The sequence below is a fragment of the Balaenoptera acutorostrata genome, chromosome 4 (assembly GCF_949987535.1).
Source record: "Balaenoptera acutorostrata chromosome 4, mBalAcu1.1, whole genome shotgun sequence".
NCBI lineage: Eukaryota > Metazoa > Chordata > Mammalia > Artiodactyla > Balaenopteridae > Balaenoptera > Balaenoptera acutorostrata.
In genome coordinates, this window is record NC_080067.1 from 74065073 (window position 1) to 74209251 (window position 144179).

The 144179-nt window shown below is 37.3% G+C and overlaps 1 protein-coding gene across 4 annotated transcripts; it reads left to right on the forward strand.

Moving 5' to 3' along the window:
• Window positions 1-28993: 28993 nt before the first annotated feature.
• CCDC50 (coiled-coil domain containing 50) lies at window positions 28994-96191 on the forward strand. 4 transcript variants are annotated; one of them, XM_057545234.1, is made up of 12 exons: window positions 28994-29732; window positions 55057-55119; window positions 55968-56094; window positions 59123-59213; window positions 67340-67457; window positions 71889-72416; window positions 79031-79146; window positions 79917-79961; window positions 80087-80191; window positions 82377-82456; window positions 86798-86904; window positions 89851-96191. In XM_057545234.1, the coding sequence occupies exons 1-12, from the start codon at window positions 29030-29032 to the stop codon at window positions 89868-89870; spliced, it is 2103 nt and encodes a 700-aa protein (XP_057401217.1). In that variant the 5' UTR covers window positions 28994-29029; the 3' UTR covers window positions 89871-96191. The 4 variants fall into 4 exon arrangements, with proteins under 4 accessions (XP_057401217.1, XP_057401218.1, XP_057401219.1 ...); XM_057545235.1 differs by having other exon boundaries at window positions 28996-29732; window positions 71889-72335; XM_007195197.2 differs by lacking the exon at window positions 28994-29732 and adding an exon at window positions 52437-52486.
• Window positions 96192-144179: the final 47988 nt, after the last annotated feature.

Below are 144179 nucleotides of genomic sequence, written 5' to 3' on the forward strand. Positions count from 1 at the left end.
ATTCTCCAGGATAGATCACATCTTGTGTCACAAATCAAGCCTTGGTCAATTTAAGAAAATTGAAATTGTATCAAGCATATTTTCCAACTACAATGCTATGAGATTAGAAATCAATTACAGGAAAAAAGCTGTAAAACATACAAACACAGGGCGGCTAAACAATATGCTACCAAATAACCAATAGATCACTGAAGAAATCAAAGAGGAAATCAAAAAATACCTAGAAACAAATGACAAAGAAAACACAACAACCCAAAACCTAAGGGATGCAGCAAAAACAGTTCTAAGAGGAAAGTTTGTAGCAATACAATCCCACCTGAAGAAACAAACAAAAAACTACAAATAAAAAACCTAACCTTACCTTACACCTAAAACATGTAGAGAAAGAAGAGCAAACAAAACCCAACATTAGCAGAAGGAAAGAAATCACAAAGATCAGAGCAGAAATGAATGAAATATAATTGAAGAAAACAATAGCAAAGATCAATGAAACTACAAGCTGGTTCTTTGAGAAGATAAACAAAATTGATAAACTTTTAGCCAGACTCATCAAGAAAAAAAGGGAGAGATCTCAAATCAATAAAATTAGAAATGAAAAAGGAGAAGTTACAACTGACACCACAGAAATACAAGGCATCATAAGAGATTACTACAAGCAACTCTATGCTAATAAAATGGACAACCTGGAAGAAATAGACAAATTCTTAGAAAGGTACAATCTTCCAAGACTGAACCAGGAAGAAATAGAAAATATGAACAAACCAATAACAAGTAATGAAATTGAACCCGTGATTAAAAATCTTCCAGCAAACAAAGTCCAGGACCAGAGGGCTTCACAGGGGAATTCTGTCAAAAATTTAGAGAAGAGCTAACACCTATCCTTCTCAAACTCTCCCAAAAAATTGCAGAGGGAGGAACACTCCCAAGCTCATTCTACAAGGCCACCATCACCCTGATACCAAAACCAGACAAAGGTATCACACAAAAAAATGAAAATTACAGGCCGATATCACTGGTGAACATAGATGCAAAAATCCTCAACAAAATACTAGCAAACAGAATCCAACAACACATTAAAAGTATCATACACTATGATCAAGTGGGATTTATCCCAGGGATGCAAGGATTCCTCAATGTATGCAAATCAATCAATGTGATACACCATATTAACAAACTGAAGAATAAAAACCATATGATCATCTCAATAGATGCAGAAAAAGCTTTCAACAAAATTCAACACCCATTTATGATAAAAACTCTCCAGAAAGTGGGCATAGAGTCAACCTACCTCAACATAATAAAGGCCATATATGACAAACCCATAGCAAACATTATTCTCAATGGTGAAAACCTGAAACAGTTTCCTCTAAGATCAGGAACAAGACAAGGATGTCCACTCTCACCACTTTTATTCAACATAATTTTGGAAGTCCTAGCCATGGCAATCAGAGAAGAAAAAGAAATAAAAGGGATCCAAATTGGAAAAGAAGAAGTAAAACTGTCACCATTTGCAGATGACATGATACTATACATAGAAAATCCTAAAGATGCCACCAGAAAACTACTAGAGCTAATTGAATTTGGTAAAGTTGCAGGATACAAAATTAATATGCAGAAATTGCTTGTATTCTTATACACTAACAATGAAAGATCAAAAAGAGAAATTAAGGAAATAATCCCATTTGCCATTGCAACAAATAGAATAAATTACCTAGGGATAAACCTACCTAAGGAGGCAAAAGACCTGTACTCAGAAATCTATAAGACACTGATGAAGGAAATCAACGATGACACAAACAGATGGAGAGATCTACCATGTTCTTGGATGGGAAGAATCAGCACTGTGAAAATGACTATACAACCCAAAGCAGTCTACAGAATCAATGCAATCCCTATCAAATTACCAATGGCATTCTTCATAGAACTAGAACAAAAACTTTCACAATTTGTATGGAAACACAAGAGACCCCAAATAGCCAAAGCAAGAGAGGCCGAGATAGTGAGAGGCCCGCGCACCGCGATGAAGAGTGGCCCCCATTTGCCACAACTAGAGAAAGCCCTCGCACAGAAACGAAGACCCAACACAGCCATAAATAAAAATAAATAAATAAATAAAATTTAAGAAAAACGGAGATGGAGGATTCAGGCTCCCTGACTTCAGATTATACTATAAAGCTACAGTAATCAAGACACTATGGCACTGACACAAAAACAGAAATATAGATCAATGGAACAGGTTAGAAAGCCCAGAGATAAACACATGCACCTATGGTCACCTAATCTATGACAAATGAGGAAAGAATATAAAATGGAGAAAAGACAGTCTCTTTAATAAGTGATGCTGGGAAAACTGGACAGCAGCATGTAAAAGAATGAAATTAGAACATTCCCTAACGCCATATACAAAAATAAGCTCAAAATGGATTAAAGACCTAAATGTAAGGCCAGATACTATAAAACTCTTAGAGGAAAACATAGGCAGAACACTCTTTGACATAAATTGCAGCGAAATCTTTTTTGACCCACCTCCTAGAGTAATGAAAATAAAAACAAAAATAAACAAATGGGACCTAATGAAACTTAAAAGCTATTGCACAGCAAAGGAAACTATAAACAAGACAAAAAGACAGCCCTCAGAATTAGAGAAAATATTTGCAAAGCAACTGAGAAAGGATTAATCTCCAAAATACACAAACAATGCATGCAGTTCAATATCAAAAAAATCAACAACCTAATCAAAAAATGACAGAAGACCTAAATAGACATTTCTCCAAAGAAGACATACAGATGGCCAACAAACACATGAAAAGATGCTCAACATCACTAATCATTAGAGAATTGCAAATCAAAACTACAATGAGGTATCACCTCACACCAGTCAGAATGGCCATCATCAAAAGATCTACAAACAGTAAATGCTGGAGAGGGTGTGGAGAAAAGGGAACCCTCTTACACAGTTGGTGGGAATATAAATTGATACAGCCACTATGGAGAACAGTATGGAGGGTCCTTAAAAAACTAAAAATAGAACTGCCATATGACCCAGCCATCCCACTCCTGGGCATATACCCAGAGAAAACCATAATTCAAAAATATACATGCACCCCAATGTTCATAGCAGCACTATTTACAATAGCCAGGACATGGAAGCAATCTAAATGTCCATCAACAGAGGAATGGATAAAGAAGATGTGGTACATATATACAATGGAATATTACTCGGCTATAAAAAGGAATGAAATTGTGCAATTTGCAGAAGCGTGAATGGACCTAGAGACTGTCATACAGAGTGAAGTAAGTCAGAAAGAGAAAAACAAATATCATATAATATTGCGTATATGTGAACCCTAGAAAAATGATACAGATGAACTTATTTGCAAAGCAGAAATAGAGACACAGATGTAGAGAATGGACTATGGATACCAGTGGGGGAAGGGGGTGGAATGAATTAGGAGATTGGGATTAAGATATCTACACTACTATATATAAAATAGATAACTAATGAGAACCTACTATACAGCACAGGGAACTCTATTCAATGCTCTGTGGTGACCTAAATGGGAAGGAAATCCAAAATAGAGGGGTTATATGTATACGTATAGCTGATTCACTTTGCTGTACAGCAGAATCTAACACAACATTGTAAAGCAACTATACTCCAATAAAAATTAATTTAAAAAAATAGTTTCTGAAGGATTGGTGTTTATTCTTCCTTAAATATTTGGTAGAATTTGACAGTGAAGTCATCTGGTCCTAGACTTTTTTTGTGGGGATTTTTTCTGAAATACTACTTCCATCTTCTTATTTCTTACAGGTCTATTCTGCTTCTTGATTTGGTTTTGGCAGTCTGTGTTTTTCAAGGAATTTGCCCGTTTCATCTAAGTTATCTAAATGTTGGCATAAAAGTCTTCATAGTATTCCTTTATATGCCTTTTTTATTTCTGTAAGATTATCAGTAGTTTGGAATTTGACTATATAAGTTTTAAATCTAGAAACAAAACACTGAGATATTTGTCACTTATTTATCAAGAAGAGTCATGAGATACAAAGACCTCTCTGGCAGAATCCAGGGGAGAGTAATAGTAATAATAACATATACAACTAATACTGAACACCAACAAGAATTGACATCCAGAAGAGACTTTACTCCAGTGGATGAGCATGGCAGCAGGAATTTCTAGGCACCAACACAATATAATGTGGGAGTTTAGTCTGTTTTCAAGTAGCATTTTTGATAATGATTGAGAGCATGGTAAGTGTCTGAGTAGAAGTTAAGTAGGGGCTTAGATTCTGGTCCAGACTGGGAACTTAGAATATATACTTCTTCACTTGTAGCACTTAATGCAAGACAGAACAGCATTCAGAACTGCAACTGAGGTGAAATCACTGAGCAAGAAACCATATGAAATATAGCCTATGGGAACAGAAAGAGATGAGAAACTGGGTTCAAAATCCAGGCTCTACTAGAGGATGCAAAATTAAATTAGCAGTGTCTCTGTAACAAAAAGGATTCTCTAAGCTTAAAGATGTTATAAGCAGCAGGAAGCCAGACTCTTAGAATTGAGATCAGAGGAAGAAACTGTTAAAAAAAAAAAAAAAAGAGGTTTGGGCCTCATTTTAAAGAGTAGACTCCTTGGCCAACAGGGGCCCTTGGTTATAACAAATGTCTCTAAACTCACCTTCTTTTTTCAGTTACCATGGAGATGGTAGTTGTAAAGACAGTCTATCCTTCTATCATGGATCAGGACCTCCATGTGCCACTAACATTTAATCAAACCTTTTTTCTCTCCCATCTTAAAACAAACAGCAAATAAACTTTATTAGACTACTCACATAATCTTCCACCTACAGTTCCTAGCTTCTCCACCCCACCATGGCCAAACTTCCTGAAGTAATTTCCTGCCTCCAGTTCTTTCTCATATATTTACTTTAGCCTATTTCAATCTTGCTTTCACTTCCCTCTTCCCAACTCCACTGAAATAGTCCTTCCCAATAATCTTATTGCTGCTAAATGCAGTGAACACTTTAGGTTTTCCTTTTCCTGGGTATCTTTTCAGAATCTCCTTGGTTACCACAGCCTTCTTATTGAAGAATTCCCTTGTGTTCTCCTACTTTTCTTGTCATTCTTCTTCAGTTTCTTTTACCATTTCCTCCTCTTCTGACCTTTAAAGATGAACTTGCTGAGGGTTTGATTCTAGAATCTCTTTTCTCATCATGCTTCAATCTCTTCTAGGAAATGTGTGACTTTAATTATTATCTACATACCAGTGACTCAAAAATGTATACCTCTCACCTCACCTTGCTTTTGACTACCATACCTGGACTTCTTACAATTTTCTCAACCACATCTAGAAGTGAATCATTCATTTTTCACTCTAATGTTTCACTTCTCTTCCAATGTTTACTACCTGAGTAAGTAGCAGGGCCATTTACCAAGTTATTCATTCAAGAAACCACTTCCTTTCTCTTCCTTTCCATCTTTACCAACCAACTGCAAAGTTCTGTCTAAACATCACAGGTATTTTTTCAAATCTTTCCATTTCTATCTTTCATACCACCTCCCTAGACTAAGAAGCTATTATCTCACACCTACGTTACTGAAGTACCCGTATTACCAAGTCTCCTCACATCCACTTTTGTCCCCTTCAATCCATTTTCCAGAAAGCTTTTAGAGTAATCTTTTGGAATTGCAAATACCCGTCTGTAATACTCCTACTTAAAACCCTTCAGTCTTTTTCATTACAGTTAGGACAAAGATCAAAAGTCATAATACAGTCTATGAGGTCCTGCACTATCTGCCTCTACCTACATCTTCCATCTTGTCCAGACCCATCTTTCTCTTAGCACAGTTCAGTCACAATGACCTTCTTTCAGTTCTTCAAAAATGTCACTACTTTCTGCCACGAGGACTTTGGACCTGCAGGGAGGCATACTCTCCTCTCTCCACTTACACACACACACACACACATTCCCTTTTAAGCCTCAGTTAAAATTGTCACTTCCTCAGCAAAATCTCCGATATTCCAGACTAGGTGTGTCCTCCCATCACAGCCTCTCAGTGTGCCGTACTTTTCGGAATAGTGCCTATCTTAACTCTAAATCGATAACTCAAGTATGTTTTTGTGCATTGTCTGTCTCCATTGCACTATAAGATTCAATATGCTTGTAAGATTTATGTTTGCCTTGTTCATAACTATATCCCCAGCAACCAGAAGAAATCCTGGCCTACAGTTGTCTCCCCCAAAATATCTAATGATTAAACAAATGAATAGATAAGAAGAATGAGTCCATTTGTAGTCCTATTTGTGCTTGGGTGCTTTCCATTAGTTTGACTAGTTCAAACTCCACCTGCTAGAGGCAAGAAGACTCCTTACTATTCTAGACATAGAATAGGGCTATCTCAAGAAAGGTGGAAGGATGAGTATCTCTAAAACTAGGCAGGGCTGAGATTTCCAAATTGAGAATCTCCATGCCCAGAGGAAAAGAGGACAAGAGAAGACAAAGGCTGGCATATAGTATTCTTTGTTTTTCTCCTAAATGAGGAAATAGCTGGCACTGAGCACGTGAGGTGAAGGGAAACCGAACATGACTTTGAATTAATAGGCAAACTAACTAATAATATATGAACACTTTAATGTGTATATAGACCAGGCAATAAACTATAATGGTGTTTGCTATGCTTGAGAAAGAATGTCATTATCGGTGAGGAAGAACAGTGTTGGAAACCAAGTGATGTTAGAAAAGGAAACTGGCAGGCATGCTGCAGTTCACTTAGAATCTGAATCAAGGATTCATCCAGCGGAGCTCAGGAACAAAAAGCATTTTTCTATGAGAATCTCTTCAAATGAAGAGCTTCCCTATAAATTCTTTGCCTTTTCTCCTTCCGTGTGACTTTGGGATTTGGACTGCAGATTAACCTAAAGGTTTTGTCTGTTATAAATGTCTGACTCATAGAGTAATTCATCTATGTTTGGCCATTTTCCTGACTTTACTCTTATTAGGAACTAATCTCAGGAGTCCTATTTGCTCTTCTCTGAACCTGATTTCAGCTTTTTCCTTTCTCTTACTCTGAGAGTTGGTTTAGAACTTGCCTCACTATGCCATGGAGATAGGAGAATACTTTTAAGAGATCATTCTTTTGTTCACGCAGTTCCCATTGTCTAGCAGATCCTTATCCTTCATTTAACCTACCTGGGAAACTTACTTTAAAAAAATCAGAAGTCCAAGATCGTATTTTCCAATTAAGAATTCCAAGAACTCCTTAAGGCAGAATAAATTGCTTCTTCTTCCATATACTTATAGTATAATATAATTCTATGTGTTACTGTACTTGTGGCATCATACTGGTTACTCCTTAAGTCAGTGTCTGCATTGCCCTCTAAATCTGATTTGCTTGAGGACAAGGATAGTAATTCCTTATTTTTCATTGTAATATATATCTTCCAGCCTGTGGTAAGAATTGAGACAAAATATGAGATATAAAAAATTTAGCATGATACATTCCACATATTTTCTCTGGGGAGGGAGAATTTAAGACAAGAATTTGGACAGAATTATCTAGGAACATATTCTCTTTTTAAAAAAATCTCACAGTTAATTCACAAGTACCTATTTATCCCCAACCAGGTAACCATCAGTGAGCCAAGAGATATGGGGGATAAAATCATTAAGAAGCTGTGTTCCATAATGGTTATAAATGCTGGTTAAAATGAATAATTATACCACCATTCATTATCTTTATTTAAACCATCTCTATTTACTAAGAAATTAATTTTAAGAAAACATTATTCATCATAAAATGTATTTAAAGAAATATTTGCAGTGTTATCCAACCAGGTTAAATGTGCTTTGGTCACCTACTTTAGAAAAAAAAAAAAAATAATACATTTTGCTCCACCATATAATATTGGGACTTCCAAGCTCTGGGCTCCAGTCTCCCCCATGTAAGATGCTGAGATTAGTTATGTCTGAGATCCTTTCCTCTTAAACATTCTGTTGCAATATTCTGCTGAACACTTTCTTTTTTTTTTTTTTAACATCTTTATTGGAGTATAATTGCTTTACAATGGTGTGTTAGTTTCTGCTTTATAACAAATTGAATCAGCTATACATATACATATATCCCCATATCTCCTCCCTCTTGTGTCTCCCTCCCACCCTCACTATCCCACCCCTCTCAGTGGTCACAAAGCACTGAGCTGATCTCCCTGTGCTATGCGGCTGCTTCCCACTAGCTATCTATTTTACATTTGGTAGTATATATATGTCCATGCCACTCTCTCACTTTGTCCCAGCTTACTCTTCCCCCTCCCCGTGTCCTCAAGTCCATTCTCAACGTCTGCATCTTTATTCCTGTCCTGCCCCTAGGTTCTTCAGAACCTTTTTTTTTTTTTTTAGATTCCATATATGTGTTAGCATACGGTATTTGTTTTTCTCTTTCTGACTTACTTCACTCTGCATTACAGACTCTAGGTCCATCCAACTCACTACGAATAACTCAATTTCATTTCTTATTATGGCTGAGTAATATTCCATTATATATGTGTACACCTTCTTTATCCATTCATCTGTTGATGGACACTTAAGTTGCTTCCATGTCCTCGCTATTGTAAATAGAGCTACAATGAACATTGTGGTACATGACTCTTTTTGAATTATGGTTTTCTCAGGGTATATGCCCAGTAGTGGGATTGCTGGGCCATATGGTAGTTCTATTTTTAGTTCTTTAAGGAACCTCCATACTGTTCTCCATAGTGGCTGTATCAATTTACATTCCCACCAACAGTGCAAGAGGGTTCCCTTTTCTCCACACCCTCTCCAGCATTTATTGTTTGTAGATTTTTTGATGATGGCCATTCTGACTGGTGTGAGGTGATTCCTCATTGTAGTTTTGATTTGCATTTCTCTAATGATTAGTGATGCTGAGCATCCATTCATGTGCTTGTTGGCCATCTGTATATCTTCTTTGGGGAAATGTCTATTTAGGTCTTCTGCCCATTTTTGGATTGGGTTATTTGTGTTTTAGATATTGAGCTGCATGTGCTGCTTGTAAATTTTGGAGATTAATCCTTTGTCAGTTGCTTCATTTGCAAATATTTCTCCCATTCTGAGGGTTGTCTTTTCATCTTGTTTATGGTTTCCTTTTCTGCGCAAAAGCTTTTAAGTTTCATTAGGTCCTATTTGTTTATTTTTGTTTTTATTTTCATTTCTCTAGGAGCTGGGTCAAAAAGGATCTTGCTGTGATCTATGTCATAGAGGGTTCTGCCTATGTTTTCCTCTAAGAATTTTATGGTGTCTGGCCTTACATTTAGGTCTTTAATATATTTTGAGTTTATTTTTGTGTATGGTGTTAGGCAGTGTTCTAATTTCATTCTTTTACATGTAGCTGTCCAGTTTTCCCAGCACCACTTATTGAAGAGGCTGTCTTTTCTCCATTGCATAGTCTTGCCTTCTTTATCAAAGATGAGGTGACCATATGTGCGTGGGTTTATCTCTGGGCTTTCTATCCTGTTCCATTGATCTATACTTCTGTTTTTGTGCCAGTACCATACTGTCTTGATTACTGTAGCTTTGTAGTATAGTCTGAAGTCCAGGACCCTGATTCCTCCATCTCCGTTTTTCTTTCTCAAGATTGCTTTGGCTATTCGGGGTCTTTTGTGATTCCATACAAATAATGAATTTTTTTGTTCTAGTTCTGTGAAAAATGCCATTGGTAGTTTAATAAGGATTACATTGAATCTGTAGATTGCTTTGGGTAGTATAGTCATTTTCACAATGTTGATTCTTCCAATCCAAGAACATGGTATATCTCTCCATCTGTTTGTATCATCTTTAATTTCTTTCATCAGTGTCTTATAGTTTTCTGCATACAGGTCTTTTGTCTCCTTAGGTAGGTTTATTCCTAAGTATTTTATTCTTTTTGTTGCAGTGGTAAATGGGAGTGTTTCCTTAATTTCTCTTTCAGATTTTTCATTATTAGTGTATAGGAATGCAAGTAATTTCTGTGCATTAATTTTGTATCCTGCTACTTTACCAAAATCATTGATTAGCTCTAGTATTTTTCTGGTAGCATCTTTAGGATTCTCTAGGTATAGTATCACGTCATCTGCAAACAGTGACAACTTTACTTCTTCTTTTCCAATTTGGATTCCTTTTATTTCTTTTTCTTCTCTGATTGCTGTGGCTACAACTTCCAAAACTATGTTGAATAACAGTGGTGGGAGTGGACAACCTTGTCTTGTTCCTGATCTTAGTGGAAATGGTTTCAGTTTTTCACCATTGAGAATGATGTTGACTGTGGGTTTGTCATATATGGCCTTTATTATGTTGAGGTAAGTTCCCTCTATGCCTACTTTCTGGAGGGTTTGTAACATAAATGGGTGTTGAATTTTGTTGCAAGCTTTTTCTGCATCTCTTGAGATGATCATATTGTTTTTAGTCTTCAATTTGTTAATACGGTGTCTCACATTGATTGATTTGTGTATATTGAAGAATGCTTGCATTCCTGGGATAAATCCCACTTGATCATGGTGTATGATCCTTTTAATGTGCTGTTGGATTCTGTTTGCTAGTATTTTGTTGAGGATTTTTGCATCTATGTTCATCAGTGATATTGGCCTGTTGTTTTCTTTCTTTGTGACATCTTTGTCTGGTTTTGGTATCAGGGTGATGGTGGCCTCGTAGAATGAGTTTGGGAGTGTTCCTCCCTCTGCTATATTTTGGAAGAATCTGAGAAGAAAAGGTATTAGCTCTTCTCTAAATGTTTGATAGAATTCGCCTGTGAAGCCATCTGGTCCTGGGCTTTTGTTTGTTGGACATTTTTAAATCATAGTCTCAATTTCAGTGCTTGTGATTGGTCTGTTTATATTTTCTATTTCTTCCTGGTTCAGTCTTGGAAGGTTGTGCTTTTCTAGAATTTGTCCATTTCTTCCAGGCTGTCCATTTTATTGACATATAGCTGCTTGTAGTAATCTCTCATGATCCTTTGTATTTCTGCAGTGTCAGTTGCTACTTCTACTTTTTCATTTCTAACATTATTGATTTGAGTCTTCCCCCTTCTTTTCTTGATGAGTCTGGCTAATGGTTTATCAATTTTGTTTATTCTCTCAAAGAACCAGCTTTTAGTTTGATTGATCTTTGCTATTGTTTCCTTCGTTTCTTTTTCATTTATTTCTGATCTGATCTTTATGATTTCTTTCCTTCTGCTAACTTTGGGGGGGTTTTTTTGTTCTTCTTTCTCTAATGAACACTTTCTTATAAGCTATTTGTAGCATGCAAAAATCATCATAAAGAAAAGATAATTCAAGGGTCTTGTCATACATTTTCAGACCCAATGTAATACTGAACACAATAATGGATCCACAGTAGCCTCACAAAAAAAATCATTGATTTAAATTTTGAAATCATCACTGCTTTGTTTAACTTAGAATGGTTACTCTTTTTTCTCAGTAAATCTATTTTGTGTGTGTGTGTCCTAGTTTATTATTCCTTTTCTTCCTTTTTTTTTTTTTTTTTTTTTTTTTTTTTTTTTTTGTGTTTTCATTTTAAACCATTTTCATTTGAAGTGATAAACATGATAGCAGGTTAATATGGTGCAAACAGCATCAGAAGTCAGAAGTCAGACCTGCCAATCTCAGCGGCCAATACACCACACTCCAAACAAAACCATCCCCCTGGGCACCATTCACTGAGTTGTTGAAGCACAGCTGCCCACACTCAACTGTGTGACCTTGGGCAAGTCACTTAACCTCACTGACTCGTAGTTCTTCTGCTGCAATATGAGAATAACAATGTATAAGAAAAAAAAAAAGAATGTTTACCTTATCACATAAGGTTGTTGTGGAGGTCAAATGGCATAATATGTGTGAAAACGCTTTGAAAACTTTAAAGTCACTTGTTCGCTTCCTGGAATATTCCTTTCCTCTCTTCCTTAACAAATCCTGCTCATCCTTCAGAGGCTTCTCTTGACCCTCTTCTGATCTCCTCCCTCTTTCGAACCCCTAGAGCCCTTCATGGAGAGAACTAACCAGTGTACCATCATGTACCTCCTCCCCCTCCCGCCGATTTGACCCTGACGCTTCCACACCTCCATGCTCCACTCATTCCATTCCCGGGCTCCACTAAATACTTTCTCTACTACTTTTTATCGTTCTCTTCATCCTCCAAAGCTGCTTTAAACATTACCAGCCTTTGAAGGCTTCCCTAATATTCTTCCTCCGTAGAGTCAGGAGCGTCTTCATTCATGGTTCCCAGAGTATAAACTTCTGATGGAGTTCTTATCTTCTTTTTTTTTTTTTTTTTTTTTTTTTTCCACACACACACACTGTATTTTATTTTTACAAGAGATAGATAGACTGACACCAAGCATTGTACATGGATGACCACAACAAAAGCAACAATGATTGCAATTACCAAACATGAAACACACTTATACTATGTCATAAAATTGACATTCAGTCCAGTAATCCTCCACTGTAACAGCTCCTTTACTTTGCAGTGAAAATTGATTTGTATATTCTTTTCCTCTGAGTCCTTGTGGGATTTTTTTTTTTTAATTCAGACAGAAAGTCACAAAAATTATACTCATCCTCATCAGTTCACTCAGTCCCATGTAATTAATTTCTTTTTTTTCATCTTGATCTTTTGTTAGCACTTTTATGAGTTCATCAGTTTTTCATTAGAGTTCTGAAAATGCTTATTCATTCAGTTCAGCAGTACAGTCAGTTACCAGAAACCTGTACTTGTCAGAGTCTTTTCCATGAATTTCTTGAAGATGAAACTCTTTTATAGGAACATATTTGCAAAATCATCAGAGTACACCCAGAACTGTCTGTAAATGACAAAAGACTTAAAAATGACCATGGTTAAAGATTTGATGAAAGTTCATAATAATGCAGTTGACAAGAAAATTAGTTATTTCTGAGATATACATTTTAAAGTAATAACTAGGATTATTACTTATAACATTATACCAGAACATATAAGATTTTTAGACGTTTCCTGTAATGTCTGAAACATTTATATTAACATGTTTCCATACATATTTCCATACAAATACAAATATAAGATTTTTAGAAATTTCATGTAATGTCTGAAACATTTATATTAACATATTTCCATACATATTTCCATACAAATACAAATATAAGATTTTTAGAAATTTCATGTAATGTCTGAAACATTTATATTAACATATTTCCATACATATTTCCATACAAATACAAATATAAGATTTTTAGAAATTTCATATAATGTCTGAAACATTTATATTAACATATTTCCATACATATTTCCATACAAATACAAATATAAGATTTTTAGAAATTTCATGTAATGTCTGAAACATTTATATTAACATATTTCCATACAAATAACCCAATGAAAGTTTAGTATTAGTTGTTTTGTTTGTTTTTGTTTTGTTCCTTTTCTTCCATTTATATAGTAGTGACTTTCTGCTTACCCACAATATGTCACTTTCCTCTCCTTGACTGAGCAATCTCCTCTCCTTTTGGTGGATTCCAGGAAGTCTTTTTGGGTGGCTAAACAAATTTAAGAATTTATATAAGCCTTCATCAAACCAGCAAAAGAATTTGTTTCATTCTAACTGGTGACCTGAAGAGTTGAATGGAAAACAGTCATTTAAATATGCTTGCTTGGACAACCCATTTTGCCCAGTCTTGGTTGTTTCACAATGCTACCTTGCCAACAATAAATTTCCTTTCATTTTGCACCACGATATTTTTCAAGATTTCACTGTGAGAAATCTTCTATGTTGTCAATACAGTAAGTAATGGATGAAGTTAGATATTGAACAATTCAGTTTTATTAACTAAATTCTTGATGAACTTAATACACCTAGAGAACCTCAGTGAAAAGAGCAGTGATTTAGGGAGAAAATGCCATTATCATAATGAGATTTCTTCCTTTGACACAAACAATTAGGTGGAATCAATATTTATGAAGCTTTTATCCTGACTTGTATAATTTGTAACTCCTGCCTGGGTATGACTTTTTAGCTCAGCTGTTCTTAAGTCCACTAAGTACTATAACAGGATGAACTCAGAATTATTGCCGCTCCTGGAAGCTTTGCTAGGAAATGTGAGTCGAGAGGAAAAGAGTCCCTGGAAATTGGGGGATGGAGAAACAATCAATTTTGTTGACTGCTGAGATTCAACTTCATACTTAGCTTTGTTATGAGACATCTTCATCAAGCACCCCTTACATCCCATGAACAGATTAATGTCTCTGGGGAGAGAAAATTTAAGACAAGAACTGGGACAGTAGTATCTAGGAACATATTCTCTTTTTTTAAAAAATCTCACAGTTTTTTCACAAGTACCTATTTATCCCCAACCATGTAACCATCAGTGAGCCAAGAGACATGAGGGATAAAATCATTCAAGAAGCTGTGTTCCATAATGGTAAGAACCTATTACTAAGATTCAGAATGCCTAAGTTCAATCTGTGATGCACCACTTGTAAATGTCATGATAATTGGTGAGTCCTGATTTCTTTATCTTCTTCCTCATCCGCTGTTCTTCCCAGTATTTCAAGCTGATGGTACAATCAACAACTGTTCATTGTCTGTGGAGTATTATATACATGTGATTGACCCACACCCAAGCCCTTTGGAGTTGTAGTTTTCTGTGTAGCCAGACATAGAATAGTATGGGACATACTCATTTAGGTCCAACTTGGTGAAGGATATATTTCAGAAGAGAGACTTAGCTGATGACTTTAAAATGAAATCTAGTAGAGCTCCTGAAACAGCCTTCATCCAGTGAAAGAGATTTGAAAAATAATTATGTTGGCTTTCTTGACCTTGATTGGGAAAACTCTGAAGCATGTTCTTCGCCATCATCCCAAATTCCCTAGTAGATTATAGTCCAGTTGTCCACAATGGTATCTTACTTGATAACATACTCTATCGGCTTTCTTCCCTTCCTAGGCTCACTTCTTGTCTCCCCATCTGTCTCTTCTGGCATTTCCTCTCCAATAAACTACCTGTACTTGAATCCTTGTCTCAACGTATGCTTCTGCAGAAAGCAAATTAAGACACCTCTAATAAAATATAATATTCACATATTGTTTTTAACCTCAAAACTCCATTGTACAGAAACTCAACAAACACAAGATATGTGTATGTTGCTTACCTTTTCCCTCACTTACCATATAAGACAAAGAAAAAACTACATTGCTGTAAAAACATAAAGAGCACAAATTAACTTCAGAGACATATTCAACCTGCTCACTGATTTCATCATCTATAGATTAGGTAAAATGATGATTTAACTCTAGCACATTTACAATTTGCAAATAATCTATTTGGGCTAGTAGACATTTGGTGCTATCTAATATATCCATCAGCATATTTGGTCCATGCCAAATGGCTTTGGACAGGATCAAATAGTTCTGCAAATATAAGGACATTTTGGCATAGACCAAATATCTAATGGATCAAATGTCTTATGGACATTTTGGACAGGACCAAATGTCCTGCAAGGATCTACTTGTCACGTATTTTGTTAGTTTATATCTATTCTTGTTTTATCTTGTATGCAATTCAGAAACATACAATAGCCACTAGACTCCATTGCAGTTTCAGAAATTGCCTAAAGCACCATGGAGATATTGATCATAGTTCAAAAGACCTGCTTTGGGGTTCTTTAGCTGCTTGAGCACCAAATAGTCCCCTCCAGTAAACATGGGGAAATTTCATGCTTGTAGTTGCTGCAGATTTCTCATTAACTAATTCCCTAAAGAAGCTTTGCTTCACCTCTGGCAGACCTTTCCTCTCCAGCACATGAGAGATGGGCTACTGACAGGAACGAGAGTGCAACCCATGAAATCAAATGAATGAGAGACTCATAGGAATTACGTGAAGAGAAAGAATCAGCAATCTTCACTTCCCAGTTTAATTAGCTAATGAATGCCTGGACAGGCACTGCGTCATTTATTGAGGCAGAATTCTGTTCCGACCACTCTGTGTGAATACAGAATCATAGATTCTTGGAACCTGAGTTTGCTTTGAATGCTAAGCTTGACATTGAAGGCTGTCCATATCTAGCCTCAACATATCCCTATAGTCTAGCCTCAACCTATCCCTATAGTCGCCTTGCTGACTACATTTCCTCCATATTCTAGTATACTGTGTTTTAGCCTGAGTACTTTAGAAAAGAAAACCTGAGGCAAAATTACATGCAGATGTTTTATTGGAGGGTACTGAAGGGTGACAGAATATGCCACCTTAAAATATACCATTTTGACATAAGGATTATTTTGAGCTAAAGACACATGGAAAAAATCAGGTGAAAGGGCACTGTGACCTCTTCTTTTTCTTCCTGAAGGCAGGAGATAAACCCACTTATGGAACATGCCCTCCTAATACCGAGGGGAAAGTAGCATTCTCAGCACTTAGAGAAATCTATAGAAATAAACCTTGTTAAACTACACTTATCTTTCTGGTCACTTTTCTACCCAATGAACTATCCTAGTTCTAGCCCCACTACCTTGACACATTTTCACAATTTACTACTCTTTGCCCAATTCAGTATATATATGCGTTCAAATCTAGCTGCTTCATTGGGTCTTCAGTTACTTATGAGGGTTCTCTGTCATGTAAAACTCATATTAAATTCACTTTTACGCTTTTCTCCTGTTAATCTGTTTATGTCCATTTAATTCTGAGTCCCAGCTGAAAACCCTAAGAGGTTTAGAGGTACCATTTGCCTCCTGAATGGTACAAAGGAGCACGAGATGAAAAGGGAAAGTAAGGCATGGAAAGAGGGAAACCAAATACAGAGTAATGTGTTGCTGTGCTGGCCACAGTCTCCGATTACTCACCTGAGTCCTGCAGAATATATCTGGACTCTCTTCAAGGGATCACTGCACCTCAAAGGAGTCCTTGGTGGATTGGTAGGGCAAGGGATTCTCTGTTACCTCCATCTCATCTCTTGTATCTTATTGGTCTACTCCATGGAGCGCTCCTTCTCCTGAACATTCAGGCTGTGTTATTCCCCGAGGTTTCCAGTAGGGAAGCTAGAGCCTCCTCAGCTTCATTTCACCAGTAAGCCATGGCAGTTGTTTCTCCCTGTTAATCAGTATGAAACCGAGCGGGGCCTTGTGAGGCTCCTGGGCACAGAGGCCCTTTTGTTCCCCATTTCTTGTAGGCAAGACTTCAGCCTCCATGACCTTCCCTGAGTTCCAAAGGGCAGATTCGAACAGTTGCTTTCAAGGTAGGAACAGCCAAGAAACCACCTGAGGCAAGATTAAAAGGACCAGAGAAGCTCATCAAGATTAGGAGACTGCCCACCTAAGATGACATTTAGGGAGTACAGGCCCTGCTCACACCTTAATCTTGTCAGCAACCCCACCCTCAAACTATTGCTATAAAACCCTTCACCAAATCCACCCAGGTGAGGACATGTAGTTTTTGAGGGCAGGAACCCACTGTGTCCCCCTTTGCCTGGCAAAGAAATAAAGCTATTCCCTTCTGCTTCACCCAAACCTCTGTCTCCCAGATTAGATTCTGCAATGGTGTACAGAGGCTGAGATTTCGGCCTCAAGTACCTTATGCAGGGGGTCATTCATTTGTGTTTGCGGGAGAAGTAGAAATAGTTGGACCTTTATCATCCTGGGAATGGCAAGAGCTATTGCTAAAATCTCTGTGGATTGGAAGCAAGTGCTAGGGCCAGGGACAGAGGTAAAGAGGAGCCACATGAAGATGTTCCAGGGCTTCCCTGGTGGCGCAGTGGTTGAGAATCTGCCTGCCAATGCAGGGGACACGGGTTCGAGCCCTGGTCTGGGAAGATCCCACATGCCACGGAGCAACTGGGCCCATGAGCCACAACTACTGAGCCTGCGCGTCTGGAGCTTGTGCTCTGCAACAAGAGAGGACGCGATAGTGAGAGGCCCGCGCACCGCAATGAAGAGTGGCCCCCGCTTGCCACAACTAGAGAAAGCCCTCTCACAGAAACTAAGACCCAACACAGCCAAAAATAAAAATAAATAAATAAAAATTAAAAAAAAAAAAGATGTTCCAAGTGACAGGGCAGCTTGAATTGCAACATGGACCCACTACAGAACACTCTCTTGTACAGGGCCACATGCAAAACATGCAGCCTCTAAGTCACAGTTAAAGGTCACAGTAGTATTACCATTTGCTATAAATGTTACCCCCAAAATTTAAAGGGGCTCACACGTGCTATATCTCTTTTTGTCATGTAGGAGTTGCAAGAGGCAAAATCATATTTATTAATTTTATTTAAAGCAATCTCAATCTTGCCATTATTGAGAATTAGTGTTGAATACTTCTTTGTTGGAGGAGGCTTTCTTGTGCGTTTCAGCATGTTTAGTTGCTTCCATGGCTTCTACCCACTTTAGTTATTTCCCTGACTTCTACCCCTGATGCCCACTAGATGCTACCCACTCACCTTGATTTTTGAAAACCAAAAATGTCACCAGACATTGCCAAATGTCTCTCGGGGGCAAAAATTTTCCCCGGTTCATAACCATTGCTTTAGAGGGAAGGACTCAGTGTGCTCCAGATCACCAGACCCAAAACACATGACTCCTGAATCTTTGTAGTGTTTCTTTCCACTTTCTGGCATATATGTGTCTTACTAAAGTATTGAGAATACTTGTTCACTCTTGCTTACCAGGCCAATCAGAATGATTAGAATGATGTCATCTATAGAGTAGACCATTGGGATATTCTGTAGAATGTGAGAACGACCATTATGGTCAAGACAATTGAGGACTAGATTCCGAAAGAGTATTACAGTTAACATAACCATGGAAAGGCAAACTGTGCTTGATCTTCTATGCTAAATGGATCGTTAATTTGATAAGAGCACACCAAATGTCAGAGACTGGGTTAATAAAGATAATAATCAGCTATTGGGAGTCAATTCTCAATGGGTATCCCACATATCTGCGTAACTTGTAAGCAGAGACACTGACTTTTTTTTTTTTTAAATATCTTTATTGAGTAAAATTGCTTCATAATGGTGTGTTAGCTTCTGCCCCACAATAAAGTGAATCAGCCATACATATACATAGATCCCCATATCTCCTCCCTCCCGCATCCCCCTCCCACCGTCTCTATCCCATCCCTCCAGGTGGTCACAAAGCACGACTTTCTTTATTCTAAACTATCTTTCAAAGGATGATTGTATAGTAAACAGCCTTGGAAGATAGAGAAAGCATCCCCTTTCAGAGCCAATAGTAGGTGTATTTACAGTCCAGTATAAGAAAGACAGTATCTCCCATCAAGGCAAATGTCAACCAGGCTTACTTCCCATTATAAAAGATTCAGGATCCTTAAGCTTGAGGTTCCTTTCCTATAATACACCCCATTGAGTGTGAAGGAATCACCTGGTTGTCTTTGTATCATCCTGTGTGAACTGGGGTTTGGGGAACTGGTGTAAATATTGATACTCTGTCTACTGCTATTTCTGTAAGTAGTACACTAATTTTATTATTTCTGTTAGTAGTACTATTTCTGTAAGTAGTACACTAATTTTGTCTCTAACCCAGGAATCTCCTATTTTCTGCCAGTGTCCAAGAAACTGTGACAGGCTAACTTATTAGTTTGCAAGTGGAGTAAAATCTTACACTTCCCAGTTCTTGATGTCTCGTAGGATAGCAATAATTTAAGTTATAATCTGGTTAATGTTACAGCAGTCTCCCATCATCCACCATGACCCATGGTTTTTACAGAGGTCAGACAAATGAATGGATCAGAAAAATGCTGGTGGCTAATTTTGCTACATCTTTTAGATATTTGATGGTGGCTCAAATCTCTACAATTCTTTTGGAATGTGATACTGTTTCTTACTTATTGTTTTTGGGGTGATGCTATAGGAAACTGATTTAAAATTTTTTATTCTTTAATTGTTGCTAGTATATAAAAATACAATTGATTTTTGTATATTGACGTTGTACTCTATGCCTTTGTTAAATGTATTACTTCCAATAGTTGCTTTGCTTCCAAATAGTTTCTATGTAAATAATCATATCAAATATAAATAAAGTTGACTTTTTTTCCAATCTAAGTGAACTTTATTTTCTATCCTTCTTATTTCACTGTGAGTGTTGCACAGTAAAATGTTGAATAAAAATAGGGAGAATTGATATCCTTTCACTGTTCCCAACTTAGGAGGAAACAGTGCAATATTTCACCAAGCTCTTTATTTTTTTCTTCTTTATTTTTCATAGATACCTTTTACAACATTGAGGAAGCTTCCTTCTATTCCTGGTCTGGTAAGAGTTGATTTTCTTAAAATTATGAATTGCTGTTCCATTTTGTCAAAATTGTTTTTGATAATTTCTATTCAGATGATCAAGCTGTTGAATTACAGTGACTGCTTTTTAAATATAAAATTAATTTTACATTCCTGGGAGTAGCCTCAATTGGTGTTTATGTGTTATTCCTTTTGTATATTTATATTGATTTACTAATATTTTGTTGAGAAATTTTGCATCTAACTTCATCAGGGATATTGGTCTATATTGCTCTTTTCATATAATATCTCTATCAGGTTTTGTATTCAGTGCTATGCTAGACACATAAAGTAAATTAGGTCATGTTTTCTCCTCCTGGCTTATTCAAGTCTTTCCACACCTAAACCTCATAACACTTTAATTTCATTTTTGCATCCATTACTTTGTGCTTCTGTTGTCATGAATCTTACTTTTACACACTTTATAAACACTACCTTATAATGATTTTTCTTTTTTTTTCTTTTTTTTTTTTTGCTTTAAACAATAAATTGTCTTTTAGGGAAACAAAGAAAAAAAAGAAAAGAAGTTAGTCTTCAGAAAACCTATCCTCACATTTAGATCTTCTTTCTTTCCTTTAAATCTGAAATTCCATTTGTTATCCTTTCCTTCAGCCTCTTGAACTTCTTTTAGTATTTCTTGTAGTGTAGATATGGTGGTTACAAATTTTCTGAGCTTTCATTTTTCAGAAAATATCTTTATTTTATTTTTATTTTTGAAGGACAATTTTGTAAGGTACTGAATACTCATTTGACAGGTATTTGTTGTTGTTATCACTTTACAGTTGCAATTTTATTATTTTCTGGCCTGTATTGTCTCTGGTTAGAAGTCAGGAAACACTTATATAACTTTTCCCTTCTATAAAATATGCCATTTTTCTTTAGATGCTTTGAAGATTTTCTGTTCCTCTGTGGTTGTCGTTCATTTTGACTAAGTGCTTTTGTCTAAGTGCTTTTTCTTTGTATTTCTCCTTCTTGGGGTTTCCTGAGCTTCTTGGACCTGTAGACTGAGGTTTTGAAATAAAATCTGGGAAACTTTCAACCATTATTTTCTCAAGGGTTGTTTTTTTTTTCCTGCCTCATTATCTTCCTCTCCTCTCCTGGGTCCTCATGTACCTGTGTTATAAACAGTATGGTATTATTCCACTGGTACCTGAGGCTCTTTTTAAAAAAAATCTGCTTTCTGTTTTTTCATATGAAATAATTTCTATTCATCTGCTCTCAAGTTCACTGAGTCTGTATGTGCCATCTCCAAAATATTATTAAGTCCGTCAGTGATTTTTTTTCACTTCATATTGTACTTTTTGTTTCTAGGATTTCCATTTATGTTTTTGGTTTTTATCTGCTAAAATTCTATATCTGTACACTGTTTTTGGTGTAATTTCTATTCCGCTGAGAGTTTCTAGTCATTTATTCATTATGACCACATATCTTGCTTTAAGTCCCTAAAAATATTTCTAATAACAGCTAAAAATAGCCTCTTTATGTCCTTGCCTGCTAAATGTAACATCTGGGTCATCTTGGTGTTTGTCCCCTCTGATTACTTTTTTCTTGATTATTCATCACATTTTCCTACTTCTTTACATGTCTAGTAATTTTGGGGGGGAAAACTTTTTTTTTCCTGAATATTTTGAATGATACTTTGTAAGGAGTCTGGATTAAATTGCCTTTTTTTTTTTTTAATGATTGTTGAGTTTTGTCTCGGCAGGCAGTTATTTGCTAGAAGCTCTTCTTCTGTCAAAGCTTGGTTTTAGACTGTGTTAGGTTAGCTACAGAATACCCTTTGCAAGTAGGCTATCCACAAAACTTATGGCCTCTTTGGTAGTTTACCTGAATACCAGACATGTTAATGAGGTCTCTCCACTCTGAGTGGGTCTTTAACATTTCCCAGCATCTAGTGCCCTCTATAGAGTGGCCATTCCATCCTCTGTTCTGTGGAAACTGCTTTCTGTTAGGCCTCATAGGGTTTCAGCTGGCAGATATGCAGTGCAGGCTTTGACAAAGGACTTGGGAACTCCTGTGTGCAGCTCCTGCTTCTTCAGTCCCCTACCCCACAAGTTCTAATTGTATCAGCAGCCCTGTACTCTATTTTATGCCTCCCCAGAGAGACTCTGCTTGGACTCCACTCCCTTTATAAAAGTTGGAAAATTGTACCAAGCTACAAAGTTAATAAGAGCATGGGAGCTCACTTCATGTATTTCTCTTCTCTCAGGGATCATACTCCCTAATGCCCAGGACTTGTCAACATTGCCGCATACATTTTCTCCAGCTTTATACTTGTTTATGGATGGAGGACATGTTTGGAACTATTTACTCTATCCTAGCAAGAAGTGCAAGTATAAATATGCTTTTAAATTTCGAATTATGAAATATGTAATATTTTGTACGTAAAGAAAAAAATGGAAAATATCACCGCACACAGACCAAGGTCAACATTTTCCATATTTGTCTCAAATATGTGGCTTTTCAAAGAACTGAAACTTTACAGATATAATTGAAACATACTTTTTTGGTTATTTATTGCTATGTAATATACCACTCTATAGCTTCTTAGCTTTAAATAGTAACATTCATTTCTTTGTTCAATATTCAACAAATTGGCTCAGGTCAGTGAGGACAGCTTACCTCTGTCCCACCTGGCTTCATCTGGAATGTCTCAGCTGGGTTTTGAAGATCCATATCCAAAATGCTTGGCAATCCTCTTGGTGTTGGCTGTCAATTGGGAGCTCCACTAGGGGTTCAGGCTGGGGATCTTTATTCCCTTACAGATATCCTCTCCACATGGCTAGTTGAGCTTCTCACAGCAAGGAGATATTAGGATAGTCAGATTTCTTACAAGGCACCTTACTTCTTTCAGAGCATCAAAACAGAAATTGCCTAGTCTTCTTAATGCCAGAGCTTTCAAGTTTCAGAACATTACTTCTGCTGCGTTTTACTGGTCAATGTAGTAACAGATCCAGCACAGATTCAATGCGAGGAGAATTAGACTCTATGTTTTGATGGAGCTCTACAACATCATAGTGCAAGAGGGCATGTGTGATAGGAATCAATATTGTGGTCATTTTTGCAAATGTAATCTACTACTCACAGTTTCCTGCATCCCTTATTCTTTCCCCTTCTCCCACCACTCAGAGGTAGCCATTGTAATCAATGTGTAAACTTCTCATTCATATTTTTATATCTTTAATACAGCTCTCTCTAGAACTGAACAGCTTTCATACTTCAAGCATTCTCCACATAGAGCCAAGCAAAATATTGAAAAATCTCATAAATGTGTTATAGGACAGGAATTCCCTAGATGTGTTTACCCAAGAATCTACTAAGACCATTACACTGCTGACAGCTTGAGTTACACAGGTTCATCCTGTTTCCTTCTCTCAATTTGAATGTATAGTCCTGCCCTTTTAGTTATAGGGATCATGGGGAAAATAACATGTGGAAAGAAGATTCCTAAATTATGGGTCTCCTGGAGAAAAACTGACTGTGTGGTTCATCTTTAAGAGTGGATTCCAATCTTTTCCAGGTTGAAGATCTCCTTTTAATTAAGACCTTCCTCCATACATAGTTTTTTTTAGTCACCTTTGGTTGAAAAAAATACATACTCACAGAAAGTTATGCTGATCATAGTAACATGTGTAAATAAATTTTTGTATATGAATCACAAATGCACTTGAGTTCATTTAAAAAATAGAAATATGCTTTATGAGAGATTTATAATTTATGCAATTTGCAGATAATTCCTAATATATATATATATATATATATATATATATATATATATATATATATATAAATTAGTGGAACTTATGAAAGTAACTCCAGAATACAAGGTATTTGTCCTCCAGAGGTTAGAAACCTTTTACCATAGCTCACACTGCTGAATCTTGCTTTAGCTCTGTATTAGGTCATGATCCTTCTTGCACAAGTCAGAACCTATGCCAGTGTGCTTAATATCCCTGGATATGAAGCCTGTTGACATCCTACCTTAGTCCCTGCCAAGTCTCTTGGATGAGAATCCCTTGCTCTGGCTCCATAAAGACTCACTTTCTTCATTACTGTCTCTTGCCTGCACTCTCGTGGTAGTCATGAAAAAATCTCCCAAATGACAGTGGTATCCATACTTATTTTTTATTTTCCTTATTTTTTCACACTGGAAATGTATTTAAATGTAACAAATAAATGCCTTGTAAACAAAAGTTAGACTTCAGGACATGGTGGTATATTAGCTCATTTTTCCTCTTGGCAAAATGAGATTTCTGTCTTTTTAACCCAGTTGTTTCTCTAAATTTTTTTTAATGATGTCTACTATCTAGTAAGGTCTAGATTTTTTTCTTAAAACTCATTTTTGAAAAAAACATTAAAAAAATTTACTTTAAAAAATATTGTTTGATCAGCACGGTCATGATCTGTTTTAATACTTCTTTACCAAATGCTTTATTCAACAATGTATTCAATACATATTTGTGAACAGCTATTATGTGCCAACACTATTCTATGTACTTAGGATACAGTAAAAATTCACATAGGCAAAGTTCCAATCCTCTTACTAGACTGGACAGACATAATAAATAAACATATAAACAAATGATATCTGAGGGAATAACTGATTTGGAGAGAAAAAAAAGACAAGATATGGAATGACAGGGATTGGATTACTATTTTAGATAAGGTCAGGAAATGTCTCTCTGAGAAGGTGGCATTTGAATAGATACTTGAATGAAATTGGGGGAGCACATCATGAGGTTGTTTGGCAAGGGGTCGGGTGGGGTGAAGACTTTCCAGGAAGAGGGACCAGTTAAGTGAAAGGTCCTGTCGCAAGAATATGCACGGCCTAGGAGGAAAATCAAGGAGGAAGGGCAAGATGTCAAGGTGAGAGAAGGCCAGTGAGTTAGGGTACAAGAGGAAGGAAATGAAATCAGAGTGGTAGGGGTGATTCTAGTAGATTATGGTAAGCACTTTGGATTGTATTCTAAAGATGAGATGCCACTAGAGATTTAAGTGCAAAGGAGTGACATTCTCTGACACGTATTATAAAATGTAGGTGATTCTGCAGATATAGAGAACAATCTAGAGGTTACCAGTGGGGGGTGAGGGGCCACATAGGGGTGGGGAATTAAGAGCTACAAACTAGTAGGTATACAATAAGCTACAAGGATATATTGTACAACAGGGGGAATATAGCCAATATTTATAATAACTATAAACGGAGTATAACCTATAAGAATTGTGAATCACTACATTGTACACCTGTAACTTATATAACATTGTACATAAACTATAACTCAATAAAAAAATTAAAAATTGACTGATATTTCAATGGGAGTGTGGCTTTAGTGGGTTTTCAGGAGAGAATGAATTAGATACATATGTTCAATCCACCATCTTTACTGAAACACCCTCATTCATTTTTTAAACTTTGTAATCTGGTTACTGGCTCTCAACTCTACAATTGCTCTTTCCTTGTAAATAACCTAGATGTCAAATCAAAAGTCCTCTTTTCCAGTCCTTGTTGCCCTAATTTTTTCAACAGTATTTGACACCACAGCCAATTAAACCTTTGAATGAATATGAAACATAAGCAGTAGGATACATGAATATGGAACTCATGGGAGAGTTTGTGATGAAAATATAAATTTTGGAGTTGTTAGAATATTAGGCTGAACCATATTAATTGTCAGTCAAAATGGTTCCATATTTCATTTACCCAAGAGTTAATAATTAAAGCAACAAAGACTGAATGAATTACCCAAAGTAGTAAGAATAGTTAGGAAGGAATAGTTTGAGAACTGAAGTGCTGTCTGAAACACTCCAGCATTTAAAGGTCTAGGAAGGGACTTCCCTGGCGGTCCAGTGGTTAGGACACCGTGCTTCCATTGCAGGGGGCTCGGGTTTGATTTCTGGTCCAGGAACTAAGATCCTGCATGCCTTATGGCGTGGCCACCAAAAAAATAAATAAATAAAGTAAAGGTCTAGGAAATTGGGGGGAACCCCCAAAGAATGTGATATAGGAGTGTGTGTGTGTGTTTAGTTTTGGTGTACATTCTAGAGGTGGTCAGTTGCCTAACTAGGAACACAAACTGCAGGTGTTGTAACCTAGGATTTTACCAGAAGGCTACACTCTAAAGAAAATTATGAGAACTTAAGCTAGTTTTTAAAATCTTAGATTAATAACAGAACTTTTATAGCATAATTTAATGAATATTAGAAATGCATTTAAAATCGGAGGCATTTGAAATGTGTAGATATGTGGATTGACTGAAATATTTTAAAGAAATTCCCCACTCTTGTTTGAAGAGGGTATAAGAACCAAGAGAGCCTTTCAGCCGTTAATCTGTGCAATGATACCCAACGCAAGATTCCAAAATAATGTCTGTGTTTGCACAAATCTTTTATGGACTGTGTAGTTAGAGCCTATAAAAGGATAAGGAATTGGGACTGTATTAAGTTTTCAGAGCAGGTTTTATGACTTTGTACCTATTTGCTAATAAACTTGTATATATATGAATTTGGACATACTGTTTTTGTAACCTAGTAGAAACAATTTGGGTGGAGTTGCTAGCCTATAACTATGTCCAATAACTGGCAGGTACCACTATCCAGAAGAACCCTCAAAATAAGCTTTCATTGGCTTGGATCATTTTTGAACAAAGTGGCTAGTGGTGTAGAACTGTCTTGGGAGCTAAATGAGATAAGCAAAAATACAAAAACAAAAACAAAAAATGTTTCAAGAAGATGACTAGAATCATATCTATTACATGGTAATAGTTAGCCAATAAGAGGAGGGCTGAGAATTGGCCACTGGATTTGGCAATATGGAGGTCATCGTTAATTCTAATAAAAACAGCTGTTTTTGGAGTGGTGAGGCTAAAAAGTATGATTGGAATAGGTTCAAGAAATAATGAGAGACTAGGAAGTGGAGATCATATGAATAGATGAATATGGCTTATGATCTTATAAAGATCATAAGAAATGTAGATATTTTTAAGGAAAACAAAGCAATGACCCTTTGGCATATCTTAACCATATTAGTCAGAGTCTAGGCAAGAAACAGAAACCACACACAAAACGGTTTAACTGGAAAGAATAAAATGCAGGGACTACTTACAAAGGCGTGGGTATGGTTAGGGGAACAGTAGTGAAGCCATTACTATCCTAGGCCTGAAGGGGCACTGGAAAGAAATGGTATTATTAGAGACCCATGAGAGCTGGAACAATGGGAAGGAGGGCTCTAGACAGGCATTGTAGTCAGAGGGACACAGTATGACCAAAATTTTGGCCTAGCATAAAGGAAAGGAGTGTAATACACACCCTGATATTTCTCTCCTCCCTTTTTTGATCTTCTGCCAGAGCTGTGTGTTGGTCTAACTCAAAAGGAAGAAGCCACAGGGCAAGGAGGCCCTGGTGATATATTCATAAATGTCAGCCTCCAAGGGCAGAGCATGACAGAGCAGTGAAGACAGTGGGTTTTGGGGAGGGAAACAGACAATACTGCTATTACAAATATTCTCTATGACCACAGGAAGTTAAAAAAAAAAGTCACAGGAGGCAGGCAAGTTAAAAATCCTCACAAAACTACCTTTCTAATAGTACTTCCTTTCTATTTACACATTTAATTTACTGGGTGTTCTTTCTGCCTAGTAATAGGGTTGTCTAACCTTTTCTTAAAATGGTCCAAGAGTAAATATTTTATAATTTGAGTCCTAAGAGGCAAAATTGAAAATATTATGTTGTATTTCTATAACCACTTAAATGTAATCATTTAAACACATAAAAAGCAGTCTTTCAAATCCAGTGGGCTGGATTTGGCCTATGGGCCACGGTTTGCCACCCTCTGGCCTAGAAAATCTTTTTTAATTTTTCTCTGGCCTTAGGCAATGTCAAGTCCAAATAAAACCTCCTACATGTGGCCTCTCATACTGTGACTCTGAGCTGTGAGTGACAGAAAATCAACTTTTACTAGTTTAAGATAGTAAAATTACTAGCTTAAATTGAGAGGATGCTGGGGGTAAATCCCAGAATGCAGAGCAGCAGGAATCCCAGCTGCTCCAGGAACCAGCTGGTTTGCTATTGTGGTAAAATCAGAACACACCCCCTTCATCTCTATGTCTTCTTATCTTTGCTCGTGTCTTCAGTTTGGCTTCACTGTCTACTAGGAAGAGCAAACCCTCCCCACAAGAAATAGAACGCTTATCTGTCCTTCTTTATATAATAACCCCAGAGAAGTATTCTGCTTGACCTGTCTTGGTCACACACCCATCCTTAGATGAATGTATTGGATGAGGGAGGAAGCTTGCTGATGGTGGAGAGGTTCTTCGGTTGTACAGGCTTGTGAGAGGAGGGCCCTCCTGAGGAGGGCTTCCCATAGGGAGGGAGAATTCTGTTGCCAGGAGATGCAGACAGGAGATGCTGTCTATTTCGGGGAGATAAAAATGTCACAATTATAGACCAATGTGTGACATGCCAGAAGAGGGAGATGTCTGACACACGTTGTTACCACCCTCAGAACCTAAAATCACACTTGGTAGACATTCATGCATTTCTGATGAATGAATGACTCAGTTCCCCCGGCTGGTTGTGAGCACTCTCTTCTCCTAACTGGCCCAGATTTTGATCAGCTGCTCTTTAGTTCTGTACGTTGTAGTAGAGGTTTTTTAACGCCCATGTATTATCTTTCCTCTAATCCCAGGAGGCAAAGAGTGCCCGAGAGAGCCAGTCTCACAGCAAAGCATCCTGTGGAAACAGCTCACAGCATGGGGACTACACCGGCGACAGTAACGACTGTGTTCTGGGGGACCCGTGCGGCCTTTTTGAGGAAGCCTTCAGGACACAAAGCCCCCCACCGACAGACGCGACCCTCCGTCGGGAGGGAGGCAGGGCGCGGGGGCGGGGGCACCGCCGGGCCCCAGCCTCGGGCGCGCGTCACTCGGCACAAAGGAGACAGCAGGGAGGCGGCCGCGGGAGCCGATCTGCACTCGCCAGCCACTCGCAATTGCGGTTACAGACCTGCAGTTCCCCTCCCCCCTCCCCCTCCCCCTCCCCACCCGGGCCCGCCCGCCCGCCCGCCCGCCGGCCTTTCTGTCTCCTCTCTCCCTCCGTACTGGCCGGCCCGGGTCCATTTCCGGGCTCTGGGTATTTGGTATCGATCAGGGCCGGGGGCGCGGGAGCAGGTGGCTGCGGCGGGGCAGCTGGGCCGCCAGCCTGCTGCGCCGGGGCCCGTCTCCCGCCGCCTTTGTCGCCAGTCCTTGCCCGGCGGCCCGCTCTGTCCTCCGGGCCCGCGCGCGCTGCCGGCCGGACTTGGCGCCGGGTCGGGCGCTGCTGCTGCTCCTGCTGCGCGCCGGGCCGAGCTCGGTGCCGACGGCCGCCGCGAAGCGGGAGGCGAAGGGCCGTCCGGAGCCCGGGCCAACATGGCTGAAGTCAGCATCGACCAATCCAAGCTGCCGGGAGTCAAGGAAGGTAGGGGCCGGGCCGTGGAGCGCGCGCCGGGGCCCCTCCGGCTCCCAGCCCAGCGTCCCTCCCGGCGGGGGCGTCGTCTCGGCGGCCCCAGCGGCGCTCGCTCGGCGCTCAGCCGGTGCCGGCCCGCCCTGGCCGGGAGGGAATTGAATTCAGGCTCTGCTGTGGGACCTTGGGCAAGTCACTTTCGTTCTGAGCCTCAGTTTTCTCCTACGAAAGGAGACTGTGGGAGAGAGGTCAGCACCACCCTCATCAAAAGTGGTTGTGCAAAGGTTCTCGGGAAGAGAAATGCCCTTAGTGAATGCTCCAGAGCTGGGTACATCTGACTTATTTCTGTTCCTAAAAATTCAGGCCCAGCCTGGCTAACTTGAAGGCTAGGAAGTGGGGAGGGGTTGACGTTCAATTCCTTGTGGAGCCTTTGTTTTGAAACTTGACTCTTTCCCTCCTTCTGTCTACTTTTCCTAGCCCTGCGTCTGGCTGGCTGACTTTCCCACCTTCCTCCAGGTTTAAAAGTTTAGTCTGGGCACTGCCTAGCGCGAGCAGCGGATGGGAAGCTGCTATAAATAAGCATTTTCTCATAAAAAACACTAAGCGAGGGGGAGCAGGGGACTCACTGTGACCTTGATTTTTACTGGCTCCGTATACTGAGGTCCAGAAAAATCAAGATTGATTAGTATTGGTCTGGCTTGGCTTCTAGCAAGGATCCCACTGACTTCTTGTTCCTCGTCTTCATCCAGACCTAGTATTTTTTTTTTTTTTTTTTTTCAGCTGAGATCTTGGGTGCTGGATTGCCTTAATCTTTAGTGATCTTTGGCTGTTATTTTGACCCTGGGAAGCATGGAAGTCCCAGAGTGCTCTCCGGGCTTGCAGATATTGTCTTTGTAGTGGATGTTATTTGTTTCAGCTGACTCTTGTGGTCTTGGTTGTCTTGGGAATATGGAATTGAAAATAAGAATCTTTGCTTTCTTGGACCTGCGTGTTTCATTGCCAACCTGATTTGATTCAAAGGGGCTTGTGGGTGCTCAGGCTGACCCCAGAATTCGAAAAAGCTTGACTGCTTTATGTCCCAGAGTTCCAAACACTAGGAGACAGTGTTGCTGCTTTTATGTAGAATTTTTAATCGGGCTGGGCCTGTCCTGTTGTTCCTGAAGGATGTTAGAGCTTAGGCCTGAGATTTTTATCAAATAGTATTTTTCAACCTTTCAGTTCCTAACCTGGCTTTGGTGAAGATTCTGACCTTCATATGTAAATGAACTTTTCTTAACACTGTCAAGTCTGGAGCCTGAGTGATAGGAAAGGCAAATTTACACTTTGAAAGTCCAGGTCTTTGAGATTGTCCTTAACCTTTCTGGTAAGAGAGAGAGAGAGAGAGAGAGGGAGAGAGAGAGAGAGAGAGAGAGAGAGAGAGAGAGAGAGTGTGTGTGTGTGTGTGTGTGTGTGTGTGTGTGTTGGACATCTCTAGAGAAAAAGTGATCCTTGTGTAGTGTGTAGTGCTTCCTTGGGGGTGGGTGAGGAGTAGGATGAGAATTGGAGTTCAAACACAACCTTAATATGTAAAGTATTAGTCATGTAGTGCTAAGATTTTACCCAGCTCCCTGTATGCCAGTGACCTGAAACAAACTTGAAACTCACTTTCTGTGCATGCATTTATATTACTCTTAGGTCTTTAACCAAGACATGAATGGTTTATTCTAGTATATTCTTTCTTAAGGGTTTCAACAAACACTTTCCATCTGTAAATGCAAAATTTTTCCATTGCTAAACTCCGGAGTTTAACACATTTGGATTGCTTTTATTTTGCACAACATGGTGTTTGGCAGTCGGGTTTACATGATGTGGAAAAGTGGTAAGGAAATTTATGTGGCTGTTTCATTAAGTTAAAATTAAGTATTGATTTACTTTGAAGGTGGTCCGAAATTGTTGAGATTATTGTCTTTGTAAGCATCTGATTTTTCTAGTTCAAAGATCATCAAAGGAAGTGATACACTATACTAGGAATGTGCTAATGGTGGTGTGGTTTTTGATCTGGGAAGTATTCACATCGAATAAAGTGTATCTTTCCCTAATATAACTCTTAATTATGGCCAGTTGCTCCGTAATGATGTTTCTGGACCCTAATTAAAGAAAATAAAGTTGGTGTCCATGATTGGGTAAAACATACACAGACACTGAGACTTCTTAATACTGAAACTCCAACTCAGTTTGAAAAGAAAGTTTAGTAATAATTTGCTTAATATTCTGGCACAGATTTTTAAACTCCAGTTTTAAAAATCTGTCTCCTCTACTTCTCCTATCAATCTAAACCTTTATATACAATTACAATTTGGGATCATGGGGTAGATTCCAATAGAGATTGAGAAGAATAATGCCGTGGATGTCTGTCCCTTCCCACTGCCCTTTTCTTTAGGAGGGGATGGGGAGCCCCGGGACTTTTGTTGTGAACTTCTCAACAGAGGTCATGGGTAGCAGCTGACATCAGGGAAAGAGACTATTTGAAAACTTGTTTTTTCTAGGTTAAAATCGAATGCTTGCTTATTTAGTTTTAAGATGGCCAAAGATATTCATCATTTGGACAGACCTTTGAAAAAAATAACTACAGCAGTATTTTTACATTGGGAAGTCTCTCTTAAAATAGGAGACAAAGGGACATGTGTGAGTTCTTATGCAGTGAAAAGAATTAAGTCTAACTAAATGTCAACACACATTATTATTTCTGGTTTAAAAACATATTTGGAACATCTGAATACTTTTTGTAATGGAAATACTGTTACCATTGTTTAGTAGTAATGCTTTATTGCTTCTGAAACGTTTGAGGTTCTCTGCAACAAGATTTGAAAAAATTCTCAGCCACTTTTTTATCAGTAGATGTGTAACTCAAATGCATCATGCAATTTGTGAATGCTAGACAAAGGTATTCTCAAATAGACAAAGGTTCCAACAATATTCCGAAAGTTTTTTAGTTTAGATCAGAGCTTCCCCCCCGCCAAAAAAAGAGCACTTTTCATTAGTTAACAAGCTTAGAGTTTTGGTAAATTTTAGCTTCTACTCTGAATCTTCTTTCTGAAACCGCAATCCAGACTCCCCACTTTTTTTTGCTCTCTCCAGTCTGATTCCCATCTCTCTACTTAGTTTTAATTGCTCACCAATCACTAATCTTGCCCTTTCCCCCATCTAACAGAGGTTTCACATTATCTTCAAGTTTTGGTCTGAGTGCTGTAGCCTGTCCATCAAAGCCATTTCTAGACCCTTTAAAGTTTATTAACTCCTTTGCAGTTTTTTAGTCATTAGTGTTTTCCCACTTCTAGCCATTGAGCACTTGTGTATCAACCCTCCCATCTTCTACCAGGGCTAACCTTTTTTCTTTCCTTTCAGCAGTAAGAAATTTTATTATGTGTTATATATCCTTACTGTCCTTCAACTGGAAGTTTCCACCGTCTCCAAAGTTAGTTAACTCTGTGTGTGTGCAGGCACGTGTGCACCTGAGTGCAGTCATGATTAGCATCTGAAGTTGGTGTACTTGGTAGAGACATTTCTTGAAATAAAGGTAGCTAGCTATTCTGAGAGCAAATCCTTTTTCTTTAGTGAAAGACAAAAGTTAATACAGTTTCAGAAATATACCTAGAAAGCACTGATTCATTTTAGGTCCAGGACACCCCAGTGGCATAATGGGGTAAATTAAATTAATGGCATAAATCCAGAACTTTAAGGGGAAAGATAAAAAATTATGTCTGGTGCAGTAAGTTAACCAAGTAGTCCCAGAGATCTAAAGCATATCACACGCACACTAGGTATCTAATGTGATGTTGGTCTCTGAGAGGTGCATTATCTGGCTCCAGGGCAAACTCACTTTCGGTTTTCTTGAAAATTCCACAGCAGTTTTTTGTTGTTGTTGTTATTGTGTTTTAATGAGCCCACGGCTAGATCTTGAGTTAGGAGGTTTGTGTCTTCTTTTCTTTACCCTCATCTGGCTTCAGGTCTTTCACATAGCCAGCAAAGATTCAGCAAATATTTGAATGTGTGTATGAATGAATGAGTAAATCATGAATACTAGATGCTCCCTTTTAGTTTAGGAATCCTATCTCTGGCATAATTTCATATTCCTTCTCAGAGCATAAGCTCTTTTTTATGTATTTTATTTTATTTATTTATTTTATAAATTAATTTTTTAAAATTTATTTTTGGCCGTGTTGGGTCTTTGTTGCTGCGTGCAGGCTCTCTGTGGTTGCAGCGAGCGGGGGCTACTCTTTGTTGCTGTGCGCGGGCTTCTCATTGCAGCGGCTTCTCTTGTTGTGGAGCACGGGCTCTAGGCGCACGGGCTTCAGTAGTTGTGGCAGGCGGGCTCAGTAGTTGTGGTGCACGGGCTTAGTTGCTCCACGGCAAGTGGGACCTTCCCAGACTAGGACTCGACCCGTGTCCCCTGCATTAGCAGGCGGATTCTTAACCACTGTGCTACCAGGAAAGTCCTCAGAGCATAAGCTCTTAAAGGGCAGAGATAATGCCTTTTAACCATGGGCATCATGTATCTTAGTGCCACTATTAAATTTATAAAAATTTTTAATCTATTTTTCTAATTTTTTTTCTTCTCTGATCTTCGCTGTGGTGGAGAGGCAGTCCTGTAGAGTTCAACGAGTTGTTGTAAAGAACCCTTGAAATTCCATACGTGCACCCAGAATGCCTCTCACATAAGGGAAAAAAACATCTTTCAGTTTATTGCTATATGCAGGTATGCAGTACCTTCTTAAATGAATCAGTGATTTTTAAAAAATGAAATAGCTGTTAATTGTAAAATAAAGATCATCTTAATGATTTGAGAAATGCTTTTTTTATTTTTTTAAACTAACAAGTACATAAAGGACAACTTCTCCCTTGTGGGAAACTGTAAAGTTAATTGCTATTTTAAAAAAAGGATCTCAGAGTAGAAATTATTAAAAACCACTGATCTAGGCCAGCCAGATTAGAGCCAGGATGGGAAAGTGAGTTGTATCAAACCGCTGAGGCTAAGTATCTAAAAATTGTCACATGGGGCCTAGAATTAGAAAAGTTCAAAACCGAGTATTCACACAGCTCAGTCTTCCCTGCTCTCTCCTTTCCCACCTTCCCCTTCCTTTCCTGTCTCCTCCCTTCCTCTCTCTTCCTTTGTTCCCTCTCCCTCTTCTTCTCTTTCTTTTAAATTATTCTGTAGATGCCTAAGAATCATTCCTCATGTATTTCATTAATACTGTCATTTAAAACAGTGGAATAAAAATAATGAATGACAAAACAATTCCAGAGATTTTTCTCAACTTATTTTAGGGATAATGTTTGATATGAATGTTAATGAGTTAATATAGGTTTCATTTTATTTTTTAATTAAAAACTTTTTTTTTTTTAGGTTTTTATTTCGATTCAGCAAATGAATTACTGGGTGAACTACAGGAGGTCATACTCCTGCCTCAGTGTTTTCTTCTACCTAGAAAATGCATTTCTTCTCTGGTACACTCAGCTGAAGGGGCTAACGTTTAGAGGCTTGGACATTTTAAGAAGTTTAAACATATTAGGGAAATAAAGAAAGCCATAGGCTATTTTCTTTTCTCTAGTTCTTTTCAGGAACATAGGAGTTTTGATTGAGATAAATGAATTTTTGCCTCAGTAACAAAAAGCAGTGTGATACCACAAAACTTAAGTAAACTCTGCTTGAAATTCCAGTTCTCTAAGTACAGGAGTGTATTTTAAAGTTAACTACCCTGACCTATAAGGGGAAAAAATAAACCTTATCACAGCTACATTTGCAGTTTCAGATGTAGCCACTGGAAGGGCTGTTGGATTAGTGTTTTTAATTGATGACCTATTTAAAAGTGTCCTGTGCTTCAAACCTGTAAAATTAGGATACCCTAGATCCTAAATAAGATCTACAAAGGATCATTGGTCTTATATACCTTGGAGATTATTTAGACTATTTATTCCCAGATGTTTGAATTTAGAAACCAGTACAAAAGAGTTCCTAGATACTACTTTTAAAAGGACACGACAAACACGCATACTCAAAAGAACTATTTTTTTGGTCATTATTATCATTAAAACACATAAACACACACACATTAAGATATGTAGGTCTTCACATGATAGTTGGTAACCATACACTGACATAAAAGCATTGAAAACTTTCTGATAAACCAGAACCAATGTAAAACCAGTCTTGCTTGTTCTATATCAGTGTTTTTTTCTTTTTAGTCAAATTCATTGATGTATAATTCACGTACAGTAAAAACTCATCCTTCTTAGTATGTAGTTCTGAGTTTTGACAAATGTATAGTCTTGTACCCACCACAGCAATCAAGATACAGAACAGTTAACATAACCCCCAGACTGTTCCACCCTTTTCCCCACCTCCACCAACCGCTGATGTGTTTTCTGTCCCTATAGTTTGGCCTTTACAAAAATGTCATATACATGGGATCATCCAATAAGTTGCTTTTTGAGTTTGGCTTCTTTCGCTTAGCATAATACATCTGATATCATGTGTGTATCAGTAATTTTGTTCTTTTTTATTGCTGAGTTCCGGTGTATGGCTGTACCACCATTTGCTTATCCATTCACTGGTTGACGAACATTGGGGTGTTTTCACTTTTGGTGGTTATAAATAGTCTCTGTAAACATTTGTATACAGGTTTTTTTTGAGGTAAACATGTTTTCATTTCTCTTGGGTAAGCACCTAGGGTAGGATTACTGGGTCATATGGTGAATGTATGTTTAGCTTTATAAGAAACTGCCAAACTTTTTCAAAGTGGCCTGTACCATTTTGCATTCCCACAAGCAATGTATGTGAGCTCCAATTGCTCTGCATCCTTGTCTGCACTTTACATTGTCAAGATATATTTTTTTTAATTTTTAACTATTTTTTTAAGGCTTTAAATTCTGGTTTTGTTGTTTCGTAGCTGTGTGATCTGAATTTTAGCAGTGTAATATTATCTTATGTGGCTTTAATTTGCATTTCTCTAATGACTAATGATTGGAGCCTCTTTTCTTGTGCTTATTTCCTATTCTCATATCGTTTGTCGAAGGAGTGTGTGTTCTAAGCTTTGCCTTTAAAAAAAAAATCAGACTGTTTTCTTTTTATTGAGTTTTGAGGGTTCTTTACATATTCTGAATTCAAGTCTTTTATCAGATAAATATTTTGAAGATGTCGGTGGTCTTTAAACCTTGGTGCAACATTAGGATGATGTGGGGAGCTTTGCTATAAACATATTCCTGCCCTACTTGATATCAGCTGAATCTCTTGGAGATGGTCCCAGGAATCTGTAGTTTTTTATACCTAGATTATACTCTTGGACTTACAATGGACATTTGGAACATATGACTAAGAATCCTGTGGCCACCCTCATGCAGGAATTGATCCTACCCTACTCTGATTTTTTAAGCTTTTGCAATGGCAACTCTTTTCTTTATCAGGGTTAAAGAATGGGCAGCATTTTTTTTTTTTCCTTTTAGTAATTGAAATTAGTTCCTCTAAGATAGGGGTTTGCAAACTATGGCCTATGGGCCACCGCTTGTTTTTATACCAGTGAGCTAAAGATAGTCTTTACATTTTTTAATGATTAAAAAAAAAGAGGAAGAAGAATGTTTTGTGACAGGTAAAAATGGTATGAAATTCAGATTTCAATGCCTAAAGTTTTATTGGCACATAACTTTGCTCATTTGTTTACATATTGTCTGTGGCTGCATTCATGCTGTGAAGGCTGAGATGAGTGAGTCATTATAACAGAGACTATGATTAGCAAAGATTAAATTCTTTACTATCTGGTACTTTGTGGGAAAACAATAATTTCTTTGGGACCATTTCAGTGAAACCATTTAAAAAACTTCCCTATTTAATCTTTTTTGATATTTCAGTTATCAGTATGAACATTTATCAAAACTTTAATTATAGTGGTGAGCTGTTGGGGACTATTATTGGCTGAACTCGTGTAGCGTGTTTTATTTTTGTAGTGACTTTTAAAAATACAGGCTTACATCCTGATTTTTATTTTACTTTTTCTTAAGAAGAAAATGTGCTCTGCATATAAATTTCTAGGGACTTCACAATTGATTATCAAGGTAGAACTCTTATGTAAAGTAAGAATAATCCATATGCCAGTTCTGAGTAAGGATCTGTGGGGCTTTCATGAGTGAAGTGCATGAGTAAACAAGTTCAACTTCTAAAAAGTTTGCTTATGATTCTTAGCTCGTTACTTGTTACTGGCTCTCTTCAAAACATGTTACGAACATTTGCGTGAATGAAGTGTCACTTTGTCTTCTTGGAAACTTGTATCAGAAGTACCTAGGTTGATTTACCACTAAACTTTGAAGGCTTAGTGTGTGATGAGCATTTCTAGTCCTGATACAGCTTCTCAGTGACCAAACACCAGGGGAGTCCCCACTGGGCTTTTTTGGCTTTTATTTTTCTAATGAGTCATAAAGACTGAGTCACTTTCCATTAACATTACTCCAGGACTTTTAACTGCATATAGTAAAAGCACGAATGACTTACAAGGATATCTTTCCCTCTTCATTGCCTCCCCATCAACAAATTTTTTTGCCTGTTGACTATAGAGAGGAGTCCATGATTCACTTTAGGTATTATATTCACTAATTTTTGAGTAGCACTTCCCACCAAATACTTTAAAATATTAGCTTTGTCTTTCATTTTATGAAATTCGGCAAAATACAGAATGTTAGGGTTGGCAAATACTTTCAAAACGTTTTTATTGTCTAGATGGGAAACCAGAAGTAGAGGAAGAGAAACAAGAGACTTGATTAAGATTCATATCCTCTCATCTGCACGTTGAGTTTGGCCTGACATCTGCCAGCAGCTATTTTGGAAAGGACTGTGCACTCTCAGTGTCTGCATTTACAGATCACTTTCTGGCTTTGCTTACAAACGGTTCCTTATCCTGTCAGTGATTGCTGGATTCTAACTTGCCATGTCTGCTTCTGTTGTTTTCCCAGTTTTCCATGGTCAGACCTCATTATTTGAAATTGAGCTTTAGTGTACCCATGAAGCATTTCTTCTTTTCTTTTCCCCTTGTAGTTACCCCATTAAAACTCCACAGAGCTAATGTTTGAAAGATCATTTTGGCTATGTGTGTATATTGGAGGGGACAAGCTGGAGGTTTAGAAAATGGTTAGGGAGCTATTATTGATAGACTCCAGTTTACTGTGCTTTTAACATCCCCGAATTCGAGGAACTTGGTTGCAGTGGCGCTCAGGCTCCCCAAATTAGGATAATTACTGAGGCCTAAAGGCAGCGCTGCCAAATAATTTATAGGCCAAACTCAGACACTTTGTGAGTAAAAAGGGTGATTCTAATAATTTTACCAGAATAGGTGTATGCTGGTGACCACACAACTGCAAGAGACATTGCTGAAATACCACAGGCAGTTGGATATGTTGACTAAGCGAGCTCCTTGTTAAAAAACCCTTTCTAGATATGAAATGTAAAGTTTTTGTTGACACTTAAAACCTGAAGGGTACCTGTTTCCCGTAGACTGTCTTGAGGTTCTTAATGTGTTCTCTATTTCATAATTGATTACTAAGTGAAGTCTGCTCAATTGGAGGTAGTAGGAATAATTAAGATTTCATTTAGCTCTTCATATGCGGGTTTCCGAAAATTCTACTTTTAATTAGTTAGTTTTCTTTTTGTTTCCTGTTTATTGGTTCTCCCCATTTATTCCCCCTGAATGTGGAGAATGGGTGTTGAAAAGATTTGTGCAGTTGAAGGGAGGTAAGAAATGCACACATTTCTGATTCCTACTTACTTGTCAGTATGTAATATAACTATCATTTTCTTCATCTTAAATAGAGTAGGAGGCTACCATTTTACTCTGTACATTTCTGCTGTGTATCTTTTCAGTAATTGAGCTCCTCCTAGAATTATTTTGCAGTATTTGCTCTTGTTTACTGATACATTAAATAATTTGTCCAGATTGAAAGCAAGCTTGTATAAAATTTAGCTTAAGCAGACTGACTTCTTTGGAAAGGGGAAGTACTTTGAACCTGGACTTGTTAAGCCTTGGTTTCACATCTCATCTTTCCTACTCATTTGATGTAAGGACTCAGAGAAAACACTCAGTATCTCTAAGCTTCAGTTTCCTTATCTGTTTATTGGAGATAATATTTACTATGTCTAATATGTGGACTTTCCATGAGAGTTAATTGAAGAAATGGATATGAAAGTATTTTGAAAAATGCGGTGTTATACATTCAGCCTCAGTGATATTACTGTTCAAGTTACCCTATAATACTCCAACTTTTCCTTTTTCCAGACCATTGTTATTTGAGCCCTAATCCTCTCCATGGTATTTCCTTCTATACTATCCAAATATAGCGTATTTCTATCCTCTCATCCTCTCACCACCTCCCCAGGCCCAGCTCAAATGCTGATTCTCTGCTAAGTCTACCCTGTTTCTTTCCTGTGTATCTCTTTAACTTACTTCCTTAAGCAACATGTCTCATCCTCTGTATTGGTCTGCAAGCTCTCTATCAAGACAAGACTGGTAGCTGACTGATCTCAGTACTTCTTGGGGATCCTTACACATAGGAGATACTCCAGAAAAGTTGTCAGAGTATCTGACAGCTTATGTTCAGTGGGCAGACGGACCTGAGCTAACTGAACTAATGACACTAGAATAAGAGCTATGATGGTTTGCATGAATTCACTGGGATAGGAATAGAGGATTAGAAGCAATCACTTTTACTTTTTGTTGCATGAAATTTCCCCATCTATCAAATATCTGTAGGGGACTGATTGGTGTTAAGGTTAACTCAAGGCCAAAAGACATAGTAGGCTCCTTTGGAAGCAATGATCTTACCTGTTTATGGATTGATTTTAGTTAAGTAAGACCCTGTTCAAGTGTGTACATTTTCCAGGATTGTGATATGGTATCATTTTGTTGCTGTTACTAAAAGATCCAATTAGTTTCTTAGATGGTGTTGGATTCTATTCAGAATTTTTACATTTACTGTTTTCTCCTTTAGAGTTATTTTTAGGTAAAGGGGTCAAAGTTCTTATAAAGTTTTAACTAAACAGGTCACATGTAACATGTGTTTTTTAAGTTCTTGATTATAGAGTTCCTGATTGTGAAGAATCTGAATATTTTGAGTTGGAAACGAAAAACATGAATGTACAGATTATAAACCTGGTATGGTTTATGATCAAGAGAGGGTGGGAAAGCGTGAGCAAAAGAGCTCAAGAATTTTTGCTTTGGGGGTGGATATGTTTAATTCATACTTATTTAGGATGGTTTTCTAAATTAGGGCATACTGTTTAGTCTCTTTCAGCTTCATATGGTGTATCAGAAGTTAACACTGTTTTAAAAACATGCAGTGCTACAAAAACCAATTTATACTTCTAGGTAGATATAGCAGTTTTTTAAAATCATCAAAATGACTTTGAATTCTTAAAAAACAAGTGAGACAAGTGAATCAATCCTCTAAGCAGAAAGGTATTTGGACAGCTTGTCTTCCTGTTCACAGATGCAGGCTGCCCCTGATTTTCTTTCACTTCCTCTTCAGGGGAATTACATGATAACCAAATATACTATAGGATAACCAAATATACTATACTGAAGCCAGTTTCAGTAACAATACATGGAGAAATCCAAGGCAGTTAGACCACATTCTAGTTGAACTTAAATTTGGTGATCTTCAAGAAGACTTCTGAATATTGAGGGTGTTGGCTTTCCCAGGCTGTACTCTGTTCATCTGGCCCCAGGTTAACCTTTTAGTAAATAGTGCAGTCCACAGTTGCGTTCATCGGACAGTAAATGAATGATAACATGGTCTCATTTTACCATGATACTGAAGGCTCTGTGAGAACTGCTAGTTGAGACAGGATAAGTCTACCTTTTTATAAGTCACTAGATTGAACAAAAGGTTATTTTAAGATTTATTGGTGGTGAAGGCTACTATACATAAAATATGATGGATAAAAGCAGATGTTTGCCATTTTGTACGGTAGAAATAGTAAAACCAACAACAGCAGTGAAGAAAGCAATATTTGGTACAGGAGAAAGTTAGCATAACAGTCATCCTGTATGGATGGGCTTTTACATAGCTGTGGTTATGACGTTTTAGATGATGTGCTTGTATCCAAGAGACAAATATATATTACTTATACTGAATCAACTAAATTTCTTACTACCCTATATCTAAGTTGGAGGAGTTCTTAAAAATAATTTGGACTGTTTCCTTATAGGTCAAGACACTGAGGTTCTGATTTGGAAAGTGACTTGTCAAAGGTCACTTGGTGAGCTGCTGACAGAGCCAGAACTAAAATTCTGACCGATATCTGGAATGAAGAACTGGGCTCTTTGTACTTCAACCTGTTTGTTCCTTATATGCTACAATAAGGCCATTATATTTCTATAAATTGGGAAAGAGATATCTACATTTCTTATAGTAAGATACCAAAGTGCCATGTGGATTTGGCAGAAAGCTTTTACTAGCGTATTCAAGGAACAGAAATTAGGAAAATTCATCTGGTTTTAGGCATGCTGTATTTTAAATTAACATGTTAATATTTTGTTTAGGTTTTGATGGCTACACTTCTTCTCAACAGTCTACTCTCCTACCATTCTTGATGGTGATACTTTGATGATTCTTCTATTTTAGTAAACTATAATTACATGACTTTCACATAGAATTCTACTTTGCTTTCTAATCCTGGACGTTCAACTGAAAAAAGTTTGGAGTGGTGGAGCTTATTAAACATTCTAGACACATTGATTTCCTTTTAACTCAGGCCCACAATGCGTACGTATAGGAAACATGTTCTCCCTCATGAGAAAACATGAAGTTAGAAAGAGCTATTGAAATGTAGTCAACTGTTGATTATATTGTAATTCCTTGCCAGGAAACATTTCCATACATTCATAAGAGGAAGTAGTGATTGCTTATTCCATTATAGATTCTATACTACAGAAGTGATAGATCTGTGTTAATCAGGGACTTAGTGAGACCTGACTAAAAGAAGTACTTAATAGAAAATAATTAATTATAATAATTCATTAACTCTGATGATGCCAGTAGTAATTGGAAGTTCCGTTTATTGAACTTCCTTTTACTGAGTGACAGATGTTTTCTTTGGCCCTTCACTTACCTAATTTAGTCCTCACAACATTTATCCTCATTTTGCAGATGAGGAACCTGAGGCTCAAAGAGATCAAATAACTTGCCTAAGATCTTTTAGCCAATAAGAAAGCAATATTTGAATCCTGATCTGTATAGCTCCAAAGTTGTTTTTTCTTCTCTGAAATACTCTTTAAACATTAGGCAAAATCCAAATCAGAACCATGATGCCATTTTATGTACTCTGTTCACTTTTGTATTGTTGAAGAACTCTCAGCTTCTTTCTTATTGGAGTTTATTACTAAACTTCAGTTTTTGCTTCTCTCTTCCCATAGCACTAACTGAGTGTCCAGCCTTCTTTGGTAATAGAGAACCATCAAAAGTTCACATCTAACTTAAATACCACTAAGGTGAATACAGGTTTCCTTCTCAAAAAGAAAAGAAATAAAGTAAAGTTCATCCTCTCTGATGAACTACATGGAGAACCAAAGTGGTTGACAGAATCCCTTCTTAAAATCGATGCACAACTCCCTGTTATCTGCTTAGGAAGTTTCTGGGTGTTCTTTGGAACACAGGCTTGTTTTTTCCAGTTTTCTGTTGGGTCATTACCTTCTTCTGTATAGAGTATTTCTAGGAGACGAAATCTGCTTTTAATGTAAGCCTGCTTGTAAGAGAAATCTCCTGGTCTTCTGGGGAGGCATTCCCCTAGTAAGTGTAAAAACTGAGTTGATCCTAGGAATGTACCCATGATCTCAAGATACCTTTTAGAAAAACACAATCTAGTCAGTAAACGTGACCAATTATTGAGCATATGGCAGCATATCAGAGTAGAATTCCAGAAATCTCAAGACTTGTCCATTTATTTTATGTCCATACTTTCAGATTTACATTATCCAAGATTACTGGAAATGAGTGTAGAGTTCTGACAAATGGTTACCACAGTGGAACTGTGAGTGTTGCAATTTGCTTTATGGGAACAAAATTGTAAGACAATATTTTTCCCATGCCAACTTATCCCATGAGCAATTTTTTAAGTTTGTTTTTTTTTAAATTTTGAGTATTACTGTACTCTCAATCTTTTGAAATTGAAATGAGTTTACTAATCCTAATAAGAAAGAAAGTGCTAACTAAAGTGTCTACTTGCAGAAGAGAAGTTGAAAGTTCAAAGATAAATAGAACTTGCAGTAGCTAGTACTTAAGGAAACTTGTCATATGAAGCCAATAAACCAAAATGGTTTTTCTTCCCTTGGTGTAAACTTGTACTTAAGTTGGCTTGATGTGATCTTTTGGGTTTTAATGGGCATGACTGGGTTTATCCTACAGAGGTTTAAGGAGATGGGTGGCTTTTCTTTCTAGGCTAAGGCAAACAGAGAAACCAAACCATTTGAGGGCTGCCAAACCATTTGAGGGCTTAAGTGCCAGGAAAAGTGCCATTCAAACAGAGGAACAGAAGGTTGGAGTTCTTTAGGGTTACATGGGGTGAAAATAAAAGAAATAAATTTTTACTACCAGGATATTCATAGTGGAAAATTGCTTTGAAAAAATTGTCTGCTACTGCTTGTCTAAGGGTATTTACCCTTTTGAGGACTCCTGTGGTTATCAGTGGCCTCTTGTTTTCTACATAGAAGGTTTATCTCCATCAGAATAATTTGTGAGTACTTTTTTTAAAAAAGAATATTTCCTGCAGTGCTTAAGTACTTACAGTTGTTATTATTACTCTCATATTACAGGGGAGCAAATATAAGTGATATTAATTTGTTCAAGATTATTCATCTAGTGAGTGTTAGAGCCAGGATTAGAAGCTAGGTAAGCGTACTCTTGGTTATACCGTAGTGCCTCTGTATGCAGTAAGTATTCACTGAATATCTCATTACCAATGCTCTGTGCAGTGTACTACAGAATTCTAACACTGTTTAAGAGTTTCATTTTTTCCTAAGTAATTTTGATAGTCATCTTTCTATGTTTAATTATGAAATTTTATAAATCTACTTAGAAATCAACTGAATCATTTTAAAGCAGGAGTGCTTCCTTTTTAATCATGTTTATGATAGTAAGAGTAATTATGTATTTAGCTGCTGTGTAAATTCATATATTCCTGAGTTGTTCTGAAGTGGAGCACCCATGTAAAATGTAATTGTTCTTTAAGGAAGGCACCAAAGACAGTACATTTAGGAGAAGGCTCCTCTGATTATGATCAGTTTAATTTTACAAGCCAATTGAAATTCACAAATGCATAATTTGCTAATGAGAATCCACAGTTCTTTGGTAAATGATTTGTAAGGTATTAGAGATCTGGTAGGTTATTCAGTAGTAGTTGTATTTCACAGAATCGAATTCCCTTAACTATATTGAATTAACAGCTCACTTTCCTTTCCAAGAGGATATTTGTTCACTTTGTTTCTGTGACTGTATCTGCACAGTGGTTACTTGATAGATGTACAACAACTCTTATTCTTTTCAGCTGGCTGAGGTTAGCAAAACTACCACCACCTTAAGGCTGAGGAAAAAGAAGCATAGGAGAAATAATGCACTCTGAAGTTAAATCAGTAGCTACTACAAGACTAAAAATATATTCAGAACCCTTGGTTGTCCATACTGGCAAAGTGAGTTATATCTGTTGGTTAAAATATAAATATGCATTCTCTCTCTCTCTCTCTCTCTCTCTCTCTCACACACACACACACACACACACACACGATTAAAATGGTTTTAAATGCTGCTGAGTGGTCCGGTTGTCTAAATTGACACTGTCCTTTCTGTCATACTGTGATTATTGTTTAGGGCAGTGTGGTCCAACAGAACTTTTGTGAAGGTGGACATACTCTGTATCCCTCACTGTCCAAAATGGTAAGCACCAGCCCCATAAGGCTATTTAGCACTGAAAATGTTTTTAGTGAGACTGAGGAACTGAATTTTTATAATTTAATTTTGGTTAATTTAAAGAAATAGCTATGTGTGACTAGTGGCTACCATATATAGTGTGAAAAAAATTTTTGTGACCCTAGTGGATAGAATAATGATGGATGGATAGAACATACAGATTTGGTTCAGTTTAGGGCAGTCTTTTCTAATGCCTGTTCCATCCAACATTGGACCATGTGAATGCACCTCACTTGGGGTTTTGGAGAGTTGTAATTTTTCTTGGGTAACTTTTTTCTTCTGTTACTGCCAACACAAAAAGGTTTGGCTTCAAAGCACAAGTCCATAAAGTTTATGCCTGTAGCCCAGGAAGCTTGTGAGGTTGTTTGTGTTTGTGGGTATTTTTAATCATTTATGAAAACTTGAGTCAGATATTTCCTAATGGAAAGTCTTATCTCTATCCAGCAGTTCTACCAGGATGAGTAAAAACTGCTGTTGCCACCCTGCTACCTTCCTTCCCTTTTTCAGTATTCCTCTCACCCTCAGTCTTTTACCCTGTCAGATGGAAATTTCTGACCTAGCCATTTTCACTTTTCCAATAAGTTACCCAGTTACTCTGTGGTCTCTGATAATGATGCAGATGGTCTGTGATATTAAAGTAGTACTTCTGATTTGAGGACTTATCTCAGCGTTTTCAAAACCCACTTGCCTGCAATCTAGTGTGTCTGTGGTTAGCTATATCTCCTTGCCAAACAAGTGGTTTGGGTTACTGGGGCTTTCATTTAACTTTGAATTGAGGGGATTAGGGAAAAAAAAAAGCTCAGGAACCTATTTTGATAAATTTCATCAGAGTTAAATGTTGGGATTAAATCAGTTGTTTTGCTTTTTAAAATGTCTCCTTAGTGAGCTCAGTCTTGTTCTTTTGTTGAAGGTGTGTGCATATGTTTGTGTGTTTGTAGACACATGTTTAAAACTCATGCTTGAACTATTGAGGAGTACAGTATATAACTCAGTGTTTCCTACTTAAGTTCCAACATGGTGGCTGAGCTTGCTTTCATGTTTGGTACTAGTAAGACATTTCTCTCCAGTCAGGAACTGGTGTTATTTCTCCTTTACAATAATGAGAACTGAACAGCTTTTCATATTTCCCTGATTGCTTTGGTTCTCAGGAAGATCAGATGCAAATTTGGGGTCTTACGTAGACTTTGTTTTTGTTAGCATACATTTTTCCTTAAAAACAAACAAACAAACAAAAAAGCTTATTCTCTAACCTTAAGGAAACAGTATAATTAAATTGAATCCATAAACATTGCTACTGCAACTTATTTTTTCCTGTGGTAAATATTTGCTGCTTCACTGTTTAGATGCTTAAATTAGATTAAAAACATGTATTTTTTTTATTATAAAATGTTATACAAGGGATTATAAATAATAAGATTCCATTTCATGGTAGATAAATTGGAAAATATAGAAATGTTTTAGAAGGAAAATAAGCTACATTATAGTCCTACAGTACATGATCAATGTTAGGATTTTGATGTTTATCTTTTCTAGTATTTTCTAAATAAAATTTAACTTGAAAAATCAAGTATTTCAGCTATAGTCAGTGTACACTATAGAAAGGCTCAGAAATCAGCCCTGGGCTCTGCCCATATCATGGCGAGTACCTTCAGGACTTCACCTGTGCATAGCCCATATAATATGCCATGTGGATGGTCACCTATCGTGTGTATGAAACAACAGACCGAAGAGTGCCAGTGGTTTGTACAAAACACCCACATACACTGTAGGGAATGCGAGTGCACTCTGAGGCTGGAACTAGGACCAGGGATGATATCTATAGATTGGCAGGTTTCGTCGTTCCACAGACCATTTTATAGTTACCCGAAAGGGAACTGTGTTGAAAGGAAGTGGGCTTCCTGTGGTTAAATATTTATGAGGAGTCCAGATAATTATTTGGACAGGATAAAGCTGGACTCAACAACTACTCAGACCCTTTCTGATAATCAATTTCTATAATTTTAAGAAAGTGATGCATCAGCACCTTTTTATGAACAGTGACTGAAATTTAGAAATATTTGAGGAAACTTGGGAACCCAACCTGTCATCCAGGGCCTTTATTATTTTCAGAGGTATTTTGGATTAAAGCCTCTTGATGCTCTAAGACATTTTGGACTTATAACCAAGGTGGTGACTTTAGCAGATCAGATATTTGGTAGAACTTTGCAGAAAATCCTGGGTTATACTGTTCTGGTCTTTGTGGAGCTTTTTATGAAAAGGGTAGCTTTCTATCATTTTGTAATGTTGATGGAAGGATAATTAACCCTGAAAATGTCTTTCTGTTACTAGATTTCTCAGCACTTTTCTCTCCTCCCACTTTTTTTTTTTTTGGTTCTGTCATCCTTGACTTGTTTTTCATTCACCTTATACTTAATGTATTAACATTTTCTAATGTTCAGGACTATTTGGCAGCCTGCAACTATAGAGGACTTCTGAGACCATGAGACAGTTTTATCAAACAAATAGCTCAGGGGACTAGCTCCAGATTCTGAAAATTCATGCCAGCACCTTAGCACACAGTGCATTCTGCTTTAAAATGTCACATACATCCTATGTACCCTGTCAGGCTGTTTAGCTTAATAAGCATGTCCTCATGTATACAGACATTTTTCATAGCCCTGGGGTCTAAGCTTAGAAATGCCACATATTTAACTATGTGATCCTTGGCATGTTATTCTAACTTTCAGAGCCATTTTGAGTGATGTACTTAATTGTCATCTAAAGGAACCAAGAATTGACCACCTGCCTGAGTGTACAACTTTTCTAGGTGTTCTAGGAGTCTATCAGGTAATTATCCTTTCCATTATAATACATCTGAAATTTGGGGTGTTGGGAACAGAAACCCTTTACTGTCATTTAAGGCATTGTGGGTAGACGTGCAGCTTCTTAGCTTTGTTTAGGTAAGCTGGAGAATGTGGAAATGCAAGATTTCATGGTGCATCATTTATACTAGTCATCATTTTTCTCAGGAGCCCTCCTTTCCACAAGGATTTATTTGAAAGTCATCATCCCAGGTATTGAGATAAATATTGGAGAGAAAATAATTCATAAGATTTTTCCTACCTTTCAGGATCTTGAATGTATAATGGGGAAACAAATGAGTACATGTATTTATATGATTAGTTCTCCAGTGTTATATTTACTACATGTTACGAAATCACTGGGGGGAAAAAAAGCATAAGTAAATCTGCTGGGTGTGTGAGAGTATCAGTTGTGATGGTTTTGGTTCTGTGTCCTATAGGATTGGATTAATAGAGAAGTAACATTTGAATGAGGTTTCTGAAGGTTGATTATGAATTTTTTAGAGAGTACAGAGGAACCGCTGGCAGGTAGAAAAGGGTTCTTATGCCCATCATCTGTATAATGGTGACTAAACTTCCCTCAGACTTGCAAGACTCACCCATTCTCTGTGTTTCACGCCCACGCCAACCACCCAAGAAAAACGTAAACCAAAACCAATAACCATAAAAATCCCCAAACAATTGAAACAGTGGTTAATGATACTTGATGCCCCAATCATTTGTGCAATATGTGGAATGAAAGCCTTTGTCTTTCATAAAGGAATTGCAGAAATCTGTGTGTACTTTGTGGGTAGTTTAGTAAGGGGGGATAATTATACTAAGGATGATAAATACAGGAAGGTGGATCTGATTTAATTATTTTATAGATCTCTGCTCAGAAGGCTCTTCTATCTCCCAGACGGATGGAGTAACCATAGTATATTGGAAAGAACAGGGCATTTGGAGACTTGATCAGAAAAGTAGCCCTCCCATTGGCTACTTTAACTAGGAACAAAGAAAATGAGTATAGAACACCTGTGTTGTTTACCTCTTTAGCATCAGCCAAAATGAGGTGCCACTCTATTTCCTCTGTCATACTGTACTTCAGTTTTGTTCATTTCAACAAGATGGAAATTATAGACACTGAAAGTCAGAGAAGGATCAAAGGTTACCTTTCAGTTACCCTTTATCCCTAATAAATTAATTGCTCAAACATTACTTGGGTATTATTCTCATTGTTTTCAGCTTTCTGCCTGAAAGTGGGAAATTTCAGTTGTCAGAGGGACCAGGGGCTCCAAGCTGTGTTTGTTGTTTTGGGGCTCATAATTGGGGCAGGTGGTTAGGAGAGTGTCTCCATTCCATAGCTGAGCATCTCTAAGAAGCTCCCACTGATGGTGGTGGTGATGGGGTTGGAGACTGGTTTTGGTGTTGGTATTAGTGGTGGTGATGTTGATGTCATCTTAGTCCCTGTATATAAACTTTGCTGGGGCTGAGAATGTGGAAGATTTGGCATTAGGATGAGGTCTATTCACAGTTTACCTGTATCCCATTTCTCTTCTACTGATGCAGTTTTATTAAAGCTTTTAATAAAGGGAAGAGACTTCTTTAATCGATTAGAGAGACATTTCTCTTGTAGGGTGGCAGACAAAGGCTTAGGGGTTTTACCTATGTTATCATTTCTTAGTTAAAATTGTCTTTAACAACTCTGGGACACATTAGTCTGAATTCATTAATACTCTCTTACCAAAGGGAAGAAAAGCCATTGATTTTGGATGGAGATGGGGGAAAGTGGTTAGATCCCAAAGGGAGATTTTCCTTGGACTTTCCCACTGCAGTTACTACCTAGGGTTTTTCTTATAGGTCATCTATGAAATACTGTGCAAAATTTTTTTGTCCTTGCTTTTCAGAAGTGAACACAGGCCAACTGTGATAGCTAGAGACTTCTTCTTGGGAGATAGTGAGACAAAGTAAACTATGTCCATTTTTATTGCTCTGTTTTAGGACCTGGAACCCACCTTCTGAACACATGTACCACCCTTACCTAAATTTTATTTCATCCTCAATTTCAAAGAACCTAATGCATATTTGTCTTATTTTAATTAGTATTTAATAATATCACTCTATTCTGACATACTTAAACATAGACCCATTTCTTCTAGGAGTTCTTTGAGCAGAAATATTGGAGGCCAGAAGAGCTCAGGTTGGTTTGCAGTTCATATGCTCATTTGTTGGGTTATCTTGGTCAAGCCAGTTTATTTCTCTGAGCCTAGTTTCCTCATAAATAAAATGAGGATATTGATAAAACCTTCAGACCCTCAGACAGTTAGGAGGAGTAAGTGTGAAAGTGCATTGTAATCTACAAAGTATTATATCAATGTCAATTGCAGTTGCCTGTCCTTACCAAACTTTTCAAGACAAAATGTGTGTCTGGAACATCTTCCTCATTCATAGAGGGTGTTTCCATGTGTACAGAACAGAGGAAAGTAAGCATAAACCCAGCTCTTGAAGCAGGGAGTATGCATTCCATCTGCTACTAATAGCATTTACACTAAAACAGAATAATTCACAAAATTATACCAGAACATAAAAGGCAATACAGACACAGTTGAAAGAAATAGTTTCTAGTGAATGTATTAGTAATCCAGGCATTTTTATGTGGGAGGAAGCTTGCTAAGTTTTCATAGCAATTTATTTTCAGAAAGTTTGGGGATGTGGGTAAAAAAATGACAAAACAGGAATGACTTCTTCAATTATCTTCTAGTTTGTATAGAGTTAATTGGTCCCTCTGCTAAGAACGCTTACCACTTCTGCCCTAGGAGTTTTAACCTTTCTTTGAGGTTGGTTTTGTATGTTAACTACTTTAAGGTTTCCTGATATAGCTCTGCCAAGTCACCCCCGCTCCTTACACCTACCCCCAGTTCATAACAAGCACAACTGCTCCACTTTTATGCCTTCAAGGAATTTTCTATAGCTCTTTATAACCTTTATTAAATTTTATATTATGCTTATTTACCTTTCTGTCAACTCCACCTCCTTGATGGCTTGTAAATGACTTATTCCTCCTAATAATAGAATTCAGCAAATGTTTGTTGAATAACTGTTTTACTAGGTGCGCACTATGCCATTTGTTTATTTAGGGGGACCCACAGATGAATGAGAATCATCTTTCTCTTCAAAGAAAATAGGTGGGAGATATATAAATCCTACTTCCCATTCCTGAGACTTGCTTGCCTTAATATAAACTAATCCACTGTATATATGTACATATCTGGATTTTAAAAATCACTAAAGCTCCGTTCTTTTCATGGGAAAGGGAGAGGTTTCTAGTTTTTATTTGAACGTCTGAAAAATTTTACATGTCTCTGTGATGCTGTCATTAACGACAGAGCTTAATTCTATTCATAACATTGTTTTCCTCCTGTCTATGGAACTCTGTTCTTTGACTTTATTGACCAGTATTTCTTCATTTTTTTCTATTAATGAGCATCTCCTGAAGTCCTACTTTATGCTACATCCAGCGCTAACTGTGTGGAAGGTGTAGAGATTGCAGGGCTGGATGGGAATGGAGAATGATGGGGTTGGCTTAATGACAGGAAGATAACCTGAGATTAGGGTGAATGAAAGTGAACATAGGAGTGAAAAAGTTTGAGAAGTGGCAGGATAATAGCCCAGGGTCCAGTAGTTCATCTTAAATGTGCCTGCCTGGAAACATAGGGAGATGAGTTTATGCTGTTTATTCTCAGTACTGTTTATAGCCATTTGCTTCAAAGTAGAGTGGATTAGAGGAGGAGCAAAGCTCCTGGCTTTGAACTTGTCCTGGCTGAGAATTGTTTTCTGTAATTCCCAAACTGGTTACTGATTTGCAAGGTGGCTGGAGGTGTGATTTTCCCAGCTTGCATTAGATTAGCGTTGCAAAGAATACAGAGGCTGACTTTGAAAGCAACTAGAGTGGATGCATAGGAAATTATGGATTAAGTAAGTAATATCTCTGCATAAATGAGATGATACATTTGGAAGTTTTTAGTAAACTTTGAAGGGCTAAATCTGTGTATTGACAATACAACCCTGTGCATGTATGAGTGTGTGTACATCTTTGTAGTCATGGAAGATCTTCTAGGTTCTTTTCTAGCGCAGGCCTTACCCATATTTTGTGGGTACCAATTCAGCCTCTACTGTAATACGATTCAGGGTCAAATCACAATAATTAAATATACTTCAGCCTTGCTTTTTACATATTAAGAAATGATTAAGAAGAGTCATTATTAAGGTGATCATAAATTCATAAATTCCTTGGTGTATTATGATATGTCAAATGCGTCATCATGTTTATGGTTTATATGTGCTGCTGATGAAATAAAGATGTGAATTTTAAAAGTTTTTATATTTAGCTGTAGAATTTAAGTGCAGTATATGTAAAACATTACAAAAAGCACAGAAAATATAGAAACCCAGGAACCTATCACCTAAATTTAATAGATGTTAATATTTTGCCTCACTTCCTTCAGTCTTCTCTAGTTTGTAAAGCAGTGGAACAGCATATATATGGTAAAGGCACACCTGCCCCTTTGCTTGTGTCTCTAGGGGTCACTATGTCAGTGCCAGATATTAAAAACATATATTTTTACTACAGGTATATGTATCCATAAACATTATATTTTTAATGTCATGCTGACTGAAATAAAAAACATGAAATTATTGCAGTTATTCACATGGTTATCCACAGGGAAAACTGTAGTAATTTTATAATTTTTATTTTATTCAGCATAATATTAAAAGCATATAAAATATATTATTTGGCATACCTTTCTGCTCTAATAACATAAATTGAAGTGGCTTTTAAACTTTTTTAAATATTCATTCTGAATATTTGTTTTCTATGAACTAAATCCATACGTGTCTTAGACATTTAATTAATTAATGTTAATCAGCTAAATGTTTTAGAGAATGCATGTTGGTCAGTATAGAATATCTTCTTTCAGTCTGTTCCGACTGTGGTTTACCAGAGTCCAGGAGGGCTGGTTGTCAGGAGCAGAAACAGCTCTTGCTTGCTGAGAAACTGACTCCCAGCCCTGCCACCGGCAAACTATGTATATAGCCTTAATAAGCCCTTTCTTCCTTCTGGCCCTTATTTTCCTCACCTATTAAATAAGAGGTTTAACTAGCTCTTCTTGAAAGCACTTTCATTCTGTGAAATATTGGGGAACTTTGACCTGGGCCTCAAGTTGTTAGAATTTGCTGAGAATGTATTGGATGTAAAAGAACAGGACTTTCTATTGAAATTGCTGGTTTTGTAGTTGCATTTGAGCCAGGGCTAAGTAGGTCATATTCGGTTTAATATGATTTTGGGGCAGAAATGATTTTTCCATCTTAAAACCTTTTCAGAGTAATCTTGACGTCTCCAAGCTCTGCCTGCTTTTTAGTTGCATTATCTCTCAGCGAGGGACAGGGCTGTGTGAATGTGTTTGTGAACATACATAAGCGCTAAGAATGGCAAAGGAATGTTTTTTTCATTCTGTTTTAATTAAATGTCTTCACAGACAAAGTCAGAGCTGCAGAAAGAAATCTGTAAACTCTGGTAAGCCCTAGAGGACAGTTTCATGAGTCCTACACATTGCAATAGTCTGAGGCTTTGGGAACTTTCCTCTTTAATGTGAGGTACATGTTTGGAATAGAGTAAGGATATATCACCTAAACTGCACGTCCTTAAGACAAACAAAACAGCATTTTTCATGATAAGAGTCCTTCATATGTATGTTTGTTTTAAGAAGCAGAAGTTTAAATTACAGTTTGGGGTGGAATGGACCTTTAAGACTATCTCTTCTTATTTGTGTCTAAGAAAGTAGTCCAGGAAACGCTCTTGCCTGGCTCTCCAGACGGAGGCAAAGTTAGGGGCAGATGCCTGGTACCCTGCAAGGTTCCCACTGTCTTTTGGTTTGCAGGCTCTCTTTGGGCAGCTCTATATTTAGAGAGACCTAGAGAACCAGTTCTAACTCGTGTCTGAGGGTGTGGACCCATTGAAGAATGTGACTACACTTAAAGTAGAGCTCTGCTCCTGCCTAAGGGACTAATAAAGGTGTGTTTTTCCTTAAGAGTACCAGGATACACATAAGTCTCTGGGAAAGGATCCTCTGAATCCCAGATGGCTTAACTCCTCTGACCATGCAAAAACTCAGATTCTTCTCAGCTGCAATATGTGAAACATTCTTGTCTCTTATTATTACAGTAGTCCTTGCCCTCTCTTTATAGAAGTGGATTAGAATTTCTGGGCCTCTGGGTTCTGATTCTGTGATTAATTTCCTTAGGCCAGGGACCTAACCATTATTTTGTGACAGCTTGTTCTTGGCCCTGAGCAGGTACTATGTGGGTTTTTGTGAATGAAGACTTTATACTAACTAGTCACTGTTTTGTGCATTGCGAGTTATAAAGTTGATCATCCTAAAATATTAGGATGGAGTCTTTGAAGTCCTGAACAAGATCTTTTTCTTTTTATGTTAAAGTTCTACTAATGAGGCTTCCTGTCTGCCCTTCTCCCTCATCCTCTGCAGTGTGCCGAGATTTTGCTGTCCTGGAGGACCACACCCTGGCCCACAGCCTGCAGGAACAAGAGAGTGAGTAATAGCCCTCTGCGTGCTCCTTCAGTTTTCTTTTTTAGTGGTAGCTTGAGGCAGATTTCTCAGGGTGAGGCAGGGAGAAAAGAGAGTCATCGGGTTATATCACCCTTCCATCCTGAGGGATCTGTCTAGGCAAATGACACCTCAGTGAAGAATAAAATTCTGGGTGTTTTGAAGTCAGATAGCTGCTAGGGATGAGAAGACTGTTGGGTGTATCGGAGGAAAAGAGGGACTTGAACCATTTCCTTTGCCTTAGTGCTATAGGAGGGAGATAGTGGTTATACATGCATTGGGGGCGTGTAGAAGGCTGGCAGAGGGATGGGTTCCTTCCCCTAGGAGGCCTGAACATCTTTTCCCAGGTGAGGGCAGTGTCTAGATTGTAGATTTTTCTGAATTTTTATGTATGTACTCATGAAAAGTAAATCTAAGTTATACGTGTTATACAGAAGTACGTAAGTATGGCTTTGTAATTTGTGAATCATTAATTCGTGTGTCAATATAAAAATTCATTATTGAAATAGTATTTTATAAATAAGGTGGCAACTCGTGGAGCAGAAAGAACACTGGCCCTGGTTTTCGATTATTTGAGTAGAAGTCCTGACACTGCCACTATTTTATCTTGTGCCCAATACAAATTACTTAACCTTTCTGATTCTCTTTTTCTGCAATGAAAAGATGAAAATAATAACTCCTGTGCTGCATATTATGTAGTGTTATTTAGAGCATAAGATGAAATGACGGATGTGAAGCCCTTTTTAATGGAAAGGCTCTTCCTAAGTTTATTCTCAGGTTTATCATTAATAAGCCAAAGCATTATAATTCCTCTCTCCAATTTTACTATCCAGTTGAGCATCATTTGGCATCGAATGTTCAGCGGAACCGTTTGGTCCAGCATGATCTCCAGGTGGCTAAGCAGCTTCAAGAGGAAGATCTGAAAGCTCAGGCTCAGCTGCAGAAGCGCTACAAAGACCTGTGAGGACTTGGGGATTGGGAGGGCATCATGCCCGGACTGGTTTTCTCTGTGGTGTCAGCAGCCAGGGCAGGGAAGAGGACTCTCCCTCCATCTGTTCCTCTGATTCCTTTCACTATTAGATTACAAATCCTACAGTGACTATCCCATAGTTTCCTTTGAATTAAAAAAATTGTCTTTGTTGTTGGAATACTTTACCAGGTTTTGGGACATGTGGTTTCTGGTGTGGACTCAGCACTCTTCACTGATGACTTTGAGTCATTTGGTCCACCTCTCTGACTCAGTTTTCCTTACCTGTACAGGGGGGAGATGATCTCTGTCCCCTCTGCCTCCTGGGCTTTTGGGGGGAATCGAGCGAAATACTGGATGTCAAAGAACTTTATGAGGTCTGTTGGGTTCCTTTATTGTTTCCTAGCAGTGTTTGCTACTCCTATTTTCCTCGAACCCCTGGCTTTTCTTTTTTTGTGGCTGCGCCGCACAGCTTGCGGGGTCTTAGTTCCCCGACCAGGGATCAAACCTGTGCCCCAGCAGTAAAAGCACCACGTCCTAACCACTGGACCACAGGGAAGTCCCAAACCCCTTGCTTTTGTTTGTTTGTTTGTTTGTTTGTTTGTTTTTTAACCCCTTGCTTTTTAAGTAGAGGCAGAATCTTTTGGAAAGCTCTGAATCGTACCCGTAGTTCTCTTCATAACTTCAGTGTCTGACCAAAGTTATTTCTCTGTCTCCTCCTAAATGGAGAGATCATGTCTAAGGTCTCTTCCAGCAAAATGACTTTTTATTCTTTTTAATGTCTTAAAGGCTCACAGAGTACATTTCTTCTATGAGAGAGGCTCCTATACCTAAATCTCTAATGGTGGATTTAACCACAAAATTGTTTTGAGGAGGAAGGGGTAAAGGAGGAAGTGAAGGGACCCTTCTATTTACTTTAGTTGTCATGTTTAAATAAACAGGATAGCCTATTATTTTTGCTGCCTTTGAGGAAAGGTTTTTCTATTTTATTATTTTCAGAGAGGACTTCATTCATGATTTTATTCAGCTTCCTTATTTTGTACATAAACATTCTTACTGGCTCTTGCTAATAACTCTGCCACCATGAAAGGCACCAGAGAGCACAGATATGAATAAAACATAGCCATTGCCTTTAAGGGACTCAGGGAAAAAAAACTCTGAGCGTTTGCCAAAGCGACACACAAATTTGTGAAGCATTCCATATTTTTAAAACTAGATTAATAAACACTTTTTGGTAAGCTTAAAAAAAAAAGTAAGTGAACGAAAAGAAGGTATGGAAATAAAAAATGAGTAGATTTTTATTTTCAATTCTGTGGTTTGAATGGTTCAGAATCCTTGAATGTTAGACCTGTAATATGAAGTCATTAAGTCCAAAAACTTTTATAGCTCATAAGACGACATAAGAGGGCATGATTCACTGGTTAACAGTGGCAGGACTGGAAATCAGGTCTCCAGGCATCTTGTCCAGTGATTTTTCTACTGATTCTAAAAAAGCTTGCCATTTCTGCTTCTGGCCTGTGCTCTCTGTCTTGTATTCCCTTCCTCCCTTTCTGTCCTGTATGTGCGTTATACACATACATACATACCCCCGTGTGTGCACACATCTACTTTCATCTATACCTATTTCCAAACGTGTTGAAAGTGACCAGTTCTTTATACAATGAGAGTAGTCTTCATCCCCTCAGTTTTGTTAGAATAGAATGTATGGATTTCGATTCCTCCAGAGAAGTTAGGCTATTGCCCCCCACACCCAACACTTTTCAGTTACAAAAGACTGCCATTAAACATGGAATATACAACCAAGACTAGATTAACTGAGTATTTTAAGTTCAACTGGCAGGGGGAGAATAAGAGGAAATATTTGTGTAGCAAACGAACTGCATACATAAACCACAATTGTAATTTTGCTCCAGCATCTTTTTAGATAGTGAACTCTAAACATGCCTGTATCTCTCTCCTAGTTAGCAGTTAAAGGTTGTAAAGGCTGTGTAAAGGCTGGCTTCCCAGCACTATCACACTCTAGAGTTATAAGCTGCCCAGTGACTTTTCTTGAAATCTGCAGCCGGAAGACTTGTGTACCTGTAGCCATCTCTGAGAGATCCAAACCCCATTTTCTGTTGGAACCACTGTTTCATAGGTGCTGTTTTAAAGGATCTATTTCTCCCACCAAAATGATTTGTCTTGTTTCTCCCACCAAAACGTACTGTGGGCTTCCGAGTGCAGGATGGAGATTTATTTATTTTCGTATCCTCAGTGTTGAGCATGGTGCCTGGATGATAGCAGGTGTTGTTTGAATCTTTTTGAATGCACAAATGCCAAAACAAAACAAAACTGTGGTAGCAGCAGTATTACAACATTTGGGTTTTTTAGTGGCCAGAGTATTAAGAAAACTGGCATCAGCCACAGAGGTTTCTCCTGGGACCTAAAGCTAGGGAATATACATTGGGTTTTTTTCCCCCCTTTTTATTTATTTATTTTCCCCCCCTTTTTAAAAGTTTTATTGAACCTGAAAAAAAATGCCTCTAATTAAAAAATTTATAAAAATCATTTTAAAGTCATACCACCACCTTTAGGTGGCCACAGTATTATTGACATTTTAGTGAACTCACTCCCAATTTTTTTCTGCATACTCTGTACGTATTAGGTTATTTGTGGACCTTATTCTCATAGTATACATCTCCTTTGAGGGAACATGCCTGTCTCTGTAAAGTGACCCCAGTAGGGTGAGGTGATATGGTAGTATAGAAAAAGCCTGGAGCTTTCCATTGTAGTGTCTGGGTATTGCATTCTGATTCTACCACTTATTTTCTCTGCAATCTTAGGGAAATGATTCCACTACTCTGGGCCTCCAGTTTTTTCATCTGTAGGATATGACAATATCAACCTCTTTGCATCATTATTGTGAAGATTAAGTGAGATAAAAATATGCACTGGCTCATAGTGAGTATTCAGGAAATTGTGTTTAGGAAAAAATCATTCCTTATGTTCTTTATTCATGTTGTTTTCACCTTTGTGTTTTAGTGAACAACAAGACTGTGAAATTGCTCAGGAGATTCAGGAGAAGCTGGCTATTGAGGCCGAGAGACGACGCATTCAGGAGAAGAAGGATGAGGTACAACTTAGTGAATGCCCCTCCACCCCACAGAGGAGGACTGCTCAGCTCCAGAGCTGTGACTTTCTGTATTCACGGGCTCAGTGTAGGGTTGCTGGGTGGGCAACAGAACTCTCCCCTTTTGGGGTGCATAGTCCAAGGGTCGCCCTCCATGAACCACTGTTTATTGCCCTTTGACCAGTTGTTTAAGTGGTGCAATCTTAAAAGATGATAATGGATAATTTGACATAAATTGTGAATTCGTTTCCATAGGGCTGCTGTAACAAATTACCACAAACGTGGCTTAAGACAATAGAACTTTATTCTCTCACAGTTCTGAAGGCTGCAAATCGAAATTAAGATGTTCGCAGGGCCATGCAACCTATTAGGAAAGACCCTTCTTTGCCTCCTCCTAGCTTCTGGTGGCTCTTGGCTGTCTGGCATTCCTTGGCTTGTAGTTGCATCATGTCGGTCTCTACCTTTATTGTCACATGGCCTTCTTCCCTGTATCTTTTTGTCCTTTTGTTTTCTTATAAGGACACCAGTCATTGGATTGAGGACCCACCGTAATCCAGTATGATCTCCTCTTAATTATATCTGCAAAGATCCTATTTCCGAATAAGATCATGTTCTGAAGTTCTTGGTATAAATGAATTTTTAAGGGACGCTTCAGCTCAATACTGGGTGTCTGTCTGCGGGTTATTCCCACAACTTTAGGGAGAGCAGACCTTGAGTGTAGCCTGAACAGGAGTCAGGGACTGTTCATTGCTCTCATTCTTTTTTGTTAATGGTTTCACTCTCCTGTGATACGCTGCCTCAAAACAATGATCTGTTTGATTCTGTATATATTTTTAAACTGTGTTGTTTTTAAAGCTGAAAATGGCTAAAATTAGCAGTAGTATATGGTTTGTGAGAAGACTTGAATTTGCACTTAATGATCACTTGCTTTTGTGTTTATGTCTTCAGCATTTCAAACGGTTCCTTTTCAATTTGCATTGATTCTCTGTCTGCTTTTTTTACACCAATTGTGCTGTTCTTGGCCATTGTCTTCATTTATAATAAGGAAAAAATGATTTATTATTTTTAATAGTAGAACGACCATATGGTATTTTGCATACTCAGAAATACTTTTCAGGGTTAAAGGGGTTGCTATTAATAAGTACATAAACTGGGACTCTCCTGGGCAAACTGGCACATACGATCACCCTATTAAATAGATACAATCAGGGTTATCAGTGAACCAGCCTGCATCTCCTGTTCCTACACTGAGCCATCCTTGTTCCTCTGGAACTCCTTGTTCAATGCCAGGTGAGTGTGAGATGCCTGGTGTGAGTGTATTTAGCTATTTCTTTAAGAAACAAACCATGATTATGTGATGATCAGAGTTGTAAGTAGGAATTAAGGATTCCTTTTCATCCTTCCTGTTGGCAACACAGGAGCTCTTTCTTACTACAGGATGTGTTGCATCTCTATAGTCAAGACTGCCTTGGAGATGAAACTGGCAACTGAAAGAAGGGATTATGTTTTGTAGACAGGAAAGCTTCTATTTTAAAAATCACAGAGTAATGAAGTTGGCTTCTTATAAATGCTACTGGTGTCCTGTAATTCCCCCCCTCCCCCCACCCCATTTGGGGAAAAACAGTATTCGGGAAACCAAAATACTTTATTTTACACATGTGGAATCTAAATAGCAATCACAATAATCTCATTGTTATACTATATAAAGTGTGTAGTGTAGTGAATAACTGCATTTTTCAGATGAAGAAATTAAGTCTTGAAGAAGTAAATTACTGGTCCCAAGCTACAATAAGATGCCAGGGAAATGTCTGTACAGTTCAGTCTCCTGACTGACTGCCTCTGACCTGGATATACTGTGACACAATGTAGAACACAGAGACTTTGGAGTTAGACTATCCTGGGTTTGAATCTTACCCATTTAACTTTTAGCTGAGACTTTCAGCATCTCACTTAACCATGTAGAACCTCAGGTTCCAAATTGAAGAAGTCCATGATAACTCCATACTTACCCCAAAGGGCTGTTGTGAAGTTTAAATAAAATTATGTACATAAAGTCTCTGCCACATATTAAATTAATAGCTGCTCTTTCCTTTTTGCTTTCTTGCCAGGTGTTTTCCCCACCATTCCCCTTACAATAACTCTGATTTCTCTTATAGGGAGATAAGCATGAAATTAGAAAGGGGAAACAATACACAGGCTTAGGTGTGTTCTAGTATGGTCTGATCTGAGGGATCTTCAGGAGTTTATGCCTTTACTGCCCTCCTACTACATTGCCCTCCACTACTGTTTGACCTACTGAAATGTTCCCCCTTCCCCAGTGAGGTGGAATGAGAGATGAGAAATCCAGTTGTGGACGTTTAGTGAGACTAGCCTTTAAAAAACTGCTTTCAGACTTTTTTTGACTTTTCACTGATGCCTTAGATTAGATGGCTGTCCTGCCAAGATGTTCTTCTGTTGTAGAAAAATGTGACTTCCAGCTGACTAGTATGTTGTTATATTAAATAAACAAAATCTGCATTAGTAAAGTTTGATGTTGAAGGATGTATGATAATGCTTATTTATTTTAGTCCAGGGTGCCTAATAGGGGAGACTAAGACAACTGTGCTAATTTTTCTGGCCAACTTTGCATTGCCTGTTACTCATCAACTATCCGAATTCTCCCCCTCCTCACCCCGCCCCGTGCTCTTCTGCTTCCTTGTAGAGTCTGCTTAGCTAATGAGTTCTTACTGAATGGCAGGGCTGTGGAAAATTCCTCTCTGGATTTTCACCCAAATCTCTTTTAGAGATTTTTGAGGTCAACTCTCTTGGGTAGTTCATAGTCCCCCAAAACAACCAGATGTAGAATCCAAGGCCCCTTTCCTCTTGGGACAGATTTTTTTCTGAACAACATTGTTCATGAGTAGAGTTATACGACTTTGTGGGGGTGAATTAGCATGTCTGGCTTTGTTATGGTATAATTTTATTGTGTTTTTTAACAGAGCACAGATGTAAGGAAGGTAGCATTTCCATTGGGGAGACAGTTGTAGAAAAGTTTTAAAAAGTTCTTTTGTATTCTTACCAGCATTGTGGCCTCTCCCTCCTTCCTTTCCCTCCCTCTTTTCTCTCTTTCCCTCTTCCTTCCTTCCTTCCTCTCAGTGCCGTGTTGAATGGGCTTGTAGCCTTTGGTAATACTGGACTGTATGAGTTTGTGATTAATATGGGGGGTTAATTTTATTGAGATCTTTCTCTTTGGTCACAGCTTTAGCATTTGTCAGTGTTGTTTAATGAAGCCAAGAAATGTGTGTTTAGTTGATTTAACTCAGTTATTCTTAAATAAAACTCTTAACTAATTGTGTGTGAATGTATACATATGTGTGTCTTTGAACCTAGGTCCAAATATATGTGAATGTGAAACTATTTTAGTGAAAAACTTTTTTTTTTTTTTTTTTTTGCGTAAATAAACAGTAGCATGGCCAACCATGTTATGAAAAGTCTGTGGCACTAGTCCAACAATTTGGAGCCATTTATAATGTGAACTGTTCAGGGATAAACTTAGTAACCAATTTACATTAAAAATTAATCTAGTGTGAGCCATGGTACTTTTTCATAGCATTCTTAAGGTCATTAGAAATTTGTGTTCTAAAAAAATATTTATATAAGTTGGTAATATCTAGAGAATAGCTCAGATAGTAATAATTTTAGCAACTGAAATTTTTTCCTATGTTTTGGCACTTTAGAAATAGGTTTATACATATATAGCCAGACAGGGGGAGTGAGTGGGTGGCTTCTGGTTGAGAAAATTCTTCTCTCTTTTTATCCTAGTTATATTGATATTTTTATAGCAATGGAATTGGTGTTACTCTCTTTTTCTGGTCTTATAGAGGAACCCTTTTGGGTTTATTCCTGCTTTGAGTTCCCTACTGAGTTAGATGTTAATATATTAATATAATATATATAATATAATATATTAATATATTAATTGCTAGTTAATAAAAGAAATTTAGCAATCTAATGGGATGGCTTCCTTTTTTTTGTTCTTCTGACAGTCATTTGACAATCACATTTTCAGATCTCCTTTAGATTGTCTTTATACCCAAGATTTTCTAATTTTGAATCCCAGTACGATTGTATGGTAGAGGTGAAAACTTTAAGGGGAAAGTAACCCTGATATAAAATCATATAAACCATAAAAATACCGTAAGGGATCCAGCACCACAGTTCAGTAATTTGTCTTCTACTTGAGAAAGATGCGCGGGGTTCCTCTGGGTTCCATTGCACCTTGTTTGTATGAATGCTTCTCTTAGAGCACTCATCTTTGCGTGTCTTACATTAGGTTAATCATTTTTCTTCTAGCACTTAATAGATAAGAACATTAACGATATTGACCACGTATCTTGTTTCCCTATAGGAGGTCTCTAGCAGAATGTTTGACCCATTGAAGGGAATCAGTAAATCTATGTTTCTCTTAAAATAACTTTCCTCTAGCATTCCAGGGATCCTTACCTGTGCCCTTACTTATGCTCACAGCTTCCAGTTTTCCAGAGTTGAGTGTTATTTCAATAAATGTATTTACTAGAAAGTCTTCTATGCAACAGAGTTGTTTCCACATATTAACCCAAAGTAAGTCTACCTGATTAATTAAAAAATAATTGAGTGTGACTTCAAAAGGGCTTATGAGTTCTTTTAGATTTTTATCCCCCAAGTTATGTTTTATTGAACACTAGTTTCATAAGGTTTATATTTTTTTATGTAACAAAAAGGCATCCGTCACAAAATAAATTTGGAAATTCCTGGGTTACAGGAAGATAACAGGTTACTTTTCTTTTATCCAAGTGTCAAAATGAGCTAATGTGTTTAAAGAGTTAGATATAATACATGTTTTCTATTGAATGCTTTCTGGTTTTTTTGGAGAAACTTTTGATACCAGTGTTCTCAGAAACAGAGCTTGGGAAATGCTGTTCTAGACTAACCTTTAACAGGAAGGAAGCTGAAGACTAAGGAGGTTGTTTATGTCAGGGGTGACTAAGCTGCATCCAAGCATTGTGACTAATAATTGCCATCTTCAGCTTGTTTCAGGGGAATTTTTTTTATATTGAAATCACCTAACTAAACCCATTGTGCAGTAATGTTGGAAAGCAGGGAAGAAAACTGACTTGGGCTAAACCACGGTTTATAATACAGCAGCAATTTTCCTTTCCCTCCTTTATCCTTTCCCTCCTCAAGTCTAGCTAGCTGTTCTTGTTCTTCTCAGACAGAAGAAGCTTACTCAGAAAAGAGCTGAGAGGTTAGAAGAGCAAAAGGTTTGGGTGCTAAGGTGCATGACACATTATGGTTATTATTATTCTACTTGGTTAAGAGCCCTCCTTTTGACTAGCTAACGCATTGTACAAAAGGGGCATCACCTTTGTTTCTCTATGGTTCATCTTTGGCTCTTCACATTGAGAAGGCTTATTACTATGTATTCATTAGGACTAAATTCAATAGCAGCAAAGCAATTATAAAGTCCCTGGAGTACAGTTGAATAATTTCTACTGGCAGTTGGACCTGGTCATTTTCCTTTATATTTTTATTCAGTTATATCAAGGGAAACTTTGTTTTCAGTAAAACAAACCACTTAGGAAAATGAGTGTTGGGTGCTTAGTAAACATGACAACTCAGGGAAGTGTTTACATTTTCTTCCTACTTTTGCAGTAAAATAAATAGGGATTTGGGAAACTCTGTAACAGATATTACTTTGGGGAGAATAAATTATCTTGTCACGCCTCTCTCCTTTCCTAACTGACTGGTATATTGCTCTGCACGACATCAAATACAATGAACCTGGCACAGGGGATGGCATCTGGTAACACTCCCAGATTTATTAAAATGGTGCATTAGGGTGTCAGGACATTTGACTTTAAGGTTGAGTAGTTCAGACCTTTTACTTTACAGATAAAGAATTCAGGCCCAAAGAAATCCATTTTAGTAGTTAATGTTTCTCTCCCAGTGTCTCTAAAGCATCTCTGACTTGAACTGGAAGGGAAAAAGAAAATCATCATATTCTTTAGGTTTAGGGGATTTGTTTCCATCAAAGTATTAGAAATTCAGATTTCTTTGCATGAAAATTATACTTGTGTTCTAAGTGGGATTGTGTTCTTTACCTTTCATTCTGAGCTGCAGTATTTTGTGAGTGCTTTTACATGGATTACTTATCAAATATATATGTATATATTTTACAGACTTATGAGACGTTTCCAGCATAGAAATCAGTTAAAGGATATATGTTAATAGTATATTTATAAGTTTGAATTTAGGCATGTACTTAACATAAAGTCAGATTTGTAAGGCTATTTTGTGAACATTAAAAGTATATGGATTGGGGCTTCCCTGGTGGCGCAGTCGTTGAGAATCTGCCTGCTAATGCAGGGGACACGGGTTCGAGCCCTGGTCTGGGAAGATCCCACATGCCGTGGAGCGACTGGGCCCGTGGGCCGCAACTGCTGAGCCTGCGCGTCTGGAGCCTGTGCTCTGCAACAAGAGAGGCCACGATAGTGAGAGGCCCGCGCACCGCAATGAAGAGTGGCCCCCGCTTGCCACAACTAGCGGAAGCCCTCGCACAGAAACGAAGACCCAACACAGCCAAATAAATATATAAATAAATAAATAATAATTAAAGGTGCTAATAATTTAAAAAAAAAAGTATATGGATAACATATACTAATCCATACTAATATGGATAACATTTGCTAATTTACCTAGCCTCAGTATCCAACTTATTTCTACACTGATATAAGAGAAATTGAGTCATTCAGATGAATTTTATTTGCCTTGCAGTCTTAGTATATTCTTCACTTTGACTTATTCAGAAAATTGCAAAAAGAAGAATAGTGATTAATTCTTGCCTCAAAATTTGCACCATTTACATCTGAGCACATCTTATATTCCTCATTGTACATATAAGGAAGTTAGCCCCTCAAACTACCTATGGCTGTTATTACCATTTGCATCGGTGAGTATTGTTGCCGTATTTGTAAGATCTTTAAGAATCTGATGATAGCTAGGGACCTTCTTTCCAAAAAAGTGTACGTGAACAAAGTTTATGTGCTATTTTATTGGGCCTTTCGTAGAAATAATCTTCAAATTCAGAACATTGTTACTTTCTAGCTCAAAACCTTTAGGAACCCCTCATCCCTTACATTACAGACGCCAGACTTCTTAAGATTGTCTGTAAAGGGCGCCTTTGATCCAGGTGAGGTTTTTTAGCCTCACCTTTCTCTGTAACACCCCACATCCAGCGTTCTAATTGGACTATTGGTTGTTCCCTAGATTGACGCCCATTAAAATATTTATAACTTTGCTGATGTTGTTCTCTGTTCTTCCCTTGCCTGTTGGAATCCAGTTCTTTGTTCAAAACCTAACATTAATGCAAAGCCTTGAACTAATCCATTTGAGTAGAAATAATATTCCCTCTTCTGTGCTCCCATAGACATTTTACCCTCTTTTTTGAGGCATTTATAATTTAGTTGTATTGCAGTTATTTGTATATACCTTTGTTTTCATGGGGGGCGGTAATCGTTTAGGGGACGCAGTCAGAATGTTATTATTCATCACTTAGTAACTGCTAAAAACTTGCCTGGAGATAGAGCAGAGGGGAGACAGGAGGAAGACTGTTTTCTCTTTTTTATTGATAGTTAAGACAGTGGTCTTCTAATGCAAAGCTAAATCAGAATCAACTGAAAAATTCTTTTAAAAACGTTTTAAAATTACATTGTAAATACAGTTTATAAAAGTTTAGAGATTATGGTACTCTTCCTTATTCAGACTTAGTGAATCATCATCTTGGAAAAAGAGCCCGTAAATATGTATTTAAAAAATTCTGTTCTATAACCAGCTTTAGGAACATTACATTTGAATGTCTTCAAGTTGAGTTAGATTTAAACTCAATTAAAAAAACCTTTCCCTCTCTTCTGGATCTTGTGCCCTTCCTATTGAGCAGTCATCTGTGGCATTTGGACAGAATGAGCTTAACAGCGGAACGTCTAGAGAGCCTAGCTGGAGGCAGAGCCACAAAAGCCTGGCAGTGGAATGTCAGGCCATTGACCTGTAGGGTCACTGTATGGAGTTTGTTCATCCTCTGGTAATATTTATTTCCCTTCTCTTTGTATTTGCAGGACATAGCTCGACTCCTGCAAGAAAAAGAGTTACAGGAAGAGAAAAAGCGAAAAAAACACTTTCCAGAGTCCCCTGGAGCCAATGCTTATGGTGATAGTTACTATTATGAAGATGGAGGTAAGTTCTTGCATCATGACCTACTCTATCCTTAGACTCAGTTGCAAGACACCCCTTTAAATTTGTCTGTAAAGTGACCCTAGGGCCCCTTTAGATTTGTGGTGGAATTTTATCTTATCTAATAAATTCATCTGTTCTTTAGTTGGATGACCAGAGCCATTTTTATGGCTGTTAAAACTTGAATAGAGTTTAGCAAAATTTGGCATGCATTCTTTTGCACTATTGCTACTTGGAATGTTGTATTACATTCTAAGCACATAAACTGGGGTGTGGAAAAGTGGCATATGAGTCTCTGGGCTTGATCTTTCTCAAGGAAATCTGGGCAGTACTGTTTGAAGCAGCAAAGTGGCACAAATAATAAAGGAGGTACAGCATTTATCAGTTACTGGATACCAAAGCTTTTTTTCCATGCTTCTTATCTTTTAAACCTAGGCCAATGGGTTAGCCTGCTGATGACAAAATTGAATTTTAAGATTCTCTGTTCATGTTTTGCTCGTGATGCTCTCTTTGCTATTTGATTACCATATAGAAAAATTTCTGATATAGAGAGATCCCTTCTCTAGTGCTTGCTTTTGCAATGTGGTGGTGGTGGTGATGGTGTGGTGGTGGCACTTGTGGTGGTGGTGATTCTTTATCTTAAAAGTGTGTTGGGAAATGAGTATTGGCAAATATTGTTCAGTCCTTTTTAAAGATCTGTCAAAGGAAAGACATTTCCTATAGTTTTTAGTGTCAGTATTTATTGTAGTTCAGCTTGGAGACCATACTTAGGATACCAGCTAAATAAAATCTAAAAGCAGCTTCTAGAGAGTAAAGATTTTAAGGTCAGTAATCCCCAAGTTCCTTGAAAATTAATTGTCAATTGCTTTTCTATAATTTCATTATAAAAGGTAAGTAGGTATTTGTCTTTGATGAGTAGAATGAAAGATACATATATGTAGGTGATAGGATTATTATAGTTTGAGTCTTGCAGTCACTTGTTCTAAATCTATCCTAATCAGTAGAGCTCAGCTCTATAACACAATCAGTAAGCAGGTTGATTCTCTACTTATTGCTTGGTGTGTTGTTCTTCCATATGTAAAATGCTCAGCTCTTTTTTGATAGCCATTTTCCTTATGCTGGTTTTTCTAATCAAATGTGATACATCATTTAAAAAGAAAAATTATTGCCGTATTTTTCTGTACTAGAGGTCAGAAGGTAAAGAGTTACTCGTCAGCTTTAATTAAAATCTTAGAAATGTGGTCTGGCATAAAACATTAGGGTGGTAAGTAAATTAAGTACACTAAGGTACTAATTTTAGCATTCCTCTATTAAAACCTTATACTAACTTGAATTGGGACTCAAACCTGGTGGTTTTCACCAGAGTGCTGTCATACTGATTCATCTCTCTAGACTATGTTAAGAATTCAGTGGATTTTCAGGGACACCTAAAATTTTTACAAATCTCTATTTAACTGCTTTTGTAAAATTATGGAGAATGGCTTATATGCTACTTTTTTGGAGTTGGGGGGGATTGGTAAGAGAAAACAGTGACCTTCTGAGCATGTGCCTGTAAAGTACTGTTGGAATTTCTCTTCAGTTGTGTTGTTGTCGGGAGACGATATATCGCTGAACACGTGATCTTCATTTATATGCCTTTGAGTTAGACTAAGTTGAGTTCCACAGAAACCATATTGCAGTCCAGCTCATATTTACAAAGCAGCCTTATGTTCTTTGCGGTGGTCCTTTCCCAACACATAAGGGATATTCTTTAATTGTACTTCTTTGCGTGCAATATGATTTTTGTCTGTCTTATAATAATCACAGCAAATCATTACAGAAGTGGTCGTTTTAGCTTTCATTTTACTTAAACTTTAATAAATTAAGCTTTTAAGAATAATCATTTATAGATTTTCTACAAATCTTAAATTATCCAAAACATCTGTCAGATTTATATCGATTGAAATGGTATATCTTATTCATTTATGAATCCATGTTTTTTTTTCAAAGCCACTTAACCTGTATTGCAAGCATATTAGAGACTTTAAGTCATGGTCTTTGGAGTCATTAGACCTTGATTCACGTTTCATCCATTCCTTAGAAACGTTGTAATGTTAAGGAAGTTGTCTACTGTAATCACTCTAAGCCTTTTTCTCATCTCTAAAATGGAGATTCTAAAAATAAATCCTTTGCATGGATGTTGAGAAGATTAAACAATGTAATTTTTCTGAAGACTTATAAACTCTAAAGTACTATTATTTATACATATATTAATGTAATATGTGTACTACATAGTATTTTGTCTATTTAAACAAAAATCATTTTATTTTGAAAGACAAACATGGAAGCACACAAATCAAATGTTTGCATACACATATATGCAAACATATATATATGCATATATATATATATGCAAACATATGTGTGGGTGTATATATATGTATACGTATATACATATATATGCATGTATGTATTGGCTATAAGGAAGTTAATTATATTTGCCAAATAACTTGGTCTCAAGAAATGTAAAAGTCTCAATCCTTAACTGGACTGGGTTTTAAAGGATTCAGATTCCTCCACCCCTGCCAGGTTTAAAGATATCACAAGTGATCACAATAAATATTTTTTCCTGTCAACTCTGTGAAAACATAGTGACAGCTCTGTTCTAATTCTTGCAACACACTTCCCTAAAGTAAAACTACTAATATTTGTTAACTTTTTAGAAAGAAGTAAAAATAAAAAACAAAACAGTCATAACTTGACACATCCATGTTGAAAACAAAACCTTTCTTGTCTCTTTTTGGGCTTAAAGGCAGGCTTCACTCCTGCAGTTTTCTGTGGGAACATAGGTATTAACACTAAACCATTGTCTCCTAGTTGTGGTCACCATTTATGTAGCTGGTCAGTATTATGTTAATTCACGGCAGTAGTGAATTGATTCTTTCTCAGCTGTCAAGATACTCCTAAAATAACAGTTTGGTTAAAAGAGTAGATACTTTATTTTATTACAGAGAGTAATTGTTTTGTTTCACTTCTGCTTTTGTAAAAAATAAGTTTTACCATAAATTATGAAGATAAATACCTCTACAGACTTTTTAGAAGACAGATTTTAATTTAGATGTCATCTCTGAGGCAAATGTTCTTTTCTTCTGGAAAGCTCAAGAGGAAACAATTTGGAGTTTTCAGTGGAAGCTTATGGCATAAGAGATACATTTAACACTGTCTCCCCTACCTCTGTTCCTTCCTTAGATAACAATAACACACTTTAACCAAAACAAAAAACCCAAAACAAGCAAACAAAACCCCTAATAACTAAGGAAATTTATGGTCGTTTATTTTTTCTGCATCCCACCCAATTACGGTAGCTGTTTCAAAAGCAGTTCAGCGATTGACTAATTCCAACAGGGAATCTTGGCTATTTTAGCAATCTTCCACGGAATTAGGATTTCTTTTTGTTACTTCCCAATTAAAGTAAAAGTCTTAGAAAATGTTAAAATAAATATGCTCTTGCAATGTGCATTGTTAATTTACTTCCTTTGTTTTCACAGTTTGCTTGTTCTTAAATGAGACCTGACAAAAAAGCACCCATCTGTGTGCTGTTTCTGCAGTTTGTGTTAAACTTAGGGACTTGTATATTTAGCACATATTGTATTTTTATACCCAGAAAACAATATCATAAAGTTTTTTGAAATGTATTTAGGAAGTGACTCCTTTTTATGTATTCTGTTATGGCATCTCTTTTTAATTTTTTTCCTCTGAAGAATTTCAAGTAAGATTAGGAACAGAGTTTTCCGAAGATAATACGGGCATTTACTCACTTAAAATTCTCCTTTACTCCCTCTTCTTCCACACTGAACTGTAACATGGCTGGGAGTGTTGGCTTTGACCACCTATGGAGAAAGGACAGAGGAACACGAAAATCTGTGGATCATCACTCTAGTGGACTAAGTAGAAATTAGCAATATTCTGACATAGATTTATTGTTATTTCCAATAAGAATATTTGAAAGTCTCTGACTGGAATCACAAAGCTTAGTTCTTTTTCTGTTTTATAAGACTCCCTCAGCTCTCACTTTTCCCCCATATACTAGTTCCAAATTGGTTTTATAAATAGAATTAAACATTTAATGACTAGAATTTTTGTTATTGGCAAATATTAAAGTATGTGTTAACTCTTCACTAATCATGATCAAGCTCTTCTTTCAGATTTACTTTTTTTCACTTACTTTCATTTTAGTTTTTTACCTTTCTGGCTATGTATCCAGAATCCTTCATGTAGGCATGGACCATTCCAGCAAATGCTCATCCCTTCGTTTCAGTTTGTTAAATTGGAAAAGTCATCTTCCTCATTTTAAAATATGTTAAACTTGGGCCCTGCCTCTGTCCTGTAGTGAGTTCATACTCTCATTAAGTTAACTTGCATTTCTATTTTTCACATTCCTCCACCTCCACTCAGACCAGCCACGGTCAAGGAGGGCAAGGGAGTTGGGTTCTGGATTCTCAAAGTCTTATAGACCCCAAAGTGAGGAAAAGACTGTGAAGCAGAGAAAGGAGACATCGAAACATCCACAGGAGAACTTGGAAGAACTGGAAGAGCATTGTTCATCAGAGAAACCTCTTTCATCCTCTAGCTTGGGTAAAGTGAGGGACGATCCCCAAATTAACACTGAGCAGCCTGAAAGGAAACGATCTGGTCACGAGAGGCCCCGAAGACCTCCTCTCCCCAAGATCAGTGGTGAGGTGTTTCTGAGCACTGAATCGGAAGACTGGGAGGCTAAGCACAGCCATCGAACTCGCAATTGGGAAAAACAGTCCAGGCACCAAGACCAGCTTTCTCCCGAGGCCTCACAGAAAGCGGGGCTTCACTGCAAGGAAGCTGCATATAGAAGCGACCATGGGCAAGGTGAGCACAGAGAGAGGAAGCACAGGCCCAGGGCTCCTCCCTTCTCAGAGAGCGAGGAACGACACCAACTCCGTGACGCAGGTAATAAAGGGCAGCCTCGTTGGAAGTTCTGGTATCATGTATACACATACAAACAAATGTATTTAATAAGCATCGTAAACAACCTGTCCTTTCTCTCTGGTTTGTGCTCCTGGCTTGGAAATAAATCCTGGAGCCAAATATTACAAAAAGGTATTTACTTAATCTCAAATCTCTGCCTTCTAAGAGAATACACTCATTCCTTACAACATTCTTCCAGCTCCAGATTGCAGTGGAGGTACCCATCCCAGATGCAATTTTTAATTTGCCAAGACCATATATCAGAGATTCTGATACCAAATCAATGCTCTTGAGTTTCTGGTTTTGATTCAGTGAACCCAGAAGGTTTAGTAACACCACCTTCATAGTATTTGCCTAACTAGAAGACCTGCGGGGCTAGAAGTACTGGATTTTCTTGACCTCATCTTTCCCATGTGTAAAGTGAGAGATGGGATAGGCAATCTCTTAAGATAGCGTTTTTCAAATAGTGAGCCTGAAGTTTGTTTTCATCAGAATCAGCTGGGCTATTTCCTAAAAATTCAGATTTCTGGGTCTTACATATGTTATCATCTCTGGAGCACAGCATGGCAATTCGGGTTTGTTTTAGACCAGGAGGTGATTCTTATGTACTTAAAGTTTGAAAACAATTGCCTTGAGTTCCTTCCTGTGCTTTAACCATCTTCAACTCTAACTATACAGTTGGTGTTCTGAAGTGCCAATATGAGGTAAGTTCTTGGTACTTACATAAGAACGAGGTGAACATTAGTCTTAAGCCTCAAATTTCTGGCATCCATGAGTCCTAACTCTGAAGTCCGTCACTGACATAGTAACGGTTCTCTCTATTCTTGTCTGGAAACCGCCGCTGTGATGTCTTCCGTGTGGCTGTACCACTGCAAGTCATAGTACTGCCCTGTCTGGTGTTTTAAGTAGACCACACTCATCTCCCTAGTTCTGTTTTGCTCTTATGGAAGTTTTACAGAGACGCGAGGATTATTGGGGAAAAAGTACCAAGGAGATGCCTGTTCTTACTTACTTCCATTACTGTTGCCCAGCCAACCTCTACTTCTGGTCTGGAAAGTGGTTTCTAGATTGCAAGTTCAGGTTGATTCTTTTGGTTCTTCCTTTCATGTTATCTCTTCCTATCATGTTAGTCCTTTAAGTTTTTAAAGGACTTGGTGATAAAGAAAATGAAAATTCAGTTCAGCAAGCCAGATGAGTGTCTGCCACAAATATTCTTGCCTCAGGCTTTATGTTTGGGGATGGATGCTTGGATCTGAACCGCAGAAGTTTCATGAGTCAAGCCAAAAAGATGGATATGTAGACAAACAATTGCAAATTTGATATACTTTTAACAAAGAGCTGTGGGGCAGTAGAGGAGGAAGTGATAAAATCTACCTGGAGTAGATAATGATCTACTCCAGGTAGAGTGATAAAATCTACCTGGAGTAGGGTAAGTTACACTGGATCCAGATTTAGAAAGACATGTTGGAGTCCAAAAGATACCGGGGAGGAATGGTGATTACATCGACCTCTACATTTCTGATTCTGTGACTCCAACCTTCTAAGTGTGCTCTGAGGGCTGGTTAAATCTTTATGGCTTTTAGTATACTTGAGGGTATCTTAAACAGGCTTAGAAAGGGTGGAACTAATATGAAACAAACACTGACTCACAGGCCCTAGTACTGGAGTTGTAGGCAAATGTTTTATTTTAATAGCATAAGGGTTTAAAAACAGTGTGACTAGGCAGCTACTAAAATGGCTACAACATAGCTGCTAGCGTCTGTCATTTTATATTCAACTTACTTTGCAAACTTTACCTGCGTGGGCCCTGTAGGCGGCTGAATTTGCGATGCCCCTCCCCCCCACCTACCCAGAATAAGTCAGAAGATACATTAAAATATAATTATTAGATACTGGTGTCTATTCTTGCTGTTGTGAAAGCACAGTTCTTAAAGTTGTTAGCATAGGCCAAAGTTTTATTTAACTTAATAATGAAGAAACTGGCAGGACAACAGAGAGCCAGTTCCAAGAGCATTGATCTGCAGGACATGGTTTTATAATCAGTTGAAAATGGAATACAGAATAAAATTGCTAAATTAAATATAAGATTGGTTAATTTTCTAAAGGGCAGTAAATCCATACCACCTTTGAGGGTAAACATCTCTATTGAGCTATTAAATTACAACAGCTTATTAATTTTCTGCCAGTCAACTTCCAACCTCTCAGAGCCATTAAACACCATTCTGCTATGATATTCCCCAAGTGTCAGAATGGCTTATTACAAAATACTGTTGAATGGTATCAGGATCCATGTGTCATCATATTACCTTATTCCATAGTTTGGGATAAGTTTATCTTGAGTACCAGTACTTTTAACAGTTTTATTTTATCAGAATTTCTTGAAAGGTAAGCTTTGTTTGTGTTCATTGAGGGAGGTTCTTGTGTCCTCAGACTGGAGAATGATGAACAGAAAAAGATAAGCAAGAATTTGATTAAGAAATGAACGTGGAACTCTTGAAAGTATGGTTCACCTGGTGTTTTGAAAGCTAGTTTCCAAATTATGTTTAGGTTTCCACAATGAAGGCAGCCATTTTGGTAATTTCTTTGAATTAACTATGTTTAATAACATTTTAGAGCATCTCTGTTTTCTATAATGACAACCTTACACTGTACTATCTGAAGTTCCTCATTACATACTTACAAAACCTCTTTTCACCTTTGGTACGGAGTATACTGCATTTAATGGGCAGTCCTGTCAGTCCAGAAATCTAGTATTCCAGGCTGTAGAAATTGTCTACTTATGAGGCATGCAAGTTCCAAAGATATATCAAGAGTTCAAATAAACTCTTCTTTTTCCCTCTAAATATTTGACCTAGAGGGATGTTACCTCAAAATATAGCTGTTTGTTTTTATTGGGGTATAGTTGACATATAACATTATATTACTTTCAAGTGTATATTTGTATATTGCAAAATGATCACCACAATAAGTCTAGTTAACATCCGTCACCATACATAATTACAAATTTTTTTTCTTGTGATGAGAACTTTTAGGATCTGTCCTCTTAGCATCTTTCAGATATGCAATGCAGTACTTATAGTCTCCATGCTGTAAATTGCATCCCCTTGACTTATTTATTTTATAACTGGAAGTTTGTGTCTTATGACTCTCATCACCCATTTTGCCCACCCCCCTTCTGGCAACCACAAATCTATTCTTTGTATCTCTGAGCTCAGGATTTTTTGTTTTGTTTTAGATTCCACATTTAAGTGAAGACGTACAGTATTTGCCTTTCTCTTTCCGACTTATTTCACCTACCGTGATGCCCTCAGGGTCCACCCCTGTTGTCATAAATGGCAAGATTAATTCTTTTTTATGGCTGAATAATATTCCTCTGTGTGTGTTTGTGTGTGTGTGTGTGTGTGTGTGTGTGTGTGTGTATCTAACATTTTCTTTATCCATTCATCCATCAATGGACACTTAGGTTGTTTCCATGTCTTGGCTATTGTAAATAATAATAATTCAGTAAGCACAGGGTGCATATGTCTTTTCGAGTTTGTGTTTTCATTTCCTTCAGATAAATTCCCAGAAGTGAAATTACTGGATTGTATGGTAGTTCTAACTTTTTAAAAATTTTTGAGGGACTTTTGTACTGTTTTTCATAGTGGCTGTACCAATTTACATTCCCACCAGCAGTGCACAGGGGTTTCCTTTTCTTCACATCCTTGCCAACACTTGTTATTTCTTGTCTTTTTGATAATAGTTATTCTAGCCGGCATGAAGTGTGATACCTCACTGTGGTTTTGATTTGCATTTCCCTGATGATTAGTGATGTTCAGCACCTTTACGTATGTGTTGGCCATCTGTATGTCTTCTTTGGAAAAATGTCTATTCAGATCCTCTGCCCATTTTTTTAATCAGATTGTGTTTTTGCTGTTGAGTTGTATGAGTTCTTTATATATTTTGGATGTTAGCTCCTTATCAGATATGTGATTGGTGAATATTTTCTCCCATTCTGTAGGTTGCCTTTTTATTTTGTTGATGGTTTCCTTGGCTGTGAAGAAGTTTTTTAGTTTGTTGTAGTCCCACTTGCTTATTTTTGTTTTTGTTGAGTTTGCTTTTGGTGTCAAATCCAAAAAATCATCTCCAAAACCAGTGTCAAGAAGCTTACTGCCTATGTTTTCTTCTAGGAGTTTTGTTGTTTTGGGTCTTATGTTCAAGTCTTTAAACCATTTTGAATTAATTTTTGTGTACGGTATAGGTTGGTGGTCAAATTTCACTCTTTTGCATGTCGCTGTCCAGTTTTCCCAGCACTATTTACTGAAGAGACTGTCCTTTCTCCATTGTGTATTCTTGTCTTCTTTGCCATAAATTAATTGAACATATACACATGGGCTTATTTCTGGGCTCTCTGTTTTGTTCCATTGATCTATATGTCATTCTCTCTCTCTCTTTTTTTTTTTTTTTCTTGGCCATGCCGCGTGGCTTGCGGGATCTTAGTTCCCTGACCAGGGATTGAACCCGAGCCCTTGGCAGTGAAAGCGCGGAGTCCTAACCAGTGGATCACCAGGGAATTCCCATGTGTAATTCTCTTTTTAACTGCTAAGAGGTCACAGTCTTAACACCTTTCAAACCAGATAAGACTCTTTGTTTGACTATTTCACTTGAATGCCTTCCAAGCATCTTTGATTGGTATTAAAACAAAATATTTTCTCAGTTAATTTTGTGGTGTAGAGTAGGAGGCATAGTAGTGGAGAAAGTTTAGTTCTCCAAATCTGAGCACATTTCCATTGTACTTCTTTCCCCAGATGGCAAAATTGAAAGAGCAGGGCATAAGTGTGATCTCCCCTGTCGTCCTCAGCTAGGCCTTGGGTTGCTCGTGGAAGTGCCATTTCTGTAGAAGGGCATATGGTATAGCAACCTGTCTTGTCCACTGACTTTTCCCAATGCCAACCTCCCTATCTAATTTTACTTATTTTTCCCTGAAATCTTCCCTTCTAGTTATGACTAAGCTAATCATAACTCAGGGAGTTTTATCTACTCTTGGGAGTGAGTATACCACTGTTTCCTGACTGTCCCAGACTGCTCAGAAATCTGCGTTAAAACCAGCCCAGCTTAGCGTAAGATTCAGTAGCTCTAGAGATAATGTGAAGCTGAAGTAGATTCTGTATTCTGGGTAATCAGGTGCTAATAGACCTGAAGGTAAGAAAGCCAGGTTTAATAGTCTTTATTTGTGGAAAGGCAGATGAGTTTGTGGCTTTTGGATTTACCACAAAGCTAGGTTTAAAGTTCAAAAAGAGGCTTCACCAGATAATTTAAACTCTTCATTTGCCCAGAATTTAGTTGTATTTTTTTCTTTCCTTTTTCCTCTTTTGTTTAAAGTAAGTGAATCATGTGCTGAGGCATTTTGATAAAAATTATTTTCATGTACAGTTAATTTGATGGACATAATACACCAAAGTAGTAGTTCTAATGGTAATTGCAATTAAGAATCAACTGGTAAGATTTAAAATAAACTGACAAAGGCCAGATCTCACCCAGGCTATTTATATTAGAATCTCAGGGGTTTGGATCAAAAATTTTCATGTGTATATAAAGTACTCCAAGTGATTCTAATATATAGACATGATTGAGAACCTCTAATGTAAAGAAACAGGCAACTAGGAGTAAATTTTCTTTCTCCCTTTAGTAATCCATTTACTGAGAGTCACTATTCCAGATGGTTAATCTTATTCACTGCATTAAAATTTTTTTATTATTTTTGAATGTAATACAGTCACATTTTTGAATAATTGTAATTTATAAAGGATACAAAGAAGTAAATACCCACAATTTTAGAATAACCATTAGCATTTACCACTTAATTGAAAGTTATAAAAGGAATATATGCTGCTTATAAAATTTCAAAGTAAAAAGCCAAAATTCCCTACCAGTCCCGGTGTTCCTTTCTCCTCAGAACAATAGAACTCTAAGGTCATTGTGCCCTCTGACATTTCACTTATGTTACATCTTCCCTAAAACTTAGCAACATTAAGCTGATCAGAGAGCTATGGGAAAGCTCTAAAGCAAGTGGGTTTGGAGGCCATAAGAGCAGAAGCCACGGCAGGGCCACTGATTGGTTAATAGGGACTGTCACATAACTCCCAGGTGAGGCTGTTTCTGTTCCCGCTGAAGTAACGTGTGCAGGGCCGAGGTAAAAAGATGGAAAGCCTCTCACCTCCTCCAGCCTTGACAGTTTAGTCTCTTTAAAACTCCAAATAACTTGCTTTTCTCTAAATTCTTTTTATTTCAGGGACTTAATCTTTTTTTCACTTCCTGTTTTGCAAAAGTCTCACTTATAGTTCCTTGTATGATTTTCTACTGCTGGAGAAACTATATGAGAGGGCAGTTTTTACCAAGCAGGTTTGGGTGGGTAACTTTGTTTTAAATGTGTGGATTACCTGTATCACCTCTTGCATGCCTAGGGGAAACAATTATTTCCAGCACACCCTACGTTGTATTTTAGAGTGGAGGCAGTATTGTCACTGTTAGATACTGAAGAATAATTTCTTTATCATAAATTTTGCAACTTTTCAGAAAACACACTCAGTAGCCTTACTGCACTGAGTTTTTTCTAGGAACGAAGCCCAGAGTGATGAAAGAAGCGGTCTCTACTCCATCACGAGTGACCAACAGGAATCAGGAATGGTATGATGCTGAAATTGCCAGAAAACTGCAAGAAGAAGAAATTTTGGTGAGCACACTTTAATACAGAATTTTAGGTGAATTAGTGGGTTTTTTGTGAATTGAATCAATCTTGACATTATATAATAGACATTATAGTCCTCTCTCTTTCAAGAAACTGAGGGCTTCCCTGGTGGCGCAGTGGTTGAGAATCTGCCTGCTAATGCAGGGGACACGGGTTCGAGCCCTGGTCTGGGAAGATCCCACATGCCGCGGAGCGGCTGGGCCCGTGAGCCACAATTACTGAGCATGCGCGTCTGGAGCCTGTGCTCCGCAACGGGAGAGGCCGCGGTAGTGAGAGGCCCGCGCACCGTGATGAAGAGTGGCCCCCGCTTGCCACAACTGGAGAAAGCCCTCGCACAGAAACGAAGACCCAACATAGCAATCAATCAATCAATCAATTAATCAATAAAAATAAATAAATAAATAAAATCTTTAAAAAAAAAAAAAAAGAAACTGATACCTTTTTTATGGGTGGGAAAATCAAGACAATAGGAATAACGTGTCCAGTTGTACTTACTGCGTAAGCATTAGCAACAGAATTCCATATCCCTGTCTCTCCTTTATTGAGTTCTGATAATTCTCTAAGAATCCACTGTAGAATTTGATAAAAATAGACCCTGCTCTGGCTAACAAAAGTATACCAACTGATTATCATCTTCAGGGGTGTTAATCACCACTAGTTTCAAATACCAATTTATTTTTATGTAAGATTTTTTTTTTAAATGGACAACATAGATTCCAATTAAATTATACTTTTTTGTATTTTCTATACCATAGGCTACCCAGGTGGACATGAGAGCAGCTCAGGTAGCTCAGGATGAGGTGAGTTCATGTTAGTTAATTTGTTTAGCCGATATTCTTTGGAAATATCCCAGTTTTTATCCCAATTTATCCCAATTTTCTACCTGCAACTTTGCAATCAGTGATATTGACTGGATTTTGTTTAGGAAATCGCTAGACTTCTAATGGCTGAAGAAAAGAAAGCTTACAAGAAAGCCAGGGAACGGGAGAAATCATCTTTGGACAAAAGAAAGCATGACCCCGAGTGGAAGGTAGGGTCTGTCTGTTTGTTTTTAATTAGAAATACAATTAGAACTGAAATGGGGAGTCCTCTTTTAGGGTAAGCTCACAAATATATTTAGGGTATACAAATTATCTGTATCGCATATGTGAATCTGACTTGTAAAAGTTGATTCACCATGAAAAATCATATTGAATTCTTGAAAGTAACTATGTAAAAAGTTACTGCTAAGGTTGAAAAACTCATTTCCTTCATTTTAAGACCAACTGAGATGCAGGTAGGTGCCTCTGGCCATGAGCAATCTTAGTTTTACTATGCTTGCCTTACAGGAGAATGTAGTGTTTTCACTTGCTCTTAAATTTCCACAGTACCCTTCTCTTCTTCTCTCAACTTTCCCTGTTTGCGTATATTGTCCTTCTTCCTTGATCATGTGCCAGCTGTCTCTTGTTTCCTCTGACATCACTTGATCCATGGCAGACTGACGGCCATTCTTATCACCAGCAATCATTGCTTATGAAACCCTCTAGCATGAGCTTGAACTGTAAGCATCTCCTCGTTAATCAGAAATAGTAGACAAAATAGTCAGCGACTGCTGTTCATTCTCCTGTAATCTAATTGTTGTATATGATGATTGCAAGTTTAGTTGAACAGATCTTACTCATCAGCTACTGTGTGCAAAGGACCACTCTGGACTTACAGGGAAAGACAAAGATAGATTTTCCCCAGAATAATGTGTAATGTAGAGAGGAAGACAAACTATAGACAGCTAACAAATACACGGTCAAGCTGGCCGAAAAATGCAAAAGAGGAGTGGGGGTGAGAATTCATATAGTAAAGGCTTTTAGGGAGGGAGTTGGTACTAGGCTGGAAGGATGCAGCCAGGGTGTGTGTCCATGATATGGTTGATGTTTAGCACTGTTCTTTCCCTCCCCCCTTTCCTCCCTCTCTCAAACAAAATCCTCCCTTGGGTCTCTGATCCTGCCACAGTCTCAGCATGTTTTGAGGAAAACAAAGACAGAGAAAGCATGATAACAGTATCGCTCTACTATTGCCTGTTGCTCAGCTACCTAGTTGTGAGTCTGAAAGCAGATGAAAATATTATTTGCATGTTAATTATTTAATTTATCTCCCTCCTGTACACTCTTAGTAATTCAGGATTTTTCCTAACAGACGTATTTCATTTTGGTGGAAGGGTTCCCAAATGCTTCTGTTACGTAAATTAAGCCATAAGTAGTTGACCAGGAGTTACTCAGGTTCTTTGTTAACTATGAGGGAGTAGGTATTTTTAAAGATTGCAAATCAGGAAAGGAAGAGGGGGTAGACCACATTTCTAGCATTATCAGGACTTCTGTCATTTCTAGATTCTGTAACTGGTGCTGGAATTGTTTCTCTCCTGGAAAAGTTGTCATGAATATGCCTTAGTTTCTGAGCTTGAAAATTAGCATCCCTAAGTCAGATGTTCAGAAATAAGCTTAAGAGCATGAAGCTAGATTCCACAGACTCTGGGAGTCCGCCAGTTCTGTTACTGAACCAAACTTGGGTCCGCTCACCCATGTGCAGTAAAGCCACTCTACTGACATCGGGTTGTGGGGAAGAAAAGTGCAGCGTTTACTGTAAGGCTCCATACTAGTAGTCTGGGACTGCTAGTACTCAAGAAGCCCGAACTCCCCGGTGGGTTTCAGGAAAGCATTTTTAGAAGGCCTGGGGGCTGTGTGCTCATGGTCATCAAGAAGTTAACATCTTCCATTTGGCGGGGGTTTTCACATCTGTAAGACCACTCAGGAAATATGCACCAGATACTATTACCTAGGTACTTCAGAGAGGAGCTAAGGCAGAGAATATGGGGGAGGGCGTCTGTCCCTGGAAGGCCCGATAGGGTCCTGATCAGTTACAGTTCTCGTCAGCTGCTGTGCAGCTGTTTTGTTAATAATGGGTGGCCAAGCGCATCTCTATGGGGGATCGTGTTTGTGTGTGTTTAGCCCACTCATCTGGCTGTACTGAAAACCTGCAACACACTTTCATGATGATATATTTTTTTTGTCTCCGAGTGGCTGTATTTAAAAATATTTTAAGTTGCTCAACTGGATGTAAGTAACCTGAAATTACTAAAGGAGAGTTTCACATCATTTAGATAATTAATAAATCTAATCTTTCTCTGTTTGTTTGCTGTTTTCCATATGTGTGTGTGTTTTTCTTTTCTTGTTTTTCCCCCATAGCCCAAGACAGCGAAATCGGCACACTCAAAGTCAAAAGAGAGTGATGAACCTCACCATTCTAAGAATGACAGGCCAGCACGGTAAGATGACCCCTGAAAAGGGGAGTAAGGACCTTGACCTTGGGGTGAGTAAGGAGATGTTGGCTGCCTGAAAAAAGCATTTGTTCCTTGGAGAGGAGATCCAGAAATCTACAGTTGTAAGGTGGTATCAAGTCTTGCAGGGTTATTTTCAAGCTTTGTTTTCAGTTTTTAATTGGGTTGAACAAGTCAAATCAGGAAGACGGAGAATTTTACAGAAGCTGGGGTATAGAAGGAAAGATGTACTTTTGGTTAGGACCAAGTTCTTGTCTCTGGAGTCACTGAATTGACTGCCCTCATCTAGGAAGGGAAGAGATTAACCACTTTCCTAAGTAAAATCTCAGGTTTTAAATTTTTACTGAGTTTCATGGTCACATTAGTGTGTGCATGACATTTACATACACCTAAATTCATTTCTATGTGAGTCTCAACGTCCTAGGCAAACACTCATTTGAGTCATTGCAGATTGTTCTAAATCCCACTAGATCAAATAGCTGTGGCTATGCTATGTATACTTTCTGACTTCTCTCAAGCAGTCTTGGGTCATGGTTATGGAGTGTCTGCTGTTTTTCCACTGCAGATTCTCAACATTTAAGTCTCTGGGGAAGCAACCTTTATTTTTTCTTTATTTCTTTCTGCTGCTTTTCAAAGGGAAATTGATTGGAAGAGGAAGAGAGAACATTAAATAGAAAAAGACAAAAGTAACACTAAATCTAATATTTTGAAAACTCTAAATTATTGAAACTTTGTATTTTGGTCCTGATTATTAATAATATATTTATTAATTATTAAAACATAAGTTTTATCACACTGAAAAATATACACTGTTGTTGCCACTCATTGCTCACAATTAAACTACCAGACTTGTTTCCTTAAAGAGAATATAGTGTCCTTAAAATGCCATACTCTACTTTTAAATCCGTGGGCTTTCAGAAGATAAATACCTTTCAGAAAATTATATCAGGTTGTAAAGCTTTTAGGGCAACAGTAGTGTAGTTTGTCTAATTGTATAAAATTGGTTCCTCTTCCAGCTTTTAGTTATGCACATGCCAAATGCCTTTTAAAGCAAATTTTAGAACTACATACTTCAGCTTTATTTACATCCCTGCTACAGCCAAGTAAAATAAGAAGTAACTAAACTGTTCTCAGTAGGTAAATAGGTGTGGCATATTATGCTTTTTTTAATAAAGGGAATTAAAATCATCTTTAGAGTTAGTTATTTTGCAGTCTTTGAAGTCCTTGGGCTGTTTAGAACACCAATAACTTTGACAGCGTATGATAGAACAGTCTGGAATGTCTATTTAAAGGATTTATTAAAGTTGAAAACAAGTTTCTGGAATGTTATAGGTACTCTTTAAAATATTTGATATATTTGATTATGAATAATCAAATGATCCTGTGTTAAAAATGGCTATTTTAAATGAGTGAAAAGTGGCCTATGACTAGTAGAACTGAAGTCTTTTTTGAATTAAGAGGAATATTTGTCTTTAACTAGCTTTTGCAGAAAGATTATATATATGGCAAAACAAAAATGAGTAAGAATTTTATGGAACCTATATTTTCATAGTTAAAACTTAAAGCCTATTATCTTATTATAGTTATCTTACACAATTAATATCAGAATGTAGGCTTTCTGGTTAGAGTCTGTGGTTTCCTCTTTCACATTTAATCATGGTGGAAGTTGAGTTAACCATTTGTACAGAAAGAGATGGTTTCAAGGATTGAGAAACATGGAGCTTACTCGTTCAAGATGTTTACTTCAGTGTAACAGTCATGGTTAAAAGTCATTTTCATTGTCTATTATAAGATTTCTAGTCTAAAAAAATAGAGAACCAGTTGGCAATCTGAGTTGATTCCAATTCTTTGTAAATGGAAAAAGTTTCAACCCAAGTTCCAAATTGTTTTAACTATAGGATTGTATATTAATAATACTACTTGGTATTTTATTTTTGCCTTTTTCACTTAGAAAAACTTAAGGATTTTATAAATCTCATTTAGTTCCTACAGTATTCTTATGAATATGAAATATATTTGTCTCCCTTTACTCATTTATCAAGTATTTATTGAGCACCCTAATAAATTGTCCAGAACTAATGTAAGCAGCAGTCAAAAAAAGTTGTTTCCTGCTCTTATGAAATTTATAATCTAAACAGATAATTATACAAATAACTATTATGATTGTGTTAAATGCTAAGGATGAAAAATACAGGTTGTTAGCAGAGCATAAGGAGACACTTAAACTAGTCTAGGTGTCTAGGAGGGCTTCTTGAAGAAATGAATTTTGAGTGAATTCTGAAGCATATTTGGCTTTATCACTAGCTTAAAGATACACATCATTTCATAAGAGCAGTTGGAAACAAGTAATCCTAATACATCAAAAACTGTAAAACAAACTATTCGTTAACAGGATTTTTCCAACTTTGGATATGAATACCCTTAACTGAAATAACTGTCTCCAGTGCAACAAATAATTTGGTAGGACCCCTGGAAGCAATAAGCCAAGATTTGTTCTCCGTGTAACCAAAAATTGAACAAAACAGCACACCAAGAGAACTGAGGGCATTCTAGATTGATTTGTTTATCCTTATAGGGGGGATCCTAGAGAATTCGTTGGTGTCCTATACTTTGTTTCACTCTTTAGCATCCCTTTCCTTGATGATGAGTTGATGGTGAGGCAATAAACATAGAGTTTTTTTGACAGTACCAGTTGGCTTGTGTTTCTCCAGTTTCCAGTCACCTAATAAGGGTGTTAAAAAGAGTAAAAAATAGACCCTGCCACCCTGATTACCAATCCTGTTTCCTTGAGCCTAAGTTACTTCTTTAGTTAACTTTCTTAATTCTGGAGTCAGATTGCTTTGTCTCAACTGTTCGTGCCAAGTCTTATGTTACTTTTTAAAGACAAATGCTATAAATATCCATGAATAATGAAAGGAAAGCACTTGTTTAATTTCTAATATTTGTAAACAAATGGTTCAAAAAGAAAAACAAGAAAAATGCCACGTTATTTGTTATGCTCATATATATCATATGTGTATAAAAATGTATGAAAGTATAAAAACATATGCCACATACCATTTGAAAGTATGAGTATGTGTGCTTGTGTGTATGTGTGTGTGTGTTTGTATAATCTTGAATGTAGATAATGCTGATGATAAAAATACACACCTATGTAGCAGAGCATAGTATAGTAGTTAAGAGCACTGGTTTTGAAGTCCAGTTGAGTTTGAGCCCTGGCTCTACCACTAAACAACTGTGTGAACTTAGATCACTTACCTGATCTAACCTAATCTAACTCTAAAATATGTGGATGAGAGCTACCACGCAAACTCATCCTGAAAGTTGAGATCGTCTCTGTAGAGCCCATAGCATAGTCCTCAATGTATACACAAATTTACATCCGATGCTGACCTCTTCCAGACACTGACTACCCAGGGAGATACCTACCGCTTGGGTCAGGGTGAGAAATTTGAACACTTACTTGTCCTTATTCTTATATGACAGAACCCATTATACCCAAACCGACCATAACTTTCCAAACTTCAGAATATTTATGTTTTCCATATTGCATATATAATTACACGAAGCATCCTACAACATGGCTGTATATTTGGCAGGTCTTAACGTCATCTGGTTCCATGCTTTAACGCAAACATTGAGCACACCTTTAGGAAACAACAACCAAAAAAAGGGAGAGATTTTGTTCTATCTTTATCAGTGCCAAATGTTTGCAAAAATCTATGTTATATAAGTAAAATAATACAAAGTTTGGAGTATTAAAAATTTCCCAATTTTTTTTACAGTTTGTCTTGTTTTGACATGAAAAGTTGCACATGTATTGATATTACTGCCCTTTCCTTCTCTAAGTTCTACTCTGCCACCTAGTGGTTTAAGGAACTTTGCTCTAAATTTTCTGTGTTGGCCAGCGTCCTCTCTCTGTCCTCCCTTCTTACCTGCCTCCCTCTCTCCCTTAATTACTTTCTTCCCTTCTATCCTTTCCTTTCTTTCTCTTTTTCTTCGTAATACCTACCAAAACAAAGTATACTTCTCATTAATGGCAGTGATAACATTAATCTTTGTTTCTCTAGCCCTTAGCACAATGCCTCACACATATTAGGCGTTCAGAAAATATTTGTTTTTATTGAATTATGTGCATCAGAACAAAGGAACAGTAAGATTAAATAATTTATCCAAGGTCATGTAACTGGCCAGGAACTAACATGAGGATTCTAAAATATTCTGGCTTTGTATTTCTACTGAAAATGTTTTTGCCAAGTGATCCAGTGAGAGGTGGAATTGTTGTCATTACGCCTTAGAGTATCTCTTTAAATTCTAACTTTTTTTCAGGCCACTACCACCTACCATGACAGAGGCTGAGGATTTGGATTACACTCATTTTACAAACCAGCATAATTCCACACGTCATTTCTCAAAGTCAGAGTCTTCTCATAAAGGTAAGAAAAGTATATATGGTCAAGTTTAAGGTCCGTTTTAATAATCCTCATGCTGTGGTGGAAAAGCCAGATGCTGTCTTATAGATCACTAGAGTGGAAAAATATGTTATTCTTCCTCTTGGCAGATCATTATAGTAGTCTTCGTTTATTGGAAAACAAACAAAAATGATTAAAAAACAGAAAGCAAACACCTTAAGCTGAATATAGGACTTTCTATGTACAGTTAGTTGACCCTTGAACAACACAGGTTTGAACTGCACAGGGGTTCATTTATACATGGATTTTTTTTTGGTAATAAATCTTTCAGTACTACACCATCCATATTGGCTGCTTCTGCAGATGTGTATACAGAGGGCCAACTATAAATTATACATGGATTTTCAACTGTGCAGAGAATCAGCACCCCTAAACCCCACATTGTTCAAGGGTCCAGAGAGAGTTCGTTCATAGCTTTTATCAGATTCTTAAAGGGTGACTCTGTCCCCCACTTAGGTCTACTGGGCTTTTCCTGTCTTGGCTCTTGTTTCTCATCTGCCCATGATTCTCTTAATTAGATTAAAATACGCACATACATACACACATCACACAAAACACATCACATGGAAGAAAAATGAGACAAAGAAAATGAAGAAAAAATATGAGATCTAAGTTGGACCAGATCTTTAAAATGAAAGGAATAATCGGGTATAGTTCCTGTACTAACCATATGCAGTCACTTATATGTATTTTTATGACAGTCATAAAATGAGTGATGAAAATGTAGTTTCTCATATTAATTTGCTCATCTAAAACTGGAGGTGATTTTAATGGTATCAGCATTGTCAGGATTACATGAGTAAAATATATGAAAGCAGATTGCAACAGACTTTACAAAGATTAGGCCTTATCAATTGATGTTTAGGTTTTTTTACGGTTTTTGAAGATTTATTAGGTGATGTTTTCATTATCCTTTCCCAAATCTAATGATTGCCTTCCCAAACTTACTTAAATTTTATTTTCTGCGGTGATTACAAGATACTGTTGCACAGGTGCCGCTCGAGACTAATTAAATTAGAATTTCTGGGGGCAGGTTTTGCCAGGCATTTGTATTTTTTAAAAAGCTCTCCTTCTCCTGCTTCCCTATCATTCTGTCATTCATCCAATGTTGACATTAAGACAAAAAACATTATTTAAAAGATGAGATTAGTTGAATATTATCAAAACAACCCATACACTACAATTTTCATCAGTTGGTGGCCTTTTTACCATCCCTTGTTTAACTGGAGGAAGTTCATGATGTTCTTTCTCAAATTATATACATGCATCACTTTTAGGAGGTGCCTTCCTGTCCTTGACATACATTTGATACATAATATTAAAATAACACATTGATTCTGAATGTAAATACAACCTGGGTATCTGCAGGAGATTGGCTCCAGGACCCCTGAGGATCTCAGAATCCTCGGATACTCAAGACCCTTGTATAAAGTGGCATAGCATTTGCCATGCGTCCTCCCCTAAACTGTAAATCATCTCTAGATTACTTACAATACGTAATACAGTATAAATGCTCTGTAAATACTTGCAAACATATGGCAAATTCAAGTTTTGCTTTTTGGAACTTTCTGGAAATTTTTTTCTGAATATTTTCAGTCCATGGTGGATGGGGAACCTGCAGATATGGAGAGCCAATTGTATTCTTACAAGCAAAAACAAACAAAATATGAACCACTTGAAATGCATATAAATATAGGTATTTAAAATATTTGCAAAATATTAAAATATTTAAAATATTTGCAAAAAAAAATTTGCAAATGAAGCAACTGACAAAGGATTAATCTCCAAGATTTACAAGCAGCTCATGCAGCTCAATAACAAAAAAACAAACAACCCAATCCAAAAATGGGCAGAAGACCTAAATAGACATTTCTCCAAAGAAGATATACAGATTGCCAACAGACACATGAAAGAATGCTCCACATCACTAATCATTAGAGAAATGCAAATCAAAACTACAATGAGATATCATCTCACACTGGTCAGAATGGCCATCATCAAAAAATCTAGAAACAATAAATGCTGGAGAGGGTGTGGAGAAAAGGGAACACTCTTGCACTGTTGGTGGGAATGTAAATTGATACAGCCACTATGGAGAACAGTATGGAGGTTCCTTAAAAAACTAAAAATAGAACTACCATATGACCCAGCAATCCCACTACTGGGCATATACCCTGAGAAAACCATAATTCAAAAAGAGTCATGTACCAAAATGTTCATTGCAGCTCTATTTACAATAGCCAGGACATGGAAGCAACCTAAGTGTCCATCAACAGATGAATGGATAAAGAAGATGTGGCACATATATACAATGGAACATTACTCAGCCATAAAAAGAAACGAAATTGAGTTATTTGTAGTGAGGTGGATGGACCTAGAGTCTGTCATACAGAGTGAAGTAAGTCAGAAAGAGAAAAACAAATATCGTATGCTAACACATATATGTGGAATCTAAAAAAAAAAAAGGTTCTGAAGAACCTAGGGGCAGGACAAGAATAAAGACGCAAACGGAGAGAATGGACTTGAGGACACGGGGAGAGAGAAGGGTAAGCTGGGACAAAGTGAGAGAGTGGCATGGACATATATACACTACCAAATGTAAAATAGATAGCTAGTGGGAAGCAGTCGCATAGCACAGGGAAATCAGCTCGGTGCTTTGTGACCACCAAGAGGGGTGGGATAGGGAGGGAGACGCAAGAGGGAAGAGATATGGGAACATATGTATATGTATAACTGATTCACTTTGTTATAAAGCAGAAACTAACACACCATTGTAAAGCAATTATACTCCAATAAAGATGTTAAAAAATATATATATATAGATAAATTATTTTACCTGAGCAGGGAGAAAAACAGTGTCTCAGAGATTTTTCCTTCATCGTTTTTCTTCTTTTTTCCTTCTCTCTTCAGGTTTCCATTATAAGCCGTAAAAACCTAGGAATCTGCCTTGAAAACGGACTCACTGTAGAAAAATTACTGGATGATACAGAATGCATTCCATGCTTATTTTTTTCTCCTATATTTTGTATTCCTCAGATTTATCCTCAAGTGTTTTTTAGACCATAAATAATTTTCATTCATTTGAAATGTTTTGGTTATTCCTGATCACTTGGGCAGTACAAGAAAATCTAGCTTCTGAATATTGGCCACCTTTATGCTGCATATGCTTTCTGGGATATAGTATCTAAGAGCTCTATAAAATGCCATTTTCGTTAGGTATGGAGTATTGATATCTAGGGAATAGGCTTTATTTAGCAATTAGAATTTCGTGGAGATAATGATCAAAGTAACACAATGTTTGGATGCAATGCAGAATAAAAGAATATAAGAAATAGCTTTTTTTTGGTTCATTAGTGTATGATATATTAAAAGACAGAGACGTTTGCTTTTTTTTACTACTCAAGGAAAGGAAAAAAAATCACAACCATAAAATAAAAACAAAAAACAAAAAAAACCTCGAACAGTTGAAATATGTAACAGACTACCAGCACTGTAGAGGTTTTACGTATCCTTACACGCCCTCCTGGGAAGATTGGCCTAGATGTCGTTCACTAACACCGTCGCTGCCATTGCCTCCTCAATAGCAAGGCTTTCTGAAGCCTCTGGGCATTGGACCATTTATTAGTATTTACTGGCAAAAATTTAATTCTGTGAAGTTTTAACTAAAGTCTGTGCAAAATCAACTGAAAATCGGAAAACTGAAAATGAAAAATTTTGTATCCCTTCTCTTATTTTACATTTACTTATAAAGCCGAGGGGAATGGAAATGGAAACATGTTTATATACGTGATGCTGCCATCATTTTCTCTAGCTGTAAGATTGATCATAGCAGCATTTGTTGGCAACCACTCAAAATTATTTTGTATATCTGTCAATAAGTAGATTAATTGGGCATGAAGTTGATAAAGGGGTTCTTCGTCCAACTATTTGGTTCTACACATTTGTTAATGACACATGGGCATTGGATTCCTTTTGTGCCAGACCTTTAAACCCCTCTTCAAGAAATATGGACTTTTTTTCCATCTTCTAATCGCATGGAAATGCCTCTTTTCCCATACTAGTTAATTAACATAAATATCAGTCATGCTATATATATAAATAATATCCTTTCAGCCTGACTTCCTGTTATTTTTCATTGTATGAATCTGACGTTTTTGGCATTTTAGTGTGATGTTTGTTTAGGAAAGAAATCTGTGGGTGACTTGAGAAAAATTGTTAATCCATTCTTTTCTGGCTTCTGTTTGCCTTATCTTTTGAGATAGTCTTTAAAGTTGGGCAATATTCAGGAAGCTTTTTAGACTAGTTTCTCAGAGCAGATTTGGGTTTTTCATTTTGAGAAAGATCTTTAGTTTCATAAAGTTTTTGGACTGTATGAACTTAAGTAAAAGATATCTAAGAATTAAGTTTTGGGAAAATGATAATCTATAAAGAAACAAAACCCTTACAAATGTAGTCATTTCGGAAAATTGGGGAAAGGAAGAATAACAGGACTTTGAATGTCCAGGATGAAATGAATGAGAAAAAGTCTTTATTTAAATAGACAAGGGCAGACCAAATAGAGATCCTAGCCTTAAATCAAATTCCAGAGGGTGGTTTCAATATCCAAAGTTTAGGTATTATTGATTTACAGTAATGCTATATTTTTCTTTGTCTGCCCTGTGATTTTGCTTCATGTTTTAAAGTTTTTTATGGTAGCTTTAAAGAAAAAAATACAGTATATTTTTATTTGAAAATCAGGCAAATGGGCAACAACATTTGCCATATTTTTATTTTATAAATGTTTATTTTTCTATCTCATACAATGATCAGTTCTTCTTTTCAAATTCTCCATTTCTCTTGCCTCTCATGTATACTTCATCCAGTCATATTTATTATTGTAAAATGCTAACTGGATATATTTTACTCAAAAAATGTCAGGTCAGTTAACACGTGACCAGGATGTTAGTGTTTCAGCTGTCTTAGTGAGTGACCAAAGGTGGTATTTCCCTCGTGACACGCAAATTCAGCATCTGTATTGAAAATGTGTTGTTTTTTTTAAGGTTTTTAAAAGATTAGAATTTTAAAATATTTTAATTTAATTTTATTTTTTTTTGTAAAGTAAACACTTTAAGGAGTATCAGAATAATTCTTTCCCTGTGAGTAAGGAGACAGAGCAAATTCAACCAGTTGAATTCCTCTTACTCTCATTCAAATAGTGTAATTGTTATCTTTGAGACTATAGAAGCAACTAACAATTGTATTTTAAGGAACTGCCAGACATTCTTCACTGTGTTCTCTGCTTTTCACTTTGTCATTTTTATATAAATATGGAAGCATTTATTTTGTTTCTGTTCCTACTGCTGGAACACACACAATTTAATTTTTAGGCCCACAATGTATTATGCTTTAATGTTGTGATGTAAACTAATACTTCTGGCCTAGGAAAATCTTTCTGTTGCCATACATACCTCTGTTCTGTGGAGACCAGGCCTCATTAACATCAGTGTCACTGAATAAGCACAGTGTGTTGTGAAGCCTTATCATAAGGCTACTGGACACGCACACCCCATTGCCCCAGCCTAACTTTTTGTAAGTCATCGCCTGGAAGCAAGGTTAGATAAGGGTAAGATTAAGTGTTCTGAGTTGAAAATAATGTGACTCTACTGTCTAACCATTGTTAGACATAATTTTATTGGGAGACTGGACGGTTGCTACACATGCTTTAAAGTAACACTGCGATTTTTAGAAGGTGACTTTGCATACAAAGTCTTGGACTTACTATTTCCCAAGTGACTTTACTACAACCAGCAACAGACTAATGAACTGCAGAAAAGACTATATGGTTTTTGATCATAGAGAAACATCTAAATTAGAAAAGATACGGATAGATGCTCCCAGGAGGAAAACCTTTTTAGAATGGCAGTGGCCACTTGGATCTAGATCAACATATTCCAAAATGTGTGAACTTGGGCCTTGTGTTCCACTGGACTCACGAGGAAATTAGGAACCAGACCTGTTTTCCCCTTTTCTTCTCTACTGTGGCCCACAGCGGGACTGGACCGTGAATTAATCCGTTGCTGACTTTGTCCATACCTTTCGCACAATCTTGGGACTTTTCAGTATAAAACTAATTAACTTTTAACTGATTATTATTTTTCTTTAATACTGTCAAATGTTCTCTGAATTTTGTCTTGTGCCAAATTGCTCTTTGGAAACACCTGGTATAATATGGTGCGTTCAGTTTACCACGTAAGTGGTTAACACTCTAGGGCCTTGATTTTTAATGAGTGTTGTCTTTATATAAAAATTACGTTGGGGAGTACCAAGATTATTCATTTATTCAGTGATGATTTTCTTGAAAGATAACTGTGGTGATTGGCTGTAATATCCTCAGCCAAATAAAGGCATAAGACCCCTGTGTAAGCAGCTTTCTGAAGGACTGAGAACAAAATAGAACTTGAACTCAAAGGCTTTTTTCCCTTCTGGGAAAGCACTATTTGTGTTGGGGACGTTCATACAGAAAAGGGAACCCTTCAGGTCGATTTCATTGTTACATAGTGTGCCACATTCTGATAATACTGGCTTTTTAGAAACAAGCATACAAAAATCAAAACCTGCTCTTTGAGTGAAAAGAAAAAGAAACAAAGACAAAAACAGATTTTTAGAGTGCTTTGTCCATTGCTTACTGCTCAGAGTCAGAGAAAAGTTAGATAAAATGATCCCATTTTTCCTCCTATCTGGTGGTGCCTGTGAGTCTTAAAGCCATAACTGCTTATCTTACTGGTGATAGGATCCTTTTTTCTCCCTAGTCCATAGTAGGTCATCTGGGCAGGGAGAAGCAACCTGGAGACTGGCCTGATAATGCTGCACGGGGCACAGTGTCACCCAGAGTTCTCCGGGAAGAGTCTCTTTTATCCCTGAGGATACATAAGACTGTTAAAGGGAAGAGTTGAGGCTGTTGTCACTCCTGCCATTTAACTCTCATTAGAGATGCTGAATTTATTTCTAGAGAAATCAAGAAGGAAAGGGTAAAGTAGGAAATCCTCACTTCTACAGAGTCACTTTTCTTATGAGACCTGCACTTTATGCCAGCAACGTCTGTGAGGAACAGTATTGCCTTAAATTAGTTTGATTCTGACCAAGGTCAGTGTGCTATATTTCCTATATGTGAACGACTGTCAACTCTCCATTGAGATATAAAATTCACAGGTGAGCCCCAGACATCCTTATCATCAGAAGCTTTGGACGTCCTCACACCAAGCTGTGAGTGACGTCCACACTGATAGGTATGTCATTCCATTTCAAATCGCCTCTCAATCTATGAATGAGCAGTGGCATGACCAAGAAGGCTGGTAGTAGAAGAGGGAGAATTTCCTGACCGGATTCTTCAGGTGATCACTTCCTAAATAATTGAGAGTTGACGGTCCTCCTTTTCTATGGCGACTCTGTAGAAGATATTTCCAAAGGTTCTCTTATGCAGTGTGAAGTCAGTCATTATTGTTTTGTAAGAATTTCACCAACACTCTTATGTATTAAAATGCATACTTTAACATAAAAAGGAAACCAAACAAAACAGAGATATTTACTCAAATGGGAGATTTGTTGATATGAAGAGTGTTTCTATTTTATTACTTCTAAGAGAAAATCAATCAGAAACTTTTGCTATGGTAGGGGAGACACCAGAGTGTTTTTTAGGGTTGTATTTGATGCTACAGACTAACACAGTCATCTAAGTAATCATGTTAATTGTGGAAATGTCTGGTCCTAAAAATCATTCTCTTTACCCTTAAATATGTGTGAACACTGCCTAGATATATGTTCCTAATAGACTTAAATGTTTTTGTGTATTCTCAGCAAACTAGAAAATTTTTCTCGCATCTTGAGTAACTTTTTCATAGCATAAGCCATTTCAGATAAGAACAGAATTAATTGTGTAACTTAGTGCCCCATGATTCATTGCTGAGTTTCATATAGAAAGAATGGAAGAATTGAAAGACAGGGGTCAAGTGACATTTCCTTCACAAAAGAGCAAGGATTAAGGACAGCAAAGAGAAGACAGTTGAGAGAATATACTATTACACATCACATACTTAGGATGTTTTTGTTGCACTGAGTTTCAGACCGTAATTGCTAAAAGAGTTTCTAACTGTTAAATTTAATGAGAGGGTTTTTGATATCAGAATTTCTAAACTTTCTTACTGAATTAGCCTCTGAAATCCCCGTAGGCTATACCTTCAGCTTTGCCATAAACTGAAAGCCAAATGCCCTTTCTCGGATATAGCTATATTTTTCACCTGCCTCTTAAAGACAACCCAATATTTAGTTCATGAAGTATTGTGATAGCATATGAAAATGATGTTCCAAAATGAGAATTCTCTGTAATGCGGTTTTCCTTAAGAAGAATCCATCCCAACACCCTATTGTATTTTGAAAGGTGCCGAATTATAAAGTACAGGAGTTTGTTCATATAAATCAAGTTGCTCAGGAAATTTGAGGTGGTGCTGTCATTTGTCTCAAGATTTGGAAAAGTATCCTCTTGAGAGAGGTAACTGCACAGTGCCCAGAGGTTTTGGATGCTTTGGTAAGAAGCCCTTTGACATTTGGAAAGTAGATGTTTAAAAAACAAGTGACATGTTATCCCAAGTGCTCATCAGTTTGTAGCCAAGCCCCAGAAGGAAAGGCAGCTTTGAAATAGTCACTTCATGGAACTGAACAGAACCTTAATGGAATAGAGTTGCCAGTCTGAGGACAGAAAACAAGGAGGCCACCTCAAATCACATGCCTATCTAGAGATTAAGTGAAACTGTGAGGGACACTGGATGCCTTAAGGTGACTGATGTTGGGTACCCGTGGGTATGTGTGCACGCTTCTGGAAGAGGCTGATGGAAACAGTCTGTTTCACTCCACCTTCATACAGCACAGGTTTCTGCTCATGACCTCATTGGGGAAAGTGAGAACCGTGGTGCTGGAGACGTTCTTGTGTCTTGGGCGGCCGAGGTGCTAACGTCATTCGGACTCCAGTGCTCAAGCCTCCCTTCAGTGCCGGTTACACATCTTCATTCATTCATCTATGCAAGCTTGTGTTTCAGTGGTTCGGTTTTTACACCTTGTGACCCATTGGATTCTTTCAGTATCAGGTTTAACACTGATATTATGAATCATTTTTAAACCAAAGTATTGTATAAGTCCGTGTGCTTGTTTTCCTGAATGGATGGAGGCAAACACCAATCTTGTTCTTTTCTCTTAATACAGTCATCCATTTGTTACGTTAATGGTCTCTGTCTCATGTTTTCTTTACCACATTCAAGGACTTGGGAAGATCTGGGAATATTCATTTGTTTTTTCTTCTTTACAGAGTTAACCCTAGTGTATCTTTGTTTAATAACAGTAGCTTTTTATCTTATTCTGGTTACTGTAACCATGTATAACACTATACTGCCTAGTACATTAAAATTCTCAACAAGTACTCCCAAGTCTAAATCCATTAGGAAAAAAAAAAAAAAAATCCGTTAGAGAAGTGGCTTTGTTTTGTGTGTGGTGATTGGTGGCTTGGTTGATGTATTTGAAAGAAAAACAGGTAAGTGGTTGTTCACACAATAATCCGAATGATTAAAGGCTCCATGAGGCCAAAAACCAAGTCTGCACCACACATTCACTCCATGGATGTTAAAAATAGACATTAATAACAACTACCATTTAACATTTTACCTTTATGAGGTGTTTCTTTATCTAATTTTCTTTACTAGACTAGCCATGATGTGGAAACTGATTCTGCAGAAATTTAGCAGGTTACTTAAAAATAAGATACAATTTTCAATGACTGTTAAACTGATTTTTAAAGACGTAACTATTCGTTTGGCCACAAAGTTCGTTCGGGTTTTTCATGACGTTACGGAAAAACCTGAATGAACTTTTTGGCCAACCCAATATTTAGTTTCTCTCGGCCAGACTCAAGACCTCACTTCCTTCTCTGGCAAATATTACAGGGAATCTAAGTGATCTCTGTTATATATCTATACTGTGGTGAAAACGTGTTAAGGAAACCTAATCCAAAATTGGAGTTGGGAAGCCACGAAGGGAGGGCTCTCACACGTGCCACGCATTGCAGCTTGTATAGTTCAGCAGGAAGAAGGAAGATTTCCTCTCTCACCTGGCAACAGTAAACTGCCCTAGTCTTCAGCCAATGAGAAGCCGCCACCACTTCAAAATCCCATTCTCCTCCAATGAACTTTTGTTCAAAACAACCCCTCCCGTTTGTTCTCTAGACTTGCTTATGGTTCAACATAGTTTGCTTGTCCCAAATTGCAAGTCCTTTGCTTTTCCCATATAAGCTAATTTTTGCTTAAGGAAAATTGCTCTTTGCTCTGTTTAAGGTTTACACTGTGTATCACTACCAGACACCTAAGGAGCACCGGTGATATGCAGACGTTACAGTGTTTTTTAGTTGAAGAAATTTGATGTGTTGATTTCAGCCTTAAGTTTCTAAAGAATGGGTGAAAGTTGCCAGGGATAAAAGTTTGCATACATACCTAGAAGTCAATTAAAAAATTAAATATGTAATTAAGGGAGCTCCTCTTAATCTGTGGCAGGAGGTACCCAATATGCTTGGGTGGGTTTTGTGGGTATGGCTGGGTCAGAGTGTCAGGCTGTGGCCATGTGGTGTGGAGAGGTAGCACACTAGAAAGATCCTCAAAGACAGCCGGGAGAACATTAGCTGCCTTCTACTCCTTGGAAATTGGGAGAAATCTCAGAGGGCTTTGGACTACTACATGTCACAGGGTAGGGGTTTGAAGAAACTTCACCCACATATCAAGGGGCAGAAAGATCACGTGTTTCCTCCCCATTATAGCTGAGTTACGTGCTTAAACAAACATGAACTAAACACTGCAGTAGAGCCAATGACTAAGGAAATCGACAGGAATAAGGAGGTCTGAGTCCTAGTCATGGCTTTGCTGTGAACTTGGTTCAGGACCTTGGGGCACCTGTTATCCTTTCTACTAATAAGCTCATTGCAGTGAGAGTTGGCAATCTGTAAGTACTCCTTCAGGTCTAATCTAGGATCCTGGCTGTCAAGATGTGCTGGGTTCCTTTAAGATACCCCAAAAAGAGAAGAGCCTCATGCAATACTGGGAGCCTGGAAAATCACAAACTCTTCCTAGGCATTCGTTTGAAAGGCCTCATTCCTGACTTTGTGTCCTTTAAAAATTTTTTTTGTTTATTTTTGACAAAAATTGTATATATTTAAGGTGTACAATATGATGTCTTGATGTATGTATACCCTGAAATGATTACCACAATCAAAGCCGCATACCCATCGCCTCTCATAGTTACCTGTGTGCACAGGTGTGTGTGGTGAGAACACTTGGGACCTACTCGCTTAGCAAATCTCAAGTATATACCACATTACTATTAACTGCAGTCACCATGTTGTACATTAGTCTCCAGAACTTAAAACAGAGTGTTTGTTCCCTTTGCTGATCTTGTGTTCCTGACTGCATCGTTCTGCTGCTCCTAGCTCCGCACCCAGCACATTGCCCTCAACTTAACATGTGTTCCTCTAACCAAATCTGTCTCTTTCTATCCCCAAGCTTCAAATATGAGCCTCTTTCATTGAAAGGTCTTTAGATATTCTTGTGAACTCTTGAAACTCCTGCTAGTATACCTTACTTTTCATACTCCCGAAACATATTTCTGACCGATTCCTGAGACTTTGGTCATGTGAATTGTGATGTGCATCTGCCACACTTGATGATTTTGTGTCATTCCTTTGCTGATCTGTGCCCTCACGAGCAGTGCTCTCAGTGTCTGCCTGACTTTGAGGAAGATTTTCCAGCTGACCCACCAAGCACCTGCCCTCAAATCCCTGAGCAGGCCTTGGGGGCTCTCAGACACAGAGCTGGGGGCAGGGTGTGTGTGTGAGTGTGTGTGTCTGCAGGTATATCTGCCATTGGCAGATGTGTGTGTAAATGACAGTGGACTTTTCTGGCCTGGAGAGGTGGGTACCAAGTGATATATCTCAATTTTTCCTTTTATGGATCATGCTTTTGGTGTCAAGTCTTAAGAACTCTGCCTAGTCCTACATACTGAAGATTGTCTTTTGTATTTTTTTCTACAAGTTTGTAGTTTTAAGTTTTATATTTAAATCTTTGATCCATTTTGAGTTAATTTTTACATAAAGTGTGATGTTTAGGTCAAGGTTTATTGAAAGTCGTGACTAACGGAGATTAGGCCTCCTTTTATATCATTCTAACAAGAAAGGCGAGGGATGCCTTGTTGCTGCCTGGTGTGGAGAAGGTCCAGACTCCTCACATGGTCCCCACTGACACTGTGTATGTGTGTGGTCAGGGAGAGGGCGTGGTGGATGGCTCATCACCTTGGGGATGTAAGTCCCCTCTCCCTAGTCTGCCTTCTCTGACGCCACCCTAGTATGATAGGGGGTCAAGGGTCCTCCCTACAGCCTAACAAGGCTGAAGGTCTAAGCTTCCCACCAGGCCGTTGCTGGCAAGGGTAGTCAGGGAGCCATGCCTCTTCTCTGTGGTGTTTGGCTGGAGTAGAACTGTTGTTGTCTAAACGTATCTGTCTTGCCAGATTGTCCCTTTCCCAGTTCTCTGGCTAGAGATAGCAGGCCCTTGGTTGGTGCCTTTTGTTTTCCGGGCCTCTTGGTGTTTCCAGGTTCCTGGCTTCTTCAGATCCAAGTCTGATATATACAAGGCAAAAAGAAAACCCAAGGAACTCAAAACCGTGTTGTTCCTGGGGTCCCCAAATCCCTCATCTTTTTTTTTTCTCTACCATTTTAAGTCTTCTTGTGTTTGTTTTCTATATAACGTTAAAGGTTTTTTTGTTTGTTTGTTTTTTCTTGCATTTAATGGGAAGAATAGGGAGAAGTATGTTTATTTCATCTTCCTACAAGTGGAAAACTCCACTATTTACTTATATATTAATCTAGCATTTTTATACTTTGTTTAGGTTTTGATGTTTAGTTCACCTGGAGTTTGTTTTGATAGAATTTAGCTTTATTTTATTTTCTCACTTTGTTGGTCCTTTCTTTCTATGTCATTTATTAAACAATACACTCATGTCCTGTGGATTTGAAATGCCACTATTGTAATGATTCAAATTCTGTATTTCCCCATTTAAAAAAATTTTTGTCTTAGTTCCTAGTCTAGTACTACATTTTAAATCATGAAATTAACATCTAGTGAGGCATTTCCCCTTGATTACTCTTTCAAAATATGTCTATGGCTATTCTTTCATATTTATTCCTCCAGGGGAAACTTAAGATCACTTTGGCAATTTTCTTTTTCTTTTTTTTTTTTTCATCATTTCATTGATTTATTTATTTTGTTGGTGTATTCTTTTATTGTTAAAATGGCATATTTTATGTTATGTGTATTTCTTGTGTTTGATGGAGATTTTCTTGAACATCAGAGGTGAAAAAAAAAGAAAAGGAAAAAAATCTCTCCTAGTCTTTGCAGATTGACTCTGTTCTGAAGCCCTCCTTTAACACTTAGCCAGACTTTCACTGAGCCTAAGATTTACCCAAGGTCAAAGCTTAAGTTCTTCTGAGGTCTTTTCTGAGCATGCATCTTGCCCTGGGCATGTGTATGGTTTTCTAAATTTCTCCATAAATATGGGTGCTTTTGATTGCTCCAATTTCACAAAGAAACTCTCTCTCCGGTTTTTTCTCCTAAGACAGGCTATCTGTTGTCTCAACTGTAATCTCTTGCCCCAGTTGCCTGTGAATTGTTTATCTACTTTGCAATGTTTTCAAATGATGCCCACTGCTTTTCTAGCCTCAGTGAATTCCAACTTAGGCAAAACAGAGATGAGCATTTTGCATCACTCCTTCAGGTAGCCCCCCAGTCACGTTATAAAGATTTACACAATAATTTGCAAATAAATTCTGCTCTGCTTCCTTTGGAACCAGGGACTAGGGTCCCCCAACTGGGAATGGAGGCTGCTGTCTCCAACTGTGGCTGAGCCAGAGAGGGGGGCGGGGCGATGGCGAGTAAAATGCCTAGAAGCTTTTCTACTGTTTTTAACTTTTTCTGGATTCTGTGTTCACTTGGTTAATGTAAACCTATGACTATCTTCCAGATTTCTGACAAAGTTTCTGCTTATTTCTTGATATTTCTGTGGCGGAATTCGGAGCTTGGAGGTGCCTACATAGTCACTTTGCTGCCATCACTCTGGGCAGTTTCTTAAAAAGCAAATTTGAGTCATTTTATAGATTAATGTTGGAAAATTTATCTCACTATGCTTTTCATGAGTAACAAGAGGAGTAATAAACAATGGAGTACAATTTAGCTGTCAAAAGGAACGAGGGAAATCTCAGCCATGGGGTCATTTCCAGGATATATTTTTAAATGAGAAAAGCAAGGTGGTGAAAGCATGAAGGTTTTGCATCATGTATCTGGACAAGGGGGTGGGTGGGGAATTGATGCTACTATGTATGCATGTTTCCTTATAATAAGAAAAAATGGAATGTTTATAAAAATTTTCAAAGTTAGCTATAGGGAGGGAGGAAATACATGTGTAGGGGATATGTAGAAGCTAGACATAATGGTATATACCTTATCTTGTAGATTTGATGTTATAACCAGATACTTATTTTAAATCATATGAAACAAAATTTTACAAGTAAAAGGAAAACTATAAAAGTGAAAGTAAAATAAAACAAATAAACCTAGAAACAAAGAGCACCCTGGTAGCGATTAACATCCTTCATGCACAGATTGTGGTCTTTTTTTCTACCAAAAAAAAAAATCAGATTTTCATAGAGAAATGGCTAATTTTAGATATAGATTTAAATTTGCAAGATGAAACTGCAATATCTTGTACTACCAGATAGCAAAGAAGCTATCAAAGAAAAAAAGGTTTTGTCAAAATATCCCCAATCAGCCAAAGACAGGATAATTTGTGCATCAATAGGGATAATAACTGAAATGGATAGAAAGACATCAAATATGTTTAAACCCATGTATTTAAAATGATCTTTATCCCCTTAAAACAACCCTTACTGATCACCTGTGTCAGATGCTATGGACCAGCTCATTATTTTGAAAACTGGCGAATATGGGGAAAAGCATTTATCCTGCCTGTTTTTTTGTTTTGTTTTTTTTAATAAGATCTCTACCTTACTGATGAATAAATGAATAGTTGATTATGATAAATTTCCCTTTATAGAATATTTTAGTTAATAGTCAAATTTTAAAAATGATAGAATGATAGAATCATTTTGCAACCCTCAGAGAATTAATAGATCTACACAATGATCACCCACAGTTGGTATCATAAAAAGAGAGAGAATTAGATATTCTGTCCCTCCAAATGAAAGTAACAATATTATCAACAAAATTACCAAGTTTCTAGATTTATCTACTAATATATAGGAAGTATAGGGCATTAAGGACAATTTTAAATAGCAACATAATATTGCAATCTGCAAAATCCAGACTCTGAGAAACTTTATAAAACAAACAACAAAAAGTCTTCAAAATGAAATATATTTGTAAAGAAAATGGAGAAAGGGAACAGTATAAGATACAAGCAATACTTTTAACTAGTTGAAAACAGACTGAAATCTATAAGGTGATCAGGGAAATGTGAACACTGACTGGATATTTGTTGATATTAAGAATTTAGTGTTAATTTTTTAGGTCTGATAATGAAACTGGGGTTGTGTTGTAAACAAAAATTTCTTATATTTCAGAGGTACACACTGAAATATTTATAGATGAAATGATACGGTGTCAGGGAGTAGGACATAAATGAGTATAAAAAAGAAAAGATAGGCCATATATCAATAACTGGGGATGGGCAAATCAGATTTATTATGCTATTCTCTGTACTTTTATATGTTTGAAAATGTCCATCATAAAGTTTTTAAAATGACAGGGAAATAAATTTTCAAACAAAGACTATGAAAAGCCACACTAAAGATGTATGTGTACTTCAGGCAAAAGCGAAAAGATCTTGGATGAAAGGTCTGAAATACAGAAAGGAATAAACATAAATGAAAAGAATATATTTGTTGGTAAATATAAATGAATATTGACTGTCTAAAACAATGATTAGGTATCTTGTGGGTTTAAAACATAAATAAAATACACCAAAATGGTATATGAATTATGAAAAAGTAAATGGAGTTAAAGTGCCATAAAGCAGTATTTCTCAAATTTTTAATATGTGAGTCATCTAGGGATCTTGCTAAATTGTAGATTTTGACCAAAAGGTCTGGAGTGGGGCTGGAGATTTTAAATTTTAACAAGCTCCCAGGTGATTTTTATGCCGCTGGTCTAACAACCCACTGAGTAGCAAGGTAAAGGAAGAGGTAAAAATACTAACTTTTATTAGACTTTGCTATGTCAGATATGCTTGCTGTAATCTTTATTACAACAACAAAAAGAGTGGTAAAATAATGTAAAACTACTAAGATAGATAACAGTGAGAGAAATGGAATAATAAAATATAATCAATCTAAAAGGAACATAGAAAAAGTGAAACAAGTGGAAAGCCAGTAGTTAGACGGTAAATTCAAACCTAAACATTTCAGTAGTTATATTAAGTGTTTGTGGACTAAATGTTCCAATTAAAAGACATAGATTGTCAGACTGAGAAAACCCAATTATATGATGCTTATAAGAAATATTTAAAATACATGATACAGAAATGTTGAAAGTAAAATAAAACCCACAAAAGACAAAAGTGTTCCATGAAAACACTAACCAAAATAAAGCTGTGATAAATACCAGAAAACTCAAACTTTAGTAAAAATATTACTAGCGAAAAAGAGGAACATTTTATAAACTTGCAAACTTCATCTTACCAGGATGATTTTGACAAAGTGGACAAGTGAACTTTTCTAACAGTTAAAGCTGTTAGGCTGCCTCAGGAAGTAGCAAGTTATTCATTAAACTATGCTCCAACCACTATAAACTCACTTTCTCCAAACATACAGGCTCCTTTGTAATTCTATTTAGATGTAAACAGAATCTTTCTAATATGAAATATTTTTCAGGGTGAAGTGGGCTACACTGGGAAATAGTGATTTCTAACCACATATAACCCTGGTTAGGGCTACATCTTATTCTTGCCTAGCATAGTGCCTGACACATAGTAGGAGCTCAATGTAGAAGTTTCTATGTTGAATAAATTGATGGATGGAAAGAAAAGAGGGCTCCTAAAGCCCTCTCCAACCTTGACATTCTTGGGATCCCCATTTACTATGCAGAGTGTTAAAAAATGATTAAAGAAGACAATTTAGGTGATACTAACAAACTAAGTGGACAAACTATGAAGTGGAGTCTTCCTTCAGAGAACTGCAGAATGGGGTGGAAGGCAGGAAGCTTTTATAGGATAAAGAATAAAAGAACAAGAGAGAGCAAAGTCAGCATCATGGTAGAGTGAGATGTTTCCTTTGTCCCTCCCTTTCAATCTACAACCAGTAAAACATCCACAACTCGACAAAGGCGCCTCTGTCCAACACACCAGGATGCCAGAGAATTCCACATATCTGTACATTTAAAGATGGGTGGAACAGAGAGAGGAGACAAAACCAGGGGAACAGTGGAGGCTGTGCCTGCAATCCTGGTCCCCTGGCCATGGCAGCTGAGCCTGAAGACCCAGAGAACCCGGGATCAGCAGGAAAGGCGGTGCACACAACTCCAGCCCCATGACGGTTGCCTGCAGTGGTGGCATCCAGGAACCCAATAACACCGGACAAGGCAGAGGCACCCATGACCCTGGCTTCCCCTCTCCCCATTTCTCTCTCTCTGTGACAGCAGAGCCTGCAACTCAGAAGATCTTGAATGCTGCAGAAGTGCTCACCATCCTAGTGCCCCAGGCAGCAATGCCAGCAACACCAGCCGCAGCAAGGCACCAACAACCCCAGGGGCACAAAAGCAGTGATAATAAGAGCACTTGGTGAAACCTCTGACAGAGGTGGTGGAGGGTTGGAAAGTGCGGGCTTTCAAATACAACCAGAGACAGCTCAGATAAGGGAAACCAAAATGTTATGCTATAGTGCCACTTACTGAGAAATAAAAGAAAGCCCTCTAATTTCTAATCTGTTGAATCTTTAGATTCAATTTAGAAAAAAAGCTTTATCTAAAGTAGAAACATGTTCACTACTTTAAAGGCACCAGCAAAGGAACAACTCGTCAAACACCATGAAGCACTGCAATAACACTGTATCACTAAAAGAAAATGACAATTCTTCAGAATCCAAACTTAAAGTCATGGAATATCTGACTTTTTGAATCTGTTAGAGAATTCAAAATAGCTGTCATGAAGAAACTTGACAAACTACAAGAAAACTAAGAGAGGCAATTTCATGAGCTCAGGAATAAAATTAGTGAACAGAAGTAATACTTTACCAAAGAAATTGAAATTCTAAAAAAGAACCAAACAGATATTCTGGAGCTAAAGAACTCAATAAATGAGATGAAGAATGCATTAAAAAGCATTGGAAATAAAGCAGGGCATATGGAAGAGAGAAATAGTGAGCTTGAAATAGAAATCTAATAGAAATGAGACAGGTAGAAGGGAAAATATAATTAAGATCTAAAAACATGAGGAAATTCTCTAAAAACAATCTTGACTCTTTTAGAAAGGGCAACATTAGGGTAATGGGTATCACAGAAGGAGAAGAGAACAGAGAGTTTATTTCACGAAAAAATAGCTGAGAACCTCCCAAACCTTAATTTTTTTAAGCTTAATTTTTTCCCACAATAACTTCTGAAAGAAGGTGTGTATTTTACACTCACAAGGCCTGTCAGTTCAAACTAGGTATATTTCAAGTGCTCAGGAGTCACACGTGGCTAGTGGCTCCTCTAACAGACAGCACAGATGTATTACATACCTCAGTTCAAACGGAGACAGGGGGGAGTCCCATTTTAACATGTTAACTAGCTCTTATACAATAATGCAAGTGAAACTAAAATGATTGATCAATACGAATTGGTGTTTTCTAACCTTCAGCAAACTGTAAATTCCGCTTATCTGTCTGTTGTACACACATTTTACCAGCAGAGGGCGCTCGGAGCTGGCAAGACGGCTTAAACCTCGAAGTACTGGAGACTTGGCACTCATCAGCTGGATTGGCTGGATATAAAAACCAACACACTGCTTTAGTTAGGAAAAGTCATACTCTTTACAAAAGCAATACCTCATGAAAGTATTAAATGCTAATTGTAGAATTTTTTAGAATTGTGATAAGTAGAATTTAAATCAATTAATGAAGCACCCATAGTCCTACCAAAACACAATGACAAACACTTTTTACTACATTCTGTTCCAGGCTCTTTTCTGTACATAGGATTTAATTCCATGTAATTGTAGTTACATTAAGGAGAATGTAGGGTTCAGAGAGATTTGAGCATGTTTCAAAGCTAGTGAGATTGATCAACCAGGGTGAAAAAAGTTTGAAGAACTTGCACTATTAATAAAGAAATTCCACTACTGATAGAATAAAATTTCTGATAAAGTGAGGAGCCAGAGACACATAGTCACATGCATTCTATGTGTATAACATAAACACACACACACACACACACACACACACACACATATACATATATATGTTTGTATTTGGCCTTGGAGATCACATTATATAATAGGTTATATATAATATGAAGGCCAAAGAAAACGGAGTGTAGATGACATAGATTTGGTGGTAGGAAGTGGATGGAGTTTCTATCTTTCATTTCTTCCTTCCTTCCTTCCTTCCTTCCTTTCTTTCTTTTTTTTTTTCCTTCTGTGTAGTAGGAGAGAATTTCCTGTGCTGAGAATGAGGGGGTAAGGTTGGAAGTCTGAGGAGTGTGAAATAAGAAGCAAAGTTCTATTCTACAACAAAAAAGTGGGATTTAGAAGCCAGTGGAGAATGGTGACAGTTTGGAAAAGTGGCCAAGGGAAATGATGAAGGGGACTGACTAGGAACTGCTGAGTACTGTGGATCGAGAGAGCAGCTGGGATTGGATTCTCTACATTTATGGTGGCATCAATCTTCACGAATGCTTGCTTCTCAGCAGCTGCATCAGCAACCCATATGTAGAGGCAGAAGATCTGAATGGTTGGAAGTGATCCATTGTTGGAGTTTAGATGGGCATGTGTAGCAGAGTCAAAGGGCCAGAAAGAAAGAAAGAGAATAAGTGAGGTACCATGACATCTTGGGATGAGGCCCAGGGGTAAAGGAGTAACATTCTTGAAGAAGAGGGAAAAGTTTTCCAAGAGATCATAGTGATCAGGAAATGAGGGAGTGAGTGTAAAGAATAAAAGTTTTTGGTCAGAAGGAGGATATTTTATATATGGAAAAGGACTTAAGCCCAAGGAGCAGATGAGAAGTGCAGTGCAAAGAAAGATGACTTTCTTTTTAGGGTCAAGGACATTGAACACTTGGTGGTCTAAAGTGTCACTTACGTGGGCCTTGAGTCCCAGAACATGACCGAAGGCGTTGTTGTGGAGGTTTACATTAATAGCAAAGAAAACAGATCTGGGAAGGGCAAAGATCTTATGATGCTAATCTCGAAGGAATCCTTGAGTAACCAGGAATTTGTGTCAATTTCTAGGCATAGAATTTGGTAATGCAACAAAGGCTCCTAGAGCAAAATGAGAAAAAGTATTCTTTCAAGGTAATAAATTTGAACTGTTTTCAGGCCTCGCACCCTGGGATTTAAGTGCATCAGATAGATTTGGGTTAGAAATAAGTTTTTGACTCTCTTGCTAGCTGTGTGGCTTGAACAAATTACCTATCAACTCTGAAACTTAGTTTCCCTATCTGTAAAATGGGGATAATAATATAATCTATTTCAAAAATTTACAGTACCTTTTTCATAGAAAATATTCGATAAATGATAGTTGTTGTAGTCAAAAGTAAGGAGAGAAAACAAAAAACAAACTCAGACATGTTTATTGATAAAAGGCAGAACATATTCAGACCGGAAGAATGTTCTGAGTTCATCAGCAATAACAACTTCAATTATGGGCAAAGAAAAACAGAAAGAAGCCAGGAGTTGCTCCAGATCAAACTGCAGGATTATCAGGATCTCTAACTCCTTGCTAGAACCTGTAGCGTCTTCCCCTTTCCTTCCCTTCCCCTCCCCTCCTTTCTTCTCTTCTCTTCTCTTTTCCTTTTTTCTTGACAGGTTTAAGGGTTAACAGTTTTCTCTTTATGCAGCATAAATCTGGTTTCCTTATTTCCAATCATTTGACCTTCGTATGCCCTCTAGCAGTTTTGCTTTCTCTTCTCATGACAAGTCTTCAGACATTTGGAGACAGTGACTATCTCCCTGATGGTCCATTTCTCCTACATAGTCGTCCCTGGGTCTTCAGTGTCCTTTTACGACACAGCCCAGGGCCTTGGCACTTCCAGTCACCTCTTTGCCGGTCTTAGTCTGTCTCTGTTCCTATGGGCACCTCACCTCCAGGCATGGTCTGAGTTCCACAAAACTGAGTAGTATGGACCATCTGAAGTATGGATGCAGTTCACGCAGTTAAAACCCACATTGATCTTTTATTAAGCTTTCCGTTTGTTTCTCATGCACCATTTTTATGGGATTCCCCAGAAGTGCAGATGGATTTTACAACAGAAGGCAGGGTTTGCTCTTTTTCCAGGTTACGTTTCATTTCGTAGATTTGCCTATCTTTTACCTTTGATGATTTTGGGGATCCTGATTCTGGCAAATTGAATGTATGTGCAGATTTGAAGAACACTGGCTAAGGCTCAGGTGATTGGCAGCTGCATCATTTAGAAGCCTGGAAGCTGACTTCACAGTCAGAGCCCCTGAGGCTTGCAGTGGGAAGGTGGGAGGGAAGGGGGCTATAGACAGCAATGAGCTTCTTTCTTAGAGAAGATGAGCTGGAGAAAAGGGGCATGCGAGCTCCAGGGTTTGTCCTAACACTGATCCTGACAATGTTTTTCTCATCAGAAGCAAAAGTATTGTTCCTTTTTGAGAAGGATTGTTTTTACTTTTCAAATTGTACCCTTTCTACTACTTTGAATTTAAGCATTCTTTAGTTTGCAAGATAGATGTGCTAATAAGTGGATTTGTTTTTTAATCTGCTTAGTGGGAGAAGAAAATTTGGCAATCTGTTGATCTACCAAATTTGAGAACATTGGTCTCTAATAACTTATTTAGATACATTAAATACGTTGAGTGAACAATAAATTTACTTTGTAAGGAAGGGAAAACTTTTCCTCTACCCTCTTAAGGTCTCTGGCAGGGTCTGAAAATTAATCTGACAAAGATAGATTTAACAGGAGAAAAGCATACACGTTTCATTGAATTTTCACATGTCCAAGGGAGTGTTCACAAGAGAATGAAGACCTGAAGAAATGACCAGAGCCAAAAGCTTTTATACCTTTTAGACAAAGAAACAATAAATCCGTGAAAAATTGACAAGAAGAAGGTGTTTGGGCCTGAAGTACTAAATGGTGAAGAAGTAACTGGGCAGATAAGGGCGAGTTTAACAAGGTTTGTTTATACAGATTTCTCAGCTCCAAACTCCCCATCTCTAGGGATAAGAATATCTCCCTTCCTCCTGATACAGGGAGGGAACCTTCACATGAGAGTTTTATGACCTGTTTCAGGGAAGAAGGGCAAGGGGGGAAGGTCGGGAGAATTTTCTAATTCTGCTCTTTTCTCGAACTCCTTCAGCCTCAGATATTCAATACACCCAGGTGCCGTATTTTGGGGTTTGTCCTGAACCCATCAACCTCCTCTGAAAACTAATTTCCACATAAGAAAGAGTCTGTAAGTAGAACTCACTGTGTGTTCAGACCAAAGAGCTTTGTCAACACTGACTGTCTTACTGCTGTAACTTCCCAGCTTACAGAGGAGGAAACTAGTAAGTGGCAGGACCAATGAGGCATAGTAGGCTTGGCTTTCAGCCCCTCATGTGATTGCCTCTCTAGGTCTTAGACCTGGTTCTTGAGACACGGAGAGCCTGGGAACGTAGCTTTGCAATGAAAGTGTGCATCGCCTAGAAAGCCAGGTAGGAAGGAGAGTGTCTGTGTAGCCTGGCGCAAGTCAGTTCAGCTCTCTGGGCCTCTGTTCACTCATCCTTTAGACTCTATGTAGTGAAGCCCCCTTGCAGCTCTAAAAATCAAGGTTTTAGCCATGTCAATAGAATGTTAATAGGAAAGAACAAAGGACAAATAGGTGAATGAAAAGAAATAAGGCTTCTTCTTTTCTGATATCTGTGTGTGTAGTTTGGGGAGCTCTCCTCTCCTGGAAATATGTAGGTAGTTCTAGGGACAAACCCTTTTGCTAAAGAACAGAACAAATCATAGGAGAGGGAAAAGTCTGCTAGAGCAGGGCAAAGGAGACAGATGCTGCCATCAGTTGCTGTATTCGTAGTGTTGGTGGGAAATGACCTGCCCATTAATCAAGCAGCACCATGAGGCATAAGGAAAGCCATCAGCCCAGCAGGAAATGGGTTGTCCTCATATAATGCCAGATCTTTTCTGCCCTCTTCCACTCTATTTTAATTGACATGTTCAGTACTTTTTGATCTATAGCAATTAAGAGGCAGCTTCTGCCGGTGGAAGCTGGTCAGGGCTTTGAATCTGACACCGAACGAGGCGGAGAGGTGCCGTGGGAGTCTGGGCTGTCAGGAGATGACAGCGGCCTGTGGCAGGACTAAGTGCTTTTCACCCAGAGGCAGCACTGCTAGTGAGATGAGAGCAGGGTGCCCCAAGTTTGCAGACGCAGGGGAATGAGCTGGCAGAAAGAATCACATCACATCTGCCGGAGAAAGTGATCAAAAGCAACAGGACTCAGGCAACTGGCAAAAGGTGACCCCGGATACTCGTCTGCTTCAAGAGCACAGATGATCCTGAAGATTGTGAGCAAGTGAATGAATGTGCCAGGATAAGCCTCGACCAAGTGAAATGATCTCTCTGTCTGTCTCTGAGTTTAAAAATTCCATCCTTGTTATTTGACCACTTGCAGATTATTAGGAAATAATGTTTTGTACAATGTCTGTAATTTTGGATTTTCAGTGTTCCAGTTTCATTCCTCGGGGAGCTCTGCCAATACTCATCTGAACACTTCTTCAAGCAAGAGACCTGACACCTGATTTTTCCTTACCTCCCATCAGTTCCGAGCCAGATGTTGAAATGAAATAAAGGAAAATCTGCTTCATTCCAAATTCAAAGTGTATATATTGCTGAAAGCCATGCCTGAGGCAGAAAAGTAGTGTATCCATTTCTATATTTTAATCTCCTGGATCATGGTTTTTTTGGCCACGTTCTTTGTTTACTGTTTCATTCAGCCTGTGACTTCGTAAAAAGAAAGGGTCAGTTTCTCATGGAGGTAATTTAGTTTTTCATTTTCTTTATAATCACATGGTAACTATTTGAGATTGTACTCTCAGCAGGAAAACATTTACCATTTTTAAATAAATATGTTTACTGCAATTAAATCAACTTTAGCTTGTTCATCCTGAAGCCTTGAAGTTTGATAAATTTTTATTGAAAACATACCTTATGTCCTGGAAAACAATTCACTCTTCTAATGCAGATTTCTACATTGCGGAAACCGAGGCCCCAAATGATTAAAGGATCTATCCATGTTACCTAGCTCGTTGATGGCAGACAAGTCTTAGATTTCTTATCCTGACCCCACCCTTGTACCCTTTCCCACCTGCTGTTCCACATCCATTTTCAAGGAGAAAAATCTATTATCCAGCGGTAAGCAATCGATTTCTACGTTCTTATTCAAAATGTGATCTGGGAACCAGCGCCATGGATCCCCCACCACTGGCAGAATGTTCAAATGCAAAATCCAGCCCAAACCCATGGAATCAGAATCTGCATTTTAACTCAATTCTTGGAAGAGTCATGTGCACATTGAAATCTGTGATGTGCTAAGCTCTCAGGTTGGACTTTGACATTTAATTGATGGATCTATTTGGTTAGGGTAGCCTCTCAGGCTTTACAGGATTGGAAAACAATATATGAGCATATGTTTTCATTTCAACTAATAAGGCTGTTGCTTATTCTTTAATTTAGCTTGTTACATGACAAAAGTTTAGCATTATATAAAAAAAGTTTAGTATTATAGATAACTAAAGAGATGATTACTTAAAATCAAGTACAAATCTAGGGATGATCTCTAATATTACTCTGACTATGGGATAAAGTAAAGCATTTAGGGCCTGTCTTAATTTGGTGTATAATAATAGAGACTGTGATAGTATAAAAAGACTTTTAGAAATAAAATGGGAAACTGGGCTATCTCCTTCCAGTAAGAAATAAGCCACCCATTACAAACTCGATTTTTTTTTTAACATCTTTATTGGAGTATAATTGCTTTACAGTGTTGTGTTAATTTCTGCTGTATAACAAAGTGAATCACCTATATGTATACATATATCCCCATATCCCCTCCCTCTTACATCTCCCTCCCACCCTCCCTATCCCACCCCTCTAGGTGGTCACAAAGCACCGAGCTGATCTCCCCATGCGATGCAGCTGAGAAAACCATAATTCAAAAAGAGTCATGTACTACAATGTTCATTGCAGACTCGATCTTAAAACATCCTTTGCAAGCATAGGTTAAAAACAGGGACATTTCTTGTCCTGTTTCTTATGTGTGAATTTTCATACCAGTGATAAGAGAAGGTCTGGCATCACAAACTTAAACTGTTTTATTCCTGTTGTGGAATGTAGGAGTGGTGCTTACCTTTACACACTGGATTTTGGTCCATCTCTTATTTTTCCTCCTCTTCATCCATATAGTCTCCACCTTGTCCTCTTTCCTCTCATGATTCCAGGAATTTATTAAAGTGCCTTTTTCTGTAAAACTATTTTCTGTAATATTTCACCAACAGAAATGCCTTTTAAAAAACAAAACGAAACAATCTCAGAATCTTCCCTCCTCCTCAAAACCCCCAATTTTTATAAGATTAAGTAAAAACTTCTTAATAGATCTTCATCTTTTTGAAAAATATTTATTTATTTATTTTTAAAATTGAAATAGAGTTGGTTTACAATGTTTCAGGTGTACAGAAAAGTGATTCAGTCATACACACACACATATGTATGTGTATATATATGTGTGTATATGTATGTGTCTTTTTCAGTTTCTTTTCCATTACATGTTATTACGAGATATTGAGTATAGTTCCCTGTGCTATACAGTAGGTCCTTGTTGTTTATCTGTTTTATATACAGCAGTGTGTATCTGTTAATCCTAAATTCCCAGTTTATCCCTCCCCCACCCCTTACCCCTTTGGTAACCATAAGTCTGTTTTCTGTGTCTGTAAGTCTGTTTCTATTTTGTAAATAAGTTCATTTGTATCATTTTTTTCAGATTCCACATATAAGTGATATCATAGGATATTTGTCTTTCTCTGAATAGGCCTACATCTTAATGTTCACCCTGATCTGGTTCTTACCCAATTCACTAATACAATATGTGATCCTTGATTGGTCCCAGATAAGAAAAAGAAAATTCCTATTCTATAAAAGATTTTAAGGGACAACTGGAGAAATCTGAATAAAGTCTGTATATCAGAAGTATCATATCAGTGTTAATTTCCTGCTTTTAATCATGGTACTCTGTTTATGTAAGATAATGTCCTTCATTTTAGAAAGTTACACACTAGTGTTTAGAGGTAAAGGGGTATCACCCTGTCTGCAGCTTACTCTTAAATGGTTCAGGAAAAAAAGTATAATTCACAAACATACACACACACACACACACACACACACACACACAGAACGAGTGAGAGAGACATACACACAGATAAACAAGTGCAGTAAAATAATATTTAGGGAAATTAGGTGAAAGGATTTTAGGATTTCTTTGTACAGTACTATTATAGCAACTATTCTGTGAGTCTAAAATTTCAAAATGAAAAAAAGGAAAAAATTGGACAGATGGTCATGTAGATCATCCTGTTGCTATTACATTACATTATAAAAGCTTAATCTGTAAAATATTTTCATGATTTATTTTTTAATGAAGACTTAAAACAATAGGCATACTATGATCAAAGTTATATAAGCTATGCGTACACATATATTTTAGAATAGAAAACAGACTGAAACAATAACCTTATAAATGTGAAGGATAGTCATTCCTTAGCAGTGAGATTTATGGGTGATTTTAATATATTTTTCCTTTTGCTTATCTATTTTTTCTTAATTTATTCAAATGGCTGTTTTATTTGTTAAAATGAGAAAACAATAGAATTATTATACTTGCAAATTCTTCATTAGATTTTATTCCATCTTGTTTAGGAATTAAGACTACAAGTAACAAATTTATTTTGCATCTTAATTTGCAAAACATTAGTGCCTGTTTTAACCTTGCTGAAATCAGAAATACAATGGTTTCCATTGTATTTGGTTTTTCTTACTTGTTGACATGGAAAAAAATTGAAAACATCTCTTGTTCTTTCTCATACTTTAACCAATAGTTTTCACCTATTTTAACACTTGAATTTTAACGGAAACAAGGACAAACTAAACAAGGACAAACTGAGTCATTTGGATAAGTATATGTACACTTGTCTTGAACCCACTTGGCAAAGGCGCTAAAAAGTGCCAAGGCAGGCACAAGAGAAAATCTAAAGAAACAAAGGCCCTAGATACTGTTTCTATTGAAGGGATAAGTTTAGTTACATTTTTATTTAATGAACAATCAGGGCAGCAAGATTTCTCCTCCTGCCCATCTCTGCTTCTATGGCTCGGAGCCACCTTGTCTTCTTCCAGCTGACTTCACATTTTCGAAGTTGATAGAGAAGGCGTCTAAAGCCTTCAAATGCCATAGAAAACTTCTGCCATATTGTTCAGCAGCAAGCTTAGCAGTAATTTCTCATCTCTTCCAGAAAATAACTGTCAATCAGTTAGTAGAAAAACATTTAAAATTTAATTAAATTATTGAGGAGGCACCTTCAAGATGGCGGAGGAGTAAGACGTGGAGATCACCTTCCTCCCCACAAATACATCAAAACTACATCTACACGTGGAACAACTCCTACAGAACACCTACTGAATGCTGGCAGAAGACCTCAGACTTCCCAAAAGACACCCTCAGGCGACCTGCACACAGAGGCAGGGCCAAATCCAAAGCTGAACCCCAGGAGCTATATGAACAAAGAAGAGAAAGGGAAATTTCTCCCAGCAGCCTCAGAAACAGTGGATTAAATCTCCACAATCAACTTGATGTACCCTGCATCTGTGGAATACCTGAATAGACAACGAATCACCCCTAAATTGAGGTGGTGGACTTTGGGAGCAACTGTAGACTTGGGGATTGCTTTCTGCATCTAATTTGTTTCTGGTTTTATGTTTATCTTAGTTTAGTATTTAGAGCTTATTATCATTGGTAGATTTGTTTATTGATTTGGTTGCTCTCTTCCTTTTTTAATTTTATATATATATATATTTTTTCTTTTTTCTCTCCTTATGAGTGTGTACGTGTATATTTCTTTATGTGATTTTGTCTGTATAGCTTTGCTTTTGCCGTTTCTCCTAGGGTTCGGACTGTCTGTTTTTATTTTTTTTTAGTATAGTTTTTAGCACTTGTTATCATTGGTGGATTTGTTTTTTGGCTTGGTTGCTCTCTTCTTTCTTTCTCTATTGTTTTATTACTTTTCTATTTTTAATTTTTAATAATTTTTTTATATTTTAATAACTTTATTTTATTTTATTTATTATTATTTTCTTTCTTTCTTTCTTTCTTTCTTTCTTTCTTTTTTTTTCTCCCTTTTCTTCTGAGCTGTGTGGCTGACAGGGTCTTGGTGCTCTGGACAGGTGTCAGGCCTGAGTCTCTGAGGTGTGAGAGCCATGTTTAGGACATTGGTCCAACAGAGACCTCCCGGCCCCACATAATAGCAAATGGCGAAAGCTCTCCCTGAGATCCCCATCTCAACGCTAATACCCAGCTCCACTCAATGACCAGCAAGCTACAGTGCTGGACACCCTATGTCAAACAACAAGCAAGACAGGAACACAAAGCCACCCATTAGCAGAGAGGCTGCCTAAAATCATAATAAGTTCACAGGCACCCCAAAACACACCACCCAATGCAGTCCTGCCCACAAGAAAGACAAGATCCAGCCTCATTCATCAGAACACAGGCACCAGTCCCCTCTACCAGGAAGCCTACACAAACCACTGAACCAACCTTACCCGCTGGGAGCAGACACCAAAAACAATGGGAACTACAAACCTGCAGAGTGCGAACCAGAGATCCCAAACACAGTAAGTTAAGCAAAATGAGGAGACAGAGAAATACATAGCAGAAGAAGGAGCAAGGTAAAACCCACCATACCAAACAAATGAAGAGGAAATAGGCAGTCTACCTGAAAAAGAATTCAGAGCAATGATAGTAAAGATGATCCAAAATCTTGGAAATAGAATGGAGAAAACAAGAGATGTTTCACAAGGACCTGGAAGAACTAAAGAGCAAACAAACAATGATGAACACCACAATAAATGAAATTAAAAATTCTCTAGAAGGAATCAATAGCAGAATAACTGAGGCAGAAGAATGGATAAGTGACCTGGAAGATAAAATAGTGGAAACAGCTACCACAGAGCAGAATAAAGTAAAAAGAATGAAAAGAATTGAGGATAGTCTCAGAGACCTCTGGGACAACATTAAACGCACCAACCATCGAATTATAGGGGTCCCAGAAGATGAAGAGGAAAAGAAAGGGACTGAGAAAATATTTGAAGACATGATAGTTGAAAACTTCCCTAACATGGGAAAGCAAATAGTCAGTCAAGTCCAGGAAGCACAGAGAGTCCCATACAGGATAAATCCAAGGAAAAACACACCAAGACACATATTAATCAAACTATCAAAAATTAAATACAAAGAAAAAATAGTAAAAGCAGCAAGGGAAAAGCAACAGTTAACATACAAGGGAAACCCCATAAGGTTAACAACGGAGCTTTCAGCAGAAACTCTGTAAGCCAGAAGGGAGTGGCAGGATATATTTAAAGTGATGAAAGGGAAAACCCTATAACCAAGATTACTCTACCCAGCAAGGATCTCATTCAGATTCAATGGAGAAATTAAAACCTTTATAGATAAGCAAACATTAAGAGAATTCAGCACTATCAAACCAACTTTACAACAAATGCTAACAGAACTTCTCTAGGCAGGAAACACAAGAGAAGGACAAGGCCTACAAAAACAAATCCAAAACAATTAAGAAAATGGTAAGAGGAACACACATATTGATAATTACCTTAAATGTAAATGGATTAAGTGCTGCAAGCAAAAGACATAGACTGGCTGAATGGGTACAAAAACAAGACCCGTATATATGCTGTCTACAAGAGAACCACATCAGACCTAGGGACACATACAGACTGAAAGTGAGGGGATGGAAAAAGTTATTCCATGCAAATGGAAATCAAAAGAAAGCTGGAGTAGCAATTCTCATATCAGACAAAATAGACTTTAAAATAAAGACTATTACAACAGACAAAGAAGTACACTACATAATGATTAAGGGATCAATCCAAGAAGAAGATATAACAATTGTAAATATTTATGCACCCAACATAGGAGAACCTCAAAACATAAGGCAAATGCTGACAGCCATAAAATGGGAAATCAACAGTAACACAATAATATTAGGGAACTTTAACACCCCACTTTCACCAACGGACAGATCATCCAAAATGAAAATAAATAAAGAAACACAAGCTTTAAATGATACATTAAACAAGATGGACTTAATTGACATTTATGGGACATTCCATCCAAAAACAGCAGATCACACTTTCTTCTCAAGTGCTCATGGAACATTCTCCAGGATAGATCATATCTTGGGTCACAAATCAAACCTTGGTAAATTTAAGAAAATTGAAATCATATCAAGCATCTTTTCCGACTGCAACACTATGAGACTAGATATCAATTATAGGAAAAAAAACTGTAAAAAATACAAATACATGGAGGCTAAATAATACACTATTTAACAACCAAGAGATCACTGAAGAAATCAAAGAGGCCATGTACTCATGCAAGCTACCAGGACAATGACAGCTCTATTCACCACGAACTGGGAAAATTCCAAGTAAACCTGATTACTGCTTTCTCCCTCCCTGTTACTAACTCTTTAGAGAAGGTCTTAAAATTTGGAGCAGGTTCCCAGACTTAATTCAGTCTGACATGTAGGAAAAAATCAGGGAAACCAGGATTATAGTTTAATTACTGACTTCTGTATGGCTAGAGTTGCAGGGATATAAGAGAACACTTAGTTCAGTGCTTCTCAGACTCAAATATGCAAACCAGCCCTACGACTCCAATTAAAAATGCAGGTCTGAGGTGGGGACTTATGTTCTGCCTTTCTAGTATTGTCCCCAGGAGTGTCCAGGCTTCTGCTCTAGGGAGCACATTGAGGAGCAAAATCTGGTTCAACTCCCTTATTTCAGAGACAAATTCCTTGAGACATAGAGATGTGAGGACTTCTATTTTATTTACCTGTATGGCAGACTATATGACCAGAGCCCCACCTCCACAACACACACACAGACACACACACACACACACACAACTACCTGGGATGCCAGATGAAAGGTAATTGATATCCTACTGAAAGCACACACCTGAGCTTGAAGTAAGAAATCTTCAGGAACACCAAGGAAAAAGAACAGAAAACTGGAGAGTAAGTACATGAACTGCCATGGGACACACTGAGAACTACTCACCTAATTTTCTAAATGTGTTCCAGAGAGGGACAGTGACCTACTCAAAATTACATTTTTGTAGGACCATGACTTGCTCAAAATTACATTTTTGCAAACCCCGTGTAAGCGCTTTATCATTAGCTAATAGACACTAAAAAAGATACTTTGTATTATTTTTCAATTAAAAAAAGTATGCAATTTTTAAACGTTACACTCCATTTACAGTTATTACAAAATATTGGCTATATTTCCATGTTTCCCAATACATTCCTGTAGCCTATCTTATACTCAGCAGAAACTGAAGACGGCTTTGACAAATAATAATGAAGACCTACATATCAGATTTAAAACTTACTCCAATGCTGGTATGATTTAAGAAGAAAAACAGGAATAGGCAAATACATCAGTAGATCAGCATAGAGAGTAGAAACAGAATTAAATATAAATGTAAGTACATATTTTCTTAGTATTTGAGTAGGCTGCATTTCAATTCAAGGGGAAAAACAAGGTAGATCATTTAATAAATGGTAATAGGACAGCTGACTTTCCTTTGAAGGAAATCAAGATTAGTATACAGTATACGACGGTACATGGTGCATTGTAGTCTAAATTTAAAAAGATCAAATAAATTATGTAATAAATTTAAAACACAGCTGTGAGAAGAAAATAAAACACAACTGGGGCTTCCCTGGTGGCGCAGTGGTTGAGAGTCCGCCTGCCAATGAAGGGCACGCGGGTTCGAGCCCTGGTCTGAGAGGATCCCACATGCCGCGGAGCAACTGGGCCCGTGAGCCACAACTACTGAGCCTGCGCGTCTGGAGCCTGTGCTCCGCAATAAGAAAAAGGCCGCGATAGTGAGAGGCCTGCGCACGGCGATGAAGAGTGGCCTCCACTTGCCGCAACTAGAGAAAGCCCTCGCACAGAAACGAAGACCCAACACAGCAAAACTAAATAAATAAATATAAATAAATAAATTAAAAAAAACAAACAAACACAACTGTGAGAAGAAAATAAAGGATACTATTTGTGTAAATCTTAGGAATCCAGAAGCCCCAAATAACAACAACAAGAGGACAGATTTTATCACATACAAATAAAAACTTATGCACAACCAAAGGCCCTCTTTAAAACAAAGTCACAAAACAAACAATCATCTGGGAGAAACAATCTAACACTTATTGATAAAGGGTTACCACACCTAATATAAAAAAGTTTCCTAACAACTTAATTAGAAAAACACAACAACCCATAGAAAAAGTTTAAAAAATACAAACAGTCTGGAGAAGAAATGCAGATGGGAACTTAGTGGTAATCAGAGAGATGCAAATTAAGACTGCAATGCCCACTCTGCCTGATCAGTGGTGTTGATCTTAGGTTTGAACTGATATACTCATGAGAGAAGGAATAGGCTTTACTCAGCACCAAGTTTATTTCACTCTATGACAGGATAAATGAAAGGCAACAACAAATCATGCATGACACCAACAGAGTGGGGTCTTCTGACTATTAGGCAGAGCTTGCAGTATCCCCAAATCACTACACGCTCAGGACATGTGTGATCACAGAGACAGAGCTGAGCTCTTGGAAGCCATCAGCCTTGGATTTGAATACCTTGCTAATTGTACCACTGTCTGATACTGCAGTATCTCATCAATATCATTTATTTTTTACTTGAAAAAGCATCTTGATGATAATGTGCAGGTGCTTGGCCAAGTACATACACCTCAGGCTGCTTACCATTTATCTTGGATAGGCTATGGGTATAGTTCTAGTGTTAGTGTCACAAGAAAGATTTAACCAACAGTCAAATACATATGTCCATGTATGTATGTATTTATATATATATGTATATATATATATGAAAGAGTATGAATAAATATATACCAGATTGTTGCAGAAAGAATGGAAGAAAGGAAGAAAATTTTATTCTATAAATGACTATATTTTCTTTTAAATTACTATAGCAAACATATATTACTCATGAGTTTTATTTAAGAAATAGTTGGCTTCAGGGACATTTGTTAAGGAAATAACACTATCAGCTAATGCTAAATCTGACCCCAATGTAATAACCTGTGAAATGGACTACAGAATGGCTTACCAGAGTCCCTGATTCTTAGAGGACATTTGGGTCTTACTAAGTGAAGGCCATTCCTACTATTAGGGAGTTTCTGTGACTTGCAGAGGTGTTTCTTCTATGGGTGTCCCACTGCAAGGAGAATGAGGTTTTTTAGTAACTGTCAGACTTCCCTGGCAGCTGGGCCCCTAAACACTTGGATTAGCCTGTGTTTATTTTGTTGTTTTTGTTATTTTGTTTTGTTTTGGGTAGTAAAAACCTCTAACACCTGGCTCCTGAGGCTGAGATATTTAGTTATATCGTGTCTCTTCACATAAAGCCAACATTCCCCAAGAATCTGGTCAAGTTCATGTAGAAGCTTCTCTAGTCCAGTAATATTAACTGTCCAAGCCTAGGATAAGTTTCCAGAGGTCTCAGAACTGAGGTTCTCTGGATGTTGTCAGAACGCAATCTCTAATTGCAGGTTTAAGCCAAGTTCTTGATGGCATCAACTTCACCAGGGTTGACTTGTGGCTCCTGGTGTGACTTTGAGACCTTCACAGTCAGCTCTGATAGATTTTCAATATGCTTCATCGAGAACCTCGATAGGAATGCTGGCTAATGACTGCTGGCATTTGCTCTGAGCTGAGAGGTCAAGTGACAGTCCCTGCTTGCTCCAGAAGATGGGGGAGAATCTTTGAGATCTTCATCTTGGATTCCAATACTCCCAGTGGCCTTTAGGGCCATGTTCTCCCTGGGGAGGGGGTGGGGGGGATTGCCTCATGAGAGCATCAGGAAAAAGATTCCTGGAGGTTCCCAGGGCCCAGCTCAACCCTGTCTGATCAGGGAGACCCGTTGGAATTGTGTGCATGAGGTTCTAGGAAGTTAGATTTCTGAAGCTACACACTAGCTAGACTCAATCTGTTCTGGAAGCAATTGGGAAGACCCACAGTGAGGTTCTGAGGCCCTCCAGACTCAGTGGGAAGAGAATGAGAAAATCTCCCATCTCCAGGGATAAGATTAGTCCTGGTATGCCAGCCATTCCATTACTGGCCCTGGCTCTCACTAAAGAACAGATTTTGCTGCTGGGGATAAGCTGTCTTTCTCTGGCAAATTTTCACAGTTTTTGGCCTATTTAAAAGGACAGCCCTAATACTCAGAAGATCCGTGGGTATTTAGGTAAATTATTTATGGTCTGAAATCTTGTACATCCACTTTTCAAAGGAGTAATGCAATATGGATGAGAAATGAGTTCTGCCTCAGTGCATACACCATGCTCAGCATTCTTGCAGAATGGTCTTCGCCGTGTGGAGTCTTTTGGCAACCTCTGTGGTTTTTAAACTTTTATGGCCCAAGCATTGCTCAAGGTGAAGCAGGTGTCCATGGAATTTTATTTTAGTAGTAACTTCCTTGTGGAATGGTTATTTGATTGTCTTCTTTATTAGGATATTTCTGGGCTGAGTTTTCAGCATGAGAGCACTGGCTATTATGATGATTTCAAATTCTAAAATAATACAGTAAGAAGGTGTTTTTTTTTTCATTTTGCCAGAGAATAAATTTAGGCCATGAAAAATTGGATTATTTACCCTAGATGACACAGTGGACACTTACAAGTTCAAATTTGACCTTAAATTTAATTATTCCATTAGACCTAAAGTTCTGAAACTTCAGCATGCATCAGAATTACCTGGAGGCATTTGTAAAAGGCAGATTTCTGGGTTCCATTGCCAGAGTTTATGATTCAGTGGGGCCCAAGAATTTGCTCTTCTCACAAATTCCCCAGTGATGTTGATGTTACTGGTCCAGGGACCACAGAGAACCATTGCTCTACACTATGCTGAGGTTTTGGAAACTCTCATCTGCTATAGTTTATTCCTTAGATGCGTATAGGTGCTTTCTAGCTTGTAGAGTGTCATCAACATCTTTTTTTTTTTTTTTTTTTTTTAAAGGATTTTCTTATTTATTTATTTATTTATTTATTTATTTTTGGCTGTGTTGGGTCTTCGGTTCGTGCGAGGGCTTTCTCCAGTTGCGGCAAGCGGGGGCCACTCTTCATCGCGGTGCGGGGACCGCTCTTCATCGCGGTGCGCGGGCCTTTCTCTATCGCGGCCCCTCCCGTCGCGGGGCACAGGCTCCAGACGCGCAGGCTCAGCAATTGTGGCTCACGGGCCCAGCTGCTCCGTGGCATGTGGGATCTTCCCAGACCAGGGCTCGAACCCGTGTCCCCCGCATTAGCAGGCAGATTCTCAACCACTGCGCCACCAGGGAAGCCCATCAACATCTTTTATATTGTTATGCACAAGAGTCATTCAAGGACAGTTCTAGGTTGTGTTAGACCAAAGTTTTTATTCTTTGGACTTTCCTTTATGAAAGAAAGACTTTAGCTCCAACGTAATGCTTTGTCACTCCATAATTTGTTTTTATTTCCTTGTGAATACAGGATAAAATCTTGCTTGGGTCTGGGTGAAATAACTCATCCTCCGATACCTCTGAAACAGGTCTGAAATGAAACATTTATTTTTTCCTTTGAAAAAAAATGAAAGTTAAACCCCGAGTATATCCTCTCTGTTTGAGAGTACTGAGAACCACGTTCCCCAGCTCTGTGATGATTATGACTCTTAGTCTTGGCTCCCGACTCCGCATTGTGTGATCAGGTCTAAGCCCCCCCCCTCCAGGAACATTCATGTTTTTCATTTGTCAAGTTAGAGTGATACTTCTGCGAGGATCAGATTAGTTAAGAGATATGAAAGAATTTGTACATTCTAAAAATACGAAATGGCACTATTTTATTTTTAAAAGACAGAAATGACCAAGGACAAAACTATCTTGCTAGGATAGTCTGTCTCTAGAAACATCAATATAATGAACTAACTGTTCTGCTGGAATAGTCACAGATGAGTAGGAAAGCCCAGCTGGCTCTTAACACCTGTGGGCCACACATGTCTCTCTATTTCAGAGGTCTTGAAGGTCCTTGGTTACTTTCAATAGGTTATATGTTATTTCTGCTGACAGCAGTCAGTGGGGTATCAATGTAACTTACTGAAATCCTTAGAACAACTCTACCATGATTCACATATAATTTGGCTGTAGCCATAAAATTATGTCTCAAGTATATCTTAATGGGTGGCCTACTAGCGCTATTTATTGCCTTCATTCTAAAGGACATTTAAGTGCTGTGTTGTTTTCTTGAACTAAAATATTTAACCTTTAACATAACATTACCTTTATCCCCAAGATTACATTAAAATGATGGTTTCAGGTTTCATTTAATTCTTCACTAAATGAGAGTGTGATAGCTGAAAGACAACAAAATTTCTGGGGTGCCTTTTGAGAGGAATCAGAAATTAGTTGCTAACAGAGAAAACCCCTGAACTCAAAAACTCATTGTATATTCTGTATTGCTTTGCAGAAAATACCTAAATTACTCATAAAACTTTTATGAATGAGGCCATTTTTGAAGCTGAAAAGCATAAAATAATGTTGAAACTCTTGAAGTGAAGATAAAAATGTTCCTCAAACCACCTCCCCTCCCTTTTGTGACCCAGTTTCTAGTGGAAAGCTCTCTTACAAAACTGTTCTCCTTTTACTTCCTCTTTTCTCAGTGATTGATGTGTAGGGAATTTTGTTTTGACTGGGGTAACTTCAGAGGAAAATACATCTTTTACTCACTGGATTCAGCACATGTTTGTTTCTGTTTGGCTCCCAAGGGCAGGACGCTGTCATTGACTTTTTTTTTTCTTTTTCCTTTTTTTGGCCAATCTTCTCATCATATCCATCTATGGTCATTGTAGGAGACGGTAAAGCATTTACAGACTGGCATTCAATTGGAAATCCTTTATCGCATCAGTTGGAATCCTGATGGGAAAATGAAAACTGCATTAGTCATTGAAAATAAAATAGATTTGATTTGGGATATCACTACACAGTAGTTAAAGAGTTGAAAGAGCAAAAAGGAAACACTGTGGCCTAGAATAATAGCTATAGGAAGAGCCTGGGATAAAGAGGAAACAGTGAAGATAAGGGACACATTGTGGCTGGTTTGGAGAAGCAGAAAGAAGCTGCAGGCTTGGTCAAGTGTCATTGCTACAGCAGCTACAGTGGTAGGGGCCTAAGCTGAAAGGAAATTCTTTGTCCCCTCCTCCTACTTTCCAGGTTTGCTCTCAGAGTGCTGCCTATTGGTGGGAGGTCACAGTCAGCCAACCAGCATGGGAATCTGGGAAATAGAGTTGGTGTATTTTGAGCCCCAGCATCTCAGAGTATAGAATGAATGTGGAGGCGTGAGCAAACTGATAACTAATCAACATAGTCACAATAATTTTTAATACAAAGAGAGTAATTTCTTAGCATACTTTTTCCTTATTAATATACTACCATCACTTCAGGTCCTGTACTTAAATATATAATGAAGTTTTCATCAAATAGCATTTTAGATTTCTAATTTTCAACTCTATATGTTTGTCATTCTGTAATTCATGGATTTCTGTCTGTCTCTCTGTATCGTTGATAAGCAGTATTTTAAATTACCATAGTATATTTTACACATACATATTTATACATACATATATACTCATATAGGGTAATTTGGAATATGGGATTTTCACCTTCTGTGCTGATCTGAGAACTTAATTAATCCCTATATATGGTGCAACTTCACGGTATCTAATAACCTATGACAATTTCAAACATGTTAAAGCAATTTAAAAATAACTGAAGTATATGAAAGTTTATTTCCTCTAAAGAAAAAGAATTTGAGAACATAAAATAATAGCATTTTTAGAAAAGGACTTTAGAGCTCATCTAACTGATGAACCTTAAGTTTCTAAAATTAGTTCCACACGATAGTCAATTCTTTCTTAAAGATTTTAGTGCTGGACTGAGATAGTAATGAAAAAGCTGAAATAAATTTACTCTCAACACATGTGACTTCAATTAACCCAGTTTTCTTGAATTGTATGAACTGGAAATGTTTTAAGTGGATGGATGAGAAAAAGGAACTCAAAAAGAAATGAGCATGGGCTAGATTGGGATGTTAGCTCATTCCAAAGAGTTATAATTAGGATCTACACTATCCAAAAGGCAAATATGCTTTGAGGTCTGCTCTGTCTATATACCTAGGGGAAAATATTTGATTTCTTTGGTGGGAAAAATTGCCAAGTGGTTTATGACAGTGAGGCAGGAAGCATACATAGTGTAACAAGCACTAACTGAGCCTTCCTATAATGGAGTAGATCTGAGGCTTGTCCTTTATAAATAAGAACTAAGAGAAAGTGCAGAGCTGGAAACCAGGTTTAGGGCTCACGTTTCTCCTCTGTAAATTAAAGAAGGGAAAACAAACCATCTTTTTCAGGTCAGAGACTCTGGCGTTATTATTCTTACTGAAGCTAACATAAACTGCTTTCAAAACAAGAAAATAAACTTGTTGCCCTTCCTGAAGCACTCCAGCCCACCAGACCCCTAAACACGATCTAAGTTCTTGTTATGTTACAATCATCTGCATTTTCCCAAACATACATTTTTCTTCCATATCTTTGCTCCTACTTTTCTCTTAGCAAGAAATGTCCTCTCCTCTTTTGCCCTTCCTGTGGAAATTCAACCTATCTTTCAGATTCCATGAGTGTCAATAAGCCCCTCCAAGATTCCCTTTGCTTTATTCAGTTGCCTCTTCCTTACGCTTAGAACTTTCTGCCATATTACTTTCTGTCTCCTACACAAACAGTTCCTTATTTTAGGAGATACACTCCTCTGATAATACTACAACAGACTACTAGGCGTGAAAGACTTACACTCTTTTCTCCAGAAAGTCATACACATTTATATACAAAGAGCTGTATATAGAGTTTGTCAAAAGAGCTAAAGATTTAAAAGGTGGAATCTTTTAGACTCCTAATGTACCTTTTTTTCTTTAAAATGAAGTATCTGATGTTTCTTTTCCTTCCCTTTCCTTTCTCTCCCTTCCTCCCTTTACACTTCCTTCCCTCCTCCCTCCCTCCCTCCCTCTTTCTTTTTCTTTCTTTCCTTCCTTCCTTTTTTTTCTTTTCTTTTCTTTCCCTCCCTTCTTTCTTTCTTTCTTTCTTTCTTCTTTCTTTCTTTCTTCTTTCTTTCTTTCTTTCTTTCTTCCTTTCTTTCATCTTTACAGAATAGTGGTTTCTACTTTTTATTTAGAGAATCAAATGTTTGGGTACTTTTCTTCTTAGACAGGAAGCATATCTCAACAAAGCAAGTATAGTTGAAACCTTATATACTTATAACCCAATATACTTACTCTGAAAAACTTTGTTGAAGAAAAACTATATTACACTCTAATATTATGTCTTTAAGGACATTATAGAATTAAGTAGTGGAAAGAACATTGGACTTCATGTCTAAAGATGTGGGATCAATTTTATGATCACCAGTTAGTATGTATGTGAACTTCCAAAGTAATGTAATATCCCCGAGCCTACTACAACTCTGTAAAGTAAAAAATAAAAATACTTACATGACTGTAGAGATCAGATGAAACACAAATGAAAACATGTGTGAACTGTGTATTACATTAGCTAAGTTGTATTTCTTGTCATGAATGAATAAGAATACTTATAATGTAAAATCACATTTAAACATAAGCATCAAGTTGCTCTTGGGATATGAAACATTTCAGGGAAATAAAGAAGAATACTACTTTATCTAAAATGCCTCATGTATTGCTCATTGTATAGCTAATTTTTAAGAAAACTAAATGTGAGATCTAAAACTCATTTGCATCATATGCACTGAATTAATACCAGTGAAAGGAACTATAGTGTAGTAAGAATGGCAGTGGTTTTACCTCAGACACATCTGTGTCCTCCTCTTAACGTCTCTTAGCCTCACATCTGTGTGGCAGATGTGGTATAACCAGGTTGGTAGGATAAAGAGCCCCTTTAGTAGTGGGGCTGGATATGAAAGGGGAAGCTTTGCTTTTCTGGGGACTTTTTCTTGTGACCTGATGGTTTCCTTCTCCTCAGAATGGTTAAGCCACGGCTGGCATTATCTAACTTTAGATTTCTCCATTGATCAGGGACCCAGATGATTTAATGACGCATAAATTGTATTCCCTGAGATTCTGCTTGTCAGGAGTTTAATGGTGGAAGCAGATGTCCCTGTGGTACCATCACACTTACATAAAAGTGTCCCATCATGAGTGGGTACCACATAGAATCACTGTTCTTTTCATTTTTGTCTTAAGACTCTAAATGAGACTTTAAAATTACAGAAGAGACCCTAGAGGCTACAATATTTTCAATTAAACCAATCATTTCCAATAAAGGAATGAGATATACTTAATTTTTAAAATGCCAACATTTCATGACTTTTTCATTTACAAGCTATATGCTTTTATGCAAGATATTTTCCCCTGAAACTTACTGTTATTTTTAATATTCTTTGAAGTCTCAGAGATGCAGTTGATTATTTAAAATAATGTTTTAAAGATAGCCATATATAATGTTTCTCTTTAGAAGAATATTATATAAAAGAGAATTATAATCTCAAAAATGCCAATGGAATATTTTTTACTTGCATTAGACTTTTTTCATCTGCCTGTTCTAGTTACATAAAACTAATTACAATAAATCTTTCCCATTCACAGAAGCACTGTTAATCATTTTCTTTACCAGTGATCCCTAAAATAATAATTTGTATTTGTGCAGAGTGAGAAGCTTTTGTGCATGTATGTTTGTGTGTGGGCACACATGTAAAATTATGGATGAGGATATTAACGTCTACAGTAGGAAAGATCAGTTTACAGATTCCTGATTTATTTTTGTTTTATACATCTATCTATACATCTGTATACAGTAAAATGCTTATAAGTTTAACTGAGACCATATGATTTTATCATATGACTAACCACAAAGGAGTATTGATAAGTAGCGCTTATATTCATTCATTTGACATTGATGGAGTACATAGTGTGTGCCAGTCATTGAGAAGAACAATGGGGACATGAAGAAGATAGGATCCACGCCCTCAAGGAACACGGAATCTGGGGCCTAGAGAATATACACGTAAATACATTGACTATCATAAAACAAGACAGTCTTGTAGCTGAGATTAGTTCAATGAGCTATGAGAATACACAGCAGCAGAATTTCCCCAGTCCCTTGGGAGAGAGCAAACAAAGTTTCCTGGGTGATGCTCCAGCTGAGTCAAGAAAGGATGACGTGCAGAGGTGCGGATGCTTGAAAGAGCATGTTTTATCAGGGATTTGTTCAAAGCATGTATTTCAATATGATTGAAATGTCAGTATTTGGTATACACATTTCAGTATAACTAAAATGTAGTCCGCAAAGCAAATGTGGTTAAGCGAGGAGGCTGCAGAGATTGGCAGTGCCAGACCGTGGAGGGCCACGCTCAGGGGTTGATATTTTATTTTGAAGGCTGTAGGAATCCAACGAGCGGTTTTAAGTAGTGTTGGAAATGAGAAGTAGCTTGATCAGTTCTTCATTTTACAAAGATCATCCTGGTAAGATTGTGGTAGAAATACTGAAGGTCATTAAACTGAGGGCAGGGAGAAGAGGTAGGCAGGTAATGTAAATGGCAAGGTTTTAAACATCAGGAACTGTGCAAGGGAAAAGCATCTGACAGAACCAAGAGACCTTTGTGGGTAGACTCAAGAGGCTTGAGGACTAATTATATGTGAGGAGTAGGGGAGAGGGAAGGACCAAGCATAATTCCTGGATTCTGAATTAGGCAAGGTGGTGGTTCCATTGACTGAAAAAGGAGGCAGTTTGGAGAGATGATGAAAAGTACTGAGTGATCCCCCGTGGGGACTAAGATGACCCCTGAAGAAGTAGATAGGGAAGTGCAAAAGGCATTTGTTGGGGCCAGGTGCTTTGGAGAAACACCTAGGTTGGAAGAATAGATCTGTGCTTTAGCAACCCAGTGTTAATTGAAATCCAAAGAGTAGATGGGGCCACCCAGGGAGATCAAATACAGTAAGAGGAAAAGAAGGACAAAGATGGAACTCTGAGAAACACTGTCTTTTAAGGGGCAGTTGAGAGAAAATGAATTCGTGCAGGAGGTTAAGTGGCTAGAGATGTAGATGGAAAAATAGGTGAGAATTGCATCATGGAAGTCTTCCAGGAGAAAATTTCAAGAGGTTTGGTCCAGACTTCTATGTATTTCAGAGGAATTAAGTAAGATCAAGGCTGAAATGTGTTTATTTTATTAGGAAAAATGGGATAACTGATCACCCTTGTGAGAAAAATTTCCCTGGAGAGATAGGGATAGAAATCACAGAGTAGTAGGGTGAGGGCAGAATGGAAAGGAGAAAATGTAGACTACTTTTAAAGTAGTTGGTTACAGAGGAAATCAGGGAGATTAAAGGATGGCTAGAAGACCCTGGAAATCAGACTGAACATTTAATTCTTAATAATGGGAGAGAGATTCATATGTACCTATGTATGAAGAGAAAGGAAGCAGTAGAGAGAGTTGCTGAGAGTACAGAAAAGAAGGAAGATATTGTGAGGTCCCTAAGGAAGAAAATGTGATTTAGGGCACAGCGTGAAGGATTATGTTTGACTTGATATAAGATCAACTTACTTGTGAAACTGGAGAGAGATGATAAGAGCCAGTGGAGATACAGCTATTTATTGACGGACAGGGATGAGGTAAAAGCAGGAAATTGAATGATGACCTATATCTTGGGAAGTAAGAGAAATCTCCTCTGTGATAAAAAATAAAATAAAATGGCAATATTTCTGTGGATATTTTCGTAGGAATTCTGATGGTCTCCATGAAATTGAAATGTTATACTAAAAATATAAAATGATTTGTCCTAAAAAATGTTGTGTGGAACAAGATATTGATAAATTTTTTTCAATCATTTTTTTTTATTGCTGTGGATGTCAATGTTTGGTACTTTATTGTGGCACATTTTTAATTACAAATATGACAGAAAAGCTATACTGACCAATTGAAAACATTTTATAGGAGTTGAAGATGATAGGGGAATCAAAAGTTTATGTATTTCACAAAGTGAATGTGTGATTGTCAGGACTTAAGAGAGACCAGAAGTTGCAGAGTGACTGTGGAGTCCAGGGTCTCTCATAATGTTGAGCCTTAAAAATATATTTTTGATGTTATCTCTAAGATGTCACATACACAGTAACTGAATTTTCTAGAGCATAAGCATAATTAATTTGTTAAATGTAAACCTTTAACGTACATCAGTTTCATAGCCTTATTTTGGCATTTCTTTATTCTGCAACTGGGAACCTCAAAAAATAGAAATGGCCTTGACTTTACTTGCCCACTGAGATGCCCTGGTGCTCAGATGGTAATGATGGGTGTTAGAAGCATAACTGAGGAAACTTCCATCCCAAGATCATATATTTGGATTTTTAAAAATTATTATTTTGGGAGGATAGTAGAAACAGAAGAAAAGGGAATGTTTGTTGATAGAGTCTGTCCACTTATTTACTAATGTATCAGTTGATTGGAAATTAAGACTAATCCATTCTGAATCTGGTTAGCATGATAAATCTATGTAATAATTTAATAGAGGTTATGCTAAACCAATGATCAAACATCACTGTATGTTGCACATTTCTGGGTTAGCTTATTGTTTACTATCAACTGGACAAGGAATAATTTATATAAGCAGAAAAACTCTACCCATACAGAATTCTACTGTCTAGATGTCTTACTTATGGAAAATCCTATTGAAACCTAGAAGTAGGCAAAATATTCATTCTGAACAACTTAAAATAGGAATATACAACATACTTTCAGCACTAGAGTTGCCAGACAATTTCAATTAAATATTCTGGGATACTTGATAGAAAACTGATTAGTCAAAAATAAATAACATGGTAAATTTGATAATCTCCGTTGTACTCTATATTGGGTATCGTGTGGCTTTTAATATCCAATTTTTCCCAAAAATCTCATTTTTTTGCTTCAACATAAATGAAAAGCATAATAAGAAATATGCAGTGTTCCCATCTTACTATCTTGAACATTCAAATTTTTTTTGTTCTTTAGTCTATACACTTCTCTCAAGTCTGTACATTTCTTTTCCCATACCAGTAATAAACCATTTTATACAATAACGGTACAGCAAGTTCTTTGTTGAAAAAGAATATTTTAATTCATTGAGAAATGCTATTCTTTCCAAGATGTGAACATCATATTCAAAGCACCAACTCCTCTCTAAAGAAAATATGAAAGGAACTATTTTTAAAGTAGCAGCAGGAAGATTAGAATATTTCATCAAAATAAGGAAGTTATTCACAATTAGCCAAACCCAAAACACTCAGGGGACATGACATTGAACTTTCAAAAGGCAATGCTTCTCCAGATATCTGGAACTTCTGGTGTACATAGGTATTTCTCCAGAGAGCAATTTAGTTCTGTTGCAATTCAAAAGTTAAATTTAGAAATGACCTTCTATTAGGGGTGGGATAGAGAGGATGGGAGGGAGAGGCAAGAGGGCAGGGATATGGGGATATATGTATACGTACAGCTGATTCACTTTGTGATACAGCAGAAACTAACATATCATTGTAAAGCAATTATACTCCAATAAAGATGCTAAAAAAAAAAAAAAAGAAATGACCTTCTATTTATTCTTACATCTGAAAGATAAGAAACTCAGTAAAAAAAATTAATATAGATTCCAGGTGGGCAAATCTTTTGATAAGGTTGCTAATTATTTCCTACCTTAAAAAAGTTCCACAAGATAAAAACAGGATGAAACAAAATGAACACCAATGCCTTAAAAGATAAAGGGGGGCAGGTTTAAAACAAAATAAATTTGTCCCTACTGAGTAGTTGGTACACAGTGCGAATAATAATAAAAATTTTAGTCAAATGCAATGCATGAAACTTGATTGAATGCTGGTTTAAAAAAAAACTATAAAAGACATTTTTGGACATTTGGAGAAGTTGAATATAGAGTGGATGTTAGATGACATTATGGAATTATTGTCCATTTTCTGAGATGTAATAAGAGTACCACAATTTTATAAGAGAATGTCCTTATTCCTAAGAGAGCATGCTGAAGTATTAGGGTAACAGGACAAAAACAAAAACAAAAACGAACAAGTGGACATTTACCCTATTTAATTCTATTCATTGATTGTAAGATGTACCACTGTTGTTTAACAACTAAGAGAGAGAAATGCTGTCAATAAAAATAATACTACATGCTTTCATACCACTTTGCATTTTATTTTTTATTGATAGAGCTTTTTAAGTCATTCGTGAAAGTTTGCATAATTTTACATCTCTTTGTACATACCTAAAAAATGAAAACATAAAAAAAAATTCATTGAATTTTCCTGACACTTCTCCACACTCAGAGTCTGAGTCTTTTGGATCTTGTTTGGCCTCACTGCCACCCACATCCATGTCATTTCTTCCAGTATCATCCTCTGTACCACTAGGAAAACTGATGCTGCAGAATTTCTTCAAAGAGTGCTTCTCCCTTTACTTTGGGACTTTTTTCCAAGCTGCAGACACCATTTTGCAAGGGTTGAGGGTGGTGCTTTTGATGCTTGTCCTTGGGCAGGTAATGACCACATCCCCAATGCCATCTGGCAGCAGCAATTACAAGACACCATCGGTTCAGGACACATCCCAATTTTAGAAATATTGAAACTGTGGAACAATCTGTATGTCTTAGAACAGATGAAACTTGGTATGTTTAGTTTAATTCAGGCAACACTTCAAGCTCATTTACTAGATTTCATTTTACTCTTCATTATACTTAGTATGTTTAATCTGGTTTTTAAAGCCATAGCTTATTATTAAGAGCAACAAATATAGAATTGAAAAGAATAAAATCATTGGCATAGTGCTGTATAATTTTTTTTTTTTTTTTTTTTTTTTTGAGGAGGGTATATTCCAAAGGATTTAATGCAAGGGATGAAGAATTGGCTTTATAAGTCTACATGGTAGGTTACAACGTGGAAAAAATAAATAATAGAGGCTTCATCAAGATTCCCTAACCCTGACACTAACACAGAATACTCATAAAATTATTTTTTTTAAAAAGTGCAGTATACTAAGAAATAATCTTCCAAGTTTTCATTTCAGGTGTAACCTAATGGGTTTCTCAAAATGTGTGACTATCTCATTGTACCTGAGATGATTTGAAGTGACACTCAAATGAAGCATTAAATAATAGTCATCAAAGTATGATTTTTTTAAGTTAAAGCCATAACCTTATACACCTATAGAATGAACTTGTGTCAAAATTTTTCAACCCATTAGTGAGAGAAATAGCAGGGAAAGTTAGGATTAGGGTTAAGCATTTGAAGGCTCAGGTATTTGTAGGCATTTGAAAAAAGAATGTTAAAAAAAGATTGCAAATTAGATACAAAACTGATTAATGTCATACAAGGCAATAAACCCATAACCACTGGGGTTATCTTTGTTTTCCTTTTTTCCTTTTTTTGGCCCCGACACGCGGCATGCGGGATCTTGGTTCCCCAACCAGGGATCGAACCCGTGCCCCCTGCAGTGGAAGCGCAGAGCCTTAACCACTGGACCACCAGGGAAGTCCCGGGGTTATCTTTTCTATTAGACAGAAATCATTTGCATTTCTATTAGAAAAATTTGTAAGGTAACGTGAAACTTCACAGCATCTGGGCCTTCAATCAATAGTAGACAGGAAAGTCAAACATAAGGACATTCTCGTAGAGGATTAAGTAAGCAGTCCTCCAATATATCACTTAAAGGACATGCAGTCTTCCCTTTGTCTTTTTTTTTTTTTTTTTGAATTAAATGCAGTTTATGTATTCTTGGATTTTTTTTTTTTTTTTTTACTAATGCAGTTCCTTTTTTATTGGTTTCCCTGTGTGCATTCTTTTTTTTTTTTTTTTTTCCCACACACACACACTGTATTTTATTTTTACAAGAGATAAATAGACTGACACCAAGCATTGTACATGGATGACCACAACAAAAGCAACAATGATTGCAATTACCAAACATGAAACACAGTTATACTATGTCATAATATTGACATTCAGTCCAGTAATCCTCCACTGTAACAGCTCCTTTACTTTGCAGTGAAAATTGATTTGTATATTCTTTTCCTCTGAGTCCTTGTGGGATTTTTTTTTTTTTAATTCAGACAGAAAGTCACAAAAATTATACTCATCCTCATCAGTTCACTCAGTCCCATGTAATTAATTTCTTTTTTTTTCATCTTGATCTTTTGTTAGCACTTTTATGAGTTCATCAGTTTTTCATTAGAGTTCTGAAAATGCTTATTCATTCAGTTCAGCAGTACAGTCAGTTACCAGAAACCTGTACTTGTCAGAGTCTTTTCCATGAATTTCTTGAAGATGAAACCCTTTTATAGGAACATATTTGCAAAATCATCAGAGTACACCCAGAACTGTCTGTAAATGACAAAAGACTTAAACATGACCATGGTTAAAGATTTGATGAAAGTTCATAATAATGCAGTTGACAAGAAAATTAGTTATTTCTGAGATATACATTTTAAAGTAATAACTAGGATTATTACTTATAACATTATACAAGAACATATAAGATTTTTAGACGTTTCCTGTAATGTCTGAAACATTTATATTAACATATTTCCATACATATTTCCATACAAATACAAATATAAGATTTTTAGAAATTTCATGTAATGTCTGAAACATTTATATTAACATATTTCCATACATATTTCCATACAAATACAAATATAAGATTTTTAGAAATTTCATGTAATGTCTGAAACATTTATATTAACATATTTCCATACATATTTCCATACAAATACAAATATAAGATTTTTAGAAATTTCATGTAATGTCTGAAACATTTATATTAACATATTTCCATACATATTTCCATACAAATACAAATATAAGATTTTTAGAAATTTCATGTAATGTCTGAAACATTTATATTAACATATTTCCATACATATTTCCATACAAATACAAATATAAGATTTTTAGAAATTTCATGTAATGTCTGAAACATTTATATTAACATATTTCCATACAAATAACCCAATGAAAGTTTAGTATTAGTTGTTTTGTTTGTTTTTTTATACTGCAGGTTCTTATTAGGCATCAGTTTTATACACATCAGTGTATACATGTCAATCCCAATCGCCCAATTCAGCACACCACCATCCCCACCTCATCGCAGTTTTCCCCCCTTGGTGTCCATATGTCCATTCTCTACATCTGTGTCTCAACTTCTGCCCTGCAATCTGGCTCATCTGTACCATTTTTCTAGGTTCCACATACATGCATTAATATACGATATTTGTTTTTCTCTTTCTGACTTACTTCACTCTGTATGACAGTCTCTAGATCCATCCACTTCTCAACAAATGGCTCAATTTCGTTCCTTTTTATGGCTGAGTAATATTCCATTGTATATATGTACCACAACTTCTTTATCCATTCGTCTGTTGATGGGCATTTAGGTTGCTTCCATGACCTGGCTATTGTAAATAGTGCTGCAATGAACATTGGGGTGCACGTGTCTTTTTGAATTACGGTTTTCTCTGGGTATATGCCCAGTAGTGGGATTGCTGGGTCATATGGTAATTCTATTTTTAGTTTTTTAAAGCACCTCCATATTGTTCTCCATAGTGGCTGTATCAATTTACATTCCCACCAACAGTGCAAGAGGGTTCCCTTTTCTCCACACCCTCTCCAGCATTTGTTGTTTGTAGATTTTCTGATGATGCCCATTCTAACAGGAGTGAGGTGATACCTCATTGTAGTTTTGATTTGCATTTCTCTAATAATTAGTGATGTTGAGCATCTTTTCATGTGCTTCGTGGCCGTCTGTATGTCTTCTTTGGAGAAATGTCTATTTAGGTCTTCTGCCCATTTTTGGATTGGGGTGTTTGTTTCTTTGATATTGAGCTGAATGAGCTGTTTATATATTTTGGAGATTAATCCTTTGTCCGTTGATTCATTTGCAAATATTTTCTCCCATTCTGAGGGTTGTCTTTTCGTCTTGTTTATGGTTTCCTTTGCTGTGCAAAAGCTTTGAAGTTTCATTAGGTCCCACTTGTTTATTTCTGTTTTTATTTCCATTACTCTAGGAGGTGGATCGAAAAAGATCTTGCTGTGATTTATGTCAAAGAGTGTTCTTCCTATGTTTTCCTCTAAGAGTTTTATAGTGTCCAATCTTACATTTAGGTCTCTAATCCATTTTGAGTTTATTTTTGTGTATGGTGTTAGGGAGTATTCTAATTTCATTCTTTTACATGTGGCTGTCCAGTTTTCCCAGCACCACTTATTGAAGAGACTGTCTTTTCTCCATTGTATATCTTTGCCTCCTTTGTCATAGATTAGTTGACCATAGGTGCGTGGGTTAATCTCTGGGCTTTCTATCTTGTTCCATTGATCTATGTTTCTGTTTTTGTGCCAGTACCATATTGTCTTGATTACTGTAGCTTTGTAGTATAGTCTGAAGTCAGGGAGTCTGATTCCTCCAGCTCCATTTTTTTGCCTCAAGACTGCTTTGGCTATTCGGGGTCTTTTGTGTCTCCATACAAATTTTAAGATGATTTGTTCTAGCTCCGTAAAAAATGCCATTGGTAATTTGATAGGGATTGCATTGAATCTGTAGATTGCTTTGGGTAGTATACTCATTTTCACAATGTTGATTCTTCCAATCCAAGAACATGGTATATCTCTCCATCTGTTGATATCATCTTTAATTTCTTTCATCAGTGTCTTATAGTTTTCTGCATACAGGTCTTTTGTCTCCCTAGGTAGGTTTATTCCTAGATATTTTATTCTTTTTGTTGCAATGGTAAATGGGAGTGTTTCCATAATTTCTCTTTCAGATTTTTCATCATTAGTGTATAGGAATGCAAGAGATTTCTGTGCATTAATTTTGTAACCTGCAACTTTACCATATTCATTAATTAGCTCTAGCAGTTTTCTGGTGGCAGTTTTAGGATTCTCTATGTATAGTATCATGTCATCCGCAAACAGTGACAGTTTTACTTCTTCTTTTCCAATTTGTATTCCTTTTATTTCTTTTTCTTCTCTGATTGCCATGGCTAGGACTTCCAGAACTATGTTGAATAATAGTGGTGAGAGTGGACATCCTTGTCTCGTTCCTGATCTTAGAGGAAATGCTTTCAGTTTTTCACCATTGAGAATGATGTTTGCTGTGGGTTTGTCATATATGGCCTTTATTATGTTGAGGTAGGTTCCCTCTATGCCCACTTTCTGGAGAGTTTTTATCAGAAATGGGTGTTGAATTTTGTCAAAAGCTTTCTCTGCATCTATTGAGATGATCATATGGTTTTTCTTCTTCAATTTGTTAATATGGTGTATCACATTGATTGATTTGCGTATATTGAAGAATCCTTGCATCCCTGGGATAAATCCCACTTGATCGTGGTGTATGATCCTTTTAATGTGTTGTTGGATTCTGTTTGCTAGTATTTTGTTGAGGATTTTTGCATCTATATTCATCAGTGATATTGGTCTGTAATTTTCTTTTTTTGTAGTGTCTTTGTCTGGTTTTGGTATCAGGGTGATGGTGGCCTCATAGAATGAGTTTGGGAGAGTTCCTTCCTCTGCAATTTTTTGGAAGAGTTTGAGAAGGATGGGTGTTAGCTCTTCTCTAAATGTTTGATAGAATTCACCTGTGAAGCCATCTGGTCCTGGACTTTTGTTTGTTGGAAGATTTTTAATCACAGTTTCAATTTCATTACTTGTGATTGGTCTGTTGATATTTTCTGTTTCTTCCTGATTCAGTCTTGGAAGGTTATACCTTTCTAAGAATTTGTCCATTTCTTCCAGGTTGTCCATTTTATTGGCATAAAGTTGCTTGTAGTAGTCTCTTAGGATGTTTTGTATTTCTGCGGTGTCTGTTGTAACTTCTCCTTTTTCATTTCTGATTTTATTGATTTGAGTCCTCTCCCTCTTTTTCTTGATGAGTCTGGCTAATGGCTTATCAATTTTGTTTATCTTCTCAAAGAACCAACTTTTAGTTTTATTGATCTTTGCTATTGTTTTCTTTGTTTCTATTTCATTTATTTCTGCTCTGATCTTTATGATTTCTTTCCTTCTGCTAACTTTGGGTTTTGTTTGTTCTTCTTTCTCTAGTTTCTTTAGGTGTAAGGTTAGATTGTTTACTTGAGATTTTTCTTGTTTCTTTAGGTAGGCTTGTATAGCTATAAACTTCCCTCTTAGAACCGCTTTTGCTGCATCCCATAGGTTTTGGGTCGTCGTGTTTTCATTGTCATTTGTCTCTAGGTATTTTTTTATTTCCTGTTTGATTTCTTCAGTGATCTCTTGGTTATTTAGTAACGTATTGTTTAGCCTCCATGTGTTTGTCTTTTTTACGTTTTTTTCCCTGTAATTCATTTCTAATCTCATAGCGTTGTGGTCAGAAAAGATGCTTGATATGATTTCAATTTTCTTAAATTTACTGAGGCTTGATTTGTGACCCAAGATATGATCTATCCTGGAGAATGTTCCGTGTGCACTTGAGAAGAACGTGTAATCTGCTGTTTTTGGATGGAATGTCCTATATATATCAATTAAATCTATCTGGTCTATTGTGTCATTTAAAGCTTCTGTTTCCTTATTTATTTTCATTTTGGATGATCTGTCCATTGGCGTAAGTGAGGTGTTAAAGTCCCCCACTATTATTGTGTTACTGTCGATTTCCTCTTTTATAGCTGTTAGCAGTTGCCTTACGTATTGAGGTGCTCCTATGTTGGGTGCATATATATTTATAATTGTTATATCTTCTTCTTGGATTGATCCCTGGATCATTATGTAGTGTCCTTCCTTGTCTCTTGTAACATTCTTTATTTTAAAGTCAGTGCTGTATAATTTGAAAGCTGCTTTCATGTGTCCCAACTAATTCAATTTTCCAACACATTAAATGCTTGCTAGGTACTATTGTTGTTGGGTTACTATTTGGGTTGTTGTGGACTATTATTTGTTTGCATGCCCACTTTACAGATGATTAAATGGTTAGCTCATGAACACTAGTAAATGCTCAAATGTGAATTCAAACGCAACCTACATGGCGCCAACATGATGCTCTTTCCACCCACTCTTCTACCAGGGAGGAGAGAGTGCAGGCAAGAGAAAGCAATGCTGGCTTTAGGGGGGCAATGACCACAGCTACACAGCCCCACAGAAATGCAGACCAGAGGACAATACATAAATAAAAGAGCTCAGAAATAGAGTAGTTTAGAGATGCTAAGTGTTGCAGTAAAAAATATTAGGCCCGGAATTTCCCTGGCGATCCAGTGGTTAGGACTTGGCACTTTCACTGCCGAAGGCCTGGGTTCAATCCCTGGTGGGGGAACTAAAATCTCACAAGCCATGTGGAGCAGCAAAAAAAAAAAAGAAAAAAAAAATCAGGCCCCTTCTTAGTATTAGTAGATGTCCATGATAGTATCCGTTGATTTGAGGCCTTGAAAAAAAGTTAACTAGTGTTTCTTATGCTTGCTGTTTCTTTTTCAATAAGGAAGCAGTCCAGTTTAGAAAGTTAAACTTCCCGAACAGTTAATTCACATTATTTTATTTCAAAAACAAGTTTCTGGGGATAACATATATTCAAAACATTAATAAATTGTCATGTATTTTACATTGTCCTCAAATAATCGTGACCTTGATATCCTAAACTAAGCCTTTGCTATTATTCTTCTGATTATTAACGTAATATGTATGTTTTATAGATGATTTGGAACATACAGGATGGTAAGAAGGTATAAAGAAAGAAAGAGTAAAATTCAAATTAAAAATGCCCCACAAAATTCAAACACTGAAATGCAATCGTTGCCAAAATTTGGCATATCCTTGCTGTTTTTTTTCTGTGCATTCAAAAATATAACTAATATATTGAAAATATTTAGTACCCTGTGTTTTTCCACAGACATAATTGTAATCATTACATAGTATTCCATTTAAAATAACTAATATTCTTTTTGACTGAGTGAATTTCAAAAATAATAAAACTATCATGTAAATGATGTATGTTAGACATTCGGAAAGCAAGGGTATGGTCTATTTTCCTACTGCCTCTTTGAACCCCCCAATATAAAAATGTTTAAATGCACTAGGAGCTGGCTGGGTGAACAGTCCACCTGGAAGTTAGTCATTTTGGGGGGAAAGCACAGGCTAGAGTGTTAGTGAGGATTGCTCAGGGATTTTGTCCTGTGACCTGGTATCATATACAATGCCCTGGAGGACACTATAATTATGAAACCTGCCTCTCCTTTGGTAGAGTCTGGCCTGTTTCTCTAATGCTCTGCTTGTCATACATTTAAAGCAAGGATGAAAGATTTCTTTAGAACCAGCTTTATGTTAGCTCAGGGCTATCATAAATCAGCTCTTTGGGGATCACTTCAAAAAGTTGAATGTGAACTGCTTTGCTTGCCTCATCATTAGAGTTTGAGATGTTAATCTTCCATTCTGGAGTTTTGTTTTATTCATTTGCCAAATTATTTCAGTATACTTGGATTCAGTTTTAGAGTTTGACATCTGTGAGTTTGATGTTTGAGACCATGGGGGGGACAGTTTACATTTTAGTATTATTGTCTCTATAAAGGCACCTTGAAAGCTTCAAAACCATCTTTACTGCACAGTGACTTTATCTGAGATATCCAAGGAGTGAAGAGCAAAGCATTTAGTGAAGGGATTAGAATAATTAGGGCGCTAGAAGTCCACCTTTGCTGCCTAAGCTCTGTTTCAAGTACAGTCTTTCTCAAAATCATTACCTCCAAGTCTCTCTGCCATGTCTTCCATCAGAAGATGTAAGATATAGGATGTAAGATGCTAGAAACTGCCCTTTGTATTTCCTCCAATCTATCTTGTAGACATGTATATGTTTAGAAAATGTCAGGAGCCCTTTAATATCCTTTCTGTGTTTGAGAAATTTCCCTCAATTAAATGTGTGACCCTATTCTCAATTCAGAATCCAGATATTTGTCCTCCTTGTCTTCCTTGCAGCAGGGACACAGGCATGTGACCTAGACCCTCTCAAACAGAAACACCCTCACAAGAGAGCTACCTGAGGGAGCATTCGCCCCATGGGAGCCATTTGCAGGAAAGCCTGGTGGCCAAGGTGTCTGGCCTCTGAACAGCTGCTGTGTGCTGTGTGTGTCCCCATTGGTACTAAGAATGGGGTCTGCAAAAGCAGTCCCCAGACTCTGTTCTTGGTTGCACACAACCAGCTCTGACTCTGTCTCCACCTCAGGTATATTTTAAGCCACCTAACATGCAAAGCAGACTCTTTTTCCCCTTAAAATGGAAGGAATTTTGTGGTTTGCAACTCTAAAGCCCGAGAAACACACCCTGTCCCCTTACCCACTATGCTGCACTCATTGTCTCCCCAGCACAGGAGCCGTGTCTTATTCCTCTTGATCATTTTCCTCATCTTTATCCACCGTCACAACTAGCACCATTTCACAGGGTTTACAAATGCATCAACTCTGTAAATTGTTTTTGTGTCAAATTAAATTATCTTAAGGCAACCCCAGGCAGCTCTGTAGGAACTGTTTACTTTCCTGTAATGAACGAAAGAGGCTTTCCCCTACACTCTTCATAAATAATACTTAAAAAATAATTCCTTGGTGAGCAAAATCAATATCTCTGTATAATGTGAACACAGATTTTCTGAACAGGACCAGTAGAGGAAAAACTGACCAGAAAGATTTATTGATTTGCAAATGTAAAAGAGGAAATCCATTTGATTTCCAGAACCCAAGTGAAAATGAACAGTTGCAATTGAGAATAAATCCTTCAGCTGAACAGTCAGATTTTGTTTGTCCTGATCTAAGTCAATGTGGTGGAACAGACATACGAAGAATAAGTTGGGATACTTGTGTTCAACTCTTGTTCCCTTCCTTAGCTCTGTGATTTGGATAAGTTAGGACTTTTGAAACTTGGCTTTGGTCATTTTCAAAACAATTAACACGCCGTTCCCCTTAAAGTCTTGTTATGCGGGTAGGAGAATGAAATTATTAGCATATGATGGTACTTTATAACTTGTAATAAGGATTATAAAAATTATTCTTAGCGTTTTTTTTTTTTTTCTCTCCAGTATGTTGTTTTTCTATTGAAAAATTTCTGACTACTCCAGAGAATTTGAGGTTAAAGTAAGGAATATATGTTGAATATCTGCTTTCTTAAATATAATCTTTCCATTTTCATGGGGATTTTATTGGAAAGAATAAATAATATACTTATACTCTGGAGAGCATTAAAACCTTAAAAATGTATCTATATCTTATAATTAAATAAGAAAAGTTTTCTGTTAGGATTTTTGAGCTGCAAGAGACAGATAGTCAAACCTAGCCTAAATAACCACCAATAAAAAGAATCTTATTTTTCCCTTTTCATAGAACTGGGAAGTTCAAGGAAAAAATTTAAGGCATAGCTGGATTCAGGTACTTTAAGTACTGTCATCAGGAGTCTTTCAGATTCTGATTTCTCTATGTTGAGTTGCTTCTGGGCTCTTTACTGGAATCTCTAGACTTGTGTTCTTTCAGTTTAGCAACCCCAAGAGAAAGGGAAGGCCTTTCGGGACAGGGCCAGCAAAGTTCCATATGTTCTCATTGGTCCAGGCTGAGTTATGTGCCTATGCATGATCTAATCACTGTGGTCAGGAGGATGGGGTCCTCTGTTGGGCCACATCTGGATCACATGCCTAATCCTGTAGCTGGTGCAGTCAACAATCTTTGAACCACAGGGACTGAGAGTGGGTGGGAGAAAAGATTCACAGGGAGAGACTGTATAATGAAAAATTATGCCCACTTCATACATTTTGAGAAGCAGCCAGGGCTAATGTATTAAGAAATATCTGTAGAAAGTGCTAAAATGTACTTGCCTTCAGGAAGTCTTGTTCTCTATAGCTTTTATCTCTAATTTAGTAATCAATAACTTAGACACTCTCCCTATTACCTAGACAGGTTGTTTTGCAGCATTACTGAGGATATGAATGACGATAAGGTGCCCATGCTATCATCAAGGTGGACAGATGCCTAAAGAGTATTTCTAAGATGGCCAAAAAGAGAAAAACAATAAAGTGGTCTGAAGAAAAAAATGCTGTGGAATGTGGCCATTTGGAGCCCGCTTCTGTGAATTTTTAATAAAAGTCTCCCCTACTCTTTGACCTAAAGTCACCTCTGCCTGATATGTAGATTATAACCCATGTTTTTCTTGATTTGACATATGTTTAATATACCTTTGCACACCCTTTAATTTAAACGTTTCTGAATCATTTTTTTTAGGTGTCACTTTTTATGTGCATGTGCTCAGATTACTACTTTGTGCTTCAATGTGAAATCTTTTCTTTGAATAGGTGAATAAGCTTATTTACATTTATTGGTATTGCAGATATATTTGTTTTTTGTCTGCAATAATTTTATATTATGTTTTCTGTTACATATTTTTAAATATTCTGAATTCTTTTCTGTGTTTATTTGCAGTTCTTCTGATACTTAAGATGATTGTTATTATTTTTCTCATAATTAATTTATAACTGTACCACTGTGTAATACTCATAGTTCTGTAAGCCCCTACAAAATATCTGTTATAGTTTATA

Coding starts and splice junctions, on each gene's coding strand:
- CCDC50 (XM_057545234.1), top strand. CDS start 29,030: ATGGGGACTACACCGGCGACAGTAACGACTGTGTTCTGGGGGACCCGT. Junction 67,458..71,888: donor TTACTATTATGAAGATGGAG/GTAAGTTCTTGC, acceptor ACCTCCACTCAG/ACCAGCCACGGTCAAGGAGG. Junction 86,905..89,850: donor GTCAGAGTCTTCTCATAAAG/GTAAGAAAAGTA, acceptor TTCTCTCTTCAG/GTTTCCATTATAAGCCGTAA.